Genomic DNA, 121,896 nt, shown 5'->3' on the forward strand with positions numbered 1-121,896 from the left:
TACACGATAGTGGAGTTCACTTCAATGTATACATAAGTAAGTATAACATAGTTTGCTCAATTTTAATCCTCAGTTCTTCTTCTTTCTTTCCCTTCTTCCTTTCCTCTTTAAGGTTATTATTAAAGCAATATTCTCTGGTATTTGGTTACTTTAAGCCAAAAATAAAGGAGTAGAAGTTTTGCCTTCCCTGATAGACAAACACCTTGCCAAAATGACCATGACATATTTTTTCAAGATGTTCACCCTCACTAACAAGAAAAGACATGCTAAATAAAACAATATATTTCTTCACTATAAAATTGGAAAACTAAGTCAACAAAGCAAAACTAGCATTCAGAACTGGCAATGTTATAAGAAAGCAGGCATCCATAAATTAGCACATCATTCTCAAAAGCAACTTGGAAATATTTCCCAAAGCCTAATAACTATGTTATTTGACCCAAATTTCTACCTGTAGAACTTATATTAAGGAAATAACAAAGGATATGCCTAAAGGTTTAGGTATATGAACATTTGTTAAGATAATTGATAATAATAGTGAAAAGGAAGAAACATCTAAATATTCATCAATGAGGCATGGCTGAACAAATTATGGGATGGCCCTAAGGAACATATGATAAAATATTATGTGGTAATTTCAAATGATGCTATAAAAGTATATTAGAAATGGAAGATACTCTAAATATTTTTTGTGTGAAAAACAGGTTATAAAATAAAACAGTTTAATTCCACTTAAAAATAAATACATGTAATTTTATATATGCATAAAAATTTCTGGGAAAATATAACACCACAGATTAAATAAAAGGTTATCCCAGGGTTGTAGGCTTAAGGGTAATTTTAATCTTCTAGCTTATTTGAATTTTCTAAAAATGTGTAGACAATATTCAATAAGGAAAAAAATGCCATTAGCATCTTGCTAAGATACTGTGGTGATCTGAGCACTTACTCTCTTCCTGGTTCCTCTGCCTATGTTCAGGCTCTGAAAAGAGAACAGAAACAGAAGGCAAGTCACAAGCAAACTGACATGAGAATATCATAAACATATTACAGGTCCTTTTACCCAAGGATCTCAAGGATATTGAGCTTTCCCACGTCTCAAGAACAGTTCCAGGGCCACTCTCAGGGGCCACATGTATTTCTTAGCCCAGCCAAGGAGATCCTGTATCTGAAGCAACCATTTCAGACTCAATGGGATTACCTATGAAGAATAATAAGGTAATTTAGCACTAGGCATTTATTTTTCTTCTTTTTTCTTTTTGATACTGGGAATTAAACCCAGGGTTGCTTTGCCACTGAGCTACATCCCCAGCCCTTTTTTTTTTTAATATTTTTAGTTGTTAATGGACCTTTATTTTATTTATTTGTATGTGGTGCTGAGAATCGAACCCAGTACCTCATGCATGCTAGGCAAGCACTTTACCACTGAGCCACAACCCCAGCCCCCCAGCCCTTTTTGATTTTCTTATTTTGAGACAGGGTCTTGGTAAGTTGCTAAGTCTGGCCTTGAACCTGTGATCTTCCTGCTTCATCCTCCAAAGTTTCTGGGATTATATGTGTGCACCACTGCGCCCAGCTCTAGTTTTAACATGCTAAATTTCTGAAGAGTAGTGCTGTGGTTTGGATATGGTTTGAGTGTACTCCAAATGTTCATGGGTTGAAGGTCTAGTCCCCAGGGCAGTGATATGAAGAGGTGATGGTACATTTAAGAGGTGAGATCCAGTGGGGAATCCTTGGGTTATTGGAGAAATGACCACAAAAGAGATTAAGGTAGTTCCCTGACCTCTTGGTAGTTCTCAGAGTGGGTGGCTATACAAGGAGCAAGTCTAGCCCCTTCCTCCCTCTCTGCTTCCTGGTTCAAGATGTGATCCTTCTCCTGTAGAAGCTCTGTCATCTGCCATGAGGTCCTCACCAGAGTGGAGCTGTTGCAAGAGCCATGCCCTTGAATTTCCAGAACAATGAGCTAAAATAAACCTCTTTTCTCCAAAAGTAGCCTGCTTCAGGTATTTTGTACAAAAGCTAATATAAGTAGCATGCTCAATTCAACTCATTAAACATTTGGAGAGTATCTATTTTTGTGTCAGGCACTAACCTAAGCAGTGGGACAAAGACAAAGAAAGTTTGCGCTGGGTCTGTGGAGGGCAGATGAATGTGATCAGTGCTCATCAGTCACTCACTCAGCGTAAGTTCCTCTGTGTCAGCAATGGGATGTGTGTGCACAGGTTGCTGTAGGACAGCACAGAGGTACCTCCCCAGCTTTGGGTACTCAGAAAAGGTTTCCAGAAGTGGTGTTTCTTAGTTGGGTATCAAAGGACAAGATGCATTTTCAGAAGGCATAAATGGCATGTACAAAGGCAGAAGAAGAACAGTAACAGAGTCACCAAACAAAAACCCCATTTATATATATATATATATATATATATATATATATATATATATATATATATATCAAGCGTGAGGGGACTTAGTGTGGGGTGGAGATATTAGGGAGGGGGCCTTGGAAGAAGCAGGCTTAGAGCACTGAAGGAAGGGTCAAGGCACCAGAATACAAGTCAATGGGAACATGTTGGTGGCAGAATGCACTTGGAAAGAGACCTCTGCTCCTAACTCTGTCACTGACTGTCTGTATGATCTTGGGGAAGTCTCTGGGCCTCAGTTTTCCAAATGTAAAGAGAAGGAGTTAGAGCAATGGGCTCTTAACAGCCGTATAACAATAGGCTCTGTGGGAGAGGCTTGGATGGTAGAAGGGAGGAAAAGGGTTTCAAGGGAAAAGAAAACATATCTCAGCTTGGAATTGTTGCTGAGTTCAGATTTCTGCCAGGTTTCCAAGGTTTCCAGTGATGGGAACCCTTCTCTTGAGGCTTTGCCACAGGAGCCAGAAAACTCTTTCCTTTAAAGAGCCTCTGATCCCTAAGGTAACGGTATGGAAGCGTTGCAATGTCCACCAGCTTGCCGGCCCACAACAGAGCACTGGAGGGCCAATTCCAGCCCAAATCCCCAGCCTTAAATAGAAAATGAGATCCAGTTACTACTGCCCCCTGTAAATATGTCTGTAAAACATTTATCTGGCAATAAAAGAACTGACAAGGCAATTTGAGTGTAATTGTTTTTGGCAGTTGGAAATATTTCAATTAACACACTATAAAAGCCACACTATAATAAATGCAAAACAGGCCAATGAAATCAGCTACAGCCCTGACTTCTCAACCATAGCAAAGGAGATTGAATGTCAGGCTGCCACTTTGGGCCCTTGGTCTTCCAGAAAGAAGAAGCCTGAGACAGACAAGCCTGAATTCCTAAAAAGCTTTTGATGGTTCCTCCCAGAAGCCGTCAAACCACAGAAGAAGAAAGCCCGAGCTCCCTCCCCAGGTCCTCAGAACTCTATCATCTGGCCTCAAGTCCCCATTCCAGCCTGCTCTCCCAGTCATGTGCTAGGGCTTTGAGGTGCAATTCACGAAGGCTACTCAGTCCCTGAGCCTGGCCTGAAACTTTCACCTCTTCATTTTCCCAAGTTTTCATCTGGCTATTCCTCCTGCCAGGAATGCCATCTTTCCCTTCCCCCTCCTGCTCCTGCTACTTCTGCCTAACAAAAACTTACCCAACTAGCTAGCCTCTATTCATCCTTTATCTAACTTTTCCTGACATCTTACCATCTTCCTCCTATATCCTTCTACTTTTTCTTTCCTCAACTTGAGCAGGTCCCTTCCCACCTTTCATCACCACCACAAGAACTGACTGTAGTGAGATTAAGAATCAAGTCTATCTTCAAACACATGCTCTCTTGTCTCTGGGTTTGGGTCTCCAAAAGGCGCACAGTATTATGAAAAGAAGCATAATACTACAGTCTATATGAAAGGTGGCTTGAAACTTCCAGCATGGGAGGCTCACTATTCTTATACTATTGACCAAAGAAAACCCTCGTCTCTTGGGCAGGCTATTCTCATTGACCAAGGGAGATATCAATAAAGGAGTGAGGAAGAAAGAGAAAATCTACCAGCCTGCCATAGCAGACAAGTTAATCCTGGTGATCAATGGGATAACTGATTTCCCAGTCTGAACTCCTTCACAGTTGAGCATTTTTCTATTCTCATACATTTCAGTTGAGTGCCCTGAAGGCAGGAACTGTTTCTTATTCAACTTTAGCATTAGCACAGATAGCACTTGGATGTGTTCACCTACTCTTATAAAGGGCACTGGTAACAACACAGCTAACTAGTGGTCACTTCTCAGTTCTTTTACAGGATTTGACATTGTTGAGTTCTCCCTCCCTCCTTTTTGAAATTTCTCCTCTTCCTTCCTTTCCATATCACCAATCTTTCCAATGTTTCCTTGGAACATCTGGCCTCTCCCTCCACGGATATATGCTTGACCCGTGGATCCTCTTATTCTACATACTGCCCCAAGGTGCTCTTTCCCCCACCCATACCTTCATCTTCTACCTTATGATAGAGCTCAAATCTATTTCATAGTTTAAGACCCAACACCTCATGATCACAGGGTACTCAACATCTTTTTTTTTTAATATTTATTTCTTTTTTTTTAGTTCTCGGCGGACACAACATCTTTGTTGGTATGTGGTGCTGAGGATCGAACCCGGGCCGCACGCACACCAGGCGAGCGCGCTACCACTTGAGGCACATCCCCAGCCCGGTACTCAACATCTTAAAATCCAACCTCACTATGTTCTTTTTTTTTTCATCCCAAACTGCCACTTCCTCCAGTATTCCTTATCTCATTCAAGTGCAACACCATCTACTTAGTGACTCAGGTTGGAAACAGGACTCATTAAAGATGCCTATCTTTATCCTCTCATTAGCAATTTATTTCAAAGTCTAACAATTCTATTTCTTCAATATATTTCTTAACTATCCAGTTCATTTATATCCCCCTTAATTCAGGCTCTTACTATCTTTTACCTAATCACATTTGACCTCCTGTCTCTAATTTCTTCCCAATTTAATAAGTGTATCACTATCATCATTTTGAGCTATGGAGCACTTACTAGCCAGTCAATTACTAAGCTATTTATGAGCATTATCTCATTTAATCTTTACAACTATCCTCTGGATTCAGAGCTGTCATTTTTCCTATTTTACAGATGAGGAAATCAAGGCATAGAGAGATCAAGCAACTGACTTAAAATTGACCAGGACCTGAAGCCAAACTTCTAATCACTATCTTTAAATGATCTTTGTAAAATATGAATCTGATCATGCCACTTTCCTGATTTAAAGCCTCCATCTTAGTTGTGAGATAAAGTTCAAGCTCCCTACATGTCATCCACCTCTTTCCTACTCTTTTCCTCCCACGGCCACACTGAGTCACTTACAATTCTCCCTAAGTTTATATAGGAAAGAACCATGTAAGCAGGGAGGCTGATCCTGTATGTCTGGTAGTGAGATAGGCCTCTGAGTCTTGGGCAGGTGAGAGAAGAAGAGATGGCTGACCTAGGAGGGGATGCCCACATAAAACATCTCTCTTTTGCCATGTTCATAGAACTTCTTTCCTCAGTCATCTTCACTGCTCCAGGCCAAACATCTTGCTTCCTTTCTTTAATATTACCATGATTAGCCATGATGTCACAATTAACACCCTCTGTCAGGTCAACATCTTCATGAGTCCATCTACCCTTTGAAGATACTCTTTTGGTCTTTAACCACATTTTTTGTTTTTTAATTTTTGTAGTTGAACATAAACACAATACTTTTGTTTGTTTGATTGATTGATTGATTTAATGTGGTGCTGAGGATCAAACCCAGTGCCTCACGTGTGCAAGGCAAGTACTCTACAACTAGCCACAACCCTAGCCCTTTGTTTTGTTTTGCTTTGTTTTCTCCAGAACTGGGGATTGAACCCCAGTGGTGCTTTATCACTGAAGGTATTATACCTCCAGTCCTTTTTTATTTTGAGACAGGGTCTCACTAAATTATCCAGGCTGGCCATGAACTCACAATCCTTTTGTTTCAGCCTCCTGAGTCACTAATATAACAGGTGTATACCACTGAGCCCGGCTAACCACCCTGTTCTTTAGATACAGTCCTAGACTACCTCTTTGGCTTAGCACACTCTTGGATGATTACTAGGTTAATATCCCTCCTAGCTTGGCTCAACCCTCAATACAGCCCCATTCAGCCTATCTTGGGACACTTGAGGAAGCCAAAGGACAGAGAGTAGATTCCAAAGAAGTCTGGAAAGCTGTGGATAGGAGCTGAGAGAGAATTTGATAGCTAACAAGAGACATTCTCATTTATAGCAGTTATACATCAAGAACAGATGTCTAAAGTCTATTTAGCAGGCACAATCTGCAGAAGGAACAAGAAAGCAAAGGGATAGGCACAGACCAGTTGACTATCATCACCATCCCCAGCTGCACTCACTAGTGACACTAGACACTACTGGACACTAGAAAGTCATTATATGCCAATTTCAGAGCCTCCCTGCCAAGTAGGTAAAAATATTCTCCTCTTATTTATTTATTTACTTTGGTGCTGGGCATTGAACCCAAGGGTGCCTAATCATTAAGCCACATCTCCAGCTCTTTTTATTTTGATACAGGGTCTCACTAAGTTGCCTAGGACCTCATTATGTTGCTGAGGCTGGCTTTGAACTTGAAATCCTCCTGCCTCAGCCTCCTGAGTCACTGGGATTATAGGCTTGCATGACCTCGACGGGCTGGTTTCATTTTAAAGACAAGGCTACTAAAAATTGCTCACACCAAATGATATGATCCATGGAATGCTATTTTGAAAACAAAATTTCTAGTCAATCTAAGAGTTGATTATTACCACTCACTTGGCATTTACCAGCACTGTTTTGGTTCATGAGTTTTTGGTTCATATTGAACAATAAAAGAGACCTGTTAATCTCTGACTATACATTAGAGATAAATAGGAGATAAAAAAATATTTTTTTATTTTTATTTTTGGTACCAGGGATTGAACCCAGGGCTGTTCAACTACTGACTCTTATCCTTAGCCCTTTTATAAAAATATATTTTATTTTTATGTGGTGCTGAGGATTGAACCCAGTGCCTTACACATGCTAGGCAAGCACTCTACTGCTGAGCTACAACTCCAGCCCTAAAAAAAAAATTCTTGAGCTGTTCCAAACCATGAAGATATGATATTTTTAAACTGAGCATGTAATTATATGGAATCAAGAAGCCCAAGTATGGACTTTGAAGTCAACCATACCTGGGGTTTGAGTGTCCACTGTCCTGCCTGCTAATTGTATGATCCTAGGCTAGGCAAGTTACTTATCTTCTCTGAATATCTTCAAAACAACTCACTGTCAGACAATCACAGGCTTGTCATGAGGATTAAATGAGTTGCACATGAAGTGCATACTATAGTGCCTCGCCAGAATTCATGCCAAATAAATGATGGCTGGCATCATTACATTCCCATTTATAGATCCTGCTCTGCCCTCAGCTACACAGGATCTGTGTGGCCCTTTGCCTACTAAGAAGCACCCACCCTAGGAATGACTAAAGTCTTCAGAAGCTCACATCTCCACCAAATAATTCAACGCTGAAACAGGATTGTTCCTGGAAAGAGGGGCTCTTCGAAGCATGCAAACCCACAGACACTGTATCCTCCTTCTTGGGGCCCAGGAGACTTTATCTGCCATTTCAGTTGTCTTGGTCCTTATTTTAAAACTCACTAACAGGTTTCCATTAAGCTAAATTGAAACTAAATACCTCACTAGCTTGCAGTTTCAGTTTCGAAGAGTAGAAGCTCTTGGTCCCAAAGGAATGGTAATTCACCAACAAATCTTCCTCTAGCTACACTGTATGCATTTCAAGTTCCAAAGCCTAGTGCAATGTTTAAAGCACACAGAAAGCACCTCTTTCCATAGTTGAAAGAGGTCTCAAAGTTTTGAAACAGTCATATTACAAGGTAAAAGGCCTCCTCATACACTGTACTAAAACTATAAATTGATGCAAACTTTTTGTAGGATAATTTGGCAATATGTAACAAAATTTGAAATGCATATATCCCTCAATTCAGCAACTCTATTTTCTTGAAAATTTCCTATAGAAATTTTATATTTATATCTTATGTATCTTGCTTGCTGCAAGATTGGATACTTTGAAAACAAAATTTATGTGCAACATCATTTGTAATATGTTTAAGATGGAAAAAATTAAATATTAATCAATAGGGGCCAAATTAGATAAATAAAACAAAATCATAGCAACTTAAGGGGATATTAATGTTTTAAAAAGAATAATTATTGTACAATAGGGTGACTACAGTTAATAACAATGTATTATAATCTTGAAAATGGCCAGAAAAATAAGTTTTAAGTGTTCTCACAACAACAAAAAAGAGAAACTGTGAGGTAATGCATGTTAATCAGCTCAATTAGCAATTCCACAATGTGTACATATTTAAAAATATGTTGTACATAATAAATATATAACTTTGTCAATTAAAATAATTTAAAAACAGTATATTATTTAAAAAAATAAAAGAATGAGGTAAAACCTTCATCTATCATTATGTAAAACTCTCCAAAGCACATTTTAAATAAAAAAGCAAGTTACAGAGTTGATGGGGTAGTTCAGTGGTAGAGTGCTTGCCTAGCATGAGTGAGGCCCTGGGTCTAATCCCCAGCACTGTGAAAGAAAAAAAGAAAAAAAAAGCAGCAAGTTACACGAATAGAGACCCATCTGCCATCTACTTACTTTAAGAACACATGTGTATGTATATTTGCATATACATATAAAATTTCTGGAAAAGAATATAGAACCTGTCGAGGATGGTCTTGTACAGGCAGTATGAGTAGGGAATTGTGGGGGAACAGGACTAAGATTGTTCACCTTATACTCATTGTCTTGGTTTTAATATTTTTAATATGACCATGCATTACTTCGATAATTTAACTGAGAATTTAAAAATTAACTAAGTGCGATAAAAGATGTTCTTCTTTCCTACTAATAAAACATTAGCACAGTGTTCAGGAAGCAGGAAAAGGGAATACAAGCCCAGCCCCAAGCCATCCTGGAATTTCAGGAGGACGGAAGCCAACTCCTTTGGACCCTTCCCAGATAAAACTGCAGGAGGCAAGGCAGTGTAAGGATTTGAAAGACGGGGCTCAAGAGTAAGACACAGCTGGATTCCTGGCTCTGCCACAAACTACATATGAGGCCTTGAGCAATGTATTCTCTAATCCTCATCTTTTTATCCATAAAATGGAGAAAAATATTAGTGCCCTTTTCATAGAATTTCTCTGAGAATAAAGTAGAAACAATGCATACAGAGCACAGTACACAGTAAGCCCTCAAGTACCAGTGGCAATGTAGATTTTATGGTCACCATCATTTTATTATTATACCATAGTCTGCCATGCAAGGCAATTGAGTCCCTTTCTGAGAAAATACAAGGAAAAACTGAAAAGTGTTGTCCAGGTTGTTCTTGGTAGACAATAGTAAATTTAGGATACATATTGTAAATCTTAGAACAACTATAGACATATGTGCATAGACACACATATACAAAATTTGAAAAGCACAGCTAAGAAGCAAATACAGAAAATAAAACCCAGTGCCCCATACAATTTTTTTTAGTTGTAGGACACAATATCTTTCTTTCTTTATTTATTTTTATGTGGTGCTGAAGATCAAACCCAGTGCCTCACACATGAGAGGCAGGCACTCTACCACTGAGCTACAGCCCCAGCCTCTCATTACTCAATTCTTAAGTGTAATGGTCCATAAATGTTAATTAGGTCAATTGGTTGATAGTATTGTTCAGATTTTCTGTATCTCTCAATTACTGAGAGAGGTGTGTTAAAATCTCTATCATTATGGATGTTTCTATTTCTCTTAGCAGTATTTAACCTATATATCTTGTGAGGATACTGAAGATTGAACTCAGGGGCACTCGACCACTTGAGTTTTTTTTTTTTTTTTTGGCAAGTTTTAAATGATGAATTCAATTTCTTTAATAGGTATGAGGTATTTTTCATTTCTTCTATTGGTTAAGGTAAATTGTTTTTCAAGAAAATCATCCATTCTACATAAGAGGAGGAATTTAATGACTTAAGATTGTTGATAGTATCCCTCTATTATCCTTTTTAATGCCTGTAGGATCTGTAGTGATATGTCATTGTTCATTCCTGATATGGGCTCTTACATTTTCTTTTTTAATGTAACCTAGCCTTGCTAAGTTTTATCAATTTCATTATTCTTTTCCAAGAAATAGCCTCTGGCTTTGTTAATTTTCTCCATTATTTTTCTCAAAAACAATAAAATAAATTGAATGAATTAATGAAATAAGTGGAATCAATGAATAAATCTTGCTTCTACACTTTAGGTTTAATTTTCTTATCTTTTCTATGCTAAGGTGGAAACTTTAAACATTGATCTTAAACTTTTCTTCTTTTCTAAGATAGTATCTCTATTAAGCACCACTTTAGCAGCATTCCCACAATTTTTTTATAGATTTTCATTACCATTCAATTAAAATATCCTCTAATTTCTCTTGTGATTTGATTCATAGGTAATTTAGAAGTATGTTCTTCAATTTCTAAATACTTAGATATTTTTAAGAGATTGTTTAATTCAATTTTGTTCAAGCTATTTCTAGTATGTTGAAATTCGTTTTTTTTAAGGGTGGATGTTGAATATGGATTGAATTAAATCTGTAAGAGCTGAATCTTTTGAAATACATTGATACTTATTTTATAACCCAAGATATGGTTGATTTTTGTGAATGTTCTGCAGTTCTTGGGTATAATTTTCATTATTCAATTCATTTAAAAAAATTTAGTTGTAGATGGACACAATATCTTTATTATTTATTTTTATGTGGTGCTGAGAATCGAACCCAGTGCTTCACACTTATGAGGCAGGCACTCTACCACTGAGCTACAGCCCCAGCCTCTCATTGTTCAATTCTTAAGTGTAATGGTCCATAAATGTTAATTAGGTCAATTGGTTGATAGTGTTGTTCAGATTTTCTGTATCTCTCAATTACTGAGAGAGGTGTGTTAAAATATCTATCATTATGGATATTTCTATTTCTCCTGGCAGTTTTTAACCTATGTATCTTTTGGGCGGGGGTGTACTAAGGATTGAACTCAGGTGCACTAGACCACTGAGCCACATCCCCAGCCCTATTTTATATTTTATTTAGAGACAGGGTCTCACTGAGTTGCTTAGCTCCTCACTTTTAATGAGGCTGGCTTTGAACTCTTGATCCTCCTGCCTCAGTCTCCAGAGCCACTGGGATTACAGGTGCCCAATTTAACCTATATATCTTGACATCCTATTCATAAGTGTATATACTTTGTGATTTTTCTTTTTCTCTTGAGTTGACCTTTTATCATTATAAAATGTTCCTGTTTATTTCTGGGAATACTACTTGGTCTGATAATGATAATCACTTAACACTTGCCCTTTGTATGGTGTATTTTTTCTATTAGTTCATATTTCTTTCTATGTCTTTACATTTAAACTATATCTTTTGTAGACAAACAACATGTGGTTGGATTTTACTATTTTATTCTTAAGCTGATAAAGGGATCATATGGCCCAAGCACAGTCTCTTGGGTGAAAGTATAGGTATGATCATAGTTACCTTGTTGCTCTTCCCCCCACCCCCCGCCATCTGATCCTGTTCATCTTCTGCATAATTTTGTATTAACTGAAATTTTTTAGTATACCATTTTATTTTCTGTATTGGCTTTTTAGCTGTGTTTTTTTTGTTTGTTTTTGTGTATGTGTGTCTGTGCACATATGTGTATGATTATTCTAAGATTTATAATATGTATCTTAAATTTACTACTGTTTACCAAGAACAAATATTATACCACTTTACCCTTCGCAATATAATAAATTTACATCATAATTCTATTTACCACCACTATTTCATCCTTTGCCCTATTGTTGTTACATATTTATTTCTACATACATCTAGCAATGATATTGTTTTTGCATTGAACAGTCATATACCTTTTTAAGAAAAATAGAAGACAAAAGCTAGTCTTTTTCTTTACCCAAAATTTATGGTGATGACAAATTCTCCTCGCTTTGGTATATCTGAAAATGTATTTATTTCATTATTCTGTTGTCCCATAGCATTCTGGGTTGACAACAACTTCTTTTGGTGCTTTAAATATATATAATTTCATCGTCTTCTGGCGTCCATTGTTTATGATAAGTCAGCCATAATTAGTATCATTGGTTCCTGTATGGAATGTGTCATTTTTCTCTGGCTACTTCCAAACTTTTAGTTTTATCTTGTTTTGTAATAGTTTGTAAGAAACCTAGACATGGGCTGGGGATGTGGCTCAAGCAGTAGCGCACTTGCCTGGCATGCGTGCGGCCCGGGTTCGATCCTCAGCACCACATACAAAGATGTTGTGTCCGCCGAAAACTAAAAAATAAATATTAAAAAAAATTCTCTGTCTGTCTCTCTCACTGTCTCTTTTAAAAAAAAAGAAACCTAGACATGGTTTTATTCATAATTATCCTGCTTGTTGCTCACGGAGCTTCTGAAAATCCTATACATTTTCCTCAAAATTTGAAACTTTTTGATCACTGTTTCTTCAAATATTTTTTCCTCCTTCTCTTCTCTTTTTCCTTCTGGTATTCCAACTACATACATCTTCTGAATACATATATAATATTTTCCCACAGGTCACTAACTTTCCTTTTTAAAAGATCTTGTTTCTTGCTAAGCACAGTGGTACACATCTGTAATCCCAGAGACTCAGGAGACTGAGAAAAGATCTCAAGTTGGAGGCCAGCCTGGGTAATTTAGGGAGATACTGTCTTGAAATAAAAAATAAAAAGGACTGGGGATGTGGCTCAGTGGTACAGTGTTCCTGTATTCAATATCCAGTATCATAAACAAAACAAAACAAAACAAACTGTTTCTCTCTGGTCTTCAAATTCAATAATTCCATGGACCCATTTTCATATTCAGCAGTTAGGTCCATCCAATAAATTCTTCATTTCTAATAATGATTCTTCTATCATTTCTTTTTTTTAAAATACTTCTTAAAAAGCATTGTAGTTGGACACAATTTCTTTATTTTAGTGTGGTGCTGAGGATCGAACCCAGTACCTTTCATGTGCTAGGCGAGTGCTCTACCACTGAGCCATAACCCCAGCCCCTCATTTCTATATTTTTACCTACCCATTAAGACAATATTTTCTTTGAATCTATAAATGTTTTTATTTATTTATTTAATTTATTTATTGGAGGGGGAGTAATAGGGATTGAACCCAAAGGCACTTTACCAGTGAGCTACATCCCCAGCCTTTTTTTTTTTTTTTTTTTAAGACAGAGTGTCACTAAATTGCTTAGGACATTGCAAAGTTGCTAAGGCTGTCCTCAAACTTGTGTTCCTCTTGCCTCAGCTTCCCAAGTAGCTAGGATTACAGGCATATGTTATCAATCCCAGCTATAGATATATTTTGATAATTGCTTTAAAGTTTTTGCCTGTTCCTCTCATATCTGGGTTATCCCAATGATATTATCATGCTCTCTTTTGGCTCTGTATCCCTGAGCCATGATCAAGAAATTTTCCCTAGACAGAGAGCAAGGATAAATGTGTGACTAGTGTTTTCTTCACATCAGGAATAACTGTCCTATGTCTGTCATCCAATGCCTAAAACCAGTTGTCTCTTATATTGTGTCCACATGTGTAGTTGTTTACAATGGGAGAGCAAATCCATTATTAATTGCTTCATCATGGCCAGAATATAAGTCCTGTATATCGATATCTGTAATAGTTACATATAAAATATGCTACATTTTAAAATTCATTGTAGAAACATGCTATTTTTAAAAAACCTACTGTAAAAGCTTTTGTGAAGGACAGAACTTTTTATAATGTAAATATCAATCCTGAATGAAGGCATTGGACCAGAAGAAATCTGAGGTTCCTCCTTGCACAATTCATGAGAAAGAGATTTACCAGAAACAACACAGAAGTTACTTTAGAATAAAGCAGATTATATTTTGTACTGGAAGTCAAGGAAAGAGGGTACCTCTTTCTAAGGAAAAATGCCCTGCTCACAGCTTTTTTTCTTATTGGTTGTTCACAACATTACAAAGCTCTTGACATATCATATTTCATACATTAGATTGAAGTGGGTTATGAACCCCCAATTTTACCCCAAATGCAGATTGCAGAATCACGTCGGTTACACATCCACAATTTTACATAATGCCCTATTAGTAATTGTTGTATTCTGCTACCTTTCCTATCCCCTACTATCCCCCTCCCCTCCCCTCCCATCTTCTCTCTCTACCCCATCTACTGTAATTCATTTCTCTCCTTGTTTATTTTCCCATTCCCCTCACAACCTCTTATATGTAATTTTGTATAACAATGAGGGTCTCCCTTCATTTCCATGCAATTTCCCTTTTCTCTCCCTTTCCCTCCCATCTCATGTCTCTGTTTAATGTTAATCTTTTCTTCCTGCTCTTCCTCCCTGCTCTGTTCATAGTTGCTCTCATTATATCAAAGAAGACATTTGGTATTTGTTTTTTAGGGATTGGCTAGGTTCACTAAGCATAATCTGCTCTAGTGCCATCCATTTCCCTGCAAATTCTATGATTTTGTCATTTCTTATTGCTGCATAGTACTCCATTGTGTATAGATGCCACATTTTTTTTATCCATTCATCTATTGAAGGGCATCTGGGTTGGTTCCACAGTCTAGCTATTGTGAATTATGCTGCTATGAACATCGATGTGGCAGTATCCCTGTAGCATGCTCTTTTAAGGTCTTCAGGGAATAGTCCGAGAAGGGCAATAGCAGGGTCAAATGGTGGTTCCATTCCCAGCTTTCCCAGGAATCTCCAAACTGCTTTCCAAATTGGCCGCACCAATTTGCAGTCCCACCAGCAATGTACAAGTGTACCCTTTTCTCCACATCCTCGCCAGCACTTGTTGTTGTTTGACTTCATAGTGGCTGCCAATCTTACTGGAGTAAGATGGTATCTTAGGGTGGTTTTGATTTGCATTTCTCTGACTGCTAGAGATGGTGAGCATTTTTTCATGTACTTGTTGATTGATTGTATATCCTCCTCTGAGAAGTGTCTGTTCAGGTCCTTGGCCCATTTGTTGATTGGGTTATTTGTTATCTTATTGTCTAATTTTTTGAGTTCTTTGTATACTCTGGATATTAGGGCTCTATCTGAAGTGTGAGGACTAAAAATTTGTTCCCAGGATGTAGGCTCCCTATTTACCTCTCTTATTGTTTCTCTTGCTGAGAAAAAACTTTTTAGTTTAAGTAAGTCCCATTTGTTGATTCTTGTTATTAACTCTTGTGCTATGGGTGTCCTATTAAGGAATTTGGAGCCCGACCCCACAATATGTAGATCGGAGCCAACTTTTTCTTCTATCAGACGCAGAGTCTCTGATTTGATATCAAGCTCCTTGATCCATTTTGAGTTAACTTTTGTGCATGGCGAGAGAAAGGGATTCAGTTTCATTTTGTTGCATATGGATTTCCAGTTTTCCCAACACCATTTGTTGAAGATGCTATCCTTCCTCCATTGCATGCTTTTAGCCCCTTTATCAAATATAAGATAGTTGTAACTTTGTGGATTAGTCTCTGTGTCCTCTATTCTATACCATTGGTCCACCCGCCTGTTTTGGTACCAGTACCATGCTGTTTTTGTCACTATTGCTCTGTAATATAGTTTGAAATCTGGTATCGCTATACCGCCTGATTCACACTTCCTGCTTAGAATTGCTTTTGCTATTCTGGGTCTTTTATTTTTCCATATGAATTTCATGATTGCTTTATCTATTTCTACAAGAAATGCCGTTGGGATTTTGATTGGCATTGCATTAAACCTATAGAGAACTTTTGGTAATATCACCATTTTGATAATGTTAGTTCTGCCTATCCATGAACAGGGTATATTTTTCCATCTTCTAAGATCTTCTTCTACTTCTCTCTTTAGGGTTCTGTAGTTTTCATTGTATAAATCTTTCACCTCTTTTGTTAGGTTGATTCCCAAGTATTTTATTTTTTTTGAGGATACTGTGAATGGAGTGTTTTTCTTCATTTCCGTTTCAGAAGTTTTGTCGCTGATATACAGAAATGCCTTTGATTTATGCGTGTTGATTTTATATCCTGCCACGTTGCTGAATTCATTTATTAGTTCTAGTAGTTTCTTTGTAGACCCTTTTGGGTCTTCTAGGTATAGAATCATGTCATCTGCAAATAGTGATAATTTAAGTTCTTCTTTTCCTATTTTTATGCCTTTAATTTCTTTCGTCTGTCTAATTGCTCTGGCCAGTGTTTCGAGAACTATGTTGAACAGAAGTGGTGAGAGAGGGCATCCCTGTCTTGTTCCAGATTTTAAAGGGAATGCCTTTAACTTTTGTCCATTCAGAATGATGCTAGCCTGAGGCTTAGCATAGATAGCTTTTACAATGTCAAGGTAAGTTCCTGTTATCCCTAGTTTTTCTAATGTTTTGTACATAAAGGGATGCTGTACTTTGTTGAATGCTTTCCCTGCGTCTATCGAGATGATCATATGGTTCTTATCTTTAAGTCTATTGATGTGGTGAATAACATTTATTGATTTCCGTATATTGAACCATCCTTGCATCCCAGGGATGAATCCTACTTGGTCATGGTGCACAATTTTTTTGATGTGTTTTTGTATTCGATTCGCCAGAATTTTATTGAGGATTTTTGCATCTAGGTTCATTAGAGATATTGGTCTGTAGTTTTCTTTCTTTGAGGTGTCTTTGTCTGGTTTTCGGAATCAGGGTGATGTTGGCCTCATAGAATTAATTTGGAAGAGCTCCCTCTTTTTCTATTTCCTGAAATAACTTGAAAAGTATTGTTATTAATTCTTCTTTAAAGGTTTTGTAAAACTCCGCTGTGTACCCATCCGGTCCTGGGCTTTTCTTGGTTGGTAGTCTTTTGATGGCTTCTTCAATTTCATCCATTGATATTGGTCTGTTCAAATTGTGTGTATCCTCCTGACTCAGTCTGGGCAAATCATATGACTTAAGAAATTTATCGATGTCTTCACTATCTTCTATTTTATTAGAATATAGGTTTTCAAAATAATTTCTAATTGTCTTCTGTATTTCTGTAGCATCTGTTGTGATATTGCCTTTTTCATCCCGTATGTTAGTAATTTGAGTTCTCTCTCTTCTTCTCTTCGTCAGCATGGCTAAAGGTCTGTCGATCTTATTTATTTTTTCGAAGAACCAACTTTTAGTTTTGTTAATTTTTTCAATAGTTTCTTTTGTTTCAATTTCATTGATTTCCGCTCTGATTTTAATTATTTCTTGCCTTCTGCTACATTTGCTGTTGTTTTGCTCTTCCTTTTCTAGGGCTTTGAGATGAAGTGTGAGCTCATTTATTTGTTGGTTTTTTCTTTTTTGAGGAATGACCACCAGGCGATGAATTTTCCTCTTAAAACTGCTTTCATTGTGTCCCATAGATTCCGATATGTTGTGTCTGTATTTTCATTTATCTCTAAGAATTTTTTGATTTCCTCCTTTATGTCTTCTGTAACCCATTGATCATTCAGTAACATATTGTTCATTTTCCATGTGATGTAGGATTTTTCCTTCCTTCTTTTATCATTGATTTCCAGTTTCATTCCATTATGATCAGATAAAATGCATGGTATTATCTCCACCCCTTTATATTTACTGAGGGTTGCCCTATGGCATAATATATGGTCTATTTTTGAGAAGGATCCATGTGCTGCTGAGAAAAAAGTATATCCATTTGATGATGGTTGATATATTCTATATATGTCAGTTAAGTCTAGGTTATTGATTGTGATATTGAGTTCTATAGTTTCTTTATTCAACTTTTGTTTGGAGGATCTGTCCAATGGTGAGAGAGGTGTGTTGAAGTCACCCATAATTATTGTGTTGTGGTCTATTTGATTCTTGAACTTGAGGAGAATTTGTTTTATGAATGTCGCAGCACCATTATTTGGTGCATAAATATAGATAATTGTTATGTCTTGTTGGTGAATGGTTCCTTTTAACAGTATATAATGTCCTTCTTTATCCCTTTTGATTAACTTAGTCTTGAAGTCGATTTTATTCGATATGAGGATGGCCACCCCTGCTTGCTTACGAGGACCGTGTGCGTGGTATATTTTTTCCCATCCTTTCACCTTCAGCCTGTGTATATCTTTTCCAATCAGATGTGTCTCCTGGAGGCAGCATATTGTTGGATTTGTTTTTTAAATCCATGATACCAGCCTATGTCGCTTTATTGGAGAGTTTAAGCCATTAACATTCAGAGTTACTATTGATATATGGTTTGTACTTCCATCCATGTTTGATTGTTTATCCTTTTTTTAAAAAATTTAGTTTGTTTCTCCATGATTATCTTTCCCCTCACCCTCTGTCTTTACTGAGGCACTTCCCACTGATGGTTTTGGTTATTGTTTTTCATTTCTTCCTCGTGTAGTGTTTTGCTCAAAATGCTTTGCAATGCTGGTTTTCTGGCTGCAAATTCTTTTAACTTTTGTTTATCATGAAAGATTTTTATTTCGTTGTCATACCTGAAGCTTAATTTTGCTGGATACAGAATTCTTGGTTGGCATCCATTGTCTTTCAGTGTTTGAAATACATTGTTCCATGACCTTCTTGCTTTCAGTGTCTGTGATGAAAAATCCGTTATTAACCTTATTGGTTTACCCCTGAATGTAATCTGTCTCCTTTCTCTTGTAGCTTTTAATATTTTCTCTTTGTTCTGTATATTGGATATCTTCATAACAATGTGTCTTGGCATTGGTCTACTATGATTTTGTGTGCTCGGTGTCCTGTATGCATCTTCAATTTGTATATCTGTTTCCTTTTTTATTTCTGGAAAGTTTTCTGTAATTATTTCATTCAGCAGGTTACTCATTCCCTTGGTTTGAATCTCTGTACCTTCTTCTATCCCGATGACTCGTAAGTTTGGTTTTTTTATGTTATCCCATAACTCTTGGATGTTTTTCTCGTGATTTTTTACCAGCCTTTCTGAGTTGGCTAGACTCTTTTCAAGATGATATATTTTGTCTTCATTATCTGACGTTCTGGCTTCTACTTGCTCCACTGTGTTAGTGATACTCTCAATTGAGTTTTTAATTTGGTTTATCGTTTCCTTCATTTCTAGAATTATTGTTTGATTATTTTTTATAATCTCTATCTCCTGATAAAGATGCTTAACTTCTTCTTTTATCTGTTTATGTAATTCATTCTCAATGTGTTCTTTCGCTGCTTGAATTTGCTGTCTTATATCCTCTTTAAGGTTCCATTCCATCTGTCTAAGATGTTCCTTGAGTTCTTTATATGACCATTTTTCTGATGACTCTAGGTCCTCCTGAATATTTAGGCTGTCCTGCATTGTTTGTACTCCTTTTCTTCCTTGCTTTTTGAAGCTGCTCATGTTACTTCTTGTTCTGTTTGACTGCTGAGTTACTGTTTACTCCTATAAATTTATTTGATGCTTGGGAGGAAAGGTATTAGAAGGGAAGGGAACAAGTCACTGTAGCCACAGGTTTCAATGAAGTTATCTCCTCCGCCACAGTTTGATGACGTCAGTTCTCTGCTATGGTCCCTGCTCACAGCTTTTGACTGCTTGAGAGCCTTAGAATCTTATCCTTTGTTGCCACACCCTAGCATGAACAGATGAGCTCAGGTCAGTCAGATCCCCTTCCTAAATGTCTGAACCAGGATTACAGACAGAACTGGCAATATGACAGAGATACTGATAGAAATGCTTGTGAGGTACGAGAGTCTGTGATGAGCTGAAAACCAGTAAGTTATGAGGGAACAGAGACCATGGGAAAGTGGGCTGGTTGGGAAATGAGAATAAGAAATGGAACAGTTGCTAAAAGAAGTAAAGCAGCTATGAGATAGATGTCATTGGTCCCTACATCTATCTAGGGACCAATGACATCTATCAGTTCTATACTACTACATATTCACAATACCCATATACAAACCCCCATATAAACATCTCCCCACTTCTCCAACAATCCTTTATTTGAGGTAATTTGAGTTAGCCCCTGTTCTTTACAATTTAAAGAGCGTATCTTAAATATAGCTGATCCCTGACTTTTGATGTTTCAACTTACATATTTTCCAACTTTATAGTATTGTGGATGTGATATGCATTCAGTCAAAAATCATACTTTGAATTTTAATCTTTTCCTGGACTATCAACATGTAGTATTGAAATATTGGGTATGCAGTATTGAAATGCTCTTGAAATACTGGGTAGCAGCAGCCAGCCACAGCTCCCAGTCAGTCTTGCTTTCCCAAGGGTAAACAACTGTTACTCTACAGTATACTGGTACTAAGCTATGATGCTTGGTAGATTAGGTGCATTAAATGAATTTTTTACTTATAATATTTTAAATTTATGATGGATTTATCTGGATGTAAGCCTTTCATAAGTTGAATATCTGAGCTTTAGAATTTGTCAGGTCCAGAAAGAATGTGAAGAGTAAAAGACTTAGGCATTCTGGATAGAGGGAACAAAATCATTAACAAAGGCACAGAAGCATAGAACAGGTGTCTAACCCAAGATCAATGGATTATTTTATTCATCTATCCTCCAATTTATTCCCAAACAAAATTTGAGGCTGAATACCTGACACATTGAAATAAGTAAACAAGAAAATGGATGTGAGGTAGAAATAATAAAAGTAGGAAATAATCTTAACAACAGGGTGGGTTCCCTATATAATAAATAAACAGGATTAATCTGCTTTTACTAGGATGAAAAAGGCAAGAACTGCTTCTTTGAAGGCCCAGAAAGAAAAATTAGTGTTCAGAGTATTGCAGTACATACCTTTCCATCATTCATTTAGTCACTCATCAGCTAATTCACTAGTCATTAATCATTCATCCAATATTTATTAAGCAGGTCTTAGAATGACAGTTAAAGAAGAAGCAAGGCTGAGCTGGTCCCCTCTCCCCAGATTCTCAAATCTAGGAGGTAAGATCAATGGAGGACATAAACTCATCATATAAACTAGAATCCAGTGACTCCAAAGTGTTGTGACACTCAAAGCAGTGAAAATAAAGTTTGATCAACAGCTGTGTCCTTTGTTTGCTTCTTCCATACAAGTCTGTTAGTACTCAGTAACCGGGAAGACTGAACATGCCATACAAATTCCTAACTGGCAGAAAACAATTTCATGTGGCTTGCTCACAGCTGGAGCCAGAGAAGCAACATTACTCTTTAGCATCAGCCTGCAGGCTGCAAAGCACAAGAGCCTTCTGCCATTATTATTCGGGTACCTGGCATGTACCAAGTACTAACAATGTGCTAGGCTCCACTGTGCATGGGGGAGTAGACCAAGTTCTGGTCTCAAATGCTCACAGCTGTTTTGTAATCTGATAATTGTGCATGACAAACCTCAGACCATAACTCTGAAAATAGCATGACTGTAATCATAACAAAATGGAACAGCCATTGGCAAAATTTGTTTTCTAGTTATCACTTCCAGAAGGAATTCCATAATACTACTAGGGGAAGAGAAAACTCTCTCAACTTCCTGCAACTAAACTTCAAAATTATCATCATGTGCATCCATTCTTTTTCTTCTTCTGTTTCAAAGTGTTCCTCCTATCCACAATTTATTCATTCCCACCTCCTCAGAGAATTGGTTCTAGTCAGTTTTTAATCTTTCTCCTTTATCTTCAACTTCTTTCTCTACCCAGACCCTTCTCCCACAGCATTTAATAAATTCAAGTCTTGCTTTCATCTTAAAAAACAAACAAACAAAAAAAACCCCATATGGTCTGCACTGCCATCTTAGTTCAATTCAGTCTAGCTTTACCACTGAAGTTGTTTCTTCCAAAGTTCCTGATGACTCCTAATTATTACATCTAGTGGCCATGTCCTAGTGCTTATCATCATTGACACCTTAGTAGCATGTGAAACAACTGACCACTCACTCTTCCTTTGGCTTCTGGGAAAGCCAAATTCTTCCTGTTGTCTTCTTATTTTCCCTCTTGCATCTTCTTATTCTCCATTTTGGACTCTTTTTCCATTGTCCAAACCTTAAATGTTTTTATTCTTCTCAGAAGTAGTCTTCCCTGATTTTCCACGAATCAGTGTTAGGATACCCCATCCATGCTTCCACAGCAGCGCCCTATGCTACTTCCTCCACCACCTTTCATCATTGTTCAACAACCAATCATTCGCTGAGAATTTCTTATGTGATAGCTGCTATGTTAGGAGCTAAGAATACAAATCTAAGCAAAAACATTCACAAGACTTGCTCTTATGGAGCTCATAAGGTAAAGAGATATACAATAATCAAATAATTACACAAATAACTAAATAATTACAAACCATAATGCATGATATGAAAAAAAAGGAACATAAAGCAGTGAGATTATGTAACAGAGGAACCTCAACCCTACCTTCAATAACAAGGCAGATGACATGGGAACCAGTTGTGGTGATTGATGTCAGGACTAAAATTTATGAGTGAGTACATTTGTGAGGGAGGGTATGAAGAGTGTTCTAAAAAAAGTGAACAGCACGTAGAAATGAAGTACAGTAATAATGGGGGAAGGATAGTACAAATTAAAGTTCAGAGATAAGCACGAAAGCCTTCTGCCATTATTATTCAAGTACCTGGCATGTACCAAGTACTAAAAATATGTATAGAATAGATCATGCAGGCTTCAGCCCATGAAGTTCCCTGCAGGGTTTTTGAAATATCTAGATCCTATCCTAAGAGATATTAGAAGTCATGGAAGGATTCTGAATGGGGGATAGCATAATCCGACTGGCAATTTGAAAAGATCATTCTTTTTTAAATATTTATTTAATTTTTTAGTTGTAGTTGGACACAAAGGTATTGTACCTTTATTTTTTATTTATTTTTATGAGGATCGAACCTAGGGCCTCACAAGTGTTAGGCAAGCGCTCTACACTGAGCCATAACCCCAGCCCCAAAATCATTCTTTTTTAAAAATATTTTTTATAGATGGACACAATCTCTTTAATTAATTAATTAATTAATTTTTATGTGGTGCACTCTACTGCTGAGTTACAACCCCAGCCCTGAAAAGATCATTCTTGATGCAGTGTAGAGGACAGATTGGAAAAGTCATGAGTGGCTGAGGAAAAGACCATTTCCAAGGTTTTTATAGTTTTTAAGTGAGAGAGGATTATAGGTTGAGTCAGGGAAGTAGCAGTGATTTAATTTGAGAGATATTTAAGAGGTAAAGGAGAGAAAGATCCTACTTAGGACTTGAGAAAGATATGTGTTAGGTTGACAATGAGGTGAAGAATCATAGAGATCTTACTTTGGACATAAAGAAACACATCAACTTCCCCTAGATTCTGTTCATTTCCTATCCTTCCTTCTATGGATTCTAGGCCCCATTACCAGACTCAAAATTTCTGAATTACCCAAGATTCTCTTTTAGCCTTGTACCCAATCCTGCCCCTTACCCCATCCTAGTAACCCTTCATCTAGATGGATATTTCTAAAAGTTGTGTCCTAAAAGAGCCTCTAGGGAGTCCACAAAATGATCTAAAATGCAAGTTTTTCTTTTTTTTATAGGCAAATAATACAAAATTCCAGACTTTTATATTTTTTTATGGTAACCAACTGAGTTATAAAGGGGTACTAAAATTTGTTAGTCATAAACTAAAATTAGCTTTTAACTGGAGTTCACAGAAGACTCTAATTTGGTTTTCTACTAAGAAGTCAGGCTGCCAGGCAATGTTTGGCAATGCTGCAAAGCTCCTCTTGCACATGTACACATGCAGCCAGTTGGCATTCTCGCAATTTTCAGGAAGGACACTTTGTTATTGGGGCATTACCAGTGATGTTTTGAGCTGGTCATGGTTTATGGTGCCTGACATTCATGCATTTTAATTCCAAATTATGATTCATGGAGCTCCATCATGACCAATTTAATATGCCATGGATTATTTGATTAACTCTGTGGAGTAGAGGGATGTACCTCTCTGACCTTATCTTCTGCCATGTTCCCCCTCCCTTCCCTGATGATCCAGAGCATGTGTAGTAGGCTTCCACCTCAGGAACTTTACACTTCCTATGCCATCTGTCTGGAATGCACCCCACCCACATCCCGATATCACATACCTAACTCTTTCATTTCCTTCAGGTCTATGCTCAAATATCATATCTGTGAAGACTTCTTTGACAACCCTATTTAAATTATTCTCATTCCCTGAACTTACTATTATACTTCCCTGGTTTATTTTTCTCCTTGGCACTTAACACCATTTGATATACTATTGTATTATTTATTTACCAACAATTTACTTCCAATTAAAAGATAAGCTCCATGATAGCAAGGATTTTTTTTTCAGTCCTGCGAATTAAACCTAGGTCCTCATGCATGCTAAGCAAGCGCTCTACCATTGAGTTATATCCCCAGATCTTTGCTATTTTTTATTTTGAGATACAGTCTTGCTAAATTGTGCAAGCTGGCCTCAAACTTGTGATCCTCCTGTCTCAGACTCCTGAGAGCTGGGATTATGGGTATGCACCACCATGTCCCACAAGCAGAGAATTTTATTTGTTTTGTTTCTTACCATGTCACCCATACCTAAAACAGTATCTGGCACAGAGTAGGTACTCTATAAATTATTAAAGGAAATGAATATTTACATCATGAATATTTTTTAACCTCTTAGTCTCCAATGCCCAGCTCTTAAGCCAGGGATACATAAAATTTAAATTTGAATCATTCGTAGATCTACTACAAAGGCAATACAAATATAAACCCTGAAAAATATGCTTATACAGTGTGTTTCCTTGTTATCACTTCCTACTAGTTTCTCCCTTATTATTATCCCCCATCCCAGGCTCATTCACTCCTATCCTTCAAAAATACCCCAGATGAAAATTTCCAAAAAACAGCTCATGCATTCAGAATTCAAGCTAAATTAATTTCCCCAGAATTTAATATATTCCATGCATTGTGCTAGGTACAGGAGAATCAACAATGAACAAGAAGATACACGTGATATTTGCCAAGACAGGTGCCATGACACCCTAACCTGTATCCAGAAAAAAGAATTAATCTCTTGGAGGAGAATTTGAGGGCCAAGCGAGACCTGAAGGATGAACAGGAGATGAAGGGAAGATTTGGGACAAGATGGGGTGACAGAAAAGATTATACCAGGCAGGCAGTAGAAACAGCAGTTTTAAATGACAGGAAAAGAGAGTATAGATATTACTTTGAAGGCAGTAAGGGCAGTTCAGTATCTGGGTTGTGGAATTTTTACAGAGTAATGGTAAGGTCTGAAGTAGGATGAGTAGTAGACACATTATTTTTTTTTTTAAATGTGGTGCTGAGGATCGAACCTAGCACCTTATGCATGCTAGGTGAGCACTCTACCACTGAGCCACAACTCCAGCCCCATCAGGTTTCTCTTTTTATCTGCTATCACTTCTCTCTGCTCTCAATGTAACTAGTCTCTAATGTCTCCTCTAATGGGCTGGAGAAACCTGTCCCCAAGCTTGTTCAAACTGCAAGTTGCAAGGAAAAATTAATCTATGGTGACAAAAAGCCAATCAATGGTTACCTGGATAAAGAGGTTAAAGAGAACTAACTGGGATGAAGTACAAGAAACTTCTAGGAATAGAGGAAATATTCTCCATCTTGACTGGTAATTCATACATTATAACTTCTGTGGTAATTCATACATTATAACTTTGTCAAAACTTGAAACATGTCAAACTAACATGGTTCATTTTATTGTATGTAACCAGAACTCAATAATGTCAAGTTAAAAACAAACTACCTATAAATGAGGGATCATATGGCCTAAGCACAGTACATGAGCTTCAAAGCACAGCTCAACCTCAACATAAAACTAGGGCACAGCCCAACAGGAATAGTTACCTTCCATGGCTACAGAGATCTAAGAAAGATAGGTCATCTGCCACAGAAGGCCATGTAAAAGCAGAGGAGTTGGGCTGGGATTGTGGCTCAGTGGCAGAGCACTTGCCTTGCATATATGAGGCACTGGGTTCGATCCTCAGCACCACATAAAAATAAATAAATAAAGGTATTATATCCATCTAAAACTAAAATATATATATATTTTAAAAAACAGCAGAGGAGTCAACATTATATACAAGCAGCCATATCAAAATATATAAAATCATAAATAGCATGGACACACACAGATTTACTCTTCAAACCTCAATATACCTGGGCTTCAGAGTAGTAAATTTAGAATAAATTAATAGAAGTTCTGCTTTACAGAGCTGGAACTGCATGTTAGCCTCAGAGTGGTAAATCCTAAAGGATTTAGAAAAGTAATTTCTTAAGGACTGAGTGAATGCGTCCTTTATACCTCAGAGGGTTCTTGGAGAAGCCAGAATTACTTATCTTCTGTGGTAATGCTGGGAAAAAAAGAAAGAATCCTCTACTCAGGCTAAGGGGAGAGGTGACTCAATTTTCCTGTGAGAAGAGATGACATCTGGCCAAATGGGAACAAGGACATAATGTCTACTTGGGTTGAATGAGTTACTGGAGCAGACCAGACTCATAGGGAAGAAAGACAGGTGCAAAGGGTGGTGTGGGAGCAGGGATGGGAAAAGGGCCTTCTCTTTCTCTCTGTTTGACCTCTCCCTCCTCAAGTCTTTTAGCACAGAAAATCTAAGCCAAACTCCTGTGTATAATATTCTGAGTCTCTTGTTCCATGTCTCTTTCATCCCCTCTGTGGGCTCCCTCATAGCAAGGTCTGTGTCCCCACCTATCCCAGTGCTGGGAACTCAGCAGAGTTGGCCAAATAATTCTTTTGGGACAAAAGTGTGGGGCGATGAGGAAGGGATTAGTGGAAGTGGAGGTAAGAGTGCCAAGTAGGACAGACTGGTCAAGATGAGTATGTGCAATGAGTGGGGTGAGATCAGAATGGTGAGGGAGACAGGTAAGAAAGAGGTAAAAAACAACTTTTGAGGGGGGTGGTTAGGAAAGGAGAACAGGATTAGTGAGAGAGAACAGGACAAAGTCAGAGGTCTTTGAGAGTACAGGCCAGGAGTCACCAGCGAGAAAAGGTTAAGGGTCAACAGATGAAAGAAGATTAAGGATCGGTGGAAGAGGTAGCATCAGGTCACTGACGGCAAAGGTCAGAGGCCATCAGGAGAGAGCAGGTCATGATATGCATTACCGATTTACGAGGCTGTTTCGGGGGCATCTCCGCAGAAGTAAGAAGCACCTCAACCCCTGGAAAGTCTAGTAAACGCTTTCTCGCCTAAGAACAGAAAATTTGTCCTTCTCCTTGACCACACACAGGAAATCCTAACTTTCTTCCACTTCAATTCCTAGTTGCAGGGTTTCTTTGGGGACAGCTGTCGTCGTGGGTACCCGCGTCCTTGTAGGATAAAATAGGCTCCTCCCTGACGCGGTTACCCAGCAACTGACCGCGGGCAGCTAAGGCGCAGGCGCCTCTGGCGCCCCCTCCCGGTACGGAGAGAAGGCGGGGCCGGGCAAGCGGGGATCCTCCGGCTCCACTAAGCTCCGCCCTCTCAGGAATAATACTTAGGGAGGCCGGGCGCATTCGGAACTCCCGCATGTGGGAGGGCTAGGGCGCCCAGACACCGCCTCCTCATGAATAATGTAGGATCCGGGCGGTGTCCCGGACCCGGAAGTGGAGTTGCCGAGTCACCGCAGTGGCTGAGCTGCTGACAGGAGGCGGCGGCGGAGGAGTAGGAGAGGCCAGACTTGCGGCTCGGTAGGGCCACAGCCGCGGTAGCGCTAGGCAAGCCCACGGAGCCACGCCGGCCTCAGCCCGCCCACGAACCTCTCGCTCACTGTCCACCCTTCTATCCACCTGGCCGCCTGCCCGCCCGACTCATCCGGGGCGGCCTAGTCTGCACCACCCGCCGGGCTCCTGGGGCCGCCGCCCCGCGCGGTCCCGTCGGCATCCCTGGCCGCGCCCGGCCCCTGGCCAGCTCGCCCGCCGGCACCATGATGGAGGAGATCGACCGGTTCCAGGTGCCCACCGCGCACTCGGAGATGCAACCGCTGGTGAGGGGGCGGGCAGCGAGCAGGCCAGGGCCGGGAGGAGGCGCCACCTGAGGGGGTGGGAGGGAATCAGTCCGTGGGGATTGTTCTGAGGGGCGTCATTAAATAGGGTAAAGGGCCCTGAAAACGCATTGCCGCTGGAGGGAGACTTACCGGACAAGAAAACGGGAGAATAGCAGGGTGTGGGAGAGAAGGGACCTGTACGGGTGGAGGGCAACCTCGGCGGAGGCGGAACGCCGTCGGATGGAACAGAGCAGGGCACAATGGTGCACACCGCTATTGGAGGCCCATAGAGGAAGATAGCAAGGGAACTGTCAGGGAGCACCGCGGGCGCTAGGCCCAGGGGGCTGAGATTGAAGGTGGAAAGGCCCTTAGCCCTAGAGGCCTGTGATGCTCAGGGAGGGGGAGGGAGCTGTCAAGCTAAGAGAGACTGGGACTAGGCTTTTAGAAGAGGAGGGGCCTGCCCGCCAGTCCGCTGAATGAGGTTAGGAACGCTGGGCCACGGTCTGGGACCGGTGGGGGCAGGGAGTCGGTGCAGGACCTGGGAAATCAGTTCTTTTCCTGAGAAGAGCGCAGGCAGGCCAGGCTGGGGGATCGGAACCAGGAATGAGAGTGTGCGGCGGCGAGATCGAGATCAAGGGTACTGAAGATAGCGCCCTGGTACCGATGGGAGAGAAGGTGGGGCTGCGCTGAAGCGGTTTGTGCCCACTGGTTTGCAAGAGCCCCAGTCATCCTAGGCCTACGTGCTTGGAGTCTTTGCTGGGAGCGGATCCTGCCGCCGGTTCGCGGTCCCGGAGTCAGGGAGGAATGATGTCATCGCTGCCGGCGCCGACGGGATTGAAGGGGCGGGTGACGCGGGTTTACGAAGGCCAGGCCTAAAGGAGACCATGCCTGATGGCCATTGCCCTGGAATCTAGCGGACTGACCTCTCTGTCCGGCTACCGAATAGCAAGCGCAGAGGCCTAGTCAGCTAGTCTAGAGAGAGGGGAAGGGAGAGAGCTCTTAGGCCTTGTTGGTTTTCTCCCCGTTGGAGCTCAAGCCATCATGAGATGGAAGGAGGCAGGGCAAGCCAGAAACCTGAAGATGTGGGTGCCCTATTCTTTGCTCTCTGCTGGAGCTGAGCTGAGCTTTCCAAGTCCTGAAGCTCTGGGCCTCCCTAAGTCTCCTCCTCTGGTGGCTAGGAACAGGTTCTGCCCTTGAGCAGGCAGCCCTCTGGCTGATGAATGTATTTTACGGCTTCCTAGGCAAGTAACCTGCGCATTATCAATAGACAAGGTGGGCCTTGGCAGGGACCCATGACCACCTTTGTGCCATGCCTTTTTGGGGAATGGTAGAGAGAATTATTAGTGGCCACCAAATGACTGGATGTGAATGAAAATTAGTGACTTTTCCCCCCTTTTGTGATGACTTGGTTCTAGATGCCAAAACAGAGAAGCTTTATAGAAGTGTACAGTTTTAAACTAAGGAAAGTAAAGAGATGGTGCAGGACATTTTCGTAGCCTGATGCCACTAGTGAATTATGTTGGAGCCAGAAAAGGAGGGAGTTTGTATCATGAACTTGAAGAACTTTGGATTGGTTTAGGAAATTTTTCCTTGATGGGTTCTCTAGCCAACCATTCTTGCTTGTCAGACTAGATTACCCTTCCACTTCTAAGCTTTTAACCAAGAAACAAAAGGGAGGGAGAATGAAAGCGGGAGGTTCAAGTAAATCAGGAGAAGGAAGCAATGAGTTGGTTCTTGTCTTCCATTTGGGGTTCCTGAGAAGGAAGATAGTAACTGAACAAGGAAGGAGAAGAAGGAATAAGGCCACCAGAATCTCTCAGTTGTCCTTTGTGCCTCTGTTATTGACTGAGATTTGTTGCTGTTTGTTTGTTTGTTTTTAGGTACTAGGGATCAAACCCGGGGTGCTTTACCACAGAGTTATATCCCCAGTCCTTTTTTTTTTTTTAAAGACAGGGTCTCACTATGTTGCTGAGGCTCAAACTTGTGATCCTCCTGCCTCAGCCTCCTGAGTCTCTGGGATCATAGGTGTGTGCCACTCTGCCTAGTGCCTGAAGTTCTTGTTTTTTTAGAGAGAGAGAGAGAGAGAGAATTTTTTTTAATATTTATTTTTTAGTTTTTTCGGTGGACACAACATCTTTGTTTGTATGTGGTACTGAGGATCGAACCCGGGCCTGCCAGGCAAGCGTGCCACCACCTGAGCCACATCCCCAGCCCCCCTGAAGTTCTTAATAGTAAGCTACTTCTGCTGTGTGATCCTGGAGTAAAAGTATTTGTGGCAAGGAGGTACTTATTAGAATAACTGTAGCTATTGGCAGACCCTTTTCTTGAAGACTAAAGTAGCCCTTGTCTGCAAAAGAATATTTTATTGAGGTTGAGTGAGTCTTATAGAAATAGCAATATAGCCCTCCCCCATTTGGAGGTCATAAACATTGCCCAGCTTCTTGACCTCTGTCCCCAGATTATTTCTGTATTTTGTTGAGACCAGCAGAGTCTTATATGCATTTCCCCATACAAGACTCTGCTGGTCTCAACAAAATACAGGAGCCTTCATTTGGAGCATTAGCAATCAAGAAGATATCACAGAGGTAAAATGCAGAAGAGAGAGCAAAAATGGTTCTTTAGGGGTACTCAGGTAGACTATAAAATTAGGGTTCCAGGCTTGGATTTACTGTGATCTCTTTTATTTATTACCATTATTTATGGAGACCTCTAGGAAGTCTCCTTTTCCATTTGTGAAAATGAAGACAAATTATGCATTTGAAGTTTAAACAGTAGCTCCCCACTCTCTCTTCCAAAGTATATCATAGAACCTGGTTTCATTGATTTAGCAAGTGATTTACTAAATAATTATTGAGCATCTGCCCTGTTTCAAACACTACACTAGATATCAGGGAATGGTTAGCAACACAGACACAGATATGGCCCTTTCCTCCTGGAGCTCACAGTTTGGTGAAGTTTTATTTCTCTTGTTCACTTTCTGAACCGGGCACAGTGGTGGCCCACACCTGTAATTCCAGTGGCTCAGGATGCTTAGACAGGACGATCATGAATTCAAAGCCAGCCTCAGCAAAGGTGAGGCATTAAGCAACTCAGTGAGACCCTGTTTCTAAATAAAATACAAAATAGGGCTGGGAATGTGGTTCAGTGGTTGAGTGCCACTGAGTTCAATCCCCAGAACCAAAAAAACAAAACAAAAAAAAAAAAAAAAAAAAAAAACCCACTACTTTCTGAATGAGCTCCTCCTGAGGGAAAAGAGGGTGCTGCCTCTTTAATCCCAAAGGAAACAGGGCAATCTGGTGTCAACATCATTGCCTCTTTCAGGACCTTGAGTACCCAAAAGGCCAGTTATTTGGGCTGTTATCATCAAAACCTCCTCTACCCCAGAGTAGTGGGAAGAATCTAGAAGCCATTCTTTACTTGGAAAGGTGAGCTGTAGGAGAAGGCATCATTTTTCCCCCTTTTCTTCTTTTACTTGAAAGAGAAACTCAGCTTGAGAAGGAGGCCTGGGGGAGTGGCAGGAGCTGAGCAAGAAGGAGCAACCAGGAGATCTGGGTGTTTCCAAGGTGCTAATTTAAGCATTAGCTCTCAGCTAGTGGGAGGAAGAGGAAGAGATCCCTGCCCTGTTGTTGCACAGCTGCCCAGAGCCTCCTGCCTGGGGCTGGATCTTGCCTGAAAGGAATGGCTTCCCTCCTTTCCCCATCATACCAATTATTTAATTGGTCAGGCTGCATCTCAGCAGCTGAACCAGGCCTTGGCTTATTCTTGAGCTCCCCAGGGTCTCTTCCTATCTCCTTATGAAAGAAATGAGAGCTCTTCTTGAAGATCTTATTCCCTGGGATCCGCTCCTGCTGTGTCTGTCTCCCAGGCAATCCTGAATATGTCTGAGTATAGATTCTCTCCAAGAAACTTTGGAATGGCTTAGTATGTAAGCTCTGAGCCATATACTGCCACTGAACTAGGGAAACTCCTAACTGCCTTCTCTTGAACAATTAGGATGAGTTTGGGCCATTGTTTGTAGGAGTGGTAGGCATAGGCTCTCTGGTCCTGTTTGTCTGCTGAGTCTGATGCTATAGCCGCAAATTCTGTCATCAGCTGTAGTTGGGAGGAAGAGATTTGTTGCAAGAAAAACAAATGGAGCCTTTAAGTACTTAATTGTGTCAGGCAACACCCTGCTGATGCTTTTAGAGGCCAAAGATACTTAAAGAATGGCATATGGCAACAGATTGGATCCTGCACTCTTGCGAGAAATGCTTGTCTGGCCTCACTGAAACTAGATTATCCTTTAACTCATTTGTTTAGTTCATGATTATTTGCTGTGTCTCTACTTAGTTCCAGATAATTTAAAGATACAGAAACAAATCAGATCTCTCCAGTGGAGGCCAGAAGGATGAATGGGCTCAAATGGTGATAGGAAAGTTTTTATACAAGTCAGAAAAGGGTGGAGATGGAATGGAAGGTGTTCCCAAGAAAGGTGACAACTCCTTTAGAAAGTGAAGAATGCTGAGGTTCTGCCTTGTTACTACAGGAGCTTGGCAAGGAGTTTCAGGCTGTATTCCCTCTGACACTGAGGGATGGGAATGGTCAGGATTACTGTGCAGTAAGTGGCCCATAGAAGCTTCTGAAAGTGCCAGGGAGCACATTATAAAGACAGCAGTAGCCACTATGGAAAATTGACCTACAGGTATTCTATGGTCTGGGCACCTTTATGTTATTCCTTATAGTCAGTTGACTTTTCAATTTAAGAGTGGATTCTCCTAGTGGGTCCATATGGCTCATGGCCCAGCAGTATTTGTCAGGTTTCTGGAAAGAAGACACCCTTCCCTATCTTCCTCTATTGCAAAATGAGGCTTGCTTAGGCCCTCAGCCCCTTACCATTTGTCTTTCATCCAACAAACGCTAAGTGAGAACCTACTTTCTGCTAGGTATTATCCAGGGCACAATGACACAGAAACTTACTCTAGGGGTATCCAAGGTCTAGAACACATTGAGGCACTATAGGTTAGAAAGCACTAAAAAAGAAGTAAGAATCCAGTCCAATAGGACCAAAGTCAAATGAGATGGGTCCTCCTTAGGTGGTTAGAAAAGGCTTCACAGAGGAGACCTTGCTGAACTGGCTCTTGGAAAAGGACTAGAAGCTTACCAGAACAACAAGATGAGGCAAGGGAAGGAATTCCAGGTAAGGGGCATGGAGGAAGAAACAAAAAGGATACATTTGGAATGTACAGTAAGTTTGTAATTAAGGGAATAGCATGATCAAATTTTAGTTCATCACTCCAGTGGTGAATGAGGGGTTGGAGAAAATGAGATTGGAAGTTGGAAAGTTAATATAGAGGTGTATACAATAATCCAGGCAAGAGATAATTATTTCTACCCTAAAGAAAAATCAGAGAGATAGGGGATAGATACGTAGATGGTAATAAGGCAGAATAACAGAATATGGTACCTGTTTGGAGGTAGAATGTGAGTTAAGGATGACTCCCAGGTTTCTGATGTGAACATTGGGTGGAAGAAGGAACCTTAGGAGATTTGGAGGCCTGTGGACCTCTTAGCCTCAGAGATTGCTTGTAACAGAGAAGGCTGCTATTTTCCTTTGCTCTATTGCTGAAGCAATGGAGTTATGAGTTTGGGTTATGAGTTGTAGAAAACCAAAGATGAGCCAGAAGTGGTGGCACATGCCTGTAATCTCAGCTACCCAGGAGGCTAAGACAGGAGATCACAAGTTCAAGGACAGCCTCAGCAATTTATCAAGATGATGCCTCAAACATTTAAAAGGGGCTGAGGAGCTCAGTGGTAGAGCACTTGCTTAGCCAGTGCAAGGCCCTGGGTTCAATTCCCAGTACTGGGAGAAAAAAGAAAAGACATGGCCAGACTAAACGTGAAAGTAGCACTGACCCACAGCCTCAAAAGGGCTGCTGGGAAATGTGTTCACCTACCAATGAAAACTTTTCCTCTGTTTTGTTGAATACAGGAGAATTGGTGATAGCAAGGCCATGAATGGGTTTTTGTTATTTTTGTTTTGTTTTTCTCTCAGCAGCACTTAGATGAAGGAAAAATAAAATCCTTTGTATTTTGAGTGTTTTATGTTGCAGTTTCTGGCTGGGCTCTTACTATCTTTCTAGTCAAACTTATGGTTTTACTTGTAGGCCCTCTCATTCATTTCTTTGAGAGAGAGAGAGAGAGAGAGAGAGAGAGAGAGAGAGAGAGAGAGAGAAAGTGTGTGTGTGTGTGTGTGTGTGTTATGGCGTTATCTGTGAGAATAGAAAAGTACTTATATCTCCCTTTTCAGAGACCACTCTAAAAGCGGGGCTTAGAGTAAAAAACTGGTGCTACTTCCTTCCAGACAAAGTATGCCAAAGGAGCAATCTTCTAGGGTGAGATCACTCAAAGGTACTTTAGCCTCTACTAGACAGGTGCTTCCATGGTAGCTGGGATTCAGGCTGAGTCATTCCCAGGCCCCAGCTGCCTGCTGTCCTGGCCTGTAGCCTAGGGTGAACAGAAGTGGAAAACAGACTTCTTTACTTAGATCTGATTCACTTCAGAGACCCTCTTCCCTCCTTGAAAGATGGAGACTTATGTGTGGAAAGGGAACATGGAAACCACTTCTTGGGCTTAGTTGCCTTGTACCTTCCAGCAGACCATGGGAAAACTGGTACAGGGAGCCTCTGAGGAGGTGGGAAGAGGAGAATCAGAATTTGAGCTGCACCCAAATCTTAGTTACAGTGCACTTAGTTAACTAAGATTTACTGAATTAACTACACCCAAACTGTAGAGTGAGAGCCATATATATTATAGTTAACTTAAATATAATTATATACATTTATATAAAATGATTTATAGTTTCTATATGGATTTTATCCTTAAAAGGAGTTGATGAAGCCCTTATCCAAGACAAATACCCAGAAGTTCTGGCTGAAGGAATCGAGGTATAGCTTGGGACAGTCCCAAGTCATTGTTTCCTAAGGAGACTTTCGTGGGAATTTGACTTTCAGGGTGGGAGAAGGGAAGGAAGGAAGGAAGGAAGGAGGCAGAGCTGGGTAAAACTCTGGATCTGGCTCTGCTCTGTAGTTGAAATTGGCACATGACCCAAGACCTTGCTGTGGGACAGCCAAGTGAGCTTCTGTGCTGCAGGGAGGAACTCTGGAGTGGAAAAGTTCTCTAGGATGGAGGTCCAGAGGGTCTGGCCTAGGAGAGGGAGTGTAAACATGCCTGCAGGAGTTTTCCCTTATGCTACAGTCTTAGGAGCCAGTTGCAACAAATGTGTTCCTGTGTTTATTGTTATTTTGTCATTCTGAGATGTCAAGTTGAAGATCATATGGATGTGATTATTGAAAGTCAATATTAAGTTTCTTTGATGAAGGTATATGGTTATGTGCATAAGCAAGAAGAGACTAACTGCCATGAAGGGTGTTCTCTGAATGACTCTTATCCCTAAGAAATATAAGAATGACAAAAGCCCAGTTGCTGTGGCTCCTTACCTGGTTTTGTTCACTTTGGTCACCATTCTCTTGGTTCTCATAAAGTCCAGTTCATCTATTTATCTAAAACAGTACCTAAAAGGCACTATTTTTTTTTTTTTTTTTTTTTTTTTTTTTGATTCTAGGGATTGAACCCAGGGCCTTGCAAGTGGTAGGTAAGCAAGCACTCTACCACTGAGCTACATCCAAATCTTAGTTAAAGTGCACTTAGTCTAAGTTTAACTTAGTTTAACTAAGATGTACTGAATTAACTACACCCAAACTGTAGAGTGAGAGCCATATATATTATAGTTAACTTAAATATAATTATGTACATGCTATAAAATGATTTATAGTTTCCATATAGATTTTATCCTTATAAAGGAGTTGACGAAGCCCTTATACAAGCATGGCTTAGATCTACTTTTCCCTTAGTATATTGTTAGGAATATTAATCCTATGCCATACTTCATGGGGTAGGGGGAGTCTCCATAGGAAAATTCCTTTGGGAAGCACTATACATTTTATCATACCACAATGTTAACTAGTGTTTTGGGTTTTTTTTCCTTTGCGATGGTACTCAGGGTTGAACCCAGAATTCCTCTACCACTGAACCATACCTCCAGCCCTTTTTATTTTATTTTTGAGACTGGGTCTCACTAGGTTGCTAAGTCTGGTCTCAAATTTATAATCCTCCTGCTTCAGTCTCCTGAGTCACTAGGATTACAAGCATGAGCCACTACTCCCAGTTTCAACTAGAATTTTAAAGGCTCTCAGAAGTCCTGAAATAAACATTTTCAACTGTGTTTAACTAAATATTTCTCAAGATTATTTAACTACAGACTCCCCCTCTTATAGAATCAATGTGTCTTCATGGACTACTTTTTGGAAAACCCAAAAGCTTAGAAATTAATCTGTGTTGTGATCCAGTCTAGATTTATTTTCTTCCCCATTCTTTAGAGCCTCTTTATAATTAACACCGTTTTGCCCTGCGCTAGTCTCTAGTGAGATGTTGATTTGTTTTAAAGTCTGTACTTAACTACCATCAATTAGGAAGTTTCTAGTAAACTTTGGTACAAAAGCAAATACTAAGAGCCTTGATATTCTGATGATATTTCTAAGGGAGTTTTACTTTCCTCATGTCCCTCTTTTTTTTTTTTTTTTTTTTTACAGCTGTTTTAAGATGTAATTTATTGGGCTCGGGATATGGCTCAAGCGGTAGCGCGCTCGCCTGGCGTGCCTGCGGCCCGGGGTTGGATCCTCAGCACCACATACAAAGATGTTGTGTCCACCAATAACTAAAAAATAAATATTAAAATTCTCTCTCTCTCTCTCCCTCTCTCACTCTCTCTTTAAAAAAAAAAAAAAGATGTAATTTATATACTGTATACTTTAGCCATGTTGAACTTTACTTTTAATCCTGACATGGTTAACTCATGCTTTAGGTTGTTTTATTTTTTATTTTTTTTAATACCTATGGGTTGTCCCTGTCCTTTGTGTTCTCACAGGCAACAGATAAAAATTATATTCCAAATATCTTGTCAGGAAGAATCCGGCTCAATGAGGATTTTAAATGAAAAATGGATTCCTGACTTAAGAGAATATTTCACCTGCAATAAATATCCTCACTGTTCACAACAAGCTTAAGGGGCATTCCTACATAATCATTTTATGCCCTCCATAGGTGACATAAAGCATAAATTACAAGGAGTTTCATCCCTTATACCAATGCCTATTAGTTAGTAGTAGCTATCCAGAGCATTGTGTTAAGAAGGATTCTGAAGCAGAGTCCTGGTTTCATGAGAAATAGTGATATGGTTGATTTTCTATGTCTTCCATGATCTTCAGCAGGAAGAACAGCAGTTTTGGTGTTCTGGTTGCCATCCTGGCAGCCCTGAATCATCATAGTTATCCTGGGCAAAGAACACAGGAAAGGGAGACTCTGGGGGATGTTAGCCAGCTCAGCATTCTGTTTTCACTGAGAGGTTTGATTCTTATGATAGGGCTCTTTAAGAAATTAATAGAGAAAAATTGACCTTCCTAACCTGATCTTCAGCACTGGATTTTGAAGAATAGATTAATATAAAGTTAATAATCCTTTGAAAATAGATGGGCCAGGTGAGAAGGAGTAACCTTTGACTCTTCTAAATAGTTTAGAGGGAAAAAGAGGCAGATTCAGGAAGAGATCTCATGAATATCATATGAATGGTTGACTATGCTTAAAATGAAGCTGTAAGCCCTTGACCAAAGGCCAAGAAGAAATAGGCCACAAGAAGTGTCACTTAAGCCAGCAGTTACTGCAGATGCCAGTCCCTACCATTTGGCATAAAACCTCAACAATCTCTTCCAACCCCCAGGCTAAGTAGACCCTGTTTTTTCCTTCCATGATTTCCCTGGAGAATGATTTCCAAATCCCTAGTAATCCTAGCTACTACTTCAGTGGATACTTTGAAGTTTCTCATCCCTGATACTAGACATCCCTTTATGTGATCTGACCAGCACAGATTACTATAGGGCTGCCCGTACCCATAATATTGATATTATACTTCCATTATGGTCAGTTGAGATTTCATGCTAATGGCTGTACCTATTGTTATATTGAACTTAAAACATATTTTAAATAGGGTAGCTCTTTGCGTTAGCAGTGTAAAATCAAAGGTAAAAACCTGGAATCACATCTCAAGCTAGGCAGACTGGCAATACAGGTAATGGTCTACTGGGGTTAGTGAGATGGTGTTTTAATACTTACAACTCTTTTTTTTTTTTGGGGGGGGGTGCTGGGGATTGAACCCAGGGCCTTGTGCATGAAAGACAAGCACTCTACCAACTGAACTATATCCCCAGCCCCCTACTTACAACTCTTATTCTAAGAAAAATAGCGGAGATTAAAACAAAAAAAGCTACCTGAATTCAGCAAGGTAAAGTTTAAATAGAATCTAAATGAGTCTGTATGATTGAATAGCTGCCGAAGTCTGGCTGGGCACAAAATCACGAGCCACTCAAACAGGAACAAACTTTATTTTGAAACTCCCGCCAATGCCCTGTATGCTCTCGGGAAATATGCCGACCCACACATGCGCGTTCCCCCGGGCACACACTCCAACAGAAAATCCCTCCTCCGGAATTCCCTCCTACTGCACTTTCCCAACCAATGGGAACTCTCCAGGAGTCCCGTAGCAGGCTGAGGTGGACAGCAGGGGATCTAATATCCATTTGAATGCAGATCTTAACATAATCATATCATCTCAATGGCTTGCTGGCTCACCTTTCAACCAAAAATGCCATGCATCATTACTACTTAGCTATGGCTCTTAGCAAATAGCTAGTGTTTCAGTGGATGAAAGGCTTTATACAAGACCATTAGCTTGGTTTGAAGGTGCGTGCCTGTAATCCTAGCTACTCAGGATGCTGAGGATCACAAGTTCAATGCCAGTCTAGTCAACTTAGTGAGACCTTGTCTCAAAATAAAAAAATAAAAAGGGGGCTGAGGATGTGGCTTGGTGGTAGAGCACTTCCCTGGCATGTATGAGACCCTGGATTCAATCTCCTGTACTACAAAAATAAAACTTAAATTAAATTTTAAAAAATAAAGGTGTGAGGGATGCTGGTGATCTAGCTCAGTGGTAAAGCATCCCTGAGTCCAAACCCCAGTACCACAGGAGTGGAGGAGGGGGAAAGACTAACAGCCACCAGGGAAATTAATGTGCTGTTGGACTTCATTTTTAAAAGTATAGAGTTCAGGTCCTAAGAGGTGATGATTCTAGTCTTCTCTCTTCTTTACTGGTCAGCACTATCTGAAGCTCTGCATTCTCTGCTGATATCACTCAAGAGAGGGAGTGACTGAGTAATGAAAGGAGTCAAAACCACATCGTGTGAGAACAGTTGGAAGAACTGAGGCAATTCAGCCTGTGAATAAATAGTCTCAGAGGAAGCACTGTAAGATTTTCAAATGCCTAAAGAACTGGGCTTAGGAAAGAAAAAGAAATTAGACTTTGTGTTACCTATGGCTGCACAGGGAGGAACCAGGGCCATTGGGTGAAAAGTGTGAATGTTATCCTATCTGCCACCCCATTCCCTGGGGTAGCAATTCTTAAAATGCACCAGAGGACACCTGTAAAACACACTGCTCCTTGTAACATGCCATGCTCTTTCGAAAATAGGAGCAAAGAATAATATTTGAGCAGTAAACGAGGCTCTGTGTATGTGCAATATAACGATGTTTTTAAAAATCCACTGTAAGGGCTTGGGATATAGCTCAGTGGTAGAACACTTGCCTAGCATGCCTGAGGCCCTAGGTCCAATTACCAGCACACACAAGCACACACACACACACACACACACACACACACACACACTCCACTGTGGAACTAGCATGAGGAATGCTGTCCTAATTTCTGTAATACCAACTTTCTTATGTTCCAAGACCTATTACAAAAATACCATTTTTTTCATGCATCCTTCTCTTTCCTTCAATGAGATGCAAGTTCTCTATTTTACCTGTCCTATTGGTCCTACTGCATCATCTTTGTGTAAAGCGCAATGTTTTTAACCCTATCTTAAATTCCTTTATAAGGTAGATGAAAAGATGTTTCCAGAGCACGTGAACCACCTTGTGAACTAAATTAGGAAAATAATTTTTTCTCATGTTACAGATAAGCAAGGACAGCCCCAGAAAGATAAATAGTCTTGGCCATTACTCTGCTGAAGGTTGGCATTGTCTAGACTAGAACACAGGTACCCTGGCTCCCAGGCTCAGGATATTTTCTTCACAACCTGGGACTTACTTAAACTCTTATACATCAAGCTTAAACTTCACTGGTCTTTAAGCCATCTACACTAGGCTTTTGTCCTCACAGCTATTCATGAAATTACTTTCTTAAAGATCTGACCAAGCCCTTCACCTCTTCTCATCTATTGGTATCCTCAGACCTTCTCTCCTCTTAAGATTTCTCTCCCATCTCCTCTAACTATTCCACTCTCGGAGATTATTGTGAACCCTCCTTTTCCAGGAAGCTTATCCAACTATTCTTTTATGCTCTCAACCAATCCCAAAGCTTTTATAACCTCTGGTATATAACTTGATACATGATATTCTGATTTAGGGTGCCACTTTGATATGTTGTATTATGAGTCTTGTTCCCCAACTCCCATTTGATCTCATTGGCATATAGCTTCTATTCTCAGAACTTACAACTTAGCAAAGAAGAAACTTGCTCTGTTTCCTTTAAGGATGAGTAAGAGTGGAGAAGAGATTGCGTGGTAATTCTAAGGAGGGAACAGTAGAGACATGGAGAGAAATGAGTAGGTCAGAATTAGTGAGTAAAGTAGAAGTTACATGCTGGGAAACTGTGGGAGATTCAGAGGAATGTATGTTGGAGAATTCATTATTTATTCAAAAAACATCTTTTGAGCATCTGTTGCATGAAAGACACTGTACCAGACATAGGAAATAAAATAATGAAAAAAGTGAACATGTTCCCTGCTTTTATGACCCGGCAATCCAGTGGTACAGAAAAAACAAATAAGCACACAAATAAAATTACAAACTATGACAAGTGGTAGAAAAGACAAGAACAAGGTAGAATAAGAGAAAATAATTTTCCTCCTACAGTAGATTAGGGATGTCAGGTAAGGCTCCTATGAGAAAGTGATGTTTAAATTTAGACCACAGGATGAGAAGGACCTTGAATGCTCTGACAAGGAATAACTTACGGGCTGGGGATGTGGCTCAAAGTGGTAGTGCGCCCACCTGGCATGCACGAGGCACTGGGTTCAATCCTCAACACCACATAATAATAAAATAAAGATATTGTGTCCACCTAAAACTAAAAAAATAAATATTTTTTTTTAAAAAAAGGAATAACTTACTTCTTGCTCCCCAGTGGGTCAGGGGCTTCCAGCTGAGTTGTACAATTTGAGTTCCTTCTAAATTGGCCCTTCTCCATCCTCTCTTTGTAGCATTAGGTAAGTTTTTAGAAGTGAGGGACATAGGAGGATCAATGTAGCCCTTCTTTCATTGGTAGCAGAGCTTATAACTACTGCCAGCTTTGTCATAGGGCTAATAATAGATTTGTGATCTTTAATATTTAATGATCAAAAACAGCTCTGCTGATGAAGAGCTCCTACCTGAATCTTCCAACACTGTATGACTTGCACGCATCTTCCTAGAGGTGAAAAAGTATCTAGAGATCTTGGAGGAGGGCGGGAAGAATGCCAGCCTGGATGTCCTATTCTTAGTATGTCAGGCATGAGGCTCACATTCTGCTTACCACAAAAACCAAATGCTACAGGCCATTCTGTGTGAGAGCAGGCCTGCCCCTAAGGGGAAAACCACTAGCCACATTGGTGTACAGATTGCAGCATCTGATGAGAGGGGCCTTCACTGGGCTTCCTGTGAATCCTAAAGCTATTCCCTGAAGATTTTCCAGAAAGTCCTGTCTGCTCTCAGTTGACCTGATGCTTCCATCCCTGGCTTAAAGGAAAACATAGACTCAGAGAAAGGACAAGTGAGGATAATGACATGGGTAAGTAGTGGTGGCTAATGGCTTGGGGAAGAAGAGCGAGAACCTATAAAAGTCAGGGAGAAAGACCAAGTTGGAGGGTGGTATTTAAGGTAGAAAACATTGACACCAAAGAAAACTAGTCAGGAATCAATATTTGACTGACCAGCTTCCATGAGGAAGTTGGTAGGCTTCCTCATGGACCCTTTCATTTCACATCCTTCATTTGCCAGGATCTGAGATGCAATAGTAGGACAATCTCCCAGAAGCTTCCTCAAGAGAAATCAGTTTGAGTATCCTTTAGTGGATGGGAAGACCAGGATGAGTTAGTGAGGGACACAGGCCTCAAGGCAGGAGCTGAGCCCAGCAGTGGTGGGAAGTCAGCTGGGTTCACTCTAGCTACCAATTTGTTGACCTTTGGCTTGTCTCCTAACCTCTTTTGGGCTATTTGTAAAATAAATAAGATCATACATGTGAAAATGAACTGCAAATTACTCCATAATTTCTGGTCTAGGGTTGATGGTGATGAAAGGGTTGGTGATTTCCTTTTTCCATCAGTGGTTCCCAAGGGAACTTTTGTGGGAAAGGGTAAGGAGATGGTTTATTCTTTTCACCAAACAAGAAGAGTCCTCAGCTTCCTTTACAAGGCTGTGGTGAGATCAGGCTAGAGATGGAAGTGCTCTGTGTTCCCATCTATTCCCAGAGAGGATTTCACTGAGTAGATCTGGGCAGGGGAAGCTCTGGAGTACAGCTGAGGCCCTGCCCTTGCCCCTCCACGCCATGCCTGTGTCAGAGTGCTATTGGCACAGTGGGACCTTCCTGGAGAGCCCACTGTTGATGGTAGGTAAAAGTATCCTGCTTCTATTTTAGTTCCCAAAGTTCAGCTCTCAGAACTCAAGAAAGATTCAAAAAGGTCTGTATTGCTGTTCCTCCCCATTCCCAGTCCTGTCATCAATGGACTAAAGAAGGAGGCAGTTCCAGTCTGCTTATTTTCTTCCATTTTTTTAACATATTGTCATGGAAAATTTCAAACATACACAGAGCAGAAGAAAAAGGTAAAATGAACCTACTAGTATACATCACTCAACTTCAACAGTTATTGACACCAGACTAATCTTGCCTCCCCCATACCCTACCCACTGGATTATTCTGAACAATTATTCAACTATACGATCATGGTATGTTTCTCTAAAAAAGTTCATGTTTAACATAACCATAATACCATTATCACACCTAAAACCAGTAATTCCTTAACATAAAATTTTTAGTTGGTTTGTTTGAATCTGGCCTACATATTGCATTTGGTTGATGTCTCTTTAAAATTTTTTTTTTCTTTAGTACTAGGGACTAAGGGGTGATTTACCACTGAACAAAATCTTCAGTCCATTTTTTTTTTTTAATTTTGAGACAGGGTCTTGCCAAGTTGCACAGTCTCACTAAATTGCTGAGACTGACCTTGAACTTGCAATCTTCAAGTCACTGGTATTACAGGCATGTGCCATCACACCAAGCTTACATGTTTTTAATCTATAGTTCCTCCTACTTTTTCTTACAATTGATTTGTTTTAAAAAATCAGTCCTTTGCTCTGTAAAGTCTCCCACATTCTGGGTTTTGTTGATTGCATCCCTGTGGTGTTTCTTATCCTATTCTTCTGTCTCCTATATTTCTGCAAATTAGTTAGATGTCAAGGTTTGATCAGATTCAGATTTGACTTTTTGTGAAGAATGCTTGAGGTGCACCATTTACTTTCCAGCTTGCCTTCTGAGGTGTGATCTTCATTTCCATGAGGAGACACATGACATGTCCTATTTTTTGTGACTTCAAATTGATTAGTGGTGTAATTTGCCCGATTGCAAATCCATTACAGAATTCTCCCTTTAGCCTTTTACCTAGTGTTTTTAACAACCCTTGATTGTCATTACTGCAGCCCATTATTTCATTAGAGATTCCTTCACATTTGTACAACAAAGAACCCCTTTTAGTTTTCTGCCTTCATCCCCATCAGTATCAGTTGGTCTTTGGCCCTCTCTTCTTTAGGTCTACTTTTTTCCACCTCTGCCCTTATTCTGCACCATCATTTCCTTCTCTATCAACACAAGATGACACTAGGATATCTTTAGGTCTCATATACTTCCCTGCTTCACTGATAACCTGTATTTCCCTTAGGGGAGGGCGCTAACTTTTCTATTCTGACTGAGACAGCATTATCTCCCCTCAGGAAGTTCTAGGTCTGCTCTCTGTGAATCCTTCTGGGGATATGCTTGATCCCAGAAGTAGAAATAGCTCGTCTTCTCTCCTGTGGGAAAGAGTTTAGGAGGCTTGGGTTGCTTTTACCTTTCCAGGGATTTCTGAGTAGACGTCTGTGCTGAGGAGGGTCTTTCTCACTTGTTTCCTGAGCTTCCTGCCCAAGCCTGGGCATTGGCAGAGACCCAAGCCCGGTTTCCTGTTTAGCTGGGATGTAGGCTGATAGAAGTTGGGAGAAAGAATAGGTTGGGCAGCTCTAGCACTATTAGGTCCTTTTCTTTTTCCTGCCAAGTTAAAAAACCTTTGAGAGCCGGGCACAGTGTGCATGCCTATAATCCTAGCAGCTCAGGAAACTAAGGCAGGAGGATTGTGAGTTCAAAGCCAGCCCCAGAAATGGCAAGGCACTAAGCAACTCAGTGAGACCCTGTCTCTAAATAAAGTACAAAATAGGGCTGGAAATGTGGCTCGGTGGTTGAGTGCCCCTGAATTCAATCCCTGGTACCCGGTGCGGGGGGTGGGGGGGGGAGCTTTGAGAGCTGGAACACAATTATTACCTTCTGGTATTTTGGCATTCCTATGCTGCCCTCTCCACTACTAGTTCCTTCTCCTCACAAAGGTGACACTGTAGAGCCTATGTGCTGTGTGCACCCCTGACAAATATAGCACATTCATCCCTGTAAGCCCTGTAAGCCAGCTAACTGGGAAGCACTTGAAAGTTGGGAGCTGCTCCTTACAAACCTGTACCCATGCCCAGGCCGGCCCCTGTCCACAAAAGTTCTGTACCTCCATTACCTAGCCTAATACCTGTTAGTCCTTTGGTCACTATGTCCAATGCAATAGAGTCTCTATTGAATCAGGAAGTTGGAGAAGTGGAGGCTGGCTGGGGACTGCTATGCAGCAGCCAGAAAACATTAGGAACTCTGGAGTAACAATCACCAAGTATAGTCATCTTTAGTATCCATGGAGAATTGGTTCCAGGACTTCTGCCAATACCAAAATCCATGCATACTCAAGTTCCTTTATAAAATGGCTTAGTATTTGCATATAACACATGCACATCCTCCTATATATTTTAAATCATCTCTAGATTATTTATAATCCCTAACACAATATAAATGGCCATGTAAAAAGTAGTTGTTATATTATTAGGGAGTAAGTACAAGGAAAAAAAATGTTTGTACATGTTCAGTGTAGACTCAACTTTTTTTTCCTGAATATTCTCAATCTTAAATTAATTGACTTCACTCATGTGGAACCCACAGATTTGGAGGCCCAACTACATAGGATTTCTAATGAGAGCCTCACAGTCTTAGATACCCCACCCACATTCCTCATGTCTAGCTCTTCTTTGGGCAGCAAGAATCCAGAGTGCCACATTCTGTTTCTAGAAGGACCTGTTCCATATTACTTTGCTTTCCTCTTCTGGACAGTCACCGCAGAAATTATCTGAAGCCCAATTCCTTTCATACAATGAGAAGAGATACCAGAGGAAAATGTTGCCAGTAGCAGGGATGCTCAGTGTAGCCCCTCACATTTCAACAACTTCCACTCATATTCTTCAGATGACTTACAAGGTATTTTTTTTTAAAAAATGTTTTTAGTTGTAGATGAACACAATATCTTTATTTTATTTTTTATGGACATTCACTATATACCTGTTGAGTGAATGTATGACTTGAATGAATTCAGTCTTATTTCCTTTACTTGGTAATCCTATATCATTCTGACTGTCATATTCAACCAAGCTTCCTCCAGGGGTGTGTCCTGCTGTTTGTGAGCACTTACTGCTACAGACACACAACATTTTTATTTAATCCTTGCAACTCTGTAAAGGAGCTATCCCTTAATCTATAGAGAGGAAAAGAGAGATCCAGGGACACACAGTTAAGTGGCAAAGCCATTTCAAGCCCAGTTATGTGACATCAAAGCCCAGCTTTTAACCGTGACACTACACTGCCCTCTTTTGGCATCTCAGAGAGTTGTCACTGGGCCTTGGTTAATTTCAACTGTAAATCAGTACTGTTGGTAAAGCCCCAAGAAACCATGCTCTAGATTCTGCTTTTGTTAGGCTGTAGGAGGACATAGGGAGTGGGTTGTAATATAGTGTCATGTTTTACTGAAAAAAGGGCCAACTATTAAAATGGCCTAATCACAGTGTCCTGGGGAGTAGGTATGCCCTGATTAAGATCCTACTAAAGTTAATTTGGAGGAAGATAGGAGTGTTTGTCTCTTTGTGATTTAGTCATGAAAGATAGAGCTGTGGAAATTGGCTTCAAGGCTTTCCTGGGAGGCTCAGACTAAAGCTCAGTAAGAAAGTAATACTCTTGTTGATTAGCAAAGTTCAAGTTAGTCAGAATTCCAAGATATTCTTTTGTGTGTGTGTGTGTGTGTGTGTGTGTGTGTGAGAAAAGGAAATTGGGGTTGATGAATACTTTAGATGGTAACGATATTATAAATAAGGAGAGAGCAACATACAAAGAAACACCATAAATGCTATAAAGCATATCACATATATTATTCCATGTCATTCTAAAACTAGCTTTGCAAAGTAAGCAATATTACACCCATGAAAGGAAAGGAGTGTTAACAAAGGAAACTTTCAAGCTTCCCTTGAAACTAATTCAGGTCTTTTTGACTTTAAAAATGAGTACCCAGCCAGGCATGGTGGAGTATGCCTGTAATTCCAGTGGCTCAGGAGGCTGAGGCAGAAGGATCACAAATTTAAAGCCAGCCTCAGCAAAAGTGGGGCACAAGCAACTCAGTGAGACCCTGTCTCTAAATAAAATACAAAATAGGGCTGGGAATGTGACTCAGTGGTTGAGGGCCCCTGAGTCCAGTCCCTGGTACCCTACCCCCAAATAAAACCCAACTACCCCCACACATATGGAGTTGGTAAGAGTATAGATTATCACAGTCTCTCTGGAAGACAACACAATGCCTGCATGTCCATTGATTTCCTTGGCAATTCCACTTCTAGGAATTTGTTAGTCTAAAAAATAGATAAATGTCTGGATGTGATGGCACACACCTATAATCCCAGCAACTCAGAGACTGAAGTAGGAGGATCACAAGTTCAAGGCAAGCCTCAGCAACTTAGACCCTCAGCAACTTAGCAAGACCCTGTCTCAAAATAAAAGTACTGGGGATGTAACTCAGAGTTAAAGCTCCCCTGTGTCTGATCCCCAGTTCAAAAAGGAAAAGAAAAATCTAAAAATCTTGTCCATGCTAGGCATCCCCAGCTTGGACTTGACACACCTAACTCATATCTTCTCACTTAAGTTCTGCAGAGCCCTGTGGCTTTCAAGAGCAAGGCATTTTTTGGGGAATAGAAAGCCATTAACCTTAAACAGTTATAGTCCTGAATCTTACTACCTGTTGAAAGATTTCCTGAAGTTTTATCTTTGCCATAGAAGAGAAGCAAAGGAACAAATTTATTCTCACATTCCCCAAGGTAAAGCCATGACTGCTTATATTTGAATATTCTGGGTGGTTCTCTTTGGCTTCTGGCCTCCCTCCCATTAGTGTTGCTGCTTGTTGTGTTGTGGTTTTCCATATGGTCTTTTTATGTGGTAAAGTAGAAAAGGGGCCAGAAAACTTGGAACCTTATCCCAGCTAGGAGATTCCAGGGGAGCTGCTCAGCTTGAAAGGATTTCAGATTTTTTTATTTGCAAAATTGGGATTAAATAATAGATGCTATTTCTCTCTCTTACGATTGTCAGAGATGAGAGATTATAATAAAGAAAAAGCTTTGAAACTATAAGTTGTAATACAAACATAAAGATCTACATTTTTCTAAATTTAACCTTTTCAGATTTGTATTATGAACTCATGTAAACAAGCATACCTCTAAATCTGTTTATTATGACATAGCAGTTTAGTAGGATGATAGGAGAATACTGAAAAATCTTGAAAGGCCATTGATTTATAATAAAGAGACATGTGTGTGTGTGTGTGTGTGTGTGTGTGTGTGTGTGTGTGTGTGTTTTGCTGGAGATCAAACCCATGGTCTTGTGTATGCTAGGCAAGTGTTTTCTCACACCCAACTACACACCCAGCCCAAAAGGCCACTCATTCTTAAATCCAACCTGAGGAAGGGGGAGGGCAGAGGAGAATCAGACTCATTTTCTACTTCATCTGCTTCTGTATTGTTTTGTTTTCTTCATTGAACATGCATTACTTTTGTAAGTTAAGGAAACCAATAAAAATATTTTTAATGGCTTAAAATGATATAGTCAGACTAGATGTAGACATTGGAAGTCATTGTAGAGGGCTGACATGGGGCAAAGAGAACAAAGAATTTAGAAAGATGAGCAGTTGGGGGAAGTAGCCTGATTGGCAAGTTGGAGCCATCTTTTTAAAAATATTGAATGCCAGGTCAATGAGTTTTTAAGTAGTGGGAGCCATTGGTGGGGGGTCTCAAGCAAAGGAGTACTATAATCAGAGAAGTGTTTAATTCTCAGAAGAGTATTCTTAGAGTAATTTACAAGATGAGTTGGAGGAAAAGGAGACAGGGTAGTAAGATGGGGATAAGTTGTCAAAGACCTGAAGCAGAGTGTTGGCTGAGGAAATGTTAAAATATACAAACATGGATATGATGGTGTACACTTATAGTCCCAGCAGTGGGGAGGGTGAGGTGGAAGGATCACTTAACTCCAGAAGTTCAACACTAGCCCATGCAACATATCATAAACCAGTGTCAAAGTAAAAAAAAAAAAAAAATCCTAGGTGCAACGGTGCATGCCTGTAATCCCAACAATTGGAGAGGCTGAGTTAAAAGGACCACAAGTTCAAAACCAGTCTTGGCAACTTAATGAAATGAGACCCTATTTCAAAATAAAGAAAATTAAAAGGGCTGGAGAGGTACCACAATGGTCAAGTATCCCTTTAGTACTGGTTCAATCCCCAGTACCAAAACAAACATTAGATATTTTGAAGAAAGTGCTGCCATGTTTACAATTATTTTTTCAGAGTTATACAGAAGAAGGAGGTGGATCAAAATGACCTCAGTGACCTCATAGGCAGGTCAAAAGGAAACAGGAGCAAACCTGAAAGAGCTCCCAGTGGTCAAAGCTGTAACAATCTGAGCAAAAAAAATAAATATTGATAGTATTGGATTAGAACTCCCCAAATAAAATAAATATATACCAATCCATACTGATATAAATAAATGAGTGAATAAATAAATGGAAAAGGGGCAGATATTCTTTTCAGAGGAATTCTAGTTTACACACACACATATCTTTTTTTTTTTTTTTTTTGGTGGTACTGAGTCCTCAAACATGCTAAGCATGCACTGTACCTACCACTGAGCTACACCCCCAGCCCTTTTATATTTTTTATTTTGTTGAAATTTTACATTATTTATAGAAATAATGAGGCAAATAAAAATTACATTAGAATATCATAGTAATAATGGCTGCTATCAAGACACATTGATTATTAAAATTAGTAGGTGAGGGGCTGGGGATGTGGCTCAAGCGGTAGCGCGCTCGCCTGGCATGTATGCGGCCCGGGTTCGATCCTCGGCACCACATACAAACAAAGATGTTGTGTCTGCCGAAAACTAAATAAATAAATATTTTAAAAAAAAGATAAAGGATCTCATTTTTAAAAAAAAGAAAAAAAATAGTAGGTGAAACTTTAAGGAGAAACGATATTTGCATAGCCTATAAGAATCTGTTTTAAAATATACTAATTACTCTGATAGTTTAAACATAGTTCCACAAATTTTGATACTCTTCCCTCAAGGAGATAGAACTTAATTTCCCTCCCCTTGAGTATGGGCTGGACTTAGTGACTTCTTTCTGATAAATAGAATATGGTAAGAGAAAAATAGTAACTTTATAATAAAGAGACCTGGCAAACATTACCCTAAGTAATTAAGGTTAATAACACAGGTAATAAGGCAAATATCTCCTAATATGCAGTGATGAGGAGGACGCATTGCGTCCATGGTATTCTTTTCCAAAATCATGATCTCTGTCCAAACATGAGAAAACACCAAGCAAATCCAAATTGAACAGACACTAGAAGACACCTGACCTATACTCTTCAAAAGTCAAGATCATGTAAGTAAAGAAACGACTGAGAAACTAAGGAGACATGTCTATTACATGTAATATGGACCTGGACAGAAAAGGGATATTAGTAGAAAAACTGGAAAAATGTGCATAAACTCCTTAGTTTAGTTAATAATATTGTAGATTTAGTTAATTATATTTAGATTGGATAAACATACTATGGTTATGTAAGATGCTACTATTAGGGGAAGTGGGTGAAGGGTATGCAAGGACTCCCTAGACTGTCTCTACAAGTAAATAAAATTATTTCAAAATAAAAAGTTTTTTTTAAACATTCTAACAATTTTTAATTTCTCCAAGTTTAAAAATGTCTTAGGGGACTGGGGATGTGGCTCAGTGGTAGAGTGCTTGCTAGCATGCGTGAGGCACTGAGTTCGATCCCCAGGACCACATAAAAATAAACAAAATAAATGCATTCTGTCCATCTACAACTAAAAAAAATTAAAAATAAAAATAAAAAAATAAACATAGATATTGTGTGTCCATCTACAACTAAAATAATAATAATAATAAGCGTCTTAGTTTTTTTCTTTTTATTTGCAGTAGCCAGCATAATTTATATATACTGTTTTTAGTAAATACATTGCTAATCTGAGTTTAATGTGTGAATCAAGGTTCTTTTTTTTTTTCAACAATCAGTAAATAATGCAATTAAAAATTAACAAAACAGGGCTGGGGTTGTGGCTCAGGGGTAAAGAACTTGCCAGTGGTAGGCACTGGATTCAATCCTCAGCACCACATAAAAATAAATAAATAAAATAAAAGTATTGTGTCTGTCTACAACTAAAAATATTTTTTTAAAAATTAACAAAGCACATAAACAGGTATTTCATTGAAGTGGATAACCAAATGGCAAATAAGCATGTGAATAAATACCCAGCATTATTTGTTGTTAGAGAATTTCACTTTAAAACCATAATGGGGGGGCTGGGGATGTGGCTCAAGCGGTAGCGCGCTCGCCTGGCATGCGTGTGGCCCGGGTTCGATCCTCAGCACCACATACCAACAAAGATGTTGTGTCCGCCGAGAACTAAAAAATAAATATTAAAAATTCTCTCTCTCTCTCTCTCTCTCTCTCTCTCTCTCTCTCTCTCTCTCCCTCCTCTCTCACTCTCTCTTTAAAAAAAATAAAATAAAAATAAAAATAAAACCATAATGGGATACCTAAGAGATTGCCTATGGTACAATATGTGTGTGTGCATGTGTATATATATATATACATATATATGCATATGTATGTATATATTTCAAAATAAAAGTTTTTAAACTCCTCCCACCCCCACATTTTTTGAGTTCATTTGATTGGGAAAGGAAGCACTAGGTCATGGAAGAGCATGATATCATTGGAAGTAGCAGGTATTTAAGAAAGAGGTCAGAGATGGATATGTAGACTAGGGAATAAAACCCAAAGAGATGTTACTTGAAATAATGTTTATTTGAGATGCCAGGAAAGGACATGTTTAAAAAAAAATCACTAGGCACACTGGGTAGAGTGCCTACAGTGTAAGAAGAGAAATAATAAGGAAAGGGTTAGAATAAATAGGGATAGAATATTTGCATAAAAGTCAAAAAAATATAAGGTTTCCAGAAATATCTGGTCAACACTCAAAAGCCAATGGGAGATCATCTGAGAAAAGACCACTGGATTTTAGGAATATTGACCTCAAGAGAAGAGTCAGTAGAGCAGGTAAGGAAAGGAGTGGGAAATAGAGGCAGGAATCAAACTGCCAGAAGCAGGTTTACCCAAGCCAGGCAAATGGACTTGTATGAGGAAAATGGATACTCCTAGGCAGAGAGGCAGAAAATTGATAGCCAGAGAAGGTGGGCCAAAGGGCTGGGGCCCCTACGCTTGAAGAGAGAACCGTATGTGTGTGTGTGTGTGTACATACATACATATATACACATATACACACACACTCCATATGCATACACAAGGACCCACTGTGTGCCAGGAAGTTAACACTGGATAGCTCTGGGAGGTAGGATTGAGGGTGATGATGTTTTTCCTTCTTATTTCTGCTTATCTGAACTTTTTACAGTGACTGTATTCCCCTTGAATTTAGAAAAAAAAAATTACATTTTGGTGCTCTTTGCCAAATTTCTGTAATATCTATGATGAGAATAAATCGGGTGTGTTCTGCTGCAGACAAAGGAGACTACCTTCTCTGCAGCAGAACAGACTCTGCAATGACAGAATGGAGAATTCTGGCATGTGTGCAGTGGCTGCTGAGGAGAGGGGAGAGGCAGATGAGCAGCATCCTGAGGATATACTAAATGGAGAACTCTCTTGCTTCCTTATGGCTACTTGTTCCTGAGCCAGGTATGCTTTGTCCTGAGCTTTCAGAGTGACTGGGAGATATTTCTCTCTCTCTCTCTCTCTCTCTCTCTCTCTCTCTCTCTCTCTATCTATCTCTCTCTCTCTCTCTCTCTCTCACACACACACACACACACACACACACACACACACACACCAAGAGCCTGAACCTCATCCATTGTTCAAAATCTGACCAGAGAGACAGGCAGCTGGCGTGAAGCCCAGGCTGTGGCAATAGGGAGTGATTGGAATCATTCTGGAGCTGCTTTGGGCCATGCAGGACACAGGTTCAGACAAGCAGTTGATATCACCAGTGGACATAGATGATTCAGTGGCATTTAAGGTCAGCATTAACCAGTGGGCAGGGCTCTTGTCCAAATCCTCCAAGGTCTTCAGGGGATACAGTTCAGAACCCTGGAGAGCTCCTAGATGAGTCCTGCCTAGCCAGGTCTGAAAGACCTGGATGCCCGTGTCCTTAATCCTCTGTGCTTATTTATTTTTTAGTAGCCTTCCTGTTTATTTCCCTATCTGTGGAGATCCTGACCTCTTCTTCAAAGATCAACCCTTATCTCTTCCAGTCCTTTCCTACCTCCCCCCAAACACAACTAGACCCACTGAGCTCTCTACTGAAGTCACCATCACTCTGAAGGTAAAGTAAGCTTGCAAGACAATCAGGTCATCTCCTGAGCTGTCTCTAGCCAGAATCTGGCACCCTAATACCTCAGGGCTGTAGGACTCTGCATGTTGGTGAGGGCCTTTTTCCTCTAACATCACCTCTTCCATTAGGGCATGAGGGATGGGATACTACAAAGTAACACTGAGCATGTTTCAAGACATGAAGTAGGAGTCTTCCATGGCCATCCCATTTCTATCAATCAGCCCTGCTCTGATCTCATGTAAGTCCTCCTCCTTTTGAGACTGTTTTCTTCAACTTTCATAGGTTCCTGGGTTTTTCACTGAAGGAACCATCAAACCAAAGGACATTGCATGCCTTATATCTTAAAGAACTTCCCAAAGAAACTGATCTAACTGGTGAAACAGAGAAACCCCTGGAAAACAGTGCCAGGCTCCTCCAGCTACACCAGTCAACCACAATAAGAGAAGGAAGGGCTGGGCGTGTTGATTCACACCTGTAATCCCAGCAGCCTGGGCAGCTGAGGCAGGAGGATTGCAAGTTCAAAGCCAGCCTCAGCAAAAGCTAGGCACTAAGCAACTCAGTGAGACCCTGTCTCTAAATAAAATATAAAAAAGGGCTGGGGATGTGGCTCAGTGGTTAAGTACCCCTGGGTTCAATCCAAAAATAAATAAATAAAATAAAAGACAAAGAAGGGCAAGAAGGAAAGAACACCTCACTGAGCCATGAGTAAACCTGGCAGAATTTAGTCTGAATGACTGGGGCTGCTTCCACCCCACCTAAAGAGGTGTTGCTGTGTAGTGCTCCTGAAGATGGGGCCATTGACAATGTAGTAACTAATTTATGGTGAAAAAATGCTCAGGGGATCTGAACCCAGAATGTCCCCTCAGCCTGGCCTCTTTCTTGCTCCTGGAAATAGCTCATTCCATCTTCCAGGAAGGTCCCTTACAATGGGACTAAGCACAGGTTCTTTTAACTCACAACAATGACTAGAGAAGCAACAAGAACAGATGAGGGTTTTGACAGATCCCAAGAGGTCTGTTTGTGTTGGTTTTTGTTCAAGTAGAACAGCCTAACCTCAGCCAGAGCTTGCTCTCTGTCTGTTCTCAGGGGCAAAGGCGCCCCTGTGTTTGCCTTCCTCATAGCAGATGCTCTGTACTCATTGTTTTATTTAGGAGCCATGGTTATATGACCACAAACCTTACTAAATTGAATACAATCCTGAGTATTCAGAAGAAGAACAGTGCAGGACTCAGGGTAGGGAGCAGCTGACTGGAAAGAAGGGCCCATAAATTCTAATCCCAGGGCTGCTATAAGGCATTGACCTGAGACAACTCTTTTACTCTCTGCCCTGGAGGCTTTTTTCTGGGATCTCAGGGCCTGAATAAAAACAGACCTAGGCTCTCAGAGAGTGAAACAATATCTCTGGATTCTAAAAGTTTGTGCATTCACAGGCAAACTGGAATCTACAGAACCTACTCTTCAGCCACAAGATATGTTTGCTGATTTCTTGCAATTTCTTTCATAGTCTCCTTACCCTTATGTCTGAATTCCCAAGAGTTCCTCTGCCTTGGGTGAGTTAATTGCCTGGTGAACATTGTTGAAGCCCTAGGTTGTCAGACAACACTGAACAGACATAGGATCAAAACAGCCCCACCCCTATTTTATTTAATTATTTTTATGTAGTACTAAGGATTGAACCCAGTGCTTCACACATGCTAGGCAAGCACTCTATCACTGAGCTGCAACTCCAGCCCCCTTCCCCCCACTCCCATTCTTAGCCATATCTGAATAGCTCCTTTCCAAAAAAAAAAAAAAAAAGTGCTTGTTGAGGCCCACTCAAATTGCCATGGCATGACCCCAGAGGCAGGCAGTACCTGTTGATCTCTCTAACAGGGGACTCTCAGGAATGCACAGGAAGAGTCTGCCAGTTCTAGCTTGGGGATCACATAAATGGAGTGGTTGTTACTTCTAGGCACAGTTCAGAGGGAGGAGGAAGGAGATAAGAAAGACTAGGCACTTAACTTTCCCTACAAATCCTCTCTGTATATTTTTCCATTGCTTTGAACTATTTATTAATACATGACTGAAGCCATTTTCCTATTTATATGGTTTCCACTGGGAATTCCATACAACCACCCCTCCTCCTGAGGTAGATTAAAAAAAAAATCCACTTTCAAGATTTTATACTTGGATTTCAGAAACTAAATTACATTACTATGTCCAGTGAGACGGCGCCATTGCCTGTTCCTATCTGCATGCTTCAGGCACAGCAAGGCTGATAACATCAGTGTGTCGAAGCAGTGCGATCCAGACAATTTGCAGCTGGCTGGAGCTGGGCCAGAGGTAGTGGGGGTGAGAAAGCAAAATTTCTCAGAATCCAGAGCAGCCCAGGATCTACTATAGACTGACATTCAGGATTTGGGGGTTCATTTCTCTTATCTATGAATAGAATTTGTTTTAGTCCCACCAACAAAGAGCTGAAAATTACTCTCCAAATATTGGACTATGTTAAGGAAGGAGGATGGCAAATTCAAGGCCTACCTCAGCAATTTAGCAGGACCTTTAGCAACTTATGGAGACCCTCTCTAAAAATAAAAAGGCCTGGGGGTGTGTCCAGTGATAAAGTGCCCCTGTACTATGATAAAATCCCCATTACTATGATAAAATCACCAATAATACACCACTCAGGAAGTTTCACTGGAGTGTAAAATAGAAGGGGTTGGGAAAAGAATGTAAGTCATAATATGAAAAGGCTCCAACTGCCTGTGAAATTAGGTGTCCATTTAAAAGCCAAAATACTCCTAGAAGTGGTTACTCTGTGTTTCCTTGAGGCCCAATGTGCAACTTTATTACTAATTTTATGATAGCTACAAGGGTATAGAGTGGGTAAAGAAAAAGTATTGTTCTCCTGCCAGGGAACATAGTAACTTCTGGAGTCTCCTTTCTAATTGTAACCAAGATTTAACTCTAGAAAACAAGCAATCCTTTCATAGCATAAAAAAAAATTCAATTTACTGGGTTATTTCAAATGCATCAAATAGCATAATACTTTCATTCAATTTTGACAGCATTCCCAGAATTTGTAATTATTTTTTATAAATAGCCAAAGATAGGGTGTTCATGCCCATGATTTTTTTTCAGAATGTAGTAGGTCCTCAAGGTCAAGATTTCAGGAGAAGTCTGTCCAGCCTCATTGAGGTTGCTAGTCACAAGCCTTTCCTGTACTTCAGTACCCTGCCAACTCACTCATAAGTTTCATTGTTTGGAGACAGGAAATAGAACAAATATTTACCTGTACCTTTTTTTTTTTTTTTTTTTTGTACCAGGAATTGAACCCAGGGGTGCTTAACCACTGAGCCATATCTCCTACCCTGTTAATTTTTATTTTGAGACAGGGTCCTGATGAATTGCTTAGGGCTTCACAAAATTGCTGAGGCTGGTTTTGAACTTATAATCCTCCTGCTTCAGCCTCCTGAGTTGCTGTGATTACAGGTGTATGCCTGTAATTTTTTAAAACTTCTCTGGGCACAGTGAAACTATGCTGCATTACTATGCTCCATTACTATGCCTGAAGATAAGTTAATAAGTAAGTCAAGTGATTTTTTTTTACTTTTATTTATTTATTTTTACAAAAAGGTATTATTGAAGGTTTTTAAAAAATATTTTCTAGTTGTAAGTGGATCTTTTATTTCATTTATTTATTCATATGCGGTGCTGAGGATCAAACCCAGGGCCTCACACATGCCAGGCAAGTGCTCTACCACTGAGCCACAACCCTAGCCCCTTATTAGGGGTTTTAAAAGTGAGAAATTATGATTACCATATTACAGAGTATAAGTTCCAAGGTTGAGCCTCCATCTGGATGTTCACAATTGGTGGAATAGGAGTTCCCAGTTCTGTAAAAATCTCAGTGCAGGCTGGGTGCAATGGCACATGTCTGTAATCCCAGCAATTTTGGGAGGCTGAGGCAGGAAGATCACAAATTCAAAGCCAGCCTCAGCAACCTAGCAAGGTCCTAAGCAACTAGTGAGATCCTGTCTATAAATAAAAATAAAATAGACAGGGCTGGGGATGTAGCTCATTAGTAGAGCATGCTAGGTTCAATCCCCAGTAACCCCCCAAAATAAAATAAAATAAAATTTTTTTTCTCCTCTGCTCCCATCTCTGTCCTGGAATCCCAGACCTGCACTGCCTCCTGCCTCAAAGGACTAGAAGTCTAATGTTGCACTTTTTTTTTTTTTTAAATCACAGCCTGGAAATGGTGGCCCAAGGGTAAGTCAGGAGACTCTGATGCAGCCAGAACTTGGGGAAAATCCACACCCCACTCCTTGCTGTCACTTCTAGGTTGGCCAGACCCTGCCCAGATTTCCTTGTCTTCAGCCCACACTTCCTGAAAAACAGCAGACCCACCATGATCTCGACCATGACTGGACTTCTCTACCAGAGGGCTTCCCTCTGTGGGAAATCTCAAGGTTCCAAGGATCAGATCCATAATTGTTGAGAACAAAATAAAGTTTTTGCTGAAATGTCAACAAGTCCAAGAAAAGTGTGTTATCAGTTCTCTTTCTTTATGTCTTTAGACAGCTGGCCTTTCTCTGATGGCCCTTTCCTCTCAGCCTCATTCTCTAACAGTCTCCTGTCATATAGCAAGAGCTCCTTCAGGATTCTGGTTCTAGTTTCCTCCTGTCTTACATTACTCTTCTTAAAACCCTGCCCTTCCCAAACATCCTTGATTCTAGTCTCTCTTGTCACCTGCACCCTTTACCATGGCTACCAGTTTTCTGCATATGCCTTTTATTTTGATGTTCCTCATGTTATTTCTCCAAATAAATCTACACACACTCCTGTAAAAAACAAAGTCATTAAAATGTATTTCTGTTTCTTTTTGTTGTTTGGTGGCTTCACAATTCACCCAGTCACCTGAGTCAGGAGGGAAACAAGTCATCCTTGCCTAAATCTTTTCCCTCAAACCCAGGTTCAATTAGCCACTAAGCCCCAGTAGCCTACCCTCTGTTATGTTTTTCTTCTCCACCCCTCTTTTCTAATCTCCTGAACACTGTCTTTTTCAAGTTCTTATTGCCTCTTGCAATGATTCTTGGCCAGAGAGCCATCCTGCCTCTAGTTTAATCATTCTAGCCCACTCTCCTGATACTGCTCCCAGACTGATTCTACCCATGTAAATCTGACAATGGGCTGAAAATTCTTCAGTGGCTCCCCACTCTTGCCAGTTCAAGTCCAAAGCCCTGAATTTGATTTACAAATGCTTCATCATTTTAAATCTTCCTCCCAGTCTAGTCTCATCACCTGCACTTTACCTCCTAACATTGAACTTTCTAGCACAATTGAGCTAATTCTTTTGCCTGCTATATAATCTTATGCATCTTCCTCATGGGCCTTTCTTTTCTTCTTCTTCCTCACTCCTTTCTCTATTTGGTTCACTTCTATTTCCCATACATGCTTCATCCTTGAGCTTTCTAGAAGTCTTCCCTAATTCCCTAGAGTAGGATGGGTGCTTCTCTCCTGTGCATTTACAACACTCTATACAAATCTATGCTGTAGCATTTAGCATACTATGAAAATTGCTATTCATTTGCCTCACTCCCTGGTCTATAATCTTCAAGAGCAGGACCCATATCTTTATATACCCAGTACTCAGCCCTCTGCCTAGAATATAGGTGCCCCTAAAATGTGGGGCCAGAAATTAATGTAATGGCTAAGATTCCTTTCCTCTCCTTTTCCTGCTCTGTCCTCTTTTTTCCTCTCCTCAGCTCAGCATTCTCTGTTCCCAGTGCTTTTTCTTTCTTTCTGTTTCCTGCTAGTCTCTCCATCCTGAGTTATTGATTGCTTCAGTGGCTCCAATATTTCCTTCTTGTGGAGAACTCATTGAGCAGGAAGTTCATGATCAGAAAACATCCATGCTATTTTCTAAAGAAGGGCCCCCAGTATGCACTGAGCTCTAGAGACATGATTGTACTAGGTGCCAGCCTTACAAGTGACTGCTTTGCAAGACAGCAGTCCCCCTGCTGTGTTAGTTCTGGTAAGGTATTAATCTCATGATTTTATGTGATGTCTCTGAAGAGGGACTGGAGTATGAAAGATGAACAAATTAGATTCAAATCACCTTCAAGGTGTGACTTTGAACATATTACTTTACACAATCTGGTTCTTCAGTTTGAAAATTAAAATGATATTTACCTTACTTGGTTCAGGGAAAGATTGACGTAATATAGATAAAGCCTCAAGTGCTATGGCTGTACATAGAGCAGGTGTTAACTAAGCAATATTAACTAAAAAAAATTGACTGAATTCAGAAGAACCACACCTGGGGCAAATAGTTGTGAATGACTTCATGCCTAGAACCAGCCAAAGTTCCTAAAGAACTGCCTCCCCAACGTGAGTTTTGGGCAGTCTCTCCTCTCCTTCCCTTGCAAATGGCTGTCCCCTCCTGGCACTAAGAATAGAACCAGGTTAAGGACAAGATAGAGGGCTCTCTGAGGAGCTATCTGGGGATAGTGTGGGTATATAGTGTGGCACCACCCTGCTAACAAAGGGTGGTCCCTGTACTTAGTAACATCAGTATCACCTGGGACCTTGTATGAAATGCAAACACTCAGGCTCCACTCCAGACTACTGAATTAGAATTTGAACTTAACCAATATCCCCACATGATTTGTATGGATGCTTATATTTAAGAAGCGTGGTACTAAAGGTTCAGAGATAGGCTCAACAGGACTGCAGGGATGTGGGCTATGCAAGTGTATCAGAACTGTCTAGAAGAGGTGAAGGCAGTGTAAGTATGAAAGGGCTGGGTGTCTTTGGGAGGATATTGATTGTTGTTTCAAGTCCCCTTCCTGTGGATGCCTTGGACATGAAGTTGTACTTTCAAGCTACCCAATCATTGTCACTACACCAGCCAGGGAGTGACAGGTGGACAGAGAAAGGCTCTCTTCCACCCCGAGACTGGAGAGAGACCCTTTAGCAAGGGCCCAGGAGCCATCTAGCCTAGCATATGAGTATTATTTCCTTTGAGAGATGCATACTTAACAACAGTTAAAACACGCCTCAAACTTGGGCTAAGCACAAGGATCTCCCTTTCCCCTCTTTACCCCTGCCCCAAACAAACTACCTCTCTTCAGAGACTCAGGTGCTATGGCTAGAATGTCCCCCAAAGTTCCATGTCTTAATGGCTTGGTCCCCAGTGTGCTATTAGGAGGTGAAGCCTTGTGGGAAATCATTAGGTCATTGAGGGCTTTCCCTTTAAGAGGTCATGAGGTGCTTCCTGGCCATGAGGTGAACAGTTTACTCTATCATGTGCTCCTTGCCATTGTCATCTAGTAACCCCATCAGAGGGCTAAAAGCAATGGGTCTGTCTGATTATAAACTAGAATCTATAAAACCATGAGTCAAAATAAATATTTTAACTTTTATTAATTAATTGCCTCAGGTATTTTGCTATAGTGATGGAAAGCTGACTAGCAAAGGGGTTCATAAACCTTTTTAAAGTTAACCTTTCCTTCCTTTCTCTGACCTTGACCTTGCTGCTGCACTGAGCAGATCTACAGGCCTAAGCTTGGTTGGAGACAGCAAGAGTTTGCTCCAGCAGAGTCACCACCTCTCTTAAGCATTTTAAGGACTCTGAATCTCTCTTTTCTTCTCAATAAAAATCCTTCCCAGCCATCCACCTAGGGCCTTTTCCCTCTTCTCCATTGTAAGGTTGTTTGAGCATCTCAGTAAAAAAGTAAAAGGCCCTGCTATGCCTGATACCTCAGAAATGGGTTGGACCAAATGCCCTGTGGTAGGGGAGAGATTACAGCAGTAGCAACTGAAGTCATAAGAGTACAGTGCCAGCTATTTTGAAGACAAACAACAATAAGTGTCGGTGAGGATGTGGGGGAAAAGGTACACTCATACATTGCTGGTGGGACTGCAAATTGGTGCAGCCAATATGGAAAGCAGTATGGAGATTCTTTGGAAATCTGGGAATAGATCTACCATTTGACCCAGCTATCACTCTCGTCGGACTATACCCAAAAGACTTAAAAACAGCCACATCAATGTTTATAGCAGCACAATTCACAATAGCTAAACTGTGGAGCCAACCTAGATGCCCTTCAGTGGATGATGGATAAAAAAAAATGTGGCATATATACACAATGAATTTTACTCAGCAATAAAAGAGAATAAAATTATGGCATTTATAGGTAAATGGGTGGCATTGGAGAAGATAATGCTAAGTGAAGTTAGCCAATCCCAAAAAACCAAATGCCGAATGTTTTCTTTGATATAAGGAGGCTGACTCATAGTGGGGTAGGGAGGGGGAGCATGTAAGGAATAGATGAATTCTAGATAGGGAAGAGGGGTGGGAGAGAAAGGGAGAGGGCAGGGGATTAGCAAGAATGGTGGAATGTGATAGACATCATTATCCAAAGTACATGTATGAAGACACATTTTGGGTATCAACATACTGTATATACAAACAGAGATATAAAAATTGTGGTATATATGTGTAACAAGAATTGTAATACATTCCACTGTCTTTTTTATTTTTAATCAATTTTTTAAAAAAGAATAGAGTGCTGGACACAGTGGCACATGTCTATTATCCCAGCGACTTGGGAGGTGGAGGCAGGAGAATCACAATTTCAAAGCTAGCCTCAGCAACTTAGTGCTGCCCTAAGCAACTTAGCAAGACCCTGTCTCAAAATAAAAAATAAAAAGGACTAGTGGTTAAGCACTACTGGGTTCAATCCCTGGTATTAAATAAATTAAAAAAAAAAAAAGTAGAGCCTTAGCCACTGGGACCAAGCCTCACAGTTGTTGCTTCAAACCCTCTCACAAAGTTCCCAGTGACCCCATAGCTGAGCCTCTGACTAAATCAGGCTCCTGCCCAGGCCTGACCCTCTGTGTTGGGAGTCGCCCCCGGCTCCAAAGATGGCGTCCACCACGCTTCTCTTCCGGTACTAACTTCCCCATGCCCCGGAGACAGCGGCGGGAAGAGCCACCCAATGGTGAGCCTTGCTGACCCTCATAATCCTTACCCACCAATCAGAAAGCGCCCAGTGCCAATACCCTGCTCTGTTGAACTGCCCCCAGCTCTATAAATGTGCAAAGCTGTTCCTCAATAAACAGGTACTTTCTCTGACGTCAGGAGCTTTGTCGGGTCCTTCTTTCACTCTATACTAGGAGGAAATAATCCTCCACCACCATTTCTCCTCTGTACTCCCACTACTCTTCACACATTTCTATTTTCCTTATTCCCCTTTCTGCCTTAAATAGGCTGATTTTTATGCCTGACATCTCCACACCTGTAAAGTCTTCTTGGCAGAGGTATAGTTTAGTGGTAGGGCACTTGCCTGGCATATGCAAGGTGCCAGGTTCCATCCCCAGCATGGAAAGAAGGAAGGTAGGTTGGTCTTGGCAATAACCAGGGCTTGTTGATTTTCCCTTCCCAATGTATTCTTATCCTACCCCTTGTTAGTACTCACTGAATATCAAATTTTTAAACAAATGCCAATTAACCAATGTTTAATTATTGGGATGACAAAAAGGGAAAAATAATAATACTTTGGCTCTTTTAATTTAGTTCTTCCCTTTTTTATAATAACTGTTTGATAATAAAAATTTGTTTTGTGTCAGAAGATGTATTCAACAAGAGAAAGAACTCTTAATTTATTCAAAGCTCCCCACATAACACTAACAAGTATTCAATAAATGTTTGTTGAAGGATGGGGGGGCAGAAATAGGAGACTGCTCTGGGAAGAGAGCTAAACTTTAGAGCTGAAAATTGCCCTTCTAAGCAAAAAGTTGTGCCTACCATGTAGAATGGGGTCAGAGAGTAAAAACTGTCTGAAAAGGAAAGCAAAGACAGGGGCAGGAAGTGCCACAGAGGTGAGAACCTGCAAGTCCATTGCCCATTGAAGACAAGTAGTTTCTTATTCTTTCAAGGCCAGAGGCAAGGTATAAAAGATTTTGGCTCTGAGAATGTATCTCATAGATTCTGCTGGACTAAACTTTGTCTTCCTGGAAAAATCAAACAGCCCCCAAAATTAAAGAAATGGTACACGTCAGGCTCAGTTCCTTGAGAAATTGAAGCTTAACAAAAATTCTTAAGTGATATTTGGAGCCAACTTTCAGATGAGGATCCTACAGTCATTATTGGCCTAGACAAATGTCAGTATATGTTGGCGCTTCCCTGCTTTAGCTTTCTGCCATGTGAAGGGCTGACTAGTCTCAAGAACTTTCCAATCAAATGTTCCATATTGATTCCTGGACATTCTCTCTCCTCATTGTCTGTATCTCTCTCCTTATCTTGAGGAACTGGAATCCACATCCTGGAAGAAAACTGAAAGATCCTCCGAATCTTGCTCCCTAAAGTTCTGTAGCCTTGAACACCTCTTCCCTTCTTCCTCTCTGGTCCCTAAGGAGTACCCCAAGTAGAAAGCCCCCAGAAATACATCCCCACATCCCAGGCCCTTTCACTCTCTTGATCTTAGAATAATTTCCTCACTCCTATAAAAAGCCTCATCTCCAAATGTTTATGTAGACTGAACCTAAATGAAAAAAGAAGATGACTAAGAATGAACTGCCTGCTCACTGCCTACCCTCACACAACCTTCTCCTGCCTGGGTCATGCTGGGGGGGGGTTATTTGTTTATTCATTGTGGTAATATATATATATATATATATAACATAAAATTTACCATTTAGGGCTGGGGTTGTGGCTCAGTGGTAGAGAGCTCACCTAGCGTGCATGAGGCACTGGGTTCGATCCTCAGCACCACATAAAGTAAAATACAGACATTCTGTTCACCTATAACTAAAAACAAATATTTTAAAAAATTAACATTTAAGCCATTGTTGGTCTGTTTTTAAAGAACTTTACTTCCATTCCTTTGTCCTTTAAATGAGATGATCTTTCCCTAAAGAATTTGTTGAGGTTTGGGGTTGTGGCTCACCTAGCATGTGTGAGGCCCTGGGTTTGATCCCCTGTACCACATAAAAATAAATTAAATAAAGGCATAAAAAATAGTTTAAAAATAATTTGTTGAAATAATGTAGATGGGGGTGAGGTGGAGCTCAGAGACTTATAGATCATAAAACTGTATGAACTAACACCTGTGTGTAGCTGGCCCTAGTGTAAGGCAAGAGCCTCCTCAACATCTGGCTCAGGGGATGAGATTAACAGAGGGTTAAAAAAAAAAAGAAGTGTGTCATATTAGATTGGTAGAGAGAAATTATGGGAGGGGAGGGGAGGGGAAGGGGGGATATGAAGGACAGCAGAATAAAATAGATACTGTATGTAATACGTGACTACTGTATGACCAATGTGATTCTGCAACCTGTACACTCAGAATAATGAGAAATTATACCCCATTTGATTAAAATATATAATATGTCAAGATCATTGTACTGGCATGTGTAACTAATTAAAACAAATAAAAAAATAAAATAAAAGAGGGTTTATCTCCCAATGATAAACACCAGAAAGATGCCAAACAAGGCTTCCCACAAGGAACCAAGGCTTATCAGCATCTGGCTCCGATTTCCTGGGTCATGAAGTTTATCATCTGGGCCTTTGTGCACAGGATTCTGCCAAACCATAGCTGCTACTGTGGATGTCCCTGAGTTTAGGAATTTGTCCTATCTTCCAAATGGTCATACTGTTTCCAGGTGAGTAGAAATGGGAATGGATAGTAGAGAATTGACCTGGGACAAGCACAGTTAGAATAAAAAGAAGAATAGTATTCTAAATCTTCTTTAAAACATACTGGTTCCTTGCCTCTCCATCCCAAAAATAAATCTCACTTCTAACTTTATATTTTCATCATCTTTTTCTCTCCCTGTTTCTGAAGAGCTAGTCTGAAAACTAAACAATAGGTAAAAGAGTAGGACCTTCCACTTCAGCTTATTTAACTCCAGAGCCATTTTGGTTAATTCTCCCAGCTCAAGTCTGAAGGCAAGGAAGATACCTAGTGTGGTTTGCTTCCTGGCTCTGCAATTTCAGCCATGGTTCCTACAGCTGATGTGCTGGCATAGGCAAGGACCAGCTAAAGCATGGTGTCCAGATACTCCTTCACTTAGAGCCCTCCCCAAGCTTCAGTGTGACAAAGCCTTCCCTCTTTTTGTTTTTTATTGGTGGCCTCAAGTCAGGAGTATTTTATATGGCAGGTGATTCTCAGAGGAAATTCTGTTCTTTGAAAAAAATATTCCCTAGAGGATACCAGGTAAATTTGGCCTACAGCAGAACTCTCTTGGAAGATGATGGATAGATGTGATGGCCTGAAATTCCCTGGCATACAGTGAAAACTAAAATATTAAAAACTAGCTGTATTCTCAGTCATGATAGGGAGCATTATAAATTGAAACAGTCTTTTAGGAAAGCAGTTTGTAATATATATCAAGAATCTTAAAAACACTCATGCTTTTTGACTTAGTAATTCTATTTTTTTAATGAAATGTTCCTAAGTTTAAAAATATATGGATTTCAGTGTAGCATTATTTATTATACTGAAAAAAATACAAACAACTTGAATGTCAACCTGAATGATTACAAAGTTATTGTACACCCCCTTATGGAAATAGATCTGTCAAACTGATAGTTATAAAAAACATTTCAGAGTATTGAGAAATAATTATATCCTGTTACTATTTTTTAAAAAATTCAGAATAGAAGATACAGTGTGTTTTTCTTTAAATGTTCTATGAATATGTATTAGTCCATGCTCTCTAGTTTCAGTAACAAAATCCAACTGAAGTTAGTTTAAGCTAAACAGGAGAGTAGCCTCTAAGGACACTAGAGATTCTTACAGTGTGTAATGGCAGCATGAAGTCAAGCCTTAGAAGGGCAGAGCAGATTCTGGAACCAGAATTTGCATCCTAGGGAGTATTTTCAGTATCTCCACTGGACATCAGCTTTATACTTATTTCCTCATCCACAGGCTTCTCTGTTGGGCAGAATTGCACAGTCTTAAAATTTGTATCTCCTCTTAAACACATTTCCTAATATTGGGAAAGGCTCGTTGGCTCTTCCCTGGGACAGGACCACATATAATCAACATGGTTCTTGGAGGCCCACCCCTGTGACCAGGAGATGAAAGCCATGTGAACTCCCGGAGAAGAGAAACCCCAGCATGTTGCTAACTGTAGTACAAACAAAAGATTCTAATATACTAAAATGTTAACAGAGGTTGTCTGAAGGTGTGAAACTAAAAGTGATTTTTAAAAAAAAATAGCATGTATTACTTTATTCTTTTTTAAAAAAGAGAGAGAGAGAGAGAGAGAATTTTAATATTTATTTATTTATTTTAGTTCTCGGCGGACACAACATCTTTCTTTGTATGTGGTGCTGAGGATCGAACCCGGGCTGCACGCATGCCAGGCGAGCGCGCTACCACATCCCCAGCCCGCATGTATTACTTTATAATAAAAAGTATATTAGGGCTGGGATTGTGGCTCAGCAGTAGAGCGCTCTCCTAGCAGGGTGAAACCCAGGTTCGATCCTCAGCACCACATAAAAAAATAAATAAAATAAAGGCATTGTGTTGTGTCCATCTACACCTAAAAAATAAATATTTAAGAAAAAAAAAGTATATTAACTTGCTATGGATGTCAGGAGCAGGGGCATACACCTGTAATCCCAGTGATTTGGGAGGCTGAAGCAGGAGGCTCTTAAGTTCGAGGTCAACTTGGGCAGTTTAGTGAGACACTGTCTCAAAATCAGAAATAAAAAGGGCTGTAGTAGAGTAATAGAGCACCGTAGATTCCATTGCCAGTACCAAAAAACAAAACAAAACAAAACCTGTCATGGTTGCATTTATTAGGAGGCCTGGAATCAGCAGCACCCTCCTACATTTTGGTTCTCCCAATGACAAACACCATAAAGATACTAAGGTTTGGTGATACTTGTTTGGTAATTAATTCTATCCTAGGAGTTGTTTAAGGAGAAGGAAAATCCTCAGCTACTCACAGGATCAGCATGAGTTCCCAGACTCTAGCACTGGCATAGAATCTTCTTCCCCAACCCTTGTGTGTGTGCTTGTGTATGTATGTGAATTTTACTTTATCCAAAATGCTCTGTAGAAATGTGGTGTGTAGGGGTTGGGAATTTAGCTTAATGGTAGAGTTCTTGCCTAGCATGTGTGAGGCCCTGTCTTTAATTCACAGCACCACACACACACACAAAAAAAGTGGTATATACAGAAGCTATCTTTATTGAACCCAGAGGAAAGGAAGGAAGGAAGGAAAGAAGGAAGGAAGGAAGGAAGAAAATATGGTATATACAGAGTGCTTTCTTTATTGAACCCAGAGGTGCTTCATCACTGAACCACATACCCATCCCTTTTTTTTTAATTTTGAGATGTGGTCTCACTAAATTGCTTAGGACCTCACTAAGTTGCTGAGTCTGGCCTCAAACTTGCAATCCTTCTGCCTCAGCCTCCCAAGTGGGTGGGATTACAGGTGTGCACCACCATGCTCAGGGAGAGTGCTTTCTTCTGCATTCTGCTAGCAGTAGTCCACAGATGGAAAGAAAGTGGACACATTCAATATGTTCACTTTATTTATTTGAATTAAGTCTTCTATTAGAGAAAAACCTAGAAGACTGGAAGATTTAGACTGATAAAAGGGGTCTCCCTGAGCAAGGATTCTCTGCCCTCACTCTCAAACTCAGGCTTCACAAACTTTCTGTCCAGCTATTCTGTTTTTCTTCTCTATGTTAAGAGCCACTAACATTTGGAAAGATCTCCCTCAAATTCTACCTCATTAGAAGCCTTTGTCCTTTCCTATAAGTGGGACCCCTAAAAATCTTTTTTCTTTATAGTAAGGAAGAGAAAGCATTTTACTCTTCCTGGGGTGATGGGAGAAGGAAAAGTGCCAAAAAGGTGACATCCAATCTGGACTTTGAAGAATGCTGGAGCTGACCCACCAGGTCCTGGTCCTAAAGTTGTCACCACCTTGTTCATGAAGAAGAGAAAGTTTTATATTGACCCCAGCGACTCCTATAAAAACTTGTAGGCAGGCAGTCTTATCAGCAATCACCCCATTTCACTGGAGAAACTGTGACCTAGAGAGCAAAAGGGAGAATCATACTGTGTATCAAGGGAGAGTTTGGATCCAGAACCCAGATCAACAGATTCAGCCAGTTGCAAGGTTTGCCCAAGATTCTGAGAAGTATAAGCACCAGAATGTGGCAAGGGTCTGGACTCAGAAGTTGGAAAGAGGACTGAGAAGAGATCAACTTCCTGCAATCATCTGCCAGTCTCTCTCAACCATGCCCTTTGTACTGTGCTTCTCAATCACTCAACTGCTGCTGGATGAGAGGAAGTCAGTGTGTTCCTCGTCTCTGGCACCAAACATCATGTTCACTTTCACCCATCTGTGGCCCCTAAAGATCTTAATATGTTCCAAAAGGATAGAAGTATAGAAGTCCTGGCCAATTGCCTCACACTGAAGACAGCACCTGGAGAACGGAAGATGATGAACAAAAGCAGGAGCTGCCCAACAATGGAATTCTGAAAGGACCAATGCGTGCCATTTGAGGTGTAACTTCAGTTCATACCACTGAGGAGAGTTGTGTGGCCAAATAGCTTTCATGTTAAGTGTAGATCAGAGACAGGTGGGAATGCCTTAAAGGCTGGATGAATAATCATTTATAGGGAACTAGGATGGGTCTAACAAATGCCTAGGCTGCTATCAAATATTCTTGGACAGGAGGTAAACTTTCTTCCCAGATGTGGGCACTCAATGAAGTACAGGTGTATTTGCTGGATATCCCTCTTAAATATATCTAAACATGCTGATTTCTATACACTGCCAAGAGATGTCTTTGGGGAGTGGGATAGCTCTGAACTGGAAGACCACATTTCAAGGTAGCTTCTGAGCTGTTCTCTGGATAAATTGTGACAAAATTGGTCCTTGATGCCCTATCTTTCTGTGCCCACCTGACATTCTCCCTTGATAAGATCTCCCCTGATTTCCTGTTTTCTTATCAACTATATCCTTCCTGGCCCTGCCTCCTACTTCCTTTTTCCGCTTTGCTGTTGGTTCTGCTTCCTGATCATCCAGGGAGATTGAACTGACTATTGACATGACTGTGTTCCAAAGATAGCTGTTTAGTGTCCTCCAACTCTGAAATGCCTTCCCCAACTGCTCCTAAAATTAGAGAAAAAAATCATATGTATTCTGGGAAGAAAGATAATGTTTGAGCATTTTGCCTCTTCATATCTCACCTTAAATCCATTTCAGTTTCCAACTTCTTGAGAGTTAATGCTTGAAAATAAAGACAGAGGTTACCTTTCCCTGTGAGGAAACTAAAATTGGATCACATCTCTACCCTGAATCAATTATCCATACTCTGTCCACAGGACATAGTCAAGATTGTTCAGCACCATGGAGAGCGCCTTTCATTCTTGTGACTGGATCACCAATGAGTAAAAGATGAGGATTGTGGCTGAGAGTCAGCCATTATGATCTACCACTTTTGCCAGCCACCATGTGTCCCTCTTCTCCCAACTCCCAACTCCCTAGTATAGACCCTCTTCCTTTACCTAGTGAGCTTTAGGAATGAACTCTCTTAACTTTCCACTCACTTTTCTCCCTCCATGTTATCTGCATCTCCTACTCCTCACCCCCTTTCATTTCAGTAAGAAGCTTCCCTCCTCTGGTCCAAAGTTCTAGTTCCATCTGTTCTTGACTCCTCAAAGACCACTCCCCATATAATATCTCCTTTTATACTCAGCTTCCTTTCCCTTAATATAGGACAACAGTCATGTATTCCCGAGCTCTAAAGAAATCCTATAACTCTGAAACTTCCTCTGAGTGTCATCCATTCTTATTTCCTCCTTTTCCAGTGCAGCTTCTTGAAAGAATAGCCTGTGTTCACTGTCTCTACTTCCTTATATCATATTCCCTCTTAAGTATTCTGTAATCTAGGCTCTGTTCCTAAATCTGTGTTCATTGGGACTATCTGTGTCTCCCCGCCAACACACACTTTTTTTTTTCAAGTCTTGGGATCTAACCTAGGGCCTTGTGTATACTAGGTAAGCTCTCTACCACTGAGCCACATCCCCAGCTCCTCTATGACTTTCTCATTTCTAAATTTTGTCTTTATCTTATGGACCAGTCTGTCCTGTTTACCAGTGTTTATTTCTTCCACCTTGGCACTCTACAACTTCCCAGTTCTGTCCCTACATTTCATCTCTCTGCTTCTACCCAGTCTCCTTCTACTCATTCCCTAAGGTTAGATGTTTTCCCAGGGCTCCATGCTTGATTCTTATATTGTTCACTCTGCCTATTTTCTCTGGGAGGGCTTATACTCTGGGAGGGCTTACCTCATTACCAACCCACACCTCTTTCTTGAGTTCCTGAACCTCAAATCTTACTGACTAGTGATACCATCTGAGTATCCAAAAGATGCTTCAAAACTCAACATAGGGGCTGGGTTTGGTGGCTCAGTGGTAGAGTGCTTGCCTAGCATGTGTCAGGCACTGGGTTTGATTCTCAGTACCGCATATAAATAAATAAAATAAAGGTCCATTAACAACTTAAAAAATATTTTTTAAAAAACTCAACATAGTCCCAAACAAACTAATCTGGTTTCCCCTGGCAATGTAGCTATGCCTTCTCCTGCAACTTCTTATCAATTAGTACTCCTTCCCAGTTACTGCAGAGAGAAAACTAGAAGTGTGAGAATTCTCCCTTTTATATTTTATTTCTAAATCTTTTACATTTTATTGCCAATTCTATCCTCATTAACATTCCCCTTTCTGTTCATGTGTCTTCTGCTTCCACTTGGTTCAGATTCCTTCTATCTCTTCTGGTAGAGTTGCAGTAGTTTCCTAATTACAGTTACCTTCATTCATTCCACTCCCTCCCATCTTCCACATGGCCATCAGCAGGTCCTTCATCATCTTAAATCTGATCACGTTACTCCTCTGTTTAAGGTAGCATTACCCACTCTCCATCTTCTGAGAAAACAAAGCAGAACAAATTTAAGACCCACTTTTCACCATGCTCTGAGCCCTCTTAATCCCACCAACATTATTTCCTGCTACTTTTCACTATACTCTGAAGTTTTAATTGTAGCAAAATTCTGACTGTGCCTTAAACAAGTTTCAAGCTTCTGAGCCTTTGCACATATTCTCTAAATGTTCTTTTCCTTCCTCTTACACTGATGAGTTGATGTTTTGAGATAAATTCAAGCATCTCCTCTGACCATCCACCCTTTGTCCTATTCCTTACACTTTTTATGGCTCATGTTACCTTTATCAATAATTATTGGGAGCTCCTTAAGGATGGGCTTACTTTCTATTTGTCTTTAGGAGACTCAGGATTAGCATTGTTAGATAATTGAAGGAAATGTACTATGACAGAGTAAGGAAAGAAAGAAAACAGGATGCCCCCTAGGTCAGGCCCTTCTTCACCCTGTGGAGAAACAACATTTTACACAGGTACCTCCACACGTAAGCCAGGCCCCAACCTATGTGCCAGGGGTGCCACTGTGAGCCAGTCAGTCCCAACATATACTGTCCATGATTGTGTAGGCATCATTGGACCTATACAAATAACAACTTTATAGCTGCTGCAAATACAGTGTTCATTGTGTACTATATTAAGGACTATTGTGTACTATATTAAACATTTATTAACTCATTTTATCCTTGCAGGAATCTTTGACATAGGTATTAATATTATTTCATTTTTAGAGGAAACTGAAGACCCAATTACATAACTAGCAAATGGAGGAGCTGGGATTTTAACCTGGTGCCAGAGTCTGTGCTTTGAACCATTACAGTCATCCTTCAGTCTGTGTGACAAGGAGATTATGTGAATTGTCTTCCTTTAAGCAAACATCCCCCAGTGCTGAGAATGAGATCAACTCACCCAAGCCATATGACTTTGCCCAGTGCAGGAGACATAATTTGAATACTGGGGAGGCAATCACAATGTCTGCTGTATACTTGTGAGAATCAGATGAGCTCATTAATTTTGAAGACATGCATTAGGAATTATAAAACCCCACAAGTCTTATTTTTTGCCACCCAGAGTCCTAGCAGGATAGATTGATTGTAAAGATGTGCTGTTCATTCAGGAAAGCAGTCCCTTCTGTTACTTCTCCAGGGCCTTCCTTCTTAAGACCTCTGGCCCTTGAAAGTTCCACTCTGTTTTTTCTCCTTGTTTTGCCTTTTTCCCTACTCAATTCTATCCTGTTCATCTGTAGGTCTCTTGGGTCTCAGCCTACCTTTGTATTTACTGCATGACCCCCAAGCTCCAATAAGCAAGACAAGCCAGCTTGTGGCCATTCATGAGCTAGTACAGCCCTGGAATTGGGAGGCAGGCGTGGAGGTTAACATGGTGGAAGCTGATGCTCAGACCTACATGGAGGACCTCCCAGAGAGCCTTCTTTACCTCCAAGTCCCAGCGTCTTTACCACCAAGCTACATCCCCAGCCTTTTTTTATTTTTTATTTTGAGACAGGATCTTACTAAGTTGTTGAAACTGGCCTCAAACTTGTGGACCATTCTGCCTCAGACTCCCAGGTGACTGGGATTACAGGTGTGAGCCACAACATCCAGCCCCAGTGTCTCTTTCTTTATGGTCCTCCTTTGCATGCTTTGAAAGTCATTAACTCTTTTTTGTTTGTTTTGGGTACCCAGGATTGAACTCAGGGGCATTCAACCACTGAGCCACATCCCCAGTCCTAGTTTGTATTTGATTTAGAGACAGGTCCTCACTGAGTTGCTTAGTGCCTCCCCAAGGCTGAGGCTAGCTTTGAACTCACAATCCTCTTGCCTCAGCCTCCCTAGCCACTGAGATCATAGGCGTATGGCACCATAGGCATTTGCTACCGCACCCAGCTAAAAGTGACCTTGGGTAACTTATCAGTGACCTTGGGTAAGATTTCCACTCTGGGTCCACATGTCCTTATGTATTTATTTGTTGATATTATTGTAGTACTGGAATTGAACTCAGAGCCTCATGCATGGTGGGCAATCACTCAACCACTGAGCCACATCCCTAACCCTTTTTGAGAGAGGGTCTCACTTAATTGCCCAAACTAGTCTAAAACTTGTGAGCCTCCTGTCTCAGACTCCCAAGTACCTGGGATTACAGGTGTGTACCACCACACCTTAGCAGATTTCCTTACTTTTTTTTTGGTACCAGGGATTGTACCCAGGGGCACATAACCACTGAGCCACATCCTTAGCCCTTTTTATATTTTATTTCGAGACAGGGTCTCACTAAGTTATTTAGGGCATTGCTAAATTGCTGAAGAAGGCTTTGGCTTTGAACTCACAGTCCTCCTGCCTCAGCCTCTTGAGTTGCTGGAATTATAGGCATGCACTATTGCACTGGGCAGGTTTCCTTACTCTTAAACTGGGCACAGTGACACACACCTCTAATCCCAGCAACTCAGGAGGCTAAGACAGAAGGATCACAACCTTGAGGCCAGCCTTAGCAATTTAACAAGACCTTGCCTCAAAATAAAAAATAAAAAGGACTTGGAATGTAGTTCAGTGGTAAAGCATCTGTGGGTTCAAGTCCCTCTACCACAAAAAAAAAAAAATCATTTAATAAATTGATGTTGAAACTGATGATAGATAACCCAGAGTCTTACTGTATTGTTTACTTTCCCTAATGGTTTCCATAACAAAACATTTTTGAGGACCAGAATAGATTAAATCAACAGATGTTAACCTTTTTAAAGTAATAGAACCCTTTACTAATGAAAATCTTACAGAAAGGTTTATATGTAGATAAAATAAAGGTGGATCTCTTCAGGTTAAAGAAAAGCCAGACCCCCATCCCTATTGCTCCCCACCTCATACTCAGTCTCTCCCTAGGCACAGAATTTAGGGAACACAGTTTAATGAAAATCATTGGACCAGACTAAAGATTATTCTGGCACTTTTGCCTTTCTCTAGCTATATTGGCTTTGCACTGGCCATTAGCCTATATATCCTGTCCCAGAAATAGTAAGCCTAGGCCATTAATCATCTCTGCAGTCTTTGGAGAATTTGTTTGAATGGTTGCAGGAACAGGGATTGCTGCTAGTGATGCATTTCAGTGTCTGTCTCTGCTGAGTGTTTATTAATAATCTTGTTAATCCCCACTCTAGTTCCCGGATCTAGCTAACGCCTGTCGGATGTCCTTGGGGGACATTTTAAATTCTCCCTGATTTCTTGGAGCCAGACATTTCCTCTCTGATACTTCCATTCATGAATATTTTACATTTATTCTCCCTGATTATATCTCCATGTGATAGACCTGGTGCATTGAGTTTCTCAGGGAATGTATACAGGAAGCCCATAGTAGTGGGCTTTGTGCTCTCTGTCATGGACACTGATGGAGGAGAAGCTAAATGCTGGGCTTTGTGTGGGACCTCTAAGCTTAGGCCTTTGCCATCTGACTCATGGCCCAAAGGAGCTGTCAGTTCTCTTCAGAATCAGATAACACCAAGAACTTCCCAGTGGGCATTGGGAGCCACACGTGGGTCACTTTGACCAAAGTTGCTCACTAGTTTCCAAGTCCTCACCCCAGGACCTTTCCTTCCTGTGCAGTTCACCTCCAGTGCTATTACTAACACCTCCAACCTGAAAGAAGATGCTAAGTAACTTATCTGCACTGGGAAGTAAAAATTAACTTCAGAGAAAGAACAGCAATACCTAACACTCTCATGTGATCAATGGGGTAGAGGATTAAGGAGGAGATGCATGGATTGAAGGCCACAAATTTAGGAGTCTCTAGGGTAAAAATGTCAATCCAAACTATAGGAGGCATCAGGCTTTATCTAGGAGAGAGAAGGCTGAGGATATGACCCTGAAGAGGAGACAAAGAGCAATAGGAGCACAAAGGAATGGTGGTTAAAGAGGCAAGAGGTGATCCAAGGGAGCACAGTATGCTGAAAGCCAGGGAAGAAAGCCATTTCCCAATAGAGGAAGTATGGGTAGCATGTGACAAATACTACAGAAAATCTGGAGGAATGTGACCAAGGAACTTGGAAATATACCAGAACTTCCCTGGAAGAATCCCACCAGCACACTTATAGGATGTACCCTTTGAAAAGGTCTCCCTCTGGCTGCTTTGGAGGTGACCCTTCTTGTGGCCCAAGGGGAATACCAGAACCCAGCTGTTGGGTCTCCACCTCTCCTACAGGTAGCAGCTAAGAAGACATTGTGGTTGCAGAAAGGCATGTGAGGGGGTGCTGGGGCTATAGCTCAGTGGTGGAGCATGTGCCTCCCATGTAAGAGGCACTGAGTTCGATCCTCAACACCACATAAAAATTAATAAGTAAATAAAATAAAGGTATTTTGTCCATCTACAACTAAGAAAGAAAGAAAGGCATGTGAGGGTCACTAGGGACCTATTTCTCCAAGGCTGTAGGGGCAGGTGCTATCTCTAAGGAGCCTTCCAGGGAGGCTGCTGAGCCTGGGAGGATAAAGATTGGAAGGGCTCACAGCCTGGGAAGTTGCCTGAGATGCAGGCACTGTAGCACCCCACCTTTCAGAACAAAGCCCCCTGTCTACCTCCCCCTCAACCATGACTAAGGAATAAGAATCAGAGCAGAGGAGGGAGGCCCAAGTTCTGCCCTCAGGAACTTGCAAACAACCTTGGCAACATAGTCCAACCAGGACCTTATGCTCTGAATGGCCTGGAGTAACAGAAACAAGGATAGGATTTCCCTCACAAACATTCTAGACTTTTCCTTTATCCCTAGTGACAAGCATGTGTTTTTGACTACTGCCTCATTTTTAAAGGAACAGAGCCACTATATGCCATATAACCTTCTATTTTAGTTAGCATTTTCATCACTGTGACCAAAAGAACTGACAAAGGAGAGAAAGTTTATTTGGGGTTCACAGTTTTAGAGGTCTCAGTCTGTCGATAGCTGGCTCCATTGTTCTGGGCCTAAGGTGAGGCAGAACATCATGGCAGGAAGGGCATGGCAGAGGAAAGCAGCTCAGGGAATTGTACTAGGAAACAGAGAAAAAGATAGCTCCTCTCTCAAGGGACAAAATATATACCCTAAAGGCACACCCCCAATGATCCACTTCCTCTAGCCACACCCTACCTGCCTATGGTAATCCTTATCAGTAATCCTTATCAGGGGATTAATGCACTGATTAGGTTAAGACTCTCAAAACCTAATCATTTCACCTCTGAATGTTCTTGCATTGTCTCACACATGAGATTTTAAGGAATGCCTGATATCTAACCCATAACACTTTCCCTTACTGAGTCACCAGCAGCCACACAAATCCCTGAGCCTGACCTGGTGGAGCCAGTCTTGGAGCACTCTATCTTCTGTCTATTTTCTGCATCTTCAAAGGCAGAATAGGCAGCAGCCCTGGATCCCCTCTGCAGTCCTTATACCTTAGGCTTCCTTTCTGTTGTCCCTTGTTAAAATGTAAAAATTCATGGGATGGTAGCATCCATCTCAAGAATTGGCCATCAGCTTCTCAGGGAAAATATGGGTAACTCCAGTCCCTTCCAACTGGCTGAGGAAGGGGAGGCCAGGGTCCTGAATCTTGTAGCAAAGGATGGTATTTTGAAGGGGTGGCTAGGTTAGATAAGTACTCTGGTCAGCCCAGGGCCTACCACAGGGGTAGAGGCTATGAGGACGGTGTCAAGGGAGATTGAGAAGGTTGCACATCCTGGACAACACACAGAATTGCATGCTCTCCTACCTTCCTTGTCATCTATAGCAGCAAGTGTTTTGCACTCTGGACAGCACAAAGCAAACTGTATACCTGGTAATTTGTCATGGTTTGTCTTCTTGCCTACTATGTACAGCCAACCTTTCAGATTCTCTCAGGAGACACTACTTGGGATCCATCTGAGAACTGATTTGTTTGTTTGTTTGTTTGTTTGTTTGTTTTTGTCCAATTGCTTAAGGATTGTAATCTGGCTTGGCTTGGCCAGTTAGTTCTCTAGATTCTGCAAAGGACCTATTTAGCATTAGGAGAAATGGAAGAAGAAGGCCCACCTCAGGGAGAACCATCTCTGATGTTGATCCATACTTAAGTCCCCAGGAACTAGCAAGTACACAAGAAGGCCTGAGGAGTAGGGCAACAAGTATGAAAGTTTGGAGAGGAGGTCCTGTGGGTTTAAGGAAATCGTATTGAGCTGGGCATGATGGCACATACCTATAATCCCAGCAATTTGGGAGGCTGGGGCAGGAGAACTGCAAGTTAAAGGCCAGCCTCAGCAATTTATCAAGACACTGTCTCAGTGTAAAAAGTAAAAAGGGCTAAAGAAGTGATTCAGTGGTTTAGCACCCATGGGTTCAATCCCTGGGAGCAAAAAAATAGCAGAATCATGGTGGGCTTTCTGGAGGAGCCTGGATCTCACAGAACTTTGAAGATATACATTAAATGGTGTTAGTGGGACCAAGATCCTTGGCTCTTCTGTCCAGGTTTACATTTTTGTCCCATGGTAGGTGAGTCTGCCCCTCTGTCTCCTAATGTTCAGCCTGCTGCCCAGGGCAAACACTCCCAGAAGCCTGGAGGACAGTTGGAAAGGCTTGCTTCAGGGCCAAGAGCAGCCCCCTCTGTGCTCACTTGCTAACAACTGTTTGTCTCTCTGCTTTCTCCTCACAGGACCCAGCCGCCGCCTCCATCTCAGACGGAGACTGTGACGCCCGGGAGGGTGAGTCAGTAGCCATGAATTACAAACCATCCCCGCTCCAAGTGAAGCTGGGTGAGTGTGTCCTGGGGGTGAGGGAGATGTGGGACATGAACAAGGTCCTCTGGGCTGGGTCTACAGTGAGGTACTAGAAATAAAGCAACTCAGGCTAGTGATTACAACATGCAAGCCAGCATAGTGGCTTGCATGTTGTAATCACTAGCCTGAGTTGCTTATCTCCTGCAAGGCTAAGAAGGCAGTTACAGTTCTCTGCAGAATCCTGAAATTCCAGGGGGCATCTCTGAGGCCAAGAAGGCTCCAGGAGTTCTAGGAGATAGCTTCAGGGGTAAAAGCATGATACCACAGGGAGAGGACTTAGAAGTCCCATCAAACACTGGATTCAGGTAAGAGGAAGCTGACTTAGAGGTGGGCTGTCAGTTCTGTCCGAGGGATAGAAAAGAATGTGAGTTCCAAAGCCTAGCAGATGAGCCCTTCTCCCCAGTCCAACCTTATCCCACCTGGAGGTCTCAGGACTTTATTGATTCCCATCTCGAGAAGCAGTCCCTTATTTCCTTAGTAACCTAAATATCTCCACCTTTCCAGATATCTCATCACCTTTTCCTTGGAGGTTTATTTCATGTCCACTCAATGTTAGATTACTATACAATGACTCCTTTGAAGTCATCTGGCTCCCCATCACCACCCACAGCTCCTGCAGGTGCAGTTCATGCCTCACCCTATGCTAACTACTGGCCTTTCTCCCTTTAGGGACCAAAGTTTCACTGACCTCAGGCTGATGTAGATAATAGACTTTTACTAATTACAGCACAGTACACACAGAGAAGAGCTTGCAAATATAAGTCATCACTATTCTTCAAAATTCCTCTGCCATCCCAGCCATCCTCCCAGCCATCTTTCTCCTCAGATTCCAACTTCTCACCAATAGTGGGTCCTTCCTCAGTCCTAAGAGCCTCTTCCCATCCCTTCACAAACCTTCTTCCTCACATCTGCCAAGACTCCTTTATTTTATTTTTCAGAAATAAATTTATTATTTTTCTGTGCTAGAGATCAAAGCCAGAGTTTCATGTGTGCTAGGCAAACACTGTACCACTGAGCCACACCCCAGCCCCAGAGTTCTGTTCTTTTAATTTACATTTTTATTTTGTTTTGTTTTTCTTTTACTTTGTTTTTCTCCTTCCAGACCACATCTAGGGAGCCCCTTGAGCTGATTTCCTGAACAGGAGAGCATTTTTCTCAGTGGAATTATTCATCTTCCTAGGACATAATACTAAAATTGCAGCCATTTTTGTTTGTTATTGTTTAATTTGTTGTATTTTAATGAGAATAAGTTCTCCTCTACTCTCACCCATCAGTTTCTTTTCTCCGGAGGTAATCATTCTTCTCTCCCCCTCAAGAGGTAATCATTCTAAGGGGTTTTTATTTTTTAATTTGTATAGTTTTATTTTGTATTTTAACACAAATGGTATCACATTGTACACACTTTCTGAAAGTTGTTCTCCTCCCCTCCACATAAAAAAGTCTTCCCCTTTGAACATCAGTATATAGCAAAAATTTTATTATTTTAAATGATTGCATAATAGTCCATAGTTTGTTTTTTGCTAGTTTGTTGTTTGCATTTTTCCACTCTTTCCAACAATTTTAGCATTCTTTAAAATAACGTTTTGTTTTCTCTCTGTTACATTACCACTAAAGCTTCTCATGAAAATTCACAACTTTTGCCAGTTGCACTAAGGAAAATCACCACCAGGAACTATTAGGCAAATTGCACCCCCTAGAGGCATGGATGGTTATGGCAGATGCTGTCTGCTGAAAGAGGCTGGGGAAAAGCTAAAGGAGCCAGACAAGCAGTGGTAAAAAAAAAAAAAAAAAAAAAAGTCAGAGAATATAAAATGAGAAATTTAGAGACATGGAGGTTAGGGGATATTTTAAAGTGAATCACAGCCAGGCCTGGCAACTTGAAAGGCTAAGGCAGGAGGATTACAAGTTCAAGGCCAGCCTCAGTAACTTAGGAGGCCCTAAGCAACTTAGTAAGACCCTGTCTCCAAATAAAAAAAAAATTTTTTTAAAGGGCTAAGAATGTACCTTGGTGGTAAAGCTCCCCTATGCTCATTCCACAACATCATAAATAAAGTGAAATAGCTATAAAGACCCTTCCATTCTTACACTCTGGAGCATGCAGTTATTTTATGAGACAACTTCCCTAGTGTCTTTTTCACTAAACAGGCTGTTTTCCTAAATCTAGACTTTACTTGAGATGAGTAGAAAAGAGTAGACGGGCTTTTCCAGGACCCAGGCGGCTAGCTACTAATGGTAACAGTTATCATATACCAAGCAGTGGGTCACCTGATGGCCAGACCCATGAGCCTGGTAAGCTCTGGACCCTAAGAGAACTCAGAGACTGGTAGGAGTCAGGAGCATTGCTTAGGCAGTATAGCAAAATGGGCTCCCTTAGCCTCATGACCTCTACCCTGCCTGCCCTTTTCTGTTTCTTCCACTCTAAAACCTTCAGTGGCTTCCTTTTTCTTTCTGCATTAATTCCAAACTCTTCAGTGTAACATTCAAGGCCTTCATGTTCTGAGTTTGTAAACGGAGTCTCTAGCTTCTTAGCACAAGACTTGACACATGATTAGTAACTCCAATGTTAGGAGTTTTTCAATAAGTGGCTCCTTTCCCAAACTTACCTCTCTCCCTCGTCACCCTTCTAGATCTATCCAGATGCATACTTAAGTTCTCTTCTAAATGCATTTTTGTTTATGATTCCCTCCTTCCTAGAGTGCCCTTCTTTGTCCAACTCATAATGTCACCCACAGGCAGCCCTCCCTGATTGCTCCATCCTGTGATCCTCTCTTTCTCTCCAGCTTTTCCTTGGCATCACGCACACATTGACTACCCGATATGGGAGCTGTGGCTCCTTCAAGGCAAGGCTCAGCCTTCTCCTTTTGCCTCCTACTATCTACCTCAAGTTATGCAGGGACAAGTACCATCTCTACTGAGTAGCAGAAGCCTGGAGTTAGGATTCCTACCTCAGTTCATAGAGGACCAAGGGGTTTCACAATGGAGGCAGGGCCCTGGCTGCCCCAAGTGGTAAAATAGGGTTACCTGGGGCAGGACACAGCTTCCTTCCCATATTCCCTTGCAGAGAAGCAGCGGGAGCTGGCCCGGAAGGGCTCTCTGAAGAATGGCAGCATGGGCAGCCCTGTCAACCAACAACCCAAGAAGAACAATGTCATGGCCCGGACGAGGTAGAGACCTCTCTACCCCAGCTGGACCCTGCCAACCAGCACATATCTCTGCTGGTCCTGAGTCTCTTCCTCTTTCCTCTGTCCTAGGGTGGGGTCCAAGGCAGGGAGGGAGGGAGGGAAGAGGGAAGGGAGGGAGTGAATGAAACAAGGCTCAGCCCAGTCCCCTGCCAGGTTTGTGTTCCAGTCTCCATTCCAACTCCAAAATTTTTCACCCAGGCTGGTCGTCCCCAATAAAGGCTACTCCTCGCTTGACCAGAGCCCAGATGAGAAGCCACTGGTAGCTCTAGACACGGACAGGTGTGTACACGGTCTTGGGACAGCCAGGCAAGCCATATGAACCTGTGTGAGCACATACAGGTCACACCTGCTATATTGCTAGAATTGGTGTATTCCTCAATTAGGAGCTCTGCAAGGGTGAATTCCTCAGGGAATGTAATTTTTTAGAAGAAAGAGGGTGGGAAGAGAGAGAGGAAAGGAGGACCAGCACAGTGTTCTGCTATCCTGGAACAGCTGGCTACTCTTTGGTGGGCCCTGTTGTTGAATCTGGGAAATAGGATGGATGCTTAATGCCCCACTCTTTGTAAGGGAAGAGCCCTACTCCTCAGAAAACATCTGGCTAGACCTAGAGTTTGGGAAAATCCAACAAGTGGGGTTGATTTGAGCCTAATGGGGGCAGGAGGTGGGGATAGGGATGCAGTGAAGGGAGTAGCAGTTCTGTTTGGAAGAAATAACTTATTTCTAAATAATTTATTTAGAAAGGTGGGGCTGGGGAATCTTCATTTTAAAACCTGAATTTACACAGCATGCATAGATTTTATTTAGAACTTGACATTTGGTGTCATGGGGCTGGGTGTGGTATTGACCGATGGAATCGGGGGGTGCAGGGAGTTTTCTATTTAATTTCTTGGAATCATTTCTTCTCTGCCCTCTCTTCTCCACGGCTAGCGATGATGACTTTGACATGTCCAGATACTCCTCATCTGGCTACTCCTCTGCTGAGGTGAGGCCCCACCCCTTGCCGCCCTAGACACACCTGAGCAGGACCACCTCTATCAAGCAGCCCAGGGTGAGGCCAAAGCCAAAGCACCTGGAGAAGAGGAATAGGCACAGCTGGGCAGAGCCCTGTGGGGACAGAGCTCCGCGTGGAGCTGGGGCTAGATAGGATAGCATATGAATCATTAGCTTCAACTGCAGGAAGCCTATGATTAGGGGCCAGGGTTATTGGAGCAGGGCTCTTAAATAGAATGGAGTGTGAAATATATGGGACACCTTATAGAAGTAGACCTGAAATTGGGCAAAACCCTAACAGAAGAAGGACTAGATGTGAGCAGTAGTCTTTGGAGTGAGTAGGGATCTGTAGAGATGTGTGGAAAATGTGCACTGAAGGAAGTGAGGCCAGAGCTGGGGTGGGGTCTATAAAGGGAAGTGCCTGGACTTTTGGAGAGGCCTGGGATGGGTTGGGTGGTTGCAGTGGAGTGACTGCCCTAGTGGGTGCAGGGCCTTCCCACCGACCAGAGCCTGACCTCCCTCCCCTTTGCCTACAGCAGATCAACCAAGATTTGAACATCCAGCTGCTGAAGGATGGCTATCGGTTAGATGAGATCCCCGACGACGAAGACCTAGACCTCATCCCCCCCAAGTCCGTGAACCCCACCTGCATGTGCTGCCAGGCCACATCCTCCACCGCCTGCCACATTCAGTAGCGGGCGGGGCCACTGCGGCTGCAAGGGGAGGCGCCAACACGGGCCAGGTTGGACCAGGCAGGGGCTGATCCCTCCCTAGCTCGTCCTCGTGCCCCTGGCCCTACACCCTTACAGCCGCCAACCTCGTAACAGTCATTGCTTCCTCCTATGGTAGGACGTGTACCTCTGTGTGTTCATGGAGCCGGAGAAACCAAAACCGGGTCTCTCTCTACCCCAGGGGCTGAAGAGGGGTGGGGGTTTCTTGTTCAGTTGCTTGAGGGACCTCCCCCAGCACCCTGTTCCCCTCTCCAAAGCCACAGTCTGGAGGTGGGGAGACCTGGAAGGCAGGGAGGCCAGCAGTATGAGCTGGGAGAGGGATCACAAAGCCAGGGCTTGACCCCACCTCAGCAAAGCCATGAATCCCCCAGACCCAGACTGACCAGCAAACAGGTTGGAAGAAAGAAAGACCCAAGGCAATGGGGGTGGGTCCCAGAACCTGGGAGCCCTCTCTATATGACTCCTGTAAGCCAGTGTACCTTGTTGTGTTTTCCCTTCTTCTCTAGATGGGAAGTCTGATAAAGTTGTCCAAGGAGATATTGTCCCCCTCTCATCAGATCACTGCCTTCTTTTGCCTCTTCCTCCCATTCACCCCTTTCCTTTTTCTCCAGGCGTGGTATGACCTGTCCTCATGCCCCTAACCAATACATCTATCTCTCTGCCTTCCCTGTTCTCTTCACCAATAACACTGGTCTCAGGTTGGAAGCAGGGTAAGGCTGGCCTCCAGTCCCCATTCCCAACCCACCCCAGCCCAAGGTCTGAGAGTCTGGTTCCCAGTAAAACTCTTCAAGGAGCAAGCTTAGGAGGATATAGCAGCTGAGCAGCTGCATGTACATGGTAGGGAGCGCTTGGCAGAATGTGTGTGTGCGCGCGCATCTCATGTAGGACCTGCCTCTCCAGGATTCTGTTCCTGTCATATATGTAGTGTCCACAGTGGGGAAGTGACTGTGGTTTTTTTTACAATGTGGGAGCCTGCTCAGCCATGCAGTTGACTTGAGATTCTGGCCTGGGTATCAAAAGCCTGGGTTCTGACACTCTCTTCGTGTACTGTCTTACAGCAAGCCACATGTTTTCTCTGGGCTTCATTTTCCCCAAATGAAAAATAAAAAGCAGCTGCAATTATTCTTAAGGTTCCTTCACAGCTGAAGGAATTTTTTCATAGGAATTTCTGTGGAAGAGTATGAGGAGATTTCTGTGTGTCTTTGAGTGCACTCAGGGGGGCCTCCCTAAGTGTGTCTCTGCAGAAAGGGGAAGTATATGTGAATCTGTTTGGAAAGAAGTATGTGTATGTGTGTGTGTGTGTGTGTGTGTGTGTGTGTGTGAGAGAGAGAGAGAGAGAGAGAGAGAGAGAGAGATTGTGTATGTGCATGGAGGTGTTTATTTTGTGTGTAACTGTTTGGGATGTCTGGGGATCAGAATGTATATTGCTGCTTTTGCTGCTATTGCTGGGTTGGAGGCTGGGGGCAGGACAGCTGAGGATGAAGATCAAGAGAAAGGAGGTTGGGGCTGGGGATGTTGCTCAGTGGTAGAGTGCTTGCCTAGCAGGCATGAGGCCCTGGGTTTAATCCTCAGCTCTGCCAAAAAAGAAAAAAAAAAAGGAGAGAGAGTGACAGTGAGAGAGAGAGAGAGAGGGAAGGAGGGAGGGAGACAGAAAGAAAGAAAAAGGAAAGAAGGAGGTGAACAGGGCTCTCCCTTGGGCTGGGCAATATGGACCTGCCTCCATGCAAAGAAAAATGAAAGCACAGATGGCCTCAGACTGCTTGGACCTATGCCCCACAAATTTCCCACAGGTTCAAGGAATACTTTTCCCTGTGCTCTTGTGCTGACATCTGACACCCCACACATGCTGGTGTATCCACTGTCGTGGATACCACTCACATGCTGCCCTCTGGACAACAGTCCTGGGACGTGGGAACTGGAAGGGGCAGATGGTGAGAGGAAAGAGTGAGGCTTCTGGCTTAGGAAGGGTAGCATCTCTCCCTGCATCACACCCAGGAGCTGCCAGGTTCAAAGTGTGGGGTGCAACTCTATGCTCTCCTCACCTCCAATCTACCCTTATGTCCTATAGTTATATAATGAGGAAATGCCAAAGGTAGGACAGAATAGGGATTTGTAAGGCCCACAAGCCCACATTGGCCCCCATCTCAAGCTCTTCTCCCACCCTGATCAGCATCCCCACTCCCTGTCATCTGGGATCCAGAGCCAGGCCTCCTACTACCACCACCCTGGGCTCCTTGACTCACCTTTCTAGAACATGGGTACCTCCTCTTTTATAGACTGCTGCCTTTGCTGCTGACTTACTGTATGACTCTGGTCCATTGTTCAATCTCTGTGGCCCTGAGGAAAGCTCCCTCCCCACAGGACATATTACTTTTCTGGCAGGCAAGGACTTCCAACTGAGGCAGTGTACATGTGGCAGGGAGAGATAGGAAGCTGGCAGCCAGCAGCTTCTACATCTAAGGAGAGTGCATGGTTCCCTCCTTCCCTGTCTGGGAGGTTGAAGGGGAAGAACCAAGGCCTTAGCTTGCCCCTGCCTCCTGCCCCCTTGTAGATACTGCCTTAACACTCCCCCTACCCTTGGCTGTGGCTTTCACCCAGCCAGGTTTCTCCGCGCTCACTAATTTATTTCCAGGAAGGTGTGTGGAAGACATGAGCCGTGTATAATATTTTTTTTTTAACATTTCCATTGCAGTATTGACCATCATCCTTGGTTGTGTATCGTGTAACACAAATAATGATATTAAAAGCATCAAACAAGCCAGCCTCAGCTCCCTACCTGGGGTGTGGGCTAGGGGCAAGTGGGCTGGGAAGGGACAAGAACTGACCCTCTGGATGCACATGTCATTCTACCTCCACTTGTGGGTTCCTGGGAGTACCACTGACCTGCTGTGTGACCCTAGGTGAGTCACAAATCCTCAGAACCTCTATTTCTGTCCAACAAAAGAGATTGGCCTAAAAGGTCTCCAGGGGCTCACTGAACTTTTGGAAATTGTACTCTTTTGATGGGCTCTAGGCAGGAAGGGGCTGGGAGTGGGGAGGAAATTAGACTCTCCCCAGGGAGGGGACTGGGTCAAGTGATATCATAATGGGCAGTGCCCATCCTGGAGAGAAGAGCAGAGTGGAGTAGGAGCAGGAAGGTTGTGTGGGAGGAAAGCTGAGAGATCCTCTATAGGAGGGGGTCACAGTAGCTAGGGGCACCTGCCAGGCTGGAGGTGTGGGCTATCTAGTGGGAGGGGTGGTCACTGATGTCTACCAGGAGTCCTTGATAGGTAGAGCCCACCACAGCATCCCTAAGAACTCACCATGTTCCTCTTCTCCCGTAAGACCAAGACCCCCATTAGCACCTACAGTGACTCCTACAGGGCTCCCACCTCCATCAAGGAGGTCTATAAGGACCCACCTCTGTGGGCCTGGGAGGCCAACAAGTTTGTGACCCGGGTAAGTGGAGGTTTGGGGAGGAGTAGGCCAGAGTATATGGCCATGTGTGTCTGGATGACTGGCAAAGTGTGGCTGTCACTATGTGTTTGTAATTATTTATAGCTTTGTGCATATGTGTCATTTATTCATTTGTCTAGGCACAAAATGTACAATGGTATGTAAAAAAAAAAGTGTAAGATCTTACCTTCATGGATCTATACCAGGATAGGAGGTATAAAGAGAGAGATAATAAGAGTTTTATAAATTGTCAGAAATGCTATAAAGGAAATAAACAGGGTATGAAAATAGAAAGGAGTGGGTAGGTCATGGAAGACCTCTTTCTTTCCATTTTACAGTGCTGAGTGCTCTACCACTGAGTTACAGCCCTAACCTAGATCTCTTTCTCTCAAGGTGACATTGAGCTGAGTATGAAAAGATGAGAAAGAAATAGGCTTGTGAAGAGCTGAAAGAATAGAAGAACTGAAAGTTCTACCAGAGTGATCAGAAAGTATAAAGGCCAGTGGTTGCCTGTAGGATAGGACAGAAAATGTCCTATAGGCATGTCTTAATGCACATTTATCACCATCTCTTTGTGTGTGTCTGTGTTTGAAGATGAGCAGCCAAGTGGGTCTATGTAGCTTTCACCAAAGGGAGAAGAAATCTGGGAGTCTAACTGTAACTCTGTCTAAGAGAACTGGCCACGTGTACCTTTCAACAAAACTTTGCTGAGTATTTTCTTGTGTAGGCTCTAGGGATACATACAAAAAGGAAGGGCCAGCCCTTGCCTTTAAGGAGCTCTCAGCAAACAGGTAAGCAAAGTCAGGTTGCTATATGTGGGCCATGTAGAGCAAGTGCTGACTGGAATTCCAGGAAGAGATGAGCACTCCCAGGTCCTGGAGTCTGCTGAGTGACTCTTCCTACAGAAGAGTTTTGAGAAAAGGCAGCCTAAGGGCCCTACCTGGAACTGAAGCTGTTAGAACAGAAGGAGAGAGATCATAGGCTGCAGACCAAAAAGGGCCCTTAGATTATGTTGAGGAACATGGACAAAGGCTCCAGGTTCCTGAGTTTGAGAGTTTCATAGCTGAATTGTGATTTAAGCCACTGCAGCCACAGTGTCACAGAATTAGACAGGTTGGGACTGAGGACATGAAGGCCAGTGAGAAGTGAAAAGAAAGAAGAGCCAGGCATAGTGGGACATATCTATAACCTCAGCTACTCTAGAGGCTGAGGTGTGAGGATCACAGTTCAAATTTAGTAAAACTGTCTCAAAAAAATAATAAATAAAGGCTGGGTGGATATATCTCCCAGCACTTGCCTAGCACACACAAGGTCCTGGGTTTGATCCACAATACTACAAACAAAAAGGAAGATGAAGGATGTGGATAAAAGATAACAAAAAACTGCAACAATTTTTTAAAAAGTGATTTTTTAATTGGAAAATTTTTAAATAATATATTTCATCTAACAACAAAATAAATATATGCTCAGGGCTGGAGTCGTAGCTCAGTGGTAGAGCGCTAGCATGTGCGAGACCCTGGGTCCGATCCTCAGCATCACATAAAAATAAATAAAATAAAAGGTATTATGTCCATCTACAACTAAAAAAATATATTTTTTTAATATTTTATTTTTTAGTTTTTGGCAGACACAACATCTTTGTTTGTATGTGGTGCTGAGGATCGAACCCGGGCCGCACGCATGCCAGGCGAGCACGCTACCGCTTGAGCCACATCCCCAGCCCCTAAAAAAATATTTTTAAAAAAATATTTATGCTCAATGCAGAAAATGGGAATAACTCAGAATCATAAGAAAAATGATCCAGCCCCAAGTATAGCGGTGCATGTCTGTAATCTCAGCAGCTCAGGAAGCTGTAGCAGAAAGATGAAAGTTCAAAGCCAGCCTCAGCAAATTTATTGAGGTCCTAAGCAACTGAACAAGACCCTGTCTCAAAAAAAAAAAAAAAAAAATTAAAAAGGGCTGGGGATGTGGCTCAGGGATTGAGCTCCCTTGAGTTCAATCCCTGATCCATAATCCCACTGTCCAAAATAACCACTATTAATATATTATTAAATGCCCTTTTAGGAGGTAATTTTTTTACAAAAATAGCATCATATTGTACTAATATTTTAAATCTTGCATTTTTCAAATAGCCTGATATAGGGATATTTTCCTGTTTCAAAAATACTTTGCAGGGGCTGGGGCTGGAGCTGGAGCTCAGCGGTTGCGCACTTGCCTAACATGTGTGAGGCACTGGGTTTGATCCTCAGCACCACATATAAACAAATAAATAAAATAAAGATCCATCAACCATTAAAAAAAAAATTTAATTAAAAAAATACAATGTAATTTTATTGATGACATAGAATTCTTTGTACAAATGTGCCATATTGTATTTGAGGAATCTTATCAGAAATTTAGATTATTTATAAAATATTGCCAGTATAATCAGTCTTCTACTTATATCTTTGTACACATCTTCAACTATTTCCTTAGGATAAATTCCTATATGTGAAACTATTTGAAGAAAGGACATATACATTTTTTTAAATTTTTGATATATGCCTCAAATTGCTAAAATAAGGGATGTAATAATTTATATTCCCTCAAGCAAAATATGAGAGTGCCTGCCTACATTTTCACTCTCCATAAGAAGGAATTTTAAGAAGTAGATTGACAGATCTTAGTGATTACCTTGATATAAAGCTGGAGAGTTTAGGATGACTCCTGGATTTTTGGCTCTGGCAGCTAGAGGAAAGGTAGTGCTACCAAAATGTGGTTTGGAATATCAGACTGGGGACTTGGAATTCATTTTGGGACACAAATACTTGAGATCATCCAGGAAAAGATTCCTGGTAGGTAATTAGATACATAGTACTTGCCTGAAGCAAAGGAAAGAGGCCTGGGCTACAGAGAGAGCTCAAAGTTTTCATCATATAAATGGTAGCTGAGTAATAGGAGTGGATGAGTTTGCCCAAGAAGAGTGAGAAAATGGCCAAGGACATTGGTGAATATCAATATTCAAGAATCATAAAAGAAGACAGAGATTTATAGCCAGAAAGGAGGAAAAATCAAGAAGACACCAATAAACACTGAATTATTAGACAACGGTCAGTGTGAAATGCTGTTGATACAGAAAGGGATCTCTCAGAAACAGTAACTATTGGTAACCTGGCCAGACAGCTTTAGTGCAGAGAGAGAAGTGAATCAAATTACCATGGGAGTAAAAATGAAGGAAAGGCTTCTGTGTCTGGCAGTGTGGTGGATGATCTGACGTCCCCTCCTGCTTCAAAACAACTAAGTCTTGCATTAGAACTAATTCTTATTTTGTTTTGGACTCTTACGGGGGTGAATAGTAAATATACTAACAACAAAATAAATATATACTTGATGCAGAAAATGGACAGAGGACAAGCATTGCCCTGAGGGCAAATGCCAATATTGGCATTCTAATCTGGAGTTTTAAACGTTGAAATAGCAGAGAGGCGGAGAAACTAAATCTGTTAATTTCCAACTGAAAAAGAAGGTTAATATCTCTTGCTCCTTGCCACCTCCTACACACACACATACACACACACACACATGCACACACACACACAAGTAATCTATATCTTCTGTGGTAAAAAACATCCTCAATGTAGGTTTCCAGGCATCCTTCAGAGTAAGGCCAGACACAAGCTCACAATAAGAAATATAGGAAAACAAACAGCTGGTATAGCTTAGTGATAGAGTGTTTGCCTAATGTGCACAAGGCCCTAGGCTCAATCCCTGTACCACAAGGAAAAGAGAGATCCACCATATTACAGAATCAGCAGTAACAACAAATGGCAGACTTAACTACCAAAGTTTTCAGATAATGAAATTAACAAAGAATACAAAATATTTTTCATTTTTAAGTAAAATCAAAATAAGAAAGCAACAAGGAAACATTCTTAAAATTGAGCAAATAAATGTACAGATGCGTAGAAATTTTAGAACTGAAAAATGTTTTAGTAAAACCCAAAACTTAGTGGATAGGTTAGAGATGAGATTAAACATCCTTGAAAAGTTTCAGTGAGATGAAAGATAGGATGAATGAAATTTCCCAGAATGCAGTACAGAAAGGCAAAGAGATGGAAAATATGAAAGAAAAAATGAGAAGGTCTCGGGGGTTAAAAAAAAAGATGGTGAAATGAGATGGACATCACTACCCTAGGTACATATATGAAGAAGACACAAATGGTATGAATATACTTTGTGTACAAGCATAGATATGAAAAATTGTGTTCTATATACATAATATGAATTGTAATGCATTCTGCTATCATATATAACAAATTACAATTAAAAAAAAATTTTAGGGGCTGGGGATGTGGCTCAAGCGGTAGTGCGCTCGCCTGGCATGCGTGCGGCCCGGGTTCGATCCTCAGCACCACATACCAACAAAGATGTTGTGTCTGCCGAGAACTAAAAAATAAATATTAAAGAATAAATAAATTTTAAAAAAAAATTTTAAATGAGAAGGTCCCATACTCATCTAATCAGAGTCCCAGAAAGGAAGAGGAGAGGGGAAAAAAAAAGAGAATAAGCATTATCTAACAAGAAATAGGCTTAGGATTTTCCAGAGCTAATGAAAGGAACAAATCCCAGAAAAGAAAGAGATTCCACAGTCAGATGCCTTGCAGTGAAACTATAGAACACCAGCTTAAAATCAAGCAAAGAAAAAGTTTCACTGTCATCCTTTCAAGAACAAAGACATTTACAGGAAAACAAAAATGGAAAGGTTGGACTGAAGGTCATTAGCTCCCTGTTAGAGCACTTTTTTAGCATGCATGAGACCCCAGATTCAATCCCTAGCACCCCCATATCTACCCATCTATCTATCATCTATCTATCTCTATCTCTCTCTCATATACACACACACACACACACACAAATTTACTATCAGATCTATAAATTATAAGGGAACTTCTAAAAGATATACTTTGAGAATAAGGAAAATGATCACGGAAGGCAAGTCTGAGATGCAGGAAAGAATGGTGAAAAATTGATTTTAAAAAAGTTGAATTTAAGGGCTGGGGATGTGACTCAAGTGGTAGCGAGCTCGCCTGGCATGCGTGCGGTCCGGGTTCGATCCTCAGCACCACAAACAAACAAAGATGTTGTGTCCGCCGAAAACTAAAAATTAAATATTAAAAAATTCTCTCTCTCTCTCTCTCTCTCTCTCTCTCTCTCTCTAAAAAAAAAAAAAAAAAAAAAGTTGAATTTAAGCAAACATTACCTATAGAAAATAATTATAAGCCAGGCTCAAAGGTGCATACTTGTAATCCCAACACTTCAGGAGGCTGAGGGAGAAGGATCAAAAGTTCAAGGCCAGCCTCAGCAACTTAAGAAGACCCTATCTTTTAAAATAAAAAATAAAAAGGGCTGGGGATATAGCTCAATAGTAGGCTGCCTCTAGTTCAATCCCCAGTATAGCAAAAGTAATTAATTAATTTTTAAAATATAGTGGTTTTCAATTTGTAACATTTAAAGAAAGAACCAAAATATTGGAAAACAGCAACATATAAGTTGAAGCATGGCTGAGTCAAGATTTTTTTTTTTTTTTGAGGGGGGGGCTGTGGATGTGGCTCAAGCGGTAGCATGCTCGCCTGGCTTGCGTGCGGCCCGGGTTCGATCCTCAGCACCAAATACAAAGATGTTGTGTCCGCTGAGAACTAAAAAATAAATATTAAAAAATTCTCTCTCTCTCTCTCTCTCTCTCTCTCTCTCTCTCTCTCTCTCTCTCTCTCTCTTTTTTCCACTCTCTCTTTAAAAAAAAAAAAAGAAAAAAAAAGATTTTTTATTTTATAACTTTTTATTTTATTTGTTTATTTTTATGTGGTGCTGAGGATCGAACCCAGGGCCTTGCACATGCGAGGCAAGTGCCCTACCACTGAGCCATAACCCCAGACCCAAGATGTTTTAAGATATTCTAAAAAGAGTATGTAGCCAGCCCCAGTGGCCCATGCCTGTAATCCCAGTGCCCTGGTAGACTGAGGCAGGAGGACCATGAGTTCAAAGCCAGCCTCAGCAACTTAGCTCAGTAGTAGAGTACCCTAAGTTCAATATCCCATGCCAAACAAAACAAAACAAACAACAACAACAACAACAAAACTTTCCTAAAAAGGGTATAAGATGTAGTGTTGTACTGCTCATGAGCTAGAACTATACTTCCCAGAATTCCCTTCAATTGGCCATAAGAGATTTTTTTTTTTTTTTTTTTTTTGGCAGTACTAGGCATAGAACCCAGGGCCTTGAGTATCATAAGAGAAATTTGCAATGTGATTTGGAAGGAATGAATAAAAGAGCAACCCTTTTCTTTCTTTTATTTATTTATTTATTTATTTATTTATTTATTTATTTATTTTTATTAGCTATTCATGACATTACAATGATCTTGGCAATTCATACATTTGAATCATTGGGGTATAATTTCTCATTTTTCTAATTGTACAGATTGCAGAATCACACTGGTCATAGAGTCACCTATTTACATACAGCAATCATAAGGTCTATTCTATTCTAAGAGCAGCCATTTTCTTTCTTTCTATTTATTTATTTATTTACATTAGCTATTCATGATATTACAATGATCTTGGCAATTCATACATTTGAATCATTGGGGTATAATTTCTCATTTTTCTAATTGTACAGATTACAGAATCACATTAGTCATAGAGTCACCTATATACATACAGCAATCATAATGTCTATTCTATTCTAAGAGCAGCCATTTTCACCCTCTGAAAGTTAATGTAGGGTACCAACCACTGTGGGGGCTTGTGCACAATACTGCTGATTTAGTAGTCCACCATATTGGCATAGGGCAGCATCTGGCCAGAATGCCTTTAGCTCCCACTGGCTCTCCTCCTCCAACTTCTTCCTGGGCCAGGTGTGTATATGGCTACTTGACAAAGGGCACCAGCTTCTCCTGAAGGCCATCCATATCATCAATGTTGGAAGCATACGCAGGTTTTAGGTTGTCTTCATGGGCTCCTGTTTGTCCTTGCACTCCCCCACTTCATGTCCAACCCTCTGACTGCCAGCCAGTAATTTGAGGCTGAACAATAGATGCAAAGATAACAGTCTTGCAGAGTTTACAATTATGGAAAATCTAACCCCTAAAAAAATCCTTATGCTATATCATGCATAGTAATTCTATTTATCTGGTCCAAACTTGCCTATGTAGATAAAATAACAAAAAGCTTAATAAGCTAATTACAGATAAGAGAATTTTAGAAGGATGGCTATATAAATAGCAAAGTTTCAATTTTCCAGGAAGATATTATAATTCTTAAATTTGTATTGACCTAATAGAATTACAAAAAGGAGAAAGTGACTTATGGGGTACAGTGTGATAATTCAGAATATATTTATAGTGTGTAATGATCAAATCAGGATAGTTAACATTTCTCTTTATTTGTTTTAATTTTTTGTTTAACATGTAATAAGTATAGACATTTATGGGGTACTGTGTGATGCTTCAAGTCATGTATACAATATTTACTGATCAAATCAGGGCAATTAAACTTTAACACAACACAATTACTGATAGATCAACCAGAACCCCCCCCCAAAAAAAGGCAAAGATCTAAAACACTTGAAAACATAATTAATACACTTCATTTATTGAATATAAATAGAATGCTGACCCTATATGTATAAACATATAAGGTACACTATAAAAATCTACTGAGTACAAATCCATAAAACAAACATTAATAGAATTTGAAGATTGACAGCATATAAAACAACTCAATCCTCAATGCAATTGAATTACAGATAAACAACAAAAAATATATTTTAAAACAAAGTACACAAAAATATCATCCCAAATAATGAGTCATTTAAGAAATCAAAACAGAAATAGAAAAAAATTCTCAGAACTAAAAAGACTGTACCTCAAAACTTGTGGGATGAAACAGAAGTTGGAGAGAAAAACCTCTAGATCTAATGCTTGTCTAAGAAAAGAAAATGGTGAAATATGAAGGACAAGAACATCAGATTTAACAAGAAAGAGTGGGGAAAAAAACAGAAGTAAAAGGAAATAGAAGAATAGAGGTAATAAAAAAAAGAACAAAAGAAATAAAACTGTCATTATTTATAGATGAAATAATTGTGCATGCAGAATAAAGATTCAACAAGACCAATAGTCAAAAGTTGCTTCTTTGATAAATAATAAAATAGATAAATCTCTACAGTGATTAATCAAGGAAGGATAAGTCACTGATAAATAAAACAAGGATCTAAGCAAAGCATAGTGGGGCATACCTTTACTCCCAGTGACTCAGGAGGCTAAGGTAGGAGGATTACAAGTTTGAGGCCAGCTTCAGAAACTTAGAGAGGCCCTAAGCAAATTAGCAAGACTCTGCCTCAAAATTAAAAATTATAAAAAGGACTGGAGATGTTGCTCAGTGGTTAAGCACCCCTGGGTTCAATCCCTGCTACCAAAACAACAACAACAAAAGTATCTAGCTTAGATAATTAAACAATATGTTCCTCCAAATGTTCAAGGAATAGTTTATTTCAATCTTCCATACAAAGGAGAAAAAAGGATGCTTCCTAATTTTAATTTTTTGTAGTTATAAATGGACAGCATGCCTTTATTGTATTTGTTTATTTTTCTGTGGTGCTAAGGATCTAACCCAGTGCCTCACATGTGCTAGGCAAACACTCTGCCACTGAGCTACAGCTACAGCCCCCCAGTATAATTCTGAAGCAAAACTAATAAAAAAATAGAATAAGAGCTGGGTGCAGTGGCCCATGCCTGTAATCCCAGCAGCACAGGAGGCTGAGACAAGAGGATCACGAGTTCAAAGCCAGCCTCAGCAAAAGCAAGGCACTAAGCAACTCAGTGAGACTCTGTCTCTAAAATACAAAATAGGGCTTGGGATGTGGCTTAGTGGTCCAGTGCCCTGGAATTCAATCCCTGCTACCTCCCCACACACAAAAAGAACAGAATAAGAATATTATGCATAAATACAAAAGTCATATTCTCAACAAAATATTTGCAAAATATATACAGGAGTATATAAAAATAATAATCATTAATATATAATTATATGTTTGTTTCACAAATGCAATGATAGTTTAAAATTAAAAAAATAAATGTGATTTATCACATTAATAATTCAAGAAGAAAAGCTATAAAATCATTTCAAAATACACTAAAATTAAATGTGCAAGAGAGTACTGGGAGGGTAGAAATATTCTAAAACTGGGTTCTGGTGATAGTCAACTCTGCAAACTCACTAAGAATATTTGAATTGTATACTTAAACAGAGTGGATTTTTTTAAACATTTTTTTTTTAGTTATAGGTGGACACAATAGCATGTGAGGCAAGCACTCTCCCTCTGAGCCACAACCTCAATAAAGCTATTTGAAACAAAGCAAAACAAAGCAGAAATAGCAGTTGCTAAAATCCAATACCCATTCCTGATTTAAAAAAAAACTTAGCAAACTTAAATAGAAGTAAACTCTCAAACTTGTTAAGGAATGACATGACATCCACCAAAGAGCCAAGGGTTGTGGCACATGCCTGCAGTCCCAGCAACCCAGGATATTGAGGCAGGAGGATCACAAGTTTGAGGTAAGTCTCAGCAATTTAGGGAGGCCCTAAGCAACTTAGTCAGACACTGTCTCAAAGTAAAATATAAAAATAAAAAGGGTTTGGGATGTGGCTCAGTGGTAGAGCACTGCTGGGTTCAATCCCCACTACTGGGAAAATATTATATATATGTATATAGATAGGTAGGTAGATATTTTAATATATATAATAAATATGTGTGTGTGTGTGTGTATATATATATATATATATATAAAGCATATAGCCAACATCATCCCTCCTATTGTTAAATGTTAGAAGAATTCTTTTTAAAATTGGGATCAAGGCAAGGATGTTTACTATCACTGCCTCTATTCAACATTACACTAGAGATCTTAACCAGGATATGGAGAAAAGAAAAGTAAAAAGATGTAAAGAAAAGAAGAAATAAAACTGTCATTATTTATAGATGAAATAATTGTGCATGTAGAATCTACACATTATTAGAATAAGAAAATTTAGAAAGTTGGATGAATATAAGATCAAAAGGCAATCACATTTTCTTATACAAACATGTTTAAGAAGCATGATTTTTAAAACATACATTTATTCCAAGCAAAAAAAAAAAAAAAAAGAAAGAAAGCAAACAATGTGTTCACAACGGTATGGCTAGCCAGGTGCAGTGATACACGTCTGTGATCCTAGTAATTTGCATTACTGAGGAAGGAAGATTGCAGATTGGAGGCTACCTTCTGCAATTTTAATGGGGCAGTGTCTCAAAAAATGAAAAGAACTGGAGATATAACTCAGTGGTAAAGTGCCCTGGGTTCAATTCCAAGTACCAAAAACAAACAAAAAACTGTATGGATAAATCTGGGTGTGGTGTACACCTATATTTCCAGCACAGGAGTCTGAGGCAGGAGGATCACTTGAGTTGGAGCATTAGAGACCAGCCTGGGAAACATAGTGAGAACTGTATTAAAAAAAAAAAAAATACATTTACAAAAAAATCCATGCTTGCTGCTGTGGTGCAGGCCTATAATCCCAGCAACTCAGGAGACTGAGGCAGGAAGAGCACAAATTTGAAGCCCAGTCTCAACAATTGAGCAAGACCCTCCAGAAACTTAGTGAGACACTATTTAAAAATAAAAAGTACTAGATCTGTAACTCAGTAGTAAAGTGCTGGGTTCAATACCCAATATCCTCTCCAACACACACGAAAAAGAATGTAGGAGTAATATTATGAAACTTTATTTAATACTTTAGAAAATACTTAAATGCCCCAACACTGGGGGAAAAAAACTAAATAAATGAAGATATACAATATATTCATGGATAAAAGAGTTATTATTACAAATATTCAATGTAATCTTATTAAATACTCAATAGGATTTTATAAGAAATTTTTGATAAGCTGTTTCCAAAATTTATAGAGTAGAGCAAAGGCCCTCCAAAATAGCTAAAATGCATCTGAAAAATGGGACATATGCAGATATTAATGTTTATTACAAAGTTATGGAAATTCATAAGGCATAGTATTAGAAAGATAGAAAGGCATAGAATTAGAAAGATTTAATACATCAGAAATAGACCCACGAATATATGGAAACAATATACAACAAAGATGTTTAAAAATAAAGCTATAGAAAAAATATATCAGGCTTGAGATGACACTAAAAATCTGTGGGTCCCAGAAGCTTGAGAAGCTGAGGCAGGAGGATCGCAAATTCAAAGCCAGCCTCAGCAAAAGCAAGGCACTAAACAACTCAGTGAGACCCTGTCTCTAAATAAAAATACAAAATAGGGTGGGGGATGTGGCTCAGTGATTGAGTGCCCCTGAGTTCAATCCCTGGTACCCCAAAAAAAATCTGTGGGGAAAGATAGACTACTCAATAGGAAAATTGGTTATCCATATGGATAAAAATAAAATTAAGCCATAATTCACTGAACCCAGATACAAGTCCTGACAGATTAAATATGGAAAGTAAAACTGTCTAGCTTCTAGAAGAAAATACAGGACATAATCTCCATTATCTGAGAGTATGGGTAGATTTTTTTATGTCCCCAAAAGCACTAACCATAAAAGAAGAAATTAATAAATTCAACTGTTTAAATTAAGAACTTCTGTTCACTTAAGGCACCATAAAGAAAAAGATTGAAGCCACAGACTGAGAGATTTGCAACATGTAACTGATTAGTGTATAGAATAAATTAAACACTATAATTTTCTGGGTTAAAATTGAACACACATGTGTTTTAACTCCTTCCTGAAACACCCTCTAAAACTATAGTAAAATGGATGTTTACAACATAAAGTCACAAGGAGGGTGAGAAAGAAAGAATAATGGCAAGAGAATTTTGGAAGATGAAAGTATGGTAGATAAATAGTAACTGGTTTAGCAGATCTGAGAAAGCTGAATCCAAAACCAGCAAATAGGAAACCCCAGACACAATTCAATTTAAAACTGCAGAATTTCCAAAAGCCTCAGGAATTGGTAATCCTAGGCCTCTCTGGAACTGAAGATAGGACAAGACCAAGGCTAAAGCAAGGATTATTTGAAAGCCTTTAAGAAGCAGTTAGACCCACTAATCCACGCTTCTATTCCATGCCAAAGGGTAACTGCCTGCCTCTGTCTCTGCAAAAGTCACAGGCTTATTTTTGGCAAGGATCTCAACACTGGGAATACAAGTTGAGGACAGGGTACCACACTTAAAAGCAGGTAAAACTCCTTATACTGAATGCTAAAGCCCCAGCAGCCCTCTTCTACCTAGGTTCTCAGAACAGTGGCAGCTTGGTTATTGCCCTTAGGCCAAAGATTGAAGAAGTATGTTCTGAAGACTCTTCTCAGTCCAAAATGAAAGACATACAGACACTGCATTGGAATTTTTAAAAACAGTTCAGCTACATCATCCCATGGTGATGTATACAGTTGACAAAGCCCACCCACAGTTCCAAACCTTTGATAAGCTCTTTTACTCTGCTACATGTAAACATAAGTAAAGACTGCAGAACTTTGAGGAAAGCCTCTAACAAAAAAATTGATGATGTCTATGAGTTCTTCTAAATAACTGTTTTTGTATTTGTGAGTGTGTCTATGTCTGAGTGCATAGGGATAGGTGTATATGGGTGTGTAAGGTTCAGTGAAGTGCTAAATCATTGGATCTCTGCATTTATGTCTCCCGTATTTTGCCCTCCACCTACACAGGAATGTGACTGTGCTGGATCCACCCCCAAAACAGTAGAAACTCAGCCAGGAACAGTGGTGCATACATGTAATCCCAGCTACTCAGAAGACTGAGGCAGGAGGATCACAAATTCAAGGCCTCAGCAACTTAGTGAGACCATGTCTCAAAATTAAAGTTAAAAATGGCTAGGGATGTTAGTTCAGTGTAAAGATCTCCTGGGTTTAATCCCTAATATTGCCCCCCCAAAACAACAATAAAAAACCCCACAATGTCAGCTGAGCACAGATGATCCCAGAAGCCCCTGAGCTGAGGGGTTTTCCAGGTTGATCAAAGGTCTGAAAACCAACAGATCACAGCCCTAGCCAAGGAAAAGGAAGCCTCTGCCCTTAAAACCATAAAGAGCAGGAGGAGTTGGTAGTAGTGTCACTATCCCAGCACCCATTGGGTAGTGGTCCATTGTATGGAAGCCCTCCCTGGTGTTTGACTTTGCTGGGTGTCCTATACTTGTGACACAGCTGACTTTTCAGACTAGCTACCTACAAAGACCTGTGGACCCAAACCTTACATTCTGCCCTCAGCTAAGGACAAGGGGCCCCCAAAGGGAGGTCTTAATCTGAGTTTCTACAGATCTAGCCCAACCAGGAATGATGGGCTGAGATTAGGAGAACATCAAGAAGCAGAGAGAACTAGGGCTCAGACCAAGAATAGGAAAAAGATCAAGGTAGGATGAGAATGAGGGCAGAGGAAGGGTCAAAGTCAATACTGAGTCACGATCAATGTCACAGCAGAATCAGAGTTGGTCAGAGACAAGGAATTAAATTTTAAAAGAGACATCCCACCAACCCCACCCTTCAGCCCATTTATGATGCAAATTCTCAGAGAGCCCTCCCTGTCCAAGAAACCTGTATAAGGACATACAGCATTTCTCAATTCTCCAGAGGCCTACTGGCCCTGTTGGAAGAGACTCAGGTCCTGTTCCCAGGTAGCACATAGTCCAGAAGAAAGAGAACAGGAACATTGATCTCTGACCTTCAAGAGCTGGCAGTCAGGAAATTACAGAAATGAGAAGGTCAGAAAATTACTCTGACTAGGAGCAAAAACCTGGCTCCAAGCTCTAACCTCAGATGGGGAGGAGGGGGGAGGGAATAATTCAAACAAGAAACTGTGCCAAGGAATAAAGACTGGCATAGGAATCCCTCTTGCATAGAGAAGATTGGGAACTACCAGAGCCGAATCAAAAAGGGTTGGATCTAGGTCTAGCAAGGCCCCAGAGCTGGGGTCTCTACACACCTAGCCACTTCTCCTCTCTCCCCTTACCCAGGGTCTGACTCAGACTATGGAGCGCCATGTGGACCCTGAAGCCCTGCAGAAGATGATCAAATGTGCTACCCAAGACTATGGCTATAAAAGTTCCATATCAGGTCATCCTTACTTTCCTGAGAAGTACTGGCTGTCTCAAGAGGAAGGTAGGGCCCCACTTTTCACTCTACTCTGACCCCAGAAGAAACCCCAACAGTGACCCCCAACCTGAATTCCACCCATGACCTATACCTGTTCCCTAATTAACAACAAATCCAACTTAACTCTCAATCACCTGTCCTGACCAGGCCTCCTTGCTTTTTGGAATTTCTCTCTCTGGAAAAGGAGAAAAAAGAAAAAAAAAAAAACACAACTGGAAAAGCCCTGAATTCTAATCCTTACAGAGATGGAGAGAATATTAACCTCTACCGTACAACCTCCTCAAAGTGTTCAGATGCCATCTTCTCCCATCATTTTTTTTGGGGGGGGAGGGATACCAGAGATTGAACTCAGGGGCACTCAACCATTGATCCAAATTCCCAGCCCTATTTTGTATTTTATTTAGAGGCAGGGTGTCACTGAGTTGTGAGTTGCTTAGTGCCTTGCTGTTGCTGAGGATGGCTTTGAACTCACAATCCTCCCATTGCAGCCTCCTGAGCCTCTAAGATTACAGATGTGGGACACTGCATCCAGCTCACCTCACATCTTCTTAGCAACACTGCTCCATCCATTCTCTCCATTTTTCCTGCCCCCACTATCTCTTTCCCTGAACCCGTAACATTTTCTAATTTTTCCTTCATAAAAATTCTCGTTTCTGTCCTTCACAGCCAAAATTCCCAGAAACATAGTCAATATTCTTTGTCTGTACTTCCTCACCCTTCATTTACCCCTAAATGAGAAATTATCTTTCCTCTTTGCATAAGTGTTTACGATCTGTCTCCCAGTCCAATCCAAAAGAGGTCAATAATCTTTTCTAATTCATATCTGTTCCTCCTTTGCTAAGGGGCTTCAGAGGTACCAGTTTTCCTAGTTAATTGGTAATTCCCAATTGAAATTAAGAATTCACATTTCCTACACTCAAACATTAAAATTGCACTCGTGTGTTTCTAACTTCTAAATCATGGGATTTCAATGTACCCTCTGAGACCTACCCTAAGCACTTCACTCTTCTGACCACTCTTTGCTTCTTGAAATTACTTCCACATTTGGCTTCTCTGATGCCTCACTTTCCTAGGTCTCTTGTGTATACACTATGGAAACATGGGGTCCTTCAGGGTGCTATTGAGAGTTCTTTTCTCTCCTTGCTCCTCCCCCAATGCCAGGTTATCTAATCCATAGCTGTAATTACTGGTAGTTCCACATTTGTATTTCCAGCCTTGACTTCTCCCCAGAATGCCTCTCAAGTTTACCTGGATGTGCCCAAGCACCTCAAACTCATTATGTCTAACCCACCAACTCAGAATTCCAAATCCCAACTGGCCACACCCTCTCCTCACCCACCTCCTCTCCCTCTAGGACTTCTTCATTCCTGTCTATCACTGTTGGGGAATGAAACACAGAGGATCTTGTAGGTCAGGCTTAGGTGATAGATAAGGACAGTGTTAAAGGGTTTTAACTAGGGAAGGGTCTTGGTCAAATTTTCATTTTACAGCTTCTATGTTGAAGTTGGATATAGGTTTTCAAAAATTAGGGCAGGAGATCAGTGGGTTAATCATAATAGCTTGTTTACATGCCAGGCATTGTTCTAAATGTTTTATGTAGGGGCTGTTAATGGTCCTCAGTGGTAGAGCACTTGCCTGACATGTACAAGGCCCTGGGTTCAGTTCTCCATACAGAAAAAAAAAATAGAAAAGTTTTACATAGGTTAACTCATTTAAACCTCATAACAACCCTATGATATATTTTCACCCCATTCTGAAGTTGAGAAAACAGGAAAATTAATTTGGTCAATCTCACACATTAACAAATAATTAGCAGAACTGAAATTTGAATCCAGGCAATCTATTCTGTTAAGCATGACCTTATGTATTACCTCTAGGTTAAGGCACTATAGAGATAAGGAAGTGAAATCATGGGGGAAGGGCTAGAAGAGGGGATAGATTTCAGCAATTTTAAGGAAAAAGAATAGACATATCTTGAAGCTTGGATGGGAGGAGTCCCCATTTCCAGGTAGGCTCATTAAAAGAAAATATCAGGACAAAGAACGATTAGCACAATGGACATGCAGAAGCTTGTCTTATGTGGGACATGGCCCTTCATCTCAATGTCAAAAGACAAATGAGGACTGGGGTTGCGGCTCAGTGGTAGAGTTCTTGCCTAGCATGTGTGAGGCACTGGGTTTGATTCTCAGCACCACATATAAATAAATTAATAAAATAAAGGTCCATTGACAATTAAAAAATAAAATTACAAATGAGGACAGGATGGGCTTGGGACTGACCTGAAGAATGTAAGTAAGGATCAGCTTATTGCTGGAGATCAGAAAAGGAACTTAGACAGGGGGCTGATCCTTAGTGGAGTAAGGAATAACACTAAACACTGACAACTCCATCCCCCCGCCCCCATGAAGAAGACAAATGCCTCTCAAGCTACATGGACAATGACCGGTGCAGCACATGGAGGACAGGACCTTACAACTGTGCCTACTGGAATAAGTATACCACCTGCCTTCCCCGACTGCCTAAGGTACCTACTATGCCCACCACAAATGTCTGGGTTTGGGACACACACACACACACACACACACACACCACCTCCCAACCCATGGTGACTGATATTTCATCATTAGTTCCTCATTCCTTTCCCACCAACAATACACCAGAGCTATTCCACAACTGTGAAACTAGGGTTTGTATTTTTTAACTGAAAAGGGAACCTGGAGCTGGGTTCCAATTTCTGATCAGGCTCCGTAGGGACATGACTGGTATGCATTCTTGGCATGCTACCTTCTCCAAGCTTACCAACTGATCCATCCACACCCGATCTGGCCACTGTGACACAGGGGCTGACCCAGGAGTCAATAATAAGCTGGATCTTCCTGACCCACCTCCCCCTCCCTTGTGATGTGAGCAAACAGCAGGTTAGCAAGGCTACTCAGTAGCAGTGCAAACATGAGGAGACTCTCCCCAGGAGGTAGGAGGGAATCCCACCAAAGGCCCAGGTGGCTGGCAGAAATGTAAGATGACCCAAGGACAGAGCGAACATTTTGAATTAGAACTTCCTCAAGAATCAGAATTTTTCAAAAGTCCCCCAGGCGATTCTGATGGGCAAGTATTATTGAAAGTCCTCTATTAGACAGCCAGGCACAACTAGACAACCAGTAGTAAAATTAAAGGCAAATACTGAGGCAAGATTGCAGAGGCCCAGGCCAAAACCCCTCCTCCATCCACATCCTCTCACCCTAGCCCCGCCCCCTCAGGCGGAGTAAATGCGTTGCCCAGCTACAACCCCACACACCCTGGAAAGTTAGGGGAGGTGCTGACCGCAGGGAAAGACTCAGCCTGGCAACAGGACTAGGTGTTCTGAGAGGGTCCCCAGAAGCAAACATTTCTTCCGGGTCACAGCCTTAGGTAGCATGTGTGTCATTTCCAGGAGGCTGGGATGGAGACTGTAGTTCGAGGAATGCCGTTGGAGTGCCCCTCTAAGCCGGAGCGCCTCAATGCTTATGGTAAAGGGTGGTAGCAGTGTGGAGAGAATGTTTATTGAGAGGGAAGGGGGAGACGGAAGGGGGATCGGATAGGGATCTGGGGGACAGAGCAGAGGCTGAGGATCCTGAAGAAGGTGTAACTGTGTCTATTTGTTCATTTTTTATTTCTGCCTCTCCCTGTCTCTGGCCCTGCCTTTTCTCATCCCTGTGTCTGTCTTTCGGTCTCCTGGGCTGTGGACCCGCGGGCGAAGAGCGCGAAGTGGTGGTGAACATGCTAAACTCGCTGTCTCGGAAACAGCCGCTGCCTCAGATCACTCCCCGTTGCGGGTGCCTGGATCCGCTGCCAGGCCGCCACTACCAAAGTGCTTGCTCCGGCCGCCACTACTGTCTGCGTGGGTTGAACTGCTACTCCGTTGGGGACCCTTGCACCGATCGCCGCCTGCGGCCTGTGTGCCCGGAGCTTCCGAGTGTAAGGTTCGCAGGGCTCTGCCCACCTCGGCCGGACTCCGCCCCGAAACGAGCCTGGCCCCGGAGTCCGGCCAAACCTAGCTGCAGGCGCTGCATCCCACCATATTTCTAACCCAGTCCAGACTCCGCGCCAGCACCCCCGCCGGCCTGTAGCCGGGCTCTCTCGTTTTATAGGGCCCCAGGAAGTAAGTGAACAGCTGAGGCAGAGAAACTTCATGAAAGGTTTCCCCAAATATCCGACCCTGTCCCTCCAGAACTGCGGTCAGATCAACCTGGTGCCTCTCAGGTTCTCAGGAGGTCCTGCAGAAGGGTTTTTTGAGGATTCGAAATCCTGCATATCAGTCCCATCCGCTTTCCACACAAGCTAGCCCTGCCCCCTACTTGGTCACCTACCTGGCCCTACAGACCCAGGTTCTAGCCTGCAGAATGTCTTCCTGGGTCTCGGGTCACCGTCAGTAAAGAGTGGGGTCACTGCTGGGGGCTAAGTGAGCAAAGAAATAACCGCCCCACTAGAGCAGACTTGGCCTCTTCATAGTCCCTCACCACCTCTGGGAATAGAGATGCTTGTTACTTCTAAGGAAAGGCTCCAGGGCACAGACCGCGTCCAGACTGAAACAGCACGGTATTCGACCTGTAATCAGCAAACTCTTAAGTCTGTGGCAGTTTAGAAAGCTGTGCAGAGAGGGTCCTGAGCCCTATCCCCAACTCCTGGGTGATTTCCAAGGCAAGAGAGCCTGATTCATTTTGCGAGACTGGGGCCAAGTCTTCAAAAAGGTACAGAGGCGGGGCTTTGTGGCATACAACAGTAATTTCAGCGACTCGGAGTCAGAGGCCAATCTGGGCAATTTAGCGAATTTATTAGTCTCAACATAAAAAATAATGAGGGTTGTGGAAGTAGCCTAATGGTAGAGCACTTGCTTAGCATGTGCAAGGCCTTGGGTTTAATTCCCTGTGCCAAACAAAGGAGCTGAGGCTGGGAGATACCAGGAGGTGTGGAAAAAAGCCTAAACCTCTAGGAGGCTCAGAAAAGCTGCCTCTTCCATCGTGCTGGGAAAACTGCTGTCCCTCTGCAGGGACTTGGAGGCTCCCTGTCCCTCAATGACTGACCAACCCACCCCAGAATCCCGCGTGCTCCATCAATGCCCACCCTAAGTGGCAGAAAAGAGGCCTTGAGAGGAGGGGACTTTCAGAGGGCTTCCCGGAAGCGGTGCCGCTGTAGGGTCTTGAAGAACAAGAAAGAAGGAGGGGAGGATCCCCGCGGTAGGACTGACACCTAAAGCGTCTCCCAGGTGCCGGCCTGGACTGTGGGGATACCAGAGTATCAAAAGGCCCAATTCCTCCCTGCCACTGCTTCCTCCCCCAGGGGTGTTTCGCCCTACGACCACCGGCCCGGAATGCAATGTGTTGTTACAACTCCCCCGCCGTCTTTCTACCCTTGTCCGAACCTTAGGTAAGTCTGAAGCGCACACATTCATTTACACATGCGCACTGGAGACTGTTCCCTTAGTGCCGTGGAGGTCGAGGGAGGGGACTAGTTGGCGTGGAAATTGTCCGATGTGATGCAACGACAGGAAGATGCCACCAGGAGGAGCTAGTGCCATGGGGAAACCAAAGCTGGCAAGAGATAAAGGACCCTAGGAGAGAGCAAGGCCAGAATTGAGGGATTATAGTTGGCAGTGGGTTGAGAGTCAAGGGCATTGCGTTCGAGGCTTTACATAGAAGAAGAAGTCTTAGGAATGTAGGGGGTTTCAGAAACTTAACAGTAGAACCTGAGGTCAGGAGGTCAATGTGGGTCTGGTTGGAGCCCAGGGTCAGTGCTAGAAGTAAAATATTGGGGTAAGGTTAGCATTGAGAATTAGAGTCAGAAGTTCACCTTGATATATGAAGGTCCAGAAGAGCTGGTCCATCTCTCCCTACAGATGGGACACAAGTCACTTCAAGAAGACCGGTGGTCCCCAGAGAAACAACTATATTGTCCACCCTGAGTTTGTGTCTGAGACCTATCCTAACTACTATTGCGACTACCCTTGCTGGTAGAGTCTGGGCTGGCCAGGTCAATGGGATGGAGCAATAAATAAACTCTCCACCCCAAATGCTGCCTCTTGTGTCCTTACCCAACAGGATCTGAAAGTAAGGAATTAGTTTCTCAAAATTGCCCATCCTTGAACCCTCCCTACTCCCATCTCAGTATTTCTGACACATAAGTTACCCTATTAGCTGGTGTCCCCTTCCCCTCCACCCCAGAACCCAAACTAATGGGTCCATCTAACCAGGCAGGGAGGATCCATCTACTTCTCACCCCCACAAAAACCCTCCAGCAGACAGCTCTTCAATATGCCCCAAACTTAGATGCCAGCCTATATCTCAGAGGAACAGAATCCTCCTTTCCACAGTAAAAGCTGTATCCCTACACTCAAAACACTTGCTCCCTGCTCCTGGAGTCTCCATTACAGCTTCCGAAAAGTCATCTCAAACACCCTTGCTGCCCTCCCCAACACAAGTCCAAGGGTCTAAAACATAATTTTGGAGGATATCATAACCAAGAAATTTCAAATAACTAAGACCGGTTTCTAGTCCCTCGAGGAGCAAGGGGTGGGGTGAATCACCAGAATCTTCAGTATTTTCCTTTCTCTCAAAGAGATGATATCTCAGAGTCTTGCACCATCCCTCACTCCAGGAGAAGGGGTATGGTGGGGCACTCCCACCTCTCCAAAGCACAGACATTTAACTAAAGGCTGTCTATCACTAGGAGGAGCAGCTGACCCTATAAATAGGGTGGGAAGGTGACAGAGAGACTTGGTAAAATAACTGAGCAGAAACCGGTCTTCTCAGTCCCTGATCTTGGACACCACTGATCCGGTCCAATGAGAACCGAAAGTTTAGGCCACTGGCTGTGTGAACTACAAGCCCTGTCCTTGGGGCCCTTGATGGGAATTAGCCTGCAGTGGGAGCTGACATCTTCCCAATATTGCGCTACTTCTTTTTCCATATGAGAAAACTGAGAGCGTTATACAGGTACAGCCTCCCCAAACCTGGAGGGGACTGAACCCAAAGGCCAGCCCTGCCCCTTTATGTCGAAGCTTATTTTCTCACTCTCATAATTATCCCAAACCTAGCCTGGAGGTGCAGGCTAGGTTTGGGATAACATTCTTCAGAACTACATTACCCAATAGGCCTGGGGCAAAGACCCGCCCGCTCGAGGGTAAGAAATGGCCCAGAAAGGGCGGGTCCTCAAGCCCAAGAACGAGCCCGGAGGCACCCCAGCTGGAGGCGGGCCTGAGATGCCAGGGGCTTAGAGTAGAGCTGCGGGCGTGAAGGTGGAGGCTAAAGGGTGAGGCTTCGAGTCCTCTTGAAAATATGGGGGAAGTGTCGGGCACTAAGGGCGGGGCTGGAGCCAGAGGCCCAAGAGAGATTGGACGACTTGGGCGTGGCGGAGTAGTCCGAGGGCGGGGCCCGAGGAGGGACTCAACTGAGCCCAGCGAGGCTGCGCCCAGCGCGGCGGGGTGGCAGCTCAATTCCTGCTAGCGTGGAGGGGTCTGCAGAAGGATCCTTTCATTCCTACCTTTACCCGGCGGCCACAGCCGTGAGTGAATCCAGCGGAAGGACCTCGGGACGATGCGGGTAGGGGGACTGCTGAGGGAGCACTATTTCTGAACTTTCGCTCTTACAGAAGAGTAGGTGGAGCGATCCTGGACACCTGGGCACCTCCTCGAGTCCAAGGTTCCTAACAGACGGCAGGTCCCATGACCTCCGTCTGCCCCTTTGAATAATGAAATTGCGGTGGGGCGCTGAGAGTGGGTGTGGAGTATTCCAGGCGGTGTAGGTGCAGTCACTCGATCCTCACGGATCCTGCAGAGGAGGGAGATGGGCCGGATCGAGTTGCCTTTGACATTTCCACCCGCCCCATCCCCCAACAAATGTCTCTGAAATGGCCCCCACTCAGTTGAGCCACCAGACCAGGGGCTGGAAGCCAAGACTGCGGTTGAATGTCGAGCGGGAAAAGACCCAAGAAGGCCCGACCCGCAGACCCCACTTGCTTAGCATTAGCCTGTGGTTGGCCATTGGCCAGATGGTGGAGGCGGCAGATTACAGGGGTCTCTAATGACTTCGCACCCGAACCACAGAGTTCCTACCCCACAGCCCTGGCACCAGATATCATTAAAATGGCTCCTTTCCAAGAAAAATTGCCCCTTTCCCACCTTTAGAATCTTTCTGGTTGGCCCAGAGCAATCCACAGCACCAACCTTTAAAAGACGCCTCACCATGCCCACTCCCATCTGATGGAAGCCTGCTGTGCATTTCAGGTAACCAAATCAGACCATTATCTCCCATCTCCCAAAATATGCTGTGGAGAGTGGAGGTAGGAATTTGGAAGCAGACTTATTGCCTGGGTGACTTCAGACAAGCCCCTTTGTCTCTTTGAGCCACTGTTTCCTCATCTGTAAAATGGACACTAACCTACCTCTGCCATTCCATAGGGAGACCAGAATGGTGCCCAGCAGAATGGGTGCCTAGGTCAGTTGGCTCCTGCCTGTCATCAGTGAAGACAACTTTATTTATTTATTTATTTATTTATTTATTTATTTATTTATTTATTTTTACTGGGGATTTAAGCCAGGGTAGTTTTACTACTGAGCTACATACACCCTCACCCTTCTTATTTTTTACTTTGAGACAGGGTCTCACTAAGTTGCTGAAGGCCTTGCTAAGTTGCTGAAGCTGGCCTGGAACTTGGAATCCTCCTGTCTCAGTCCCCATTGGCTGGGATTACAGGCTTGGGCCACCTGACCCTGCATCAAAAAACTTTAGGATTCAAAAAGTTAAGATTCTCAGAACCCAAGTGTTAGAAATGACTTTTGAGGCATTTGAGGTCACTAAGGTGGGCAGGCTCTTTATACCTCCAAGAGTCATGAAATCAGGCTGATAATATAAAGTTTTGAGGATGAGGACGTCTCTGTCCTATTTAGATATGAAGCCTCTCACCTATTCCCTTAGAGCCCAGAAATGAAGTCGTGATTGTCTTAAAGGAATGAATATAGCAAATATGGACTGGTCCTCTAAAGCCTTCTTGGGATTCTGCTCAACTTTGAGCATGTCAGAAAAGGCAACTGCATGCATTTTCCAGGAGGACTTTTCTAACCTGTACTTATAGGAAGTGAGGAGCAAAACTAAGTTGTGTGTGCTTAGAGGAAGTGAAAGAGGCTGTTCTAGACCAGGGAGACTGAAAAATTTAGGGAATTAGGGGGAGGGAGCAACTTGAGGGAAGGGTATGGAAGGCGCTGTGTATTGACATCTATGATCAATATTCTGATCAGCACCTGGCATTCTTGATATTTCTGTGAGGGGAAGCTAAAAGAGTTAAAGAATCTGAGTAGTTCCAGCATTTCCTTGGAAGTCACTGGAGACAGACACAGATACTGGCATCTGGAAGAAGGCTAATTACTGTTTGCCAGTCTCCATCTCTTCTTCACCCCAGCTGGAGCAGCTAGGCTGCCAGCTAGCTGTCAGTGTATCTGCCTGTGTGGTGGTGTTTCTTTATTGAACTCTGCCCTGAGGGTTGGGAACAGAAAGGATCATTGACCTTGAGCAGCGGATTCAGACACAAACTTTCCCCCAAGCCTGTATTTCTCTACAGTCATATCCAGATGTTCAGCATATAGTATGTGAAATTTTATATGTGTGGTGGTCAATCTGATCACTAGAGAGCTTGTAGGTGAAGGAGAGTTACCAGGCCGAGTGTGAAATCTTCTGAAGCAGGTGGCCTGAAAAAATTTAGATTGAGAGAATGCACTTGATAAGTCACTGGACAGGCCTGGCTGGAGATAGAATCAGAAAGGTAGCTAAGGAATGTCTTGAACCTTGATTTCAAAGCTTGCAGATCTGAATTTTACCATGAGCGTCTCTTGAAGTAAGCACAGATGTGGTTTGATAAGTGCTTTAGAAAGATCACTTTAGTTGTTGTGAGCAGAAGACACTAGAGGAAAAGAAGTTGGGGGTAGGGAGACCTACTGGAGAAGTGTTGCAATAGTATAGGGGAGAAGTGACAGTATCCAAACTAGAGCAGGGACAGCAGTACAGAGGGTAAGTGGTAGAGATAAAGTTAGGAAGCAGGTGATGCACAGATGTTATGTTTGCAGCAAAGAAAGAAGGTGGGCAGAGAAAGGGAATGTTGGTTAATGATTCAGAACTAGGTGGGGTTTGATGGCAAAGGGGCTGATTTGAGAAGGCATATCCTGACCCCAGCACTAACCCCTGCCTCCCTTTAAACCAAGCCTTGGGATTGAGTCTGGTTTTGGACTATCTTCTTTAATTTCAAAATGTCATCTGGTTTCTAACTCAAGATAAAATTCCATGCCTGAGCTGTCTCCTCTTCCTCCTTTCCCCTCTGGGTACAGGGAAGCTATCCTACTGCCCTGTTAAAACTCTCAAGGAGCTGGTGCAGTGGCTTACCCCTGTAATCCCAATTATTGGGTCTGCTGAGGCAGGAGGATTGCAAGCTCAAGGCCAGCCTGAGTAACTTAGTGAGATCCTGCCTCAAAAATAAATAAATAAATGGGTTAGGGGTGCAGCTCAGTGGTAAAGCACCTCTGGTTTGAATTCCTGATATGGGGGTTCTCAAGGAACTGGCTGGACCATCCCCCTCTCTTACTATGGCCTTGCCTTTAGGAGACAAGACTCTCTCCATTTCCATCCCTCTTAAACCTGAATTGCTCCATGTGTCACCCAGTAGGCCTGACTTATCCAGTGGTCTAGGACAGCACCCTGACCCTTTCTGGGTTTGTTTCTCCATCAGGAAAAAGGGGAAGCATGCTATCTGCCAATTACATGATTCTCCCCATTCAGAGTCCTGACTCATTTTGTCAAGAACTTGGAGCCCATGAGAAAGGACAGGTAGGACCCAGGCAGACTGTCCTGGTGTCATCTTTTCTACTCATCAAGACCTTAGGTTCCAGTACATCTCTAGTACCCATTGTGCCACAGCAAATGAAAATATTATGGAATGAGAAAGCTCAGTCTCCTCTCTCTCTCTCCCTCCCCCTCTTTCCCTCTCTCCCACTCCCTCCCTCCCTACTACCCTCCTCCCTACTCCCCTCCCCCGCTTTCAGAGTCCTACAGGTGAGGTTCAGATGGGCTTGGTCAAGTGGACCAACTACCAGCTCCTTCCTTAGCTGGAGGCTGATGCCCCAGAACCTTCAAGAGAAGAGCCAGGCCTACCCCCGCCGCCGCCCTGGTCACCACACAGGCCATAAAAGCTCTGAGGCTGTCGAAGCAACGGCCATGTACACTTTCCTGCCCGACAACTTCTCTCCCTCCAAGCCCAAGCCGTCCAAAGAGTTGAGGCCACTACTGGGCTCCGCGGTGCTGGGGCTGCTGCTGGTGTTGGCCGCAGTAGTGGCCTGGTGCTACTATAGCGCTTCCTTACGCAAAGCAGAACGCCTTCGCGCAGAGCTGCTGGACCTCAACCGTGGCGGCTTCTCCATCCGCAATCAGAAGGGCGAACAAGTCTTCCGTTTAGCCTTCCGTTCTGGAGCATTGGACCTCGACTCCTGCAGCCGCGATGGCGCCCTGCTTGGCTGCTCTCGCACGGCGGATGGGCGCCCACTGCACTTCTTCATCCAGACTGTGAGGCCCAAGGACACCGTCATGTGCTATCGCGTGCGCTGGGAGGAAGCAGCCCCGGGACGTGCGGTGGAGCATGCCATGTTCCTGGGCGATGAGGCTGCTCATTGGTATGGAGGTGCTGAGATGAGGACGCAACACTGGCCCATCCGCCTGGACGGCCATCTGGAGCCGCAGCCATTTGTCACTAGCGATGTCTACTCTTCTGACGCCGCATTTGGGGGCATACTTGAGCGCTATTGGCTATCATCTCGCGCAGCTGCCATCAAAGTCAACGACTCGGTGCCTTTCCACCTGGGCTGGAATAGCACGGAGCGTTCGATGCGGCTCCAGGCCCGCTACCACGACACGCCTTACAAGTCGCCTGCCGGACGCACCGCAGCACCAGAGCTCAGCTACCGGGTATGCGTCGGCTCAGACGTCACTTCCATCCACAAGTACATGGTGCGGCGTTACTTCAACAAACCATCAAGGGTGCCAGCGCCCGAGGCCTTCAGAGACCCTATCTGGTCCACGTGGGCTCTCTATGGGCGTGCTGTGGACCAGGATAAGGTGCTGCGTTTTGCTCAGCAGATCCGCCAGCACCGCTTCAATAGCAGCCACCTGGAAATTGACGACATGTACACACCAGCCTACGGCGACTTCGAATTCGACGAGGCCAAATTCCCCAACGCCAGCAACATGTTCCGCCGCCTGCGAGACGCTGGCTTCCGTGTCACACTCTGGGTGCACCCATTTGTCAACTACAACTCCTCACGTTTTGGCGAGGGCGTGGAGCGTGAGCTGTTCGTGCGCGAACCCACAGGCAGGCTGCCAGCGCTTGTGCGATGGTGGAATGGCATTGGCGCGGTGCTCGACTTCACGCGCCCAGAAGCCCGCGACTGGTTTCAGGGACACCTGAGACGCCTGCGTTCGCGCTACGCTGTGGCCTCCTTTAAATTCGACGCGGGTGAAGTCAGCTACCTGCCGCGGGACTTCAGCACCTATAGATCGCTGCCTGACCCCAGCGTATGGAGCCGGCGCTACACTGAAATGGCTCTGCCTTTCTTCTCACTGGCCGAGGTCCGTGTGGGCTACCAGTCACAGAACATCTCATGCTTCTTCCGCCTGGTGGACCGCGACTCGGTGTGGGGCTATGATTTGGGGCTGCGTTCGCTCATCCCAGCGGTGCTCACCGTCAGCATGCTGGGCTACCCATTCATCCTGCCGGATATGGTGGGTGGCAACGCAGTCCCTGAGCGCACAGCTGGCGGCAGAGATGGACCCGAGCGCGAGCTTTACGTGCGCTGGTTGGAGGTGGCCGCTTTCATGCCAGCCATGCAGTTTTCAATCCCGCCCTGGCAATATGACGCAGAAGTGGTGGCCATTGCACACAAGTTCGCTGCGCTGCGGGCCTCGCTTGTGGCACCGCTGTTGCTGGAACTCGCAGGTGAGGTCACGGACACTGGCGACCCCATAGTGCGCCCCCTTTGGTGGATCGCGCCCGGCGACGAAACAGCTCACCGCATTGACTCTCAGTTCCTTATCGGGGACACGCTGCTAGTGGCGCCGGTGTTGGAGCCAGGCAAGCAGGAGCGCGACGTCTACCTGCCTGCTGGCAAGTGGCGCAGCTACAAGGGCGAGCTTTTCGACAAGACGCCAGTGCTGCTCACTGATTACCCCGTCGACCTGGACGAGGTTGCCTACTTCACCTGGGCGTCCTGACTCAGCCCAAGGCCCAGGAACCCCACAGCTCTAACCCTAGCTTTCATACAGATCTTTAACTCCATCACACCCGAACATACATCTCTGGAGATCTCCACCTCTGTAATACCCATTATGTTGAACTAAATGTGCTGGAGCCAACTGCTGTAGGTGGGAACGAAGCAGGGGACATCAAATCAACCTCTGGCACCAATGCACAATCCTAATAGCTCCCTTAACCTCTACGCTTACTCCAGTTTACAGAAACCTCTTTCCTGAGGTGGAGTCAGAGAGCTCAGAGGAGAAAGATTGGCTTTTTTTGTTTGTTTGTTTGTTACTTATGGTCCGGTTTTAAAAGCACAAAGAGAAACCTCTCCCCTCCATCCTGGCCTTCGTGGCCATCTTTGTCCTCCTAAAAGTCCCCCAAATATTCCCTGCCACACTCAGAAAGTGTACATAGTTGGTGTTAGAAGCCAGGCCCTGAGTTCACAGCACATATCTGAACTGTGGCTAACTTGGTTCTACTCCAGCTGGGGAGAAGAGTCAGGTGTTTCAACAATTGACAAGGAGACAGAAGGTTCCCTCTTAGGGAACAGAAGGCCTAGCCCAGAGTCACCACTTTTGTCCCTGTTTGTGAAGAGACTCCTAATATTGCACTAACCCATCTGTGTACACACATGGGCTCAGTCACTGGCTATAAGTGCTTGATGGGCACAGACTCCAGGGCCATGCAGACCACACTTAGTGCCTTAACTCAAGAACTCTGTGTGTGTATATGTGTGTGTGTGTGTGAGAGAGAGAAAGAGAGAGAGAGAATGGCACACACCATGGGTCCCTGAATCCACAGAATAAACACAATATCCCTGAAGCTAGATAAGCCTGGAGGAAGGGGTCAAGGGGCAAATTTGAGGCTTTGATTGTTGACCTGGCCCCCTCCCAGGTGGTTTCCCTGGACTCTGGTAGGATAAAACAACTCTTTTAACTATTCCTTTGGTATCTCACTCTGCACATGTGGCAGGAGTGTGACCTGAAAGTGAGCAGTGTTCTTATTCTGGCAGTGGTATGCTTTGGCACTGGAGCCGCATGCACACAGTGACACCTGCCAATACACATACAGGGTAAGTAAGGTCTTTCATCTCAGTCATTTTTCCTTTTTGAGAAGATCAATCTCAGCCAGAGTTTTTCCTGACTTTGTAGCTGACTGTTGGGAAGGAATGGCTTGTCAGAGGGGAGATGTGGGAAAGCAAAGTGGAGCTCAGTTTTCCTCAACAGCTCTGACAGCAGAACTAGTGTCCCACCCCCTAGAGAACTCTTCCCTTCACCCACCGCTCTATCCCCTTTCTTTTCTTAAAAAAAAAAAAAAAAATTTTTTTGTAGTCATATATGGTGCTGAGGATTGAACCCAGTGCCTCACGCATGCTAGGCAAGCGCTCTGCCGCTGAGCTACAGCCCTGGCCTCTCCCCTTTATTTTCTTAGTGTGGAAAATACCTGTCAAAGGCCTTGGGTCCTTCACAGATGCACATCTCCAGTGCCCATTATATCACTCATCAATCAGCTGTGTGATCTTAAACAAGCTGCTTAAACTTATCTCAGTTTCCTCATACATAAAAAGTGATAATGATGCCTACCTCTGAGATCATTGTGAGAATTATAAGCACAGACTATGTAAAGTGCCTGGCACAAAGTAGGTGCTCAATAAAAGGTAGCTATTATAATATTTCTTGTTTTCTTGCTTAAAAACAAGGGTTCTGGTGCTACACTGGAGGCTAGAGCAGGAGGATTCAAAGGTTGAAGCCGGTGTGGGCAATTTAGGGAGACTCTGTCTCACAATTAAAAGGGAGGGACTATGCAGTTCAGTGACAGAACACCCTGGGCTCAATCCCTAATATTGTACATGCATGCACTTGTGCACGCCCGCACACACAAGAATTCTTCCAGATCGCAGTTCCCAGCCCCTTCCAGTCTTGTCCTATCTGTCCCCCATTCTTGCCAGCAACTCTGATGCATTCTAGGTTTGTCTCTCTCCCTGCACATCTGGATCTGGAGGTCCCAAAGGTCCTCCAAGGAGCTTTTAACAGGTCTCCCCTATGTCTGATTGGGAGGGGTATTTGATATGCAGCAATGGGAAGCTTCCTTCCCTAGAAGTAATGGGGAGGGATTGAATGACCACTGCAGGAAACCTGGGACTGAGGCGTAGGCTCCCATTCTGCAACCCTGTGTTCTTGGGAGCCTCTGGCCTTGACTGCCTCAAAATTGAAAGGGGGGACTATGCAGTGACCTCCCAACTCTTTCCACTCTCAAACCCTTAAATCCAATTCTCACAGCAGCCAAGGAAATCTTTCTGAAATTCAATCATGTCCTGAGTAGGTGGGGATCCAAACTCTGGTGTTCAAGTCTTCAAAGATCTGGATCTTTCTCATACCTCTGTCTGTTTCTCTCTCTCTCTCTCTCTCTCTCTCTCTCTCTCACACACACACACACACACACACACACACACACACACACCTATTTTGAAAAGCATTTGAAGAAATACTACCTTCTGTTCTGAAATAGTTGTATAATATGCTTGCCAGGAGAGGTCTGCTCAGACTTAGCCTTGAAGAAAAACTGCAGTGGCTACTGGGTGGCTTCCTTTCCTGCCATTGTTTGGCTCAGCGGGACTGTGCCTCTTGTGCTCTGTATCCTTGTGCTGTTTTTCCCTCTCAAGTCCAGTCTCTCGACTTCCTATTTCACAGTCCCAAGCAGGATGGGGGAGGGGTGGAAAGCAAAGCAGGATGGAGGGAGTCTGGGAGCAGGTTCTTCTGTGCACCTATAGCAGAAACTCAAGGGGACAGGGGCAGGAGCTGGCTCTGCCCTTCAACCCTCTTGTAGAAAAGAAGAAACAGCTGGGCCAAGGGCTGGATTCCTAGAGAGGTCAGCCTGTACTCCTCAAATACAGAAGCCTTATCTGGGATTCCCATACCAGCACAAGAATTTCAACAGAAATTCTCCCATCATAAATTCATTCCTTTAGGTCTTCAATTCAAGCAAGTGCTTTCTATTGAGACATAAGGCATTGTTTTGAAGGTCAAGAGGGCATTTTGTTTTTCTAAAACTTCTATTCCATGCCCTTAATAGGGGGGAACTTAAGCCCATTCTGGTAGGGATAAGTTCATCTGATGCTTCTTCACCATTGGAGGAGTCCGTAGTGGGGAAACAGGTAGTACTTGAGAGGGAGCCTCTTTGGGCAAGGGTGGTGAAATAGGATGGTAGTTATTAGAGAAAGTTTCCAGAAGGAGATGTTTTAGAGCTAGGAGGACCCCATATTAAAGGAGGAAATTGAGATCTCATCCCTGTCCCTTCATAGATGAAACCAAATTCAAAATTAAGACGAACCACCTACCTTCACTACCTCTCACAATATTTATCAGGCATCTTTGCCAACATCCACCAGGAGTCCATCCTGCAGTGGACAAGAAGTGCTTAATTCCCTGCACATTCATCTTTGTACTTGAGATATTGCAAGAGATATAGGTCACTTTCTAAACCTCCCAGCTCTTATGAGCCAGACCATGATTGGTTCCAGTACATTCAGACCCAGGGATATAATCTGTTTCACTTAAGATAGTTGTTCCCTCTTTCTTCCCCAGTGCCTGTAACTGGCCTCTCAATTGTACTATGCTTTCATTCCACTCACAGCTTTACCTCTGAGCTTCTCAGGCATAACCATCCTGGACTCCACCCTGGTTCCCTAATTCTCATCACTAATAATTCTGGATGGGCCTCACATTCTCCAGGCATGACACAAAAGTCAGACTAGGACTTTATGGCCCTTGTTCAGAAGAAGAGAGGCTTTGAGTGTATATTAAAATTTTATTAGACTTACTTGTGGTTTTTGTATGTTTCCCAGGAAAATCAAAAGCACAAAATAAATTATTTTCTATTAAAAATCTGTGTATAAAAACTAAAAGAGGGCTGGGGATGTGGCTCAAGCGGTAGCGCGCTCGCCTGGCATGCGTGCGGCCTGGGTTCCATCCTCAGCACCACATACCAACAAAGATGTTATGTCCGCCAAGAACTAAAAAATAAATATTAAAAAATTCTCTCTCTCTCTCTCTCTCTCTCTCTCTCTCTCTCTCTCTCTCTCCCCCCCCTCTCTCACTCTCTCTTTAAAAAAAAAACTAAAAGAAAAAATTGATATATAATGATAAGTAAGGGGGCTGGGGATGTGGCTCAAGCGGTAGCGCGCTTGCCTGGCATGCGTGCGCCAGGGTTCGATCCTCAGCACCACATACCAACAAAGATGTTGTGTCCGCCGAGAACTAAAAAATAAAAAAAAAATATTAAAAATTCTCTCTCTCTCTCTCTCTCTCTCTCTCTCTCTCTCTCTCTCTCTCCCCTCTCTCACTCTCTCTTAAAAAAAATGATAAGTAAGGGTTTGGTTTGGTTTTGTGATGCTGGAGATGGCTTTGTGCATGTTACATAAGTGCTCTACCACTGAGCTACACCCTCAGCCTGATAAACAAGATTTTAAGCAAGATAAGCACATATATGATTTGACACACTATTTTTTGGTGACAGGGTTTCACTATTTTTTGTGTGTGTGTGTGACAGGGTTTCACTATTTTGCCTGTGTTGTCCAAACTGGCCTTGAACTCATGATTGTCCTGTATCAACCTCCGTAGTAGCTGGGACTACAGGTACACAGCACCAAGACCAACTTTCAATGTGACATTTTTTAATGAACTTCAATTATTATCAATTATGATTTAGTATTGTTCTTGTTTAGCATAAAGTTGGGTGTAACAAAAAAGCTCTAAAACATATGGAGCAAAAACTGTCAACCAAACAAGTCAACCAAAGAAGCTGGAGACTTCATTACATTTTGTGTGTGCGTCCGCGCCTGTGTGTGTGTGTGTGTGTGTGTGTGTGTGTGTTCAGGATCCAACCCAGGGCCTCAAACGTGCTAGGAAGCATTCTACCACTAAGCTACATCCCCAGTTTGTTTTATTTTATTTTGAGAGAGGGTCTCACTAAATTGCTGAAACTGATCTGCAACTTGCAATCCTCTTGCCTCAGTCTCTCGAGTAATTGGGATTATATCATGTGCTACAATGCACAGCTTCAATACCCACATTTTGTTCCACATTTTTTAAATTGGAGTATTGAAGTTGTAAATAATGGTGGGATTTGTTGTTACATATTTGTGCACATAATACAACAATATTGGCTTTTAATAATGCATAGGACAGTTGGGCATGGTGGCATGTGCCTGTAACCTTAGCAACTCAAAGAGACCAAAGCAGGAGGATTGCAAATTTGAGACCAGCCTCAGCAATTTTGTGAGACTTAGTGAGGCCCTAAGCAACTTAACAAGATCCTGTCTCAAAATGAGATTGTGACTCAGTAGGCAGAGAAGTTGCCTCTCACATGTGAGGCACTGGGTTTTACCCTCAGCACCACATAAAAACAGATGAACAAAATAAAGATATTATGTCCATGCATAACTAAAAGAAATATTAAAAAGGAGGGGGGGCTGGGAATGTGATTCAAAGGTTAAGCACTTCTGGGTTCAATCCCTAGTATCAATCAATTAAAATTGCAAGAGAAATTAGAAAATATTTTGAGATGAATTAAAATGAAAATATGTTAAAACCAGTACTTGAGAGAGATTTACAGCTATAATCTTATAGCTGTACTAAGAAAGGAGACATTGTGGAAAACAGTATGGAGGTTCCAAGAACTAAAAATAGAACTACCAAAAGATTCAGCAACCTTGCTTGTGGGTATATATCTAAAGGGAATAAAATCAGTATGTCAAGGCTGCAAGGCTACACTGCCATGTTCATTGAAGCATTATTCATAAGAGCTAAGATTTGGAATCAATCTAAATGTGCATTGACAGATGTTTTGGTTTGGATATAAGGTGTCTTCCAAAAGCTCCTGTGTTAATGCTGGAATATTCAGAGATAAAATTATTAGATTATGAAAGCTGTAACCAAATCAGTCCATCCTAATTTGAATGGTAACTGTAGGAGAATGGGGCATAGTTGATGGAGCTGGATTACCGGAGCATGCCCTGGAAGGGTTCATCTTCCCTGAGGCCCTTTCCCCTTCCTCTCTGTGCTTTCTGGCTGCTAAGAGGTGAGCAGTTTTCTCCATTACCACCCTCCTGCCATTGTATTCTATCCCCTGGGGCCCAAAGTAATAGAATAGCCTCATCATGGACTGAACCTCTGAAACTGTGAGCCCAAAATAAATTTTTCCTCCTGTAAATTGTTCTGGTCAGGTATTTTGGTCACAGCTACATGGCTGACTAACACAATAGATAAATGGATAAAGAACACACACACACACACACACACACACACACACACACACACATACACAAAGGAATATCCTTTAGCCTTTAAAAATATCCATTAGTTGGGGCTGGGGATGTGGCTCAAGCGGTAGCGTGCTCGCCTGGCATGCGTGCGGCCCGGGTTCGATCCTCAGCACCACGTACAAAGATGTTGTGTCCGCCGAAAGCTAAAAAATAAATATTGAAAATTCTCTCTCTCTCCTCTCTCACTCTTTCTTTAAAAAAAAAAATATCCATTAGCCTTTAAAAATAAGAGAATCCTATTATTTGTGACATGAATGAACCCAGAAGACATTATGCTAAGTGAAATATTCAGGCACACAAAGACAAACAACATATTATATTTATATATAAAAATTTTAAAAGTCGGGGTTGTGGTAGAGTGCTTGCCTCACATGTGAGGCACTGGGTTCAATCCTCAGCACCACATAAAAATAAATATACTGTGTGTTTGTCTACAAATAAATAAATATTAAAAAAAATTAAAGTCAAATTCAGAAGCAGAGTAGAATTGTGGTTGCTAGAGGCTGATAATGGGATAAGTGAAGGATGAGGACACGTTGGTAAAAGGGCAAAAGGTTTCAATTAGGATGAAAAAATTCCTGGGAATCTATTTCAACATGATGACTGTGGTTAATAATAATGTATTGTATTCTTGCAAAAAAAATCAAAGTAAAGAAAAATAAGAAAGATCCTAAATCATAGTCTAATCTTCTACCTCAAAAAAACTAGATGTTAGGCTGGAGTTGTGGCTCAGTGGTAGAGCACTTGCCTAGCACGCATGCGTTCGATCCTCAGCACCACATAAAAAAAATAAATAAATAAAATAAAGGCATTGTGCTCAACTACAACTAAAAAATAAATATTAAAAAAATTAGATGTTATGGTTTGAATGTAAAATGTCCCCCCCCCAATTTTTTTTTTTTTTTTTTTTTTTGGTACTGGGAATTAAACCCAGGGCCCTGTGCATGCAAGGCAAGCATTCAACCAACTGAGCTATATCTTCAGCCCCATGTGTTGAAGACTTGATCCCCAATGCAGCAATGTCCAGAGGTGGGACTTTTGGGAAGTGATTGAATCATGAGAGCTCTCACCTCTTAATTTGATGGATTAATAATTTAAATGGACTTTTAGAAGGAGGTGAAAACTGTAGGCAAGTGGGCCATGGTTGGAGAAAGTAGGTCTCTGGGGGCATGCTTTTTGGGGACTATACCGTATCTCTTGTCTCTCTCTCTACTTCCTGGGTGCACATGAGCTGAGCATCCACCTTTCCACATGTTCCCGCCACCATGATGTTCAGCCTCACCTCAGGACCAAACAACAAAAGGAAATAAAATAGGCCAAAGGGCTGGGGATGTAACTCAGAGGTAGAGCGCTTGCCAAGTACAAGGCTGTGGTGGGGTTTAATCCAAACAACAACAACAACAACAAAACCAGACCATTTTAACATCAAAATTTAAAACTTCTGTGCTTTAAAAGACACTATCAAGCTGGGTGTGGTGGTGCATGCTGCAAGAGGTTGAGGCAGGAGGATTGCTAGTCTGAGGGCAGCCTCAGCAATTTAGTGAGGCCTGTCAACTTAGTGAAGTAACTCAGTGAGACCGTCTCAAAATAAAAAAATAAAAAGGGCTGGGAATGTAGCTCAGTGGTAGAGTGCTCCTGGGTTCAATCCCCACTACCAAAAACCCCTAAATTAAATTAAAAAAATAAATTTTATATGGTATATGAATTATATTTCAACAAAACTGTTATAACAATAAAAATGGAATGTGGTAATGATACATATTACAATATGGATGAACCTTGAAAACATTATGATAAGTTA

General features: G+C 42.0%; 2 protein-coding genes and 1 long non-coding RNA gene across 21 annotated transcripts; all 3 read left to right on the top strand.

Moving 5' to 3' along the window:
- Nucleotides 1-27,527: 27,527 nt before the first annotated feature.
- On the top strand, nt 27,528-84,514 carry FAM219A (family with sequence similarity 219 member A). 8 transcript variants are annotated; one of them, XM_081272484.1, is made up of 6 exons: nt 27,528-27,992; nt 77,819-77,918; nt 81,004-81,106; nt 81,323-81,403; nt 82,052-82,106; nt 82,654-84,514. In XM_081272484.1, exons 1-6 carry the CDS (start codon nt 27,933-27,935, stop codon nt 82,807-82,809), a joined length of 555 nt encoding a protein of 184 aa, XP_081128610.1. In that variant the 5' UTR covers nt 27,528-27,932; the 3' UTR covers nt 82,810-84,514. The 8 variants fall into 8 exon arrangements, with proteins under 8 accessions (XP_081128610.1, XP_081128614.1, XP_081128609.1 ...); XM_081272488.1 differs by having other exon boundaries at nt 27,531-27,992; nt 77,819-77,867; XM_081272483.1 differs by having other exon boundaries at nt 27,532-27,992; nt 82,651-84,514.
- On the top strand, nt 53,096-57,758 carry LOC308636852. Its single transcript, XR_014019511.1, has 3 exons — nt 53,096-53,234; nt 53,372-53,481; nt 57,474-57,758. It is a non-coding gene; the product is annotated as an uncharacterized lncRNA (long non-coding RNA).
- Nucleotides 84,515-85,954: 1,440 nt separating the features above from the next.
- MYORG (myogenesis regulating glycosidase) lies at nt 85,955-115,445 on the top strand (the record flags this gene model as incomplete). 12 transcript variants are annotated; one of them, XM_081272247.1, is made up of 7 exons in its annotated part: nt 85,955-86,283; nt 100,333-100,477; nt 102,880-102,995; nt 103,902-103,977; nt 104,208-104,430; nt 105,714-105,874; nt 106,344-106,605. In XM_081272247.1, 7 exons carry the CDS (start codon nt 86,149-86,151, stop codon nt 106,496-106,498), a joined length of 1,011 nt encoding a protein of 336 aa, XP_081128373.1. In that variant the 3' UTR covers nt 106,499-106,605. The 12 variants fall into 12 exon arrangements, with proteins under 12 accessions (XP_081128373.1, XP_081128374.1, XP_081128364.1 ...); XM_081272248.1 differs by having other exon boundaries at nt 85,957-86,283; nt 105,788-105,874; nt 106,344-106,598; XM_081272238.1 differs by having other exon boundaries at nt 85,958-86,283; nt 104,208-104,425; nt 105,788-105,874; nt 106,344-106,482.
- Between the last annotated feature and the right edge of the window lie 6,451 nt (nt 115,446-121,896).

Source organism: Spermophilus citellus (genome assembly GCF_964194105.1).
Source record: "Spermophilus citellus genome assembly, chromosome: 2".
Lineage (NCBI taxonomy): Eukaryota > Metazoa > Chordata > Mammalia > Rodentia > Sciuridae > Spermophilus > Spermophilus citellus.

Excerpts from the sequence above, each read along its gene's own strand:
- FAM219A (XM_081272483.1), top strand. The coding sequence starts at position 27,933 with ATGATGGAGGAGATCGACCGGTTCCAGGTGCCCACCGCGCACTCGGAG. Across the intron at positions 81,404-82,051 it reads GTAGCTCTAGACACGGACAG|CGATGATGACTTTGACATGT; the intron begins GTGTGTACACGG and ends CTCCACGGCTAG. Across the intron at positions 82,107-82,650 it reads CTGGCTACTCCTCTGCTGAG|CAGATCAACCAAGATTTGAA; the intron begins GTGAGGCCCCAC and ends CTTTGCCTACAG.